General features: G+C 39.8%; 4 protein-coding genes across 12 annotated transcripts; 3 read left to right on the forward strand and 1 right to left on the reverse strand.

Annotated features, from left to right (window-relative positions):
- The first annotated feature begins 401 nt into the window (after nucleotides 1-401).
- REV1 (REV1 DNA directed polymerase) lies at nucleotides 402-55,214 on the forward strand. Of its 5 annotated transcripts, none has more exons than XM_084226425.1 (23): nucleotides 402-614; nucleotides 13,922-13,988; nucleotides 14,776-14,908; nucleotides 16,651-16,819; nucleotides 22,482-22,631; nucleotides 24,727-25,439; nucleotides 27,224-27,331; nucleotides 28,838-28,954; nucleotides 33,591-33,723; nucleotides 34,691-34,819; nucleotides 35,485-35,639; nucleotides 36,542-36,661; nucleotides 38,068-38,288; nucleotides 39,260-39,432; nucleotides 42,215-42,317; nucleotides 43,855-44,011; nucleotides 44,391-44,593; nucleotides 46,374-46,607; nucleotides 50,636-50,744; nucleotides 51,792-52,003; nucleotides 52,175-52,334; nucleotides 53,145-53,247; nucleotides 54,810-55,214. In XM_084226425.1, exons 2-23 carry the CDS (start codon nucleotides 13,932-13,934, stop codon nucleotides 54,919-54,921), a joined length of 3,771 nt encoding a protein of 1,256 aa, XP_084082551.1. In that variant the 5' UTR covers nucleotides 402-614; nucleotides 13,922-13,931; the 3' UTR covers nucleotides 54,922-55,214. The 5 variants fall into 5 exon arrangements, with proteins under 5 accessions (XP_084082551.1, XP_084082552.1, XP_084082554.1 ...); XM_084226426.1 differs by having other exon boundaries at nucleotides 33,594-33,723; XM_084226428.1 differs by lacking the exons at nucleotides 402-614; nucleotides 13,922-13,988; nucleotides 14,776-14,908; ... (1 more) ...; nucleotides 22,482-22,631; nucleotides 24,727-25,439 and adding an exon at nucleotides 25,509-25,860 and having other exon boundaries at nucleotides 28,838-28,964; nucleotides 33,603-33,723.
- Nucleotides 55,215-56,437: 1,223 nt separating this feature from the next.
- EIF5B (eukaryotic translation initiation factor 5B) lies at nucleotides 56,438-92,451 on the reverse strand. Of its 2 annotated transcripts, none has more exons than XM_084226013.1 (24): nucleotides 92,319-92,451; nucleotides 79,262-79,387; nucleotides 79,084-79,171; nucleotides 78,061-78,712; nucleotides 77,388-77,608; nucleotides 77,055-77,205; nucleotides 75,351-75,446; nucleotides 74,357-74,443; nucleotides 72,878-72,961; nucleotides 70,413-70,708; nucleotides 69,693-69,800; nucleotides 69,465-69,575; nucleotides 68,541-68,608; nucleotides 67,219-67,360; nucleotides 65,537-65,668; nucleotides 64,703-64,885; nucleotides 64,414-64,575; nucleotides 62,688-62,819; nucleotides 61,270-61,401; nucleotides 61,084-61,160; nucleotides 60,814-60,978; nucleotides 59,692-59,830; nucleotides 58,987-59,148; nucleotides 56,438-58,124 (listed from the first exon to the last, which is right to left on the reverse strand). In XM_084226013.1, the coding sequence occupies exons 1-24, from the start codon at nucleotides 92,351-92,353 to the stop codon at nucleotides 58,017-58,019; spliced, it is 3,657 nt and encodes a 1,218-aa protein (XP_084082139.1). In that variant the 5' UTR covers nucleotides 92,354-92,451; the 3' UTR covers nucleotides 56,438-58,016. The 2 variants fall into 2 exon arrangements, with proteins under 2 accessions (XP_084082139.1, XP_084082138.1); XM_084226012.1 differs by having other exon boundaries at nucleotides 79,066-79,171.
- A 2,009-nt stretch (nucleotides 92,452-94,460) lies between these two features.
- TXNDC9 (thioredoxin domain containing 9) lies at nucleotides 94,461-104,503 on the forward strand. 4 transcript variants are annotated; one of them, XM_084201357.1, is made up of 5 exons: nucleotides 94,461-94,618; nucleotides 96,310-96,526; nucleotides 98,531-98,649; nucleotides 100,503-100,757; nucleotides 102,949-104,503. In XM_084201357.1, the coding sequence occupies exons 2-5, from the start codon at nucleotides 96,338-96,340 to the stop codon at nucleotides 103,064-103,066; spliced, it is 681 nt and encodes a 226-aa protein (XP_084057483.1). In that variant the 5' UTR covers nucleotides 94,461-94,618; nucleotides 96,310-96,337; the 3' UTR covers nucleotides 103,067-104,503. The 4 variants fall into 4 exon arrangements, with proteins under 4 accessions (XP_084057483.1, XP_084057484.1, XP_084057482.1 ...); XM_084201358.1 differs by having other exon boundaries at nucleotides 94,469-94,625; XM_084201356.1 differs by having other exon boundaries at nucleotides 94,603-94,741.
- Nucleotides 104,504-113,244: 8,741 nt separating this feature from the next.
- On the forward strand, nucleotides 113,245-116,525 carry LOC311166849 (lysozyme g-like; the record flags this gene model as incomplete). Its single annotated transcript, XM_084227044.1, has 5 exons — nucleotides 113,245-113,287; nucleotides 114,078-114,167; nucleotides 115,116-115,312; nucleotides 115,539-115,677; nucleotides 116,395-116,525. 5 exons carry the CDS (start codon nucleotides 113,245-113,247, stop codon nucleotides 116,523-116,525), a joined length of 600 nt encoding a protein of 199 aa, XP_084083170.1.
- Between the last annotated feature and the right edge of the window lie 8,719 nt (nucleotides 116,526-125,244).

Raw genomic sequence — 125,244 nt, forward strand, 5'->3', positions numbered from 1 at the left:
ATCCCCGCCGTCCCGTCCGTGCTTGCAGCGCGCCCGTCGGGCCGCCAGGGGGCGCCGCCTCCCCGCGCCCGCCGCAGCCCGCCCGCGAGCCCGGGGAGGCGCGCGAGCTCTCGCGCCGCGCCCCGCCCCTCCCCGCCCCGCCCCGCCGTCACGTGCGCCGCGGCCAGGCGCCTCTCTCCCTGCGGGCGTGCCGCTAGGGGGCGCCGCGGCCCAGGGGCCCTGCCCGGGCCGGCGCGCGCCGTTTGTTGACCGCGCGGCGGCGGCGGGTTGGTGGCGCGAGACTCTCCCGTGACGCGCTCGCGGGAAGGGAAGGGGGTGGGGGTGGAGGAGGGGCCGTGCCGGGGACACCGAGCGAGGTGCGGGGAGAGAGAAGGAGGGAGGGAGAGGGAGAGAGGGAGAGAGAGAGCGGCCGGCGCTGGGGAGGAGGAGGAGGAAGAAGGCGGGCAGGAGGCGGCGGTTGCGTGCGTCCGTCCGTCCGTCCGTGCCGGAGGGGGAGCCGCCATGTGAAGCCCCACAGACACACAACACGCACACACACACGCACACACACGGCCCGGCAGGGCAGGAGGCAGCGGCGGCGCTCCCGGGAATGTGTGTCTGGGACGCGGCAGAAGGTGAGCGGTGGCGGAGCGGGCGCCTTCCCCCCCTCGGCGCGGCGGACCCATGGCGGGAGGGACGTGCGGGGGGTGGCTCGGGGACAGGGAGAAGGAAAGCAGAGAGGAAGGGAGGGGAGCGGGAGGCAGACGCGGGGCCCGCAGCCGCTGCCCTGCCTCCCCGCCCCTCCCTGGGCCCGCGGCCTGGGCCTTCCCCGTTCTCTTCCCGGCGCGGGAACAGGGGGAAGGGAAAGGGGAACGGCGCGCGGCGTTATGTAACCGGCGCGCGGGGGCCTGGGCTGCCCGAGCGGGAGGGCGGAGGGGGACACGGGGACAGACCCTGTGCGCGCCCGCGAGGCGCCGCGGGGGCGCGCCAGGTGTGCGCGTGTCCGGGTCACCCGCCCCTCCCCGCACCTGTGCGTCTGTCTGTCTGTGCGTCTGTGTCTGTGTCTGTCACATGGGGCCTGCGCTGTAGACACAACACGGGTCCCCCAGGCCGAGCCGGGGAGAGCGAGGCTGTGCCACGGCGTTCTGCCAGCGCGGAGGGGTCACTGCAGGGAAATAGGCTGGAGGGGGAGGAGAGGGGAAGCCCGAGCCCTGGCGCGGCCGTGCCCTCTGGAACGCTCCCCGCGCTGTAGCAGCCTGTATCTTGTCTGCGGTTTCCCGTAGTGTTTGTCATAAGTTGCATTTGCTGAGCAATAGTGCTGGGTAAAATTGGTGCGCTGAAGGGAAGAGGGAGGACCCGTGCTTGATGAGTAAGCCCGTGCTTACCAACACTGAGGGACAGATGTGTTCACATCTTGACCCCTTCCCCGTCTGATTTTGATGCTTTCTGCTATACAGTTACCCTTGACTTGGCCTGTAATACTGAGCTAAAAGCCCCCGATGGGAAATGGGCTGTAATGGCATGTTAACCTTAAGAAGGAAGAGGAACATAGTATCACCAGTACGTTTGGGTTTTCTGGGTAGAAAGTCTGTGTGTTTTGTGCTGTAATATTCCATTATTTCTGATGCTTTAAAATTAAGATCACAGTCTTCAGAATGACAGGGCTGTGAGTACTCTGCTTGTATTAATGACTGTTTTAATGAAAAGATGAGTTGATATTTGTTGTGCATCTTGATCTAAAACCCAGGTCCTACCTCAAAAAATGACTCCATAATCCAAAGACTCAAAACTGGGGAACTTTAATTTTATAATCTGAATTCTTTTTTCATTTAGATGCAATTGTTGCTCAAATAGAACTGGTTTGAGCAGTTACCTAATTAGTTGCAAGAAGTTACAGCTAACATTTGTTTCCAGAATAGTCTTGTTTTACTAAGGTTTATGACATTTAACACAAATGAAATCCAAGATCAGATAGAAATCCAAATCTCTGACAAATTCCTTGCTATCTTGCCTCAAGCATGTAGTTATTACCCATTCCCACCATATTGGTCTTTCATTCAGTCCATTTCTTCTGCTGGATAATGTACGAAATCCCTGTTAGTAAATAATCCCAAGCTGCCACACTGGAGGTCACTGGTAGGACAGTGTTAGTAGAGGCACAGTGCAGACACCTGCCTTGTGACTCACTCATATTTAACTACTTGAAGAAAGATTTTTTTTCAAAAGCAAAGCACTAATAGGAAAAATTCATTAGTATATTTCAAGCCTCAATTGTAAAGTGGTTGTACATTTTTTTCTGATAACAATATGTGGTTTTTCAGTACATGATTCTACTAAATAATGAGCCCTTCAAACCCAGGACCAGTCCATCTTTCTGAATAGTACATACACTCTGGTACAGCCTGTTCTGGTGCAGTGATACTGTGTTGTAACAGAGTGCCAATTTTCATTAGTTGTTTCTGATCCCTTGACCCATATGACTTCCTGAAAGAATTTTCATGACAAATTTTCAATCTTTCTACCATCCCTTTCATTTACTAGAGAGATTAAAAAAAAAAAAGAAAGTAAGAATTAAATCTGGTTTTGAGTAGGTAGGAAAAAAATTAATGTGATTACACAGACTCTTTTTTTAATAAACCAGGACAAGCAGGAAAAAAAAACTTGCCTGACCCTGCCATGTGCTCTCCTCATTTAATTTGTTAGCTATTGTTTATTTCATAGGGAATGTTTTTTTTTTTAATTCAACATTTTTCTCTTTTAATTAAAGGGGTATATTATTATCACTGAGATCTCTGTCAGCTCTTAGGAGGTTTGCCTGGTGTACATATAACAAGGGAGCTAAATATCCAAATGTTGAAACCCTTCATCAAGAATACAATGTAGATTAATTTGATGATAGTACCACATGTTTACCTAAGCATAGCAAAGTGAGGAAAAAATTGGAAACAAGTAGAAATGAGTGTGGCCATGGAATTACAAATAAAAGTTGGAAGTAAGAGAGCAAACCTTAAGTGGATGCAAAAAACCTGAGGAATTCTTAGACGTGTCATACAGTATACTTGTGGAAGTGTCTTTGTCTAACAGATAGATATCTATAGTGCTCTGCCCTGAGGGCAGCTTTTTACTCTGTTGTGGAAACCAGACAGCATTTAATTGGACACACAAATGTTTTTAGGGAAGAGGGCCTGCCCTGTCTGTGATCCCCTCACTCTGTATTTCACATGGACTATCTGCTGCTCATAAGATAGAAGGCAGAATTAGGAAAGGCTTCTTTCTCGGTGTTCAGCAGAAGAGAGGTGAGTGTGCAGAACAGCCCTGAATTCTGGGCTGGAATGATAACTTCCATTCCTGTGGCTTTTGTTTCAAAATCGACTTAAGGACTGCTGCTATTGTAGCTAAGGAATCCGTAACCATGAAATTCTCCTAGGAGATACTTTTAGTATACCCAGAGCAAGGATTGTATATTCCATATTCCTTGCTTTAAATGCCTAGGCAGACTGTATTCCCTGAATTTCAGTGTTAGCTCTTGGCTAAAGCAACTCCTTTCCTATCTCAAAGTTTCAGGTTTCCCAGCTGATATTCTACCTGTTTGGTAGTGCTGAAACTGGTGACTTGAAATTCAGTTACTTGCAGAAGCAAAGCTTAGCCATGCTGTGGTTAACTTTTCTGTTAGTTTTGCTTTTCCATTCCCAGCTAAATATAAATACTTTACCCAAGTCCCAGTGTAATGGAATTCTTGGTTGTAACCTCCTTATTTGGTTTGCCTCAAGTAATGCACATCTCTTTGGTGTCTTGATTTATGAAAGTAAATGATTAACACTGGAAAAGAGAAAGGTGGTTTCTCTTAGGAGAAGACACTGCTCGGGTACCTTGCAGAGTCATTCTTGCAAATGCTGGTGGATTGGCTTGAATGCCAAAGCAAGAAAGCAGTGCAGAAGCTATGCACAGTAGGGTCAAGAACTACTCTAAGGTTTTTCCATATTAACTAAAGTTCTGTCCATGTTCATGACTTCATCTCTTTGAGCTGGCTCGCATCAGGTGTTTGTTCGGGGCATGATGAGTTAGCATCTCGAACAAGTGGTTGTGCTCCACTGAGGTCATTTTGGAAACCTAGGAGCTGTTGCTTTTTGAAGGAAGTAATGGAATTGCTATTAATTCTTACAAACAGGAAAGCCCCTGACCCCATGGCATGTAAGGTAAATGATTAGTGCAGTCTCCCAAGCAGTGTATTTTACCATTCTGTGAAATTGAATGCAACTCCCAGTTGAAGTAAAGAACTAAAATAATTTATATTGAAAGGATAGTGTTCCTGATTTCTGAATCTGCTTGTTGTTTTCAGGAAACATTAGAGCACTCAGCTCTAATACTGCCTTTTCAGTCATAATTCCTTGATTTTCATTCTCTAATTGCATTATTTGGTAAGCAGTTCCAAGAATCCTCTTAATAAACCAATAGTAGGGGAGAGGTAAGGTTGTAATGACTTTTTACTGTAATTTCTGGCTGATTTGAAGTTTTAAACGTTGCCCCTTCCTGTAACTTCTATATTGATTTTTAACCCAAGTTTTAAAATTGTAGCATTTGCTTGGGATAGGCCATTTTTGCTCTGTAGCCATTTTGTATTGATCTATCTCCACTAAGCAGCAGCATAACATTGCTGGTTTTATGTCAGAGGTGCTTAAAATACCAACTTAGAACCAGTACAGGCCAAGAACACAATTCAGATTTGAGTTTAAATTAAAGGATCTTGAAGAATTAGAGCATTTTTGGTTTTTTCCCTGTATTTTCCCTGGAAAATACAGAAGCATGGTGCTCTTATTTTTCTCTGAATCTAGGAGGAAACTTGTTAATATGCTGGGTCAGATCAGAAGTTTTTGTTAACAATAAGCAAACGCACTAAAATACTTTCCTTTCGTGTTCTGAGCTTCTGTAGTTTGTTACCTTAAAAAATATGGTTTTATTCCATTTATCTATTGAACAGATCTGGACTTTTAGCATCCTTGGTATCCAGTGTCAGATAATCTTGAAATAAACTAGGCTATAGATTAAAAAAATATTTCCATTTCTTTTGATCTCTTCACTTGCTAGTTTCATCTGATTCTTCCTAGTCTTGTTGGTCTGAGTTGATGAAAAAAAGTAATATCTATGGACTAAAGAAAGATGTAGAAAACTTGAGTAGAAACTTGAAGCTTCAAGGCTAAGTATAGAAGCCTTATGTTGTGAAGATTTTACTTCAAAAAGATTTTGCAGCTTTGAGAGTTTCAAAGGCTATGTCAGAAAAGCATTTGGGAACTTGACTATGCAATGTCAGTTGAAATTAAGTAATGTCATTCAAACACTGCTATGAACAGAAAATCTACCTATTTCAGTACTGAATCTGGAGTTAGCAATGTTTTTGCTGGTGAAGTTGTTGAGTTCTTAGAGTTTTGCTGCCCATACATGAGTAAAGAGTCCTCCTTAGTATCTGACATCATCTACCATTTGCAAAGTAGATGCCTCCTCTCTCATTTTCCCTGAAAACCTGGCAGGATCAACACTGGCTCAGCGATAACATTGGGTTGACCATAAAGTACAACTGCCTTGGACATGTCTCCTAAAAAATCCCCAACATCATCATGGAATAGTCAGGGTTGCAAAGAACCTTAAAGGTCATCTGGCTCCAGCTCCCTGTCATGTGCATGGACACCTTCCACTAGGCCAAGTCGCTTAGAGCTCCATCCAGCCTGGTCTTGAAGACTTCCAGGGATGGGGCATCCACAGCTTCTGTGGGCAGCTTGTTCCAGTGCCTGACCACTCTTACAGAAGAGAATTTCTTCCTAATATCTGATTTAAACCTATATTCAGTTTGAAGCCATTCCTTCTTGTTCTGTCTCTACATGTTCTTGTAATAGTCTCTCTCCCTTTTTCTTGTATTCTCCCTTCACATACTGGAAGGCCACAATTACATCGCTCTGAAGCCTTCTCTTCTCCAGGCTGAATAATCCAAATTCTCTCAGCTTCTCCTCATAGCAGAGGTGCTTCATCCTTCTGATCGTCTTATCTTGTTCCAATAGGCCAGTGTCCTTCCTGTGCTGGGACCCAGAGCTGGACACAGCGCTCCTGGTGGGGTCTCACTGCTGCCCATGCTGCTTTGGATGCAGCCCAGGGTGTGATTGGCTTTCTGGGTCATGTCCAGCCTCTCAGCCACCAGCACCCCCAAGTCCTTCAGGGCTGGTCTCCATCTGCTCATTCCACAGCCTGTATTGATTCCAGGGGTTGCCCCTCCCCAGGTGCAGCACCTTGGGCTTGGCCTTGTTAAACTGCATGTACCCTCTCTGCAGTGGTTACAGTGCTGGCCCAGAGCACTGGGCTTTGTTTCTGTGCCATTCACTACTGCCAAAGTGATCAGTCTGGGTAGCCAGCACTCATGCTCATCAGCAACAAAGACCAGTTTGTTGTGTGTGCACATACATACATACATACATACACCCACACATACGTGTGTAGTCAAATACCTAAATTCAGTCAAAAAGATGCAGTCTCTTCTGAAGGATTTCATCCATCTCCTGGGCTGAAGTCTGAAAGTAGTTATATGTATCAGGTTTCCACAAGCACAGTTCCTCTGAATTTGATGTTAATAAATTCAGAGCATCCACAGATTCCTTGCTTTGATCACCTCATGAAAATTTTGCAGTTATTTTTGAATAATTATACCTCCACTTACCCACTTTTTCTCCCTTGTTAAGTTCTTCTTTAGCTTTACAAGGATGTTTCAGTTGTGCCTGGAAAGTCTTAGAAAGTCCTTAATCATTCAGCAATAGCAACTCTTCTAATTATTTGGGAGTAGCGATCATGGGTTTACTTATGCTTACTACTGACTCCTTGGCCTGTACCTTAGCACAGACTGCTTGGGGAAGACAGGAGTTGTGGGACTGGATTGTCATACTGAGTGCACAAACCAAAAACCTTCTAAACAAGTTCTGTTGATTTATTAGGTAGAAAACTAACATCCCAGTCTTCATTTTCAAAGAAAAAAGAGACATAATTCTCCCTTCTCAAATATTGTAGATAGATAAACAGAGGGGATTGGAGGAAGACTATGCAGCTCATAAGCTCATCTTGTTTATTGTTTTGGATACTCAAGTCCAAGAGAACATTTCCTTTTGGTGATTTGCAGTCTCTTCACTGTTGGTATTTAGAGTCCTAGTTTCACAAACTGTGTTTCTTATTCTGATTTTACTTAATGGTTTTTATTCTGGATTCTAGGCACTTAGAAGCTGGCATAAAGATTATGACTGTGCCAAGTCCCCTTGGGGTTGAAGCCCCAGAAGAATTTAGGCACAGGAGAGAACTGATGAAGCTAGTTGATGAAGTTTGCTGAATCTTATCATTGTATGGTGGCACTAAGAAGCCTTGTGTCAAAGAAGTGATACTTGAACTAAAAAGTGAATTGAGCTACCTGGTTACATACAGCAATGAACATTTGTGAAGAAAAGCAATTCATCACTGGAGAACTCTGAAGGGGCTGGGCTGGTCATGACTTACCCAAAAATTCCAGAAATGTTGAAACTGAAGGCCAGTCTTCTGTAAGCAGAAGAAAAAACCAGGTTAAACCACTACTTGTGACAAGCTATAAATGAACTATAGCTGTTACTGAGTGTTATTCCTAGAGGGAAATTGACAGTTGGTTTCAAGTTAAGTCTGCCTTCCTATTTTTCAAAGAATTAGCCATCTCAAATGCCATGTATGAAAGCAAAAATGATATCTTGAAAACAGATTGTTCAGAGCTGGTGTGGATTGCACAGTGATCCTGGTTTCTGGACCTCATTCTCATGCTTCCTCAAGTTGTGACAAGTAAAACAGTTGTCTGTCCCAGACTCCAAGTTAGTTGTAACAAGATATAAAGGCTTTTGTCTTGTACAGCTCTGATATAAAGTTGTTAAAGTTATCTGCTGTACAACTGCTTTTTGTATTATTGCGACGTTTAGCCAGCAAAAGAAATTTATATTTCTTAGTTGTTACTTGTGTGTGAAGTATTTAGTCCATCATTGTACTGATCATGAAAAACTGATCTGAATAGAGACCATTTTGAGTTGCAGAAATAGTCAGTTTGGAAGCTGGATTAGTTTAGCAAAGAGTTCTTTTTTTGGGGGACTGGTTGAACTGGAAGTTTTCAGACTATCATTTCTTTACTGTCAACCTCAAATGAAAGTATGTGCAGAACATCATTTTAGAATAGTTATCTGCTCATGAGGAGCTGATTCTGCAGGACTTGGAAGTTTTTCCATGTTTTATGTGAGTTGTATGATATTTTGCCTTTCTAGCAAATGCCATGGATGCTCATGTTTTAGACAAATGGTATTTCTAAATTTCTCATAATGTTTTCTAATATTTAAATTGCCCAAGCTTTTTAAGTTTGTTCTTTCTCATTTACACTCTTATCTTTAACCACAGGACATGGAGGTGGTGTTGGGTGTTTTTGGGGATAGCTATTGGTTCAAGTGTCCTTCAGCTAATTTCATTTCTCTTGATTTAAAGTATCATCAAAGATTGAACTGCAAAACAGAACTTGCTGGTTGGCCCTGTAACATCAGGTGATTGTAGTTAGGGCTTATCCGGTGGGGATGGGTAGCCTAAGATGTGGAGCTGCTGGATTGTAACTTTTTTTTAAAAAGCCCTTACCCTGTGGAAAAGGTAAGGTAGTCTATCCCTCTGGTTTATTGCAGGGGAAAAAGCATAAGCAGTACTACTTAGTGAACAGTGGCCAGCTCATTAGAACTCTGTATCTACATTTACACTGCTGTTAGTTATAGTCATGACCCAAAAGTTGGTTTCTAGAAATTGCTAAGATAATTTTAAGATCCCATCCATTCCCCTCTTTTTGCCCGTCTGCTTTGGCTTTATCTGATGCTTTTGTAAGTCACTTCATCTTGCTAAACTTAGGGAAAGCTAAACCATAAAATTATGTCAATTTTATGTTGATTTAGTGAGCAGAACTTCACATAGCACCAGTGTGAATGTAGGGGTCATATTCTCTTGGGAAGAAGGGATAAAGTCTGTTAGGCCAGCAGAGGTAGAATCATCCCTTTTGGTAGCAGCCAGCCAACAAGTTGACTCAAACATCTTATCAAACTTCACCCTGAGACTTTATTTCTCACTTAGAATAAAATTCAGTTGCTTTGCAATGTACTAATTAGTAATTTTAATATAGAATAGTAGGGCTAACCCTGAATTGTCTGAAATCATGGGCATTTAAGCATATAGTATCTTTTAAAAAGCTTTTGACTTTTTGGTGTAAGTTCTTTTTGCTGGATTCTGGACTTCTTAATATATGATAAAAAAATTTGTTTTCTACCCTATAGCAGCGGCTCTTTTCCAGAAGACTCAGCCAAGAATAGGACTCTTGTGCTTAGAAATGTATAAACACATAAGATAGTTCTTTGCTCAAAGAGCTTGAGGGTTAGTGCCAAGCAGAGTGGTGAGTTTGATGTGGGAGGTGGAATGTAGAGGCATGAAACTCAAACAAGCCACAAAATACCCACTTGGAGGAAAAAGCTTCTAAGCCCTGCTGAGCTGGTATGAATTAAATCTACAGTTCAAGGAAAAGATTCTGATACTCATTAGCAGTGGCCCGAGACACTCATACTTCTGCTGGAGCTACACCTTTTATATAGGCTTGGGGCATGTGAATATGTTAAATAAATCAAGTTCTGCTGCATTAGAGGACAATGACAGGATGTCTACTCTGGTCAGAAATGTAGACTAGCTGTTATAGTGTGTTATACTTCCATACAGCTTTCAGTTACCAAAAATCAGATTATCTGGATGGAACTGTACTTGTGTGATGCATTTAGACAAACTTTGGCAGGGTTATTTGTTGAGTCACAGTGCAGCCTCATTTTGTCTTTGGAAACAGTTCATATGTTTTCTTGTAGGGCAAAACCATAAAGTTTATGTTCTGCCAGATTCAAGTTGGCTACTTGAAGAGGTAGCAAAAATACCTCTGCACTGTAGATATGCTTGGCAGAGAGATTGCTGAAATGTATGACGGAAGGGACTAGTACTGCGCTGGAATTAAAAATTTCATGATTAAAAAGAACATGATCCATGTTCACTTCTTGCAGAGTCATTGGAGAATACAGATCTGTGCTCCCAACCATTTTTCCCCATAATACCTGTGGTTTTGGTCTGGGTTGGTCTCTTAGCCATGTTAAAGAATTTGTGCAAACAGAGAAAACTGTTCCGAAACAAGTTAGATACTTTAAGAAAGAACTGCAAGAAAGATGAACTCTTGTCCGAAATTGGCTTGTTTGTGATGGCTGTTTGAAGTCCTCTGTCTTGATTTCTACCCATCCACACCTCATCTACTTCCCACCTTCATGTGTTCTTTACTAACCGTTTCTCTTACTTATCCCTTCATCACGATTCCTATAGGGGGAGCATCATACTATCCTTACATTTCTTATTTAATGAACCAGTGAGCATGTTTAAAATCTTGCTTAACTCTTCCTCTGCTTTAATGTATCTTGGGCAAGATATTTCTTGTGTTCATTCGTTCCTTAGGTTTCAGCAAGGCAGCTGTAAGAGGTTACCTTCATTTTTAAGGAAAAATTGATACTGTAAGGAGAAGTCTTTAGCAGAGAGCTTTCTCTGTAATCCAGAAACCTTGGTTCACCATTTAGTTCCTGGAACTATAAAGGGAGAAACTAGTCTCCCAGGTTTTCATATCAGCATTAAGAAAATAATCCGTGACCCTGAAAGGGAAGACTTGAGACAGAGACATCTAGTAATCATGAAGTACCATGTTCCTAACCTGGGTGTTCAGAATTTAAGTGGACTGGCTTAAGTGGACTGAGTCAAAAATTGCATCTGCTAAGGAAATGGTAAATCACTATCAGATGTTTTAAGTAGGCATTACAGCCTAGTTTCTCAAGTTTTGCAGGCTCTAGGAAGACAGCTTCTGAGCAATTGATACGTCATGTTTTTAGCACCTTGACCTCAGTAGTTTTGTTTGATTTCTAATTTTAAAGAAGCTAGGCACGTAACCGTGATTCTGATTTTAACTGGGTTCACTTTCAGACTAGAGAACTTTTTTCCTCACCTCCCAGTGTCCTGAATAAAAATGAAACGTGTTTCAAGGTTTCAGAAAAGCTCACTCTTATGAAGACAGTTCTTCAGTTTGTCAGGCATTAGATATTTTAGTTTAAGCATGATGTTGTTGTACAGGGATCAGAGTTAAGACCTATCAAATCCTGTCTTCTCAGTGGTTGGTGTTGTGGTGATTTAGAGTATGCATTTTGTACAGTCTTTTTTTTTTTCCAGAGCAAAAGTTTATATTTGTATGAGGTTTTTTCTTTGATACTCTTAGAATCATAGAGCAGCCCAGATTGGAAGTGGCCTTAAAAGAGTATCTAGTCTAACCTTTCATGGGTAGAGAAGGTTAGACTAGGGAAGCCTGGTTGATGTTATCTGGTGCCCTGTCCAATTGCAACATGAAAATCTCCAGAGACGAGAACTCCTCTGGGTCCCTGCGTTCCCGTCATTGATTGTTCTCACTCTAAAAACTTCTTTTCAATGTCAAGATGAAACTTCCTCGTGCAGCTTGTATCTGTTGCCTCTTGTGCTTTCCATGCTGCTCCTTATGAAGAGAGAGCCTCTGCCATTTTTCTAGCCACCCTTTAAGACTTTGTCATCCTTGATTAAGAGGGAGAAAGTAATCATTAGTTAAGATTCTGGTGTCTTTTATGAGCTCATACACTGATATCTGTAGTATCTAAAAAAACTAGATGACATTTTCATTAATGGTTTTTCTTTATTAATGAATTTACTCTTTTCTGTTTTTCAAAGAATTTTTTAGCCAGAAGTGACAGATGTGAGATACACTTCACTTCAGTCAATGAAAAAATACAGATTTTCCATATGAAAGAAATCATCAAGCCATTTTCACTATACACTGTCCTCTGCAGGCAAAAAGACAATTGTGTATCCTAAGTGGTCATCTAGCTCATCTCCTCTCTTTTTCCTCAGTGCTTCTTAAGAGTTCGGTGGTATCTATTAGATGCAATCCTAACCACTAAAAATTAATTTCAGAAGGCCTGATGCCTTGGAAACAGGTCTGTGGGTAAGAAATGGAGGGAAAATACAGTAATTTGAGAAGGGGTTACTTTGTTTTGGATGTTGGTGTAGAGCTCATTTCTTTGATATGTGATTGATCTTCACAATTGCGCATACAACAAGGTATATGTCAATTGTATATCAAGTTACAAGCAACTGTTAGCACAGAACCAAGTGCATAATGATCTTTCTGTGTTTGTGGAGGTCCTGAAACATAAAACAGATGCTTAGCTTTTCAAAATACCTGCTACCTGCTTTGACTATGATTCTGTGGTTGCCTAATTTGCCATATTTGCAGTAGTCAATGAAAATGATAGTACTTATGAAAACTTCTGCTGCAGCTGTATCGTATTTTGCAATCCAGGGTGGTTTAACTGGATATCAGAGTATGCCTGCTTCATCCTCTAGGACAAAAAGGAATTTAGAGACAAAAGCTAGGACTCACGTTCAGCTAGGTTCATAAGAAATTGAATGTTAATACTATAAATGAGGTAGTCTCCAAAACAGTGCAGTAGAAGGCCTGGATAGGAAAATTACCAGAATGTGGTGTTGTTGTCTCCATTCACAACCCTATGTGCTTTCTGGTAAGCTGTAGACTGAGTGAAGCTTCTATGCTCTCGTTACTGGACAATGCTGTGGATGGTCCAGAGACCCAAAAACAAGGATAGAAATAAAAATTGTTTACTTTATTTAGTGTATTTACTGTAGTTTTGTATGGGTTTTAGGGAGGATAAAGGAATATAAATTAAATATTTAATGAAATAGAAGACTTAAGACAGTCACCTTTTTATAGTTTCAGAATCTTGTGCTGATTCTCTAAGAGCTGATAGACCTAAAAGGCTATTTTGTCTTTTTATTTAGAGAACTATTTTGTTTGAAAAGTGAGTGATGTAATAGCAAGCAGTGATTTCATGATCTTACCACATCATTAATCAATATTCTAAAATCAGTTTTACAACAGCTGTAGTAAATATGAATCACTTGGGTGCAGTGAACAGTTGGCCACAGTCCAAGCATTGCTTTTTCTATCCAGGAGTTCTGTTCTAGCCAGCTAATAGCTCATCTGGGGACATGGCTGTGTTCAGCTTGTGGTCCAGGGATAAGTGTTTTGCATAAAGGAGAACTGCAATTTGGCTGGTTGGGTTTGTTTATTTTTTTATTTATTTATTAAGCAATGCAACTAAAAAGCCCCAAAGAATCAAATCCCAAACCTAACTATAGATCATACTAGGTCTTAAACATCTGGCTTTTCTTTGACCATAAGATCACCTTTGGTTTTTTGTTTTGATGTGATGTATTGCATTACAGCAACATATGCTTGGATGTTTTATAATCAGTTGTAAATCCATTGGTGTCTCCATTGTAAATCCATTAATCCAGTCTCTAATACCAGGAAGTGGCTGCCTGCATTGCACCATATCTATGGTATCAAATAGGAAATAAAAGATTGTTCATGACCTGGACAATATTTTGCATGGATGCTAGCAGCTGTATTTAAGAACCATTTATTATTCCTTTTTTAATAGGAGATGTATGAGGAACAGAAAGAATTTAATAAATTGTAATGGACAGTGAACATTGTAAGGAGTTTTTAATATTCAGGGTGAATAAAGCAAAAGGTGTGTGTGGTTTTTGATATGTCGCAGGAACCACAGTATGCATTACTGCAAAACTGAGGAATTGGGTTTTTATGTGATCTTTCATTTCTAGATTGGCTGTGAAACTCAAATACTGCAGTGAAGTTGATTGAAAAAAATTAATCTTTGTGATAATCTGTAAATGGCCTGTAGTGCCATCATTGAAATGCCACTGATGAACATTTAATTGATCAAGCATTGTTCTTCCTCTGCAGAAGCTTCAGTATGAGGCGGGGTGGATGGCGGAAACGAGCTGCTGATGGCGATGGCTGGGGAATATGGGTATGTTCAAAACCTAGTTGCTTTTTTTAAACAGGTAGATGGCACTGTGGTTAAGAAGGGCTTACAGTTTTGTTTTACATGCTAAGAGGATGCTATAAATTAAACCCTTTTGCTTTACTGGAAAACACATAATTAAGTTTGAAAGAAATGTTTTAATTACCAGGTTTTGAAGTCTGTGTTCACAATAATCACTAAATTTCATTATTAATTAATAAGTGCAGACCCTTGAATAGTTTTGAATCACCATTTAAAAAATAAACTAAGTAATTTGAAAACTATTTACGGTTGTCTCCACTACTTTCTGCAGTTGGACAAATAACTGAGGCACCTAATTTACATCCATGTTTAGAATAATACTGTCCTGTGTAAACTTAGGAACTGAAAATATATGGGACCACATTGTTTTTTAGGCAATGAGTCTCAAATTTAGCACCCAAATTTGCATAATCCCATTTTTTCCTCTTCTTTTTATTCTATAAGAGTTTATATATCTCTATATAGAATATTTATATATATAGATTCTTTTCCTATAAGAAGAAGATTAAGGAGTATGAAATAAATCCTGCCATGTTGAAAATAAGATGCAGTTATCTTGTAGATATAAGTTTATGGTGGAGCATTTGCTATTTTTCATTTGAAAAATGAATGCCTTTTGCATGTCAACCAGATAGAGTTTGGAGAAATGTTCCTTACCTTTCCAGTCTTATAATTGACCAGTTTCTGTATGTAAACTTTAGGAAATAGGACTGGCATCATGGGTTGTGTTTTGTTTTAATTTAAAAACTAGGGTGGGTACATGTCAGCAAAAGTTAAGAAATTGGAGGATCAGTTCCGGTCGGATTCAGCCATACAGCAACAGAGGGATGGAAATTCATCAAGTATCTTTAGCGGAGTCGCCATCTACGTCAATGGCTTGACAGGTGAACCTTTATTTCTTATAAGGATCTGTATTGTGTCATTCTCGTGTTTACCATCCTGAGTGGAAGTAACTGCAAAACACATGAATTTGCAGCTAAGTAAATACATGACAATTACTCTGTATATGTTTTGTATGTTCCGTTGTTTTTCATGATTAAGGTTTTCAATTTAAAAAATCTGATTTACATTCTGATTATAAATATTGCTTTACTGTATCATTTACATAACATAACTTTTAGAAATAGGAGTAGATCTTTGCGTGTTTCTGTGGTCTTAGTATTTGAAATGAAGCCTTTTAATTTCCTCCATCCTCCTACACTTATTAAATTTTTAATTTTTCAAATTAGTGGTGGTTAGATTGTATGCCTTAAATTTAGATTTGGGAGAATATGTCAAAGTTTTCTTGCTCGGAGTGACATAATGTGTGAGACAGAACCTACTGATACTGGAAGGAGGAACAAGAGGTAAGACATTTCTGTGTTGTAGGGACCATCTGTGATGGACTGATAGTGTATGTTAGCTGGAGTAAGGTTTTTAATCTACTATGCTTATGTTCATGCTTCTTCTTATTTCTGTAAAGCAGCTTAATAACCTTTTGGAAACTCCCCAGAAGCCTTATTCAGGGATCTCTGCCAGGAATGTTGTGATTATTATGTAATTGATGCATAGAGCTTCTATGGGATAGATTAGTGCTGGTTTAAGCACAGGGCTCAAATGGATTGAAAAGGTTAAGGTGGATATGTTAAACCATTAATATATCTGGATTGGTTGTTTAATGCAGGCATTTTCTTTAGTGAAAGTCCACTATTTGTGTATTCTTCAAGAGGCTAGTCCCTTGAAAGAGTTCTAGAAGATACTGTCCAAAAGGCTGGAGTAGGAAAGGTAACACTTTGAGAAAGTGTGTGCTATTTTTAGTTAAAGGTTAGAGGAATGTTAGACATATTTTGAGAGTTGACAGAAAGAAATTGTAACTGTATCCTTTAAAAAATTTTTCCTGGTTCTTGTATTGTTCAACCTTTTTTAAAAAAACATGTTGTGCTAGATTCACTATTCAAACATTGTGTTTGTGTTGACTCAAATCTTTTGGTGCCTCTGTGACGCCACTGCAAACATTTTCCAAAGCTAACACTTTTTTCTTTTTTTTTCCTCACCTCTGCTTGCAAAATAAGTACTGTTTTTAAAATGACTGAGGAGATCAGAATGTTGATGGTTTTTAAGGTATTCTTTGTTCCCTGTAGCAACTCAAGAATAATCTTGTGAGGATGGAATGAGTTAACTGCTTCAGTACATCAGAAATTACATAGTAGGAGTTCTGTGCTATTGCTAAACCCTTTTGATATTAATTATTTTCTGTTGCTTCTGGGTATAAACTATTCTCCTGAACTCTGGTGAAAAGATAATCTAATTTTGTATTATGTTGATGTAAAGCATTTTTTGATATAGTTTAACATTACATCTACTTGAATGGTTTTTTCCTACCTTCTTCCATACATATTGTTGGAAGCTCCTCTAAAGCAAGTAGAATGTTTGCATTTTGAATTAGTGTTTTCAAAACCCCAGTTTTGTGCATTTTTTTGCCAAATGTTTTTCTGATTTGTTCTTTGAAGAACTTGTAAGTTTTTTCTTGAATAAAACAATGGTTTGCACTCTTTCTGACCTTGGCATCATATTTATCAATTTAAGTTGTTTCTCCCACTGTATTTGCTGACACTAAGCAGGAATATTTCTGGTTTTAATTTTATAGATCCCTCAGCTGATGAATTAAGACGGCTGATGATGTTACATGGAGGCCAATACCATGTGTACTATTCCAGATCAAAAACAACTCACATTATTGCCACCAATCTTCCAAATGCCAAAATAAAAGAATTGAAAGGAGAAAAAGTAGTTCGGCCAGAGTGGATCGTGGAAAGGTAAGTTTACATCTTCCTGCATTTGGAGATTTCTCCTTTTCGGGGAAAAAAACCCAAGAAAAGTCTGGAGAGAAAAAAATTAAAGATTGCATTTTGAGATTATGGTTAAGCTTAAAATAATTCAGTCATAGAACAGCTGGGTAGAAATACCACTGTTACACTGAAGATTCTCTTCTTAGGGATTGTTCTTTAAGAAACTTCACCAAGAACATTCAGAAAGTCTGAAGCATATTAGGAAACTGAACATTATCCTGTTAATTCCATTTAATATCTAACCAATTGACCAGACTTCATCTCAGGATGTTAAAAAACTACTACGTGATTGTTTTAAATCTCCTGTCCTGTGTTTTGCCTAAGTTTCATGTCTGTATATGAAGAAGTATGTCAATTGAAAAGTGCTCGCATAAAATTGGAACTAATCCATTTAAACATTTATTGTGTTGTGACTTTGTAAGAAAATAATAAAAACTAAATGGAAGAAAAAAAGTCTACATTTTATTTACAGAATATTGATGCTCTTTCTCCATGCCCTGGAATAGATAGAATCCAGTGAAGTTGTCCTTGATAAAGACAATAGCCAAGCTGAGAGCAGTTAATGTGGCTTGCATCTCTCTCCTTCCATCTGAGGAACTCACAGGAAATAGAACATGCAGGAGCATGTTCTAGAAATTATCCTGCTGGTGTCATGCCATTCTTAAGTAGCCTCTTTCCTAGATAACCAGCGGAAACAGGCAAGGGAACTGTTCTGCAATGCATGTGTGAAATCTTATTTTCAGTTTGCTGGTTTTCAGTCCTTTGTATTCAGCTGTTTCACATAATGTATCTTTATGGTCAGTTTTTAAACTTTAGTTAGACATTTTAAGTTACTCAGTTTGAAAAAGACTTCAGATAGATTTTTTTTTCCCCCCTACAGTTTTAGGGCCTCACCCCTGTGTTTAAGGACTTGGAAAACTGATGGGAACTGTGGTTTTATTTGGAAGACATGACTGGTTTTTTTAGTGCCATTAGAGCTTGCTATGATTTTGACCAGATTGGAAAGATGAATTTGTGTACGTTCAGTAGAGACTTAATAGAACCTGATATGTCAAATCTCCTCAAATTTTTATTCTGGTGTCTTGTGTTCAGGTTCTTCATTGTGGCTCTGGAAGGTTATACTGTGGAATAAGTCAGAAGAACCAAGTGTAGACAGATACATGAGTTTGAGCTCAAGGAAATGGGGGAATACGCTGTTTCAACAGAACAGGGTTTATATCACAATCTAGAATAGAAGCTGATTTCACTACCATGTCTTTTTTTGTTTCCATTCTTCTCAACAGTATTAAAGAATACTCAGTGATTAAATAATCCTTCTCTGTATATGGAATACCAAATTATGTTCTCAGTAGATCAGTTTGTGAAAATTAATGTAATAGATGTAGAGTTTCCAATTTCATACAATTGGAAGGGACCTTAAAGATCATCTAGTTCCAACCTTCTTGCCATGGATTAAGTTGGATGAAGTTGCTCAAAGCCTCATCCATTCAGGGATGGGGCATCCACAGCTTCTCTGAGCAATCTGTTCCAGTGCCTCTCGATTCTCACAGAAAAGACTTTCTTTCTAATACCTGATCAAAACCCACCCTCTGTCAGCTTCAAGCTATTCCCCCTTGTCCTGTAACTACACAGTCTTGTAAAGAGCCCCTCTGCAGCTCTCTTGTAGGCAATATGATGGGTTTGCAATTTTTTCGGTTTGGTGGAGAATCTACCCTAAAATGTTGCTGTCACAAGCTGCTGGTAAAACAGTGTTATTAGATCTTTGGTCTTGTCACCCAAGGTTGCAAAATGAGGAAGTTGTTTGTCTGTGGAGCTTTGATTTGTTTCTTATGTGCATATATTATGATTTAGTCCTTAATTACATGATCACATGCCATCTTTTTTCACTGTGGCATCTGCCACATTCTCTGCACAGAAAAGATTGAGTTCAGGTTGCAGACTGCTAATACAGTGACATGGCTTTTCCTTTTTGTCTCCTGTTCCTTACTTATTGCATGTGACTTGAATTCTTTGCTGGTAATGAAATGAATAATTAATTCCTGTCTTTTATTGGTGCTTATCACTATAGCATCTGTCTGCTTTCCAAAGATTAATGAATGTAACATAGCACGATTATCATGGCTATTATTTAATTTAATTTTTTTGAGAGCCAACTAAAGGACATTGAGGTAAAACACCAGAAATGTTCATAACTTGGAATATGCCATGGAAACTATATAAGATTCTGCAGAGTTACTTGTGCGAGGATAGTAAGGCATGTGAAGAACTTTATTGCTGCATTAAAGGCTTTGCGTATTCCGAACTATGTTCTAAAGTCAGATTTTTACAAAAATTGTTGTTAAATGGAAGTAGCTCTAGAATTTTGGCTTAGTTAGCATCCCATAGAGATCTTCTGTAACAGCAGTTGCAAAATCCAGTGTTGCAGAGTAAAAGTGTGGTTGCTGTAGTGACAAGTCATTCTTTATGTATGCCCCTTATTGTGTGTTTTTGCTACCTCTCCATGTTTGCAACAAATGAAGAGGATTACAGGCAGGCCTCCTTCCTAAGTCAGTATCCCTTTATTTGAAAAGTACACCATTACTTTATTTGAAAATTCATTCCTTTATTTGAAAAATACAGCATTACACCATACTACCATTATGTAGTGTGGAAAGGTGGTTGTACAGTGAAAGCCAGATTCAGATGATCTGAGAGCTTGACTTTCAAATTTGAATATTCTTTTAACATTTTTTGACATTTATAATCACTTTTCAGAGACTGAGGATAAGTAACATGAGGTACCAGTATTTGTGGATTCCTTATTTTGATTTTCAAATTAGGTGAATATTTTTCCTAAAGAACTATGCTACTCTAATACAAATATGAAGAAAATAGTTAATAATAATTTTTTAATGATTCTATTCTGGTATGACACCTAATTTTCTGATGAGGATTTCAAATGCAAAAGAGAGGAGTAGATATCATTTGCTATGACTACAGTTGCACTTTTGACACAGTCCCCTGTTGCATTATTGAAGACAAATTGGGGAGATATGAATTGGATAGTTGGCTGCTGGCTGAGGGATGTAAGTACCTGCCCAACTGCCTTGGTCACCATAGTGGTCAGCAGTTCAGAGTCAAACTAGCAAATAGCCACAAGGGGCATTTCTGGAGAGTTTATATACTGGGCCAGATGCAGTTTATATCTTCACTAACAACATGGATACAGTGGAAAATAGCTTCAGCAAGTTTGTGGATGATTTAGAAGGCAACAGTTGATACACTGTAGAGAAGGTCTGTCCTTTGGAGAGCATCAACAGACTGTAGGAATGGGGTGGCAGAAACTTGATGAAATTCAACAAAGCAAAATACCGAGTCCTGAATGCAAGACAAATTAGTTCCATGCAAACACACAGGCTAGAGACTCACTGGCTGGGACACACCCTTGTAATCCACCAGGACCCTCAAGTCTTACCCTAAAAGATAACCATGAAGCTGCAGTTGTGCCCTTGTGGAGATAAAGGCAAACAGCTACTGGTTGCATTAGCAAGACCACAGTCCAGATCAAGGCAAGTTATTCTTCCAATTTATGCAACACTTCGGAAGTTAAATCTGGAGTTGTGTGTCAGATTTTGGGCTATTCAGTAAGAGAAGTACTGACGACTGCAGTGTTCCATTCAGAAAAGTGCCACCAATATGAGCATGTGATGTATAACAAGAGACTGAGGAAGCTGATTCTATTCTGCTTGGAGAGAGGACTAGGATGGAGTCTAATTGTTATCTTTCATTAGCTGTATGGAGGTTACGAAGGACGTGGAGCCAGATTTTTCTTCAAGATGTACAGCAGGTGGACAAAAGGCAATAGTCACAAGTTGCAGCAAAGAAAAATTCCACTATAAGAAAAAGATTTTTCATAGTTAAAAGAGAGTAAGCAGTGAAACAGGTGCCTAGAGAGGGTTGTAGAATTTCTGCCTTTGGAGATGCTCGAAATTTGTGTTGACTTTTTGACCTTGGCAACCTGATATGACTTATATAACGCCTTGATCAGTGTTTGGACTAGAGACCTCCAGAGGTCCTTTCCAACCTAATTGTTTGTAGTGATTATGAATTCTGTGACACAGGGAAGGTGAAATGGGTAAAGATGTTGAATGATGCGTCTTAACTAGGATTCCTATTGCTGCATGTTAAGGCAGTTTGGAAAAAAACAACTGTTTGTTTATCTAGTAATGCAGCTACTCCAGTAGCTAAAACCATGATGTTGTGAACAAGTTCTTAAATAAATGTGGGTTTGTTTAATCATCTTGAAATAGTAGCAGTTACTCTGAAATATTACCAAGTTGGTTCTGCACCGATGTTCATGCAGCCTTTTGAGAAACAGTCAAGTCAGGCGTTGTAAAAACTCAGTTGCTGCCTTATCACTTCGTGTACAAGAAAGCTTTGGAACTTTCCCGGGTGTATTTTTAACTCTGTTGGGCAATGTTTAATGCAAATAATGTTTCTTTATGAATGGTATATATTCATGTATCAAACAGTATTTAATTGATGTAGTTTTGGGGCTGTTCTGATATTCCATTTCCATAGAAACCTTACCAGGTATATATATGCTTAACTAGTTTTAATTTATCTAATTGGGAAATGGGATCTCCTACTATATTCTCTCTAATTGCAGCCAGAAAGCTCCCAAGGGCTTTTGTTCTACTGTCCAGCTCCCTTGGTAGTAGTACAGATTCAAGCAAGAGAAAGCATTCAGGTGCTGAAAAACACTGAGCTAAATTATCTTTAAAATCTGACTCCAGTTCTATCTTCAAAATTAAATGCTAATACTGATCTGCTTTGATATGGGAGAGGTTTCTCTGCTGGAAGAAGTCCCAGTGTCTCTGAGCCAGTATGAAGAATTCCATTCAAAGAAGAGGTATAGTATAGGCTTGGAAGGCTGTAGGTTATCTCTGCTGCCATCAACAGGTGTTGGGGTGGAAAGATTAAATCATCCTGTTGTGTGTTTTTGAGACGATTTCACTCCCAAGTGTGTGGCTTCCCTAAGGAATTTAGCAGTTACTCAGGTATAATTGCAGTTTCAGTGGAAGATGAAAAAGAAGAGGGAGATAGACTGGAACACAGTAGGAATAATTGGAATGATTGCTGTAGATATTTATGGTAGGTCTGTTTGGAAATTATTCTTCTGTTTAGTTTGCCTCAGTGAATTTTTTACAAGAAGAAGTAATTAGCCTTGTGGAATGGAAAAAGTAGTTAATTTTTAACAGTGAACCACATCCTAGCTGACCTCTTTCAAATTCTACCCTAATTTGTTCCATGATAAAGAGCTCAGTCACTGTTCTTCAGGTGGAATTACCTGGACCACTGAGCAAGGGTTTTCTGACTGTTTTGTTTAAATTAAATATTTAGGGTTTGTGTGTGTCAGTTGGAAAGAGAAATGGATGTAGACTACTGACCAACACATCTTTGCAAATACCTTTAGTTGCACCAGTCACCACATCACAAATTACTTTTCAGTTCAATCCAGTTAAGGGTGAGGAAGGGGTAGTGGAAGGCCCTACAAGTACAAATAAGGGGATTCTTTTGGCATGGAAGGTTGGGATTTCTTTAAAATTTCTTAAGCAATAACTTGGTTTTTCTTATTTTTTTTTTTCAGCATTAAAGCTGGACGTCTCCTTTCGCACATTCCGTATCAGCTTTACACCAAGCAGTCAAGTGTTCAGAAAGGTCTCAACTTTAACAGCGTACGCAAACCTGAAGATGCTGTGCCAGGTCCAAGCAATATAGCTAAAGATCTCAACAGGGTGTAAGTGTTTCTGATTTTGTAAGGCAGGTGCTCATCATTCACCCATAATGAGTTTGCATTTGTAAATAGCATTTTCAAAGCCCATTTCAGCTTTGTAAGAGGCATTTCAGCTTTGTAAGCTCTGAGGTGCTGAAATTTAAAAGTAAGGTATAGCTGTATAAATAGTTGAGGAAAGAGTTCACTTACCTTGACTCCAAGCCTCGTCTCTAGTCTTTGGACCACAGTTTGTTTGATAGTATGATCCAGGAGTCCTAGGATGTAATATATCTGTATGGAAGCAGCAGGCATTTATTAAAGGATTCTGATAGGTGACGCTGAAAAGTGAGTCTTTATTTCAAAAACAAAAAGCTGGTGACTGCTTTTGGTAAAGGTGCCTAGGAATGAATATAAATACATACTAGTTGTTAATCTATTTCTTTAGCCTCTTAAAATACAAAAAGGAAGTCACAGCATACATTATGTATGCTAACACCAAGGATTAAGTCATGCTTGAGAGAGAAGATGGATTGAAAAATGAAATTACAATATAAAAAAGTATCCTAAGACACCTAAGACCTTGAGAGGAGACTTGAAGAGAAAGCGCCAGTAAAACTTTTTAACTGGCAGAGGAAGTGGAATTTGGAAAGGAACATTCCACTTTAACTCATCCAGATTTTTTTTTTAATAAGAAGGTTCCTGAATCTTTTTCAGAAATACATGTTTGTTTTTTAGAGGCTAGAATAATAACGTTATAGAATTTTTTAGGTTGGAAAAGATACCTGGATGTCATCTGGTTTAACACTACTGCTCAAGCAGGGCTAAGGATACTGTGCAAGATGCTGTACTTTCTGATTTGTACTGATGATCTGAGTTCTTCCACAGTCTGCTGATTTTTTTACAGTCCAGTCATGCATAATGCTGAGGATACTTCACCACATGAGTAGGATTTGTCTACGCTTAGGAAAATAAAACCAAAAATTAATATCTTTCTCAAAAGATTAATATCTTAATGTCTCAAAAAATTAATATCTTAAGCAGTATTTCATACCCATATTTTACAATGAGTGGTACAATCATCATCACCTCTTACTGTTGCATTGTTAAAGATTTTTTAAATGAGAAGAATATTCAGACTTCCCAAAATGTCAGTGTAGTCTGAAATACATGACTTTAAAAGCCTGTCTATCCTCTAAGTATGTGCCACTTTATATACCATTTTCAACCACCCAACTCTTCAAAAATACTATCTTTACTGCAATTTATATTTGGATAATCTTAACCAAATTGTTTTCATGCTTAATTGAGTTTCTGGTTTCAGTAGCGCATTGAATAGCTAATCTTTTCCCACCTTTTTTTGTGTACTTACATGGCTAGCTTTGGGAGTGCTGGTTGGGTTTGTTGGGTTTTTTCCAGCGGATCAAGAATGTGTAGAACTCTTGTAGACTTTGATTTTCATTTCCAGAGTTAATTTTTTGAATGGAAGCTTTGTCTTAGTGCTAGTGTGCTTGTGGCAGAATACTTTGGTTTATAGCTTAAAAGCTGAAAATTAGTTTGTTTGTGGTTTTTATCAAAGCTGAGTGATTTCTAGAGCTTAAACAGATTTTTTTTTACAAAAAAAAATGGATCTAACATTAATCTAAAATAATTTCCTAAAAAACAGTTCTCTGTATATATTTTCTCATTTCTTTTTGTTTGTTTATAACTAGTTAAGGAAAATCACATCTCTTGGTAAAAGGACAGCTCCTTCTGATGGTTTGTTTATTCCATCAACATTCATGCTGTGTGTGGCAGTACAGTTCTGTTAACAAACAAATAATTACAGTAATTCAGCAGGAGACTGCCTTCCAGATTACAGGCCAGGGAAATAGCTTTTCTGATGTGAGCATGGTCACTCCCATGTAAAGTCCTAGTTAATATTACATGAAATCTTTAAAATCTTTGGTATGGTGTTATATTTTGTGCTGTTGAGAGGATGTGGCTCAGAATTTGAGATAATTGTCTTGGGAATGTAACTGAAGTATAAATTGAGAACAATTAAGAAGAAAAACTTGAAATTACATGTAAATGTGCCTTTATTTATAAAAAATGTTGTATTTAATTATTATATCTTTTCCAGAAATCATATTAAAAAGTATGAAATGGAAAATGAAATCGCACCCAATGGAATAAACAGCTGGAATGAGGAAGAGGAAGAAGAAAGGGACGATTTTGGATTTACAGAGCTGGAGGAGATTCTTCCCATACGGAAACAAAACGGGATTCAATCTCATAAAGACAGCACTGCCCTTTTTAATGGACACACACACACTTCTGCCAGTGCCTTAAAGACACAGGATTGCTTGGTGCCCTCCGGCAACGGTGTTGCAGGCAGGTTGTCTCCAGGCCCTGTGCAGGAGGAGGGGAAGACTGACAAAGGCATGGTTGACTTTAGAGACTGCACAATGCAGCAGTTGCAGCAAAGCAGCAAAAATACAGACTTTTCATGGAGTCCACACAGGACTATGAGTAACTCATCCTCATCTTCATTTTTGCACAGTAATGCTAAAATAAATGGTGCTCACCACTCAACTGTTCAGGGGCCTTCAAGCACAAAAAGCACTTCTGGACCTGCGCCTAGCAAGGCAGCTTCCTTACCTGTGTCCAAATCTTCAGATTGTAGTTTTATTTCTGACTTTTATTCGCGTTCAAGACTGCATCATATTTCAACGTGGAAGTGTGAATTGACAGAGTTTGTCAACAGCCTGCAGAGAAAAAACAGCGGTGTCTTTCCAGGAAGGGAAAAAATTAAAAAATGGAAAACAGGCAGGTCTGCACTTAAAACTGACACAGGTAGATACTTGTTTAAGAAGGTTTATGTTAAGAAGATGCCTTATATCTTCATACATTAAATGTCCAAATGAGACTACATAGTTTAGTATTGAGTATTCATATTATAGTCAGACTATCTGGAAAAACTTGATGACTTTGGTGCAGTGTACACTAATGGATGCAAGTGCTTTTGGCTTTGTTGTTTTTTTTTTTAACTTAAAATGTTACTTAATATGATACTCTGGTCTATATTCAATTCTTCCTTGTAGAAATAGTATTTCTGACTTTACCAAGATAAATGGATTCATAAGGGAGAAAAATACCATGTGTATCTAATATAAAAATCTGTAGCTGCTGCGTGAAAATCTGCAGGGGGGAAAAAAGAGAAGAAAAAATCCTTACTGTTCAGCATGAGCTTTTAAAAGATGAGTAACATTTGGGCGTGAGTTAAAATCTAGATTTTTTTCTGTTAGTTAGAGTTTTACATACTCTGTGTCTGTTAAAGTGGGTAGTAGTGTCATAAAGAAACTTTTGAACCTGGCTTGAAGAGAAGTATTTAATGTCATTGCATCAAGGGCCAAAGTGAAAAAAATGTAGAATTCATTAGAGTCAAAATGTTACAGATAAAATATTTTGCATCTTTAGAATCTCTTGTTTACAGTCTTATTAAATTAAAAGGTTAGCTCTGTACCATTTAAGAGATTCTGAGTCCTGTGCTGTAAAATTATTCACTTGTAATCATATGAAAATATGCTTGAGAAATTGCCACATCAAAAAAATTGTTAGATAATAAGTTTACTGATTCTGTGTTTGTGTTAGGACACCCCACTTATCAAACATGTTAGCTTATGAACTACTTAATGTGTATTTTTTAAATCAAAATGTGGTATAAGCTAATATATTTATATTTTCCCTTTGATTTGGCTTAGAGTATTCAAATAGTTAATGCCTGTGGTTGTTGACAATTAGCAGCGGCTTAACTTGATCACTTGATTTGTAAATACACCCATTATAAGACAGTCCTTATTTTTCAAGTGAGTTCAAAATGTAAATTATTAAAACCAAGAGGATATTTTTCTGATTATTCAGTTAATTAACTTGGATGTTAAGTGGAACAGTTCACCTGATGTATTGAAGTATTTTTTCACTGTTACACTTTATGAATTGTTCAAGTTAATTTTTTTTGTTAGATATTGCCACCTTTGGTAGGTCAGCAACATAGACATGCAGACTTGAACTTGTAGAAAGCATTTCTAGTGTGTTAGGCATGTACGATTTTCAGTGAGGAGTTACCTTGCTCATCTTCACTGTTTGCATGTGTCTAAGGACAGCAGTGACAAAATCCAGTTGCATGGGATTTCAAAACTAATTGTGTTTTCATGAAGAATAATGGTAGCTCGTAGTGCAGCTAAACTTGCACTTTTATCTTTTGAAGCAATCTTCTGATTGACGAACAAAAAGGAGTAAAATTCTCTTCTGATTCAGTGTTAACGTAGCACAAGTAAGATCCAGTGCCAGCAACATGCATTAATCTCCTTGGATTCGGGGAACCTTGTTAGGGTAAAAGGTGTTAATTATAAGAAAATAAAAACCAGAAACTCTTAAGTTAATTCATTGTTTAGGCTGTTTGTCTACTGCTTATGTTTACTTTTCTCGGAGTAAATACCTTCTTGGTGAGTGAACACAAAAATATTTATGGTTTAGAGGTGGTAAAAACTTGATAATAGACCTTGATGACTACTGTGAGTAGTACCGAAGTGTGTAAATTAGGGTTCAAGTTTTCTGTTGGTGTATCTTCATACTAGGTAATGTGTCTGTTGCGAGCTCAGCCAAGCCACAGAGCTGTATAATGCACGTGGATATGGATTGCTTCTTTGTGTCTGTGGCTATCCGAAATAGACCAGATCTCAAAGGTCAGTATTTTAAGTCTGTGTATTGCTGTTTACTCAGTTAAGCCTTTAAAAAACCAAACTTGCACAATTATAAAATTAATTTGGCGTATTAATCTTTTTTCTTGCATATTCAGTAGTTAGGCCATACAACTTCCATATTCCTGTTTATTTTCTCACAATCCAAAAGCAAGTAGAAGACAGAACTGAAATTCTCCTTGCTCTCTCCTTTCAGTATCTAAAGTAAAAAGAGAGAAGTTAAATCTGTAGTAACTATTCTCTGTGACATTGTACATAAACTTGCTCGGATTTTAATCTACCATGTTAGAAATTGGAAATCAAATTTCAGTTATACTAAAAATGGGGTATGGGCACTGTCTATTAAAGGAAAAAGAGATAAATTAAAGAAAATGGGATAGCCTAATATTCTTCCCGAAGTAGTTTAAGCAGCTTTGTTTAACTAGAAAAGTGGAAAGGTCAGGGTTGAGAATTAATTGTCTCTACCTGATGCATATTTTTCAAGAGAAGTTTGCTTCTCCTTTCCTTTCCTCTCTAAGCTATTACACGTGAGGTAAGACCTCAAGGATTCAGGAACAATTCAGTTGGCATTTAGAAGTCTGAGTTGTGTGATCATTGTTAAGACAGAGGAGAGTTAGTGGAGTACCTTAGCAAACTTTGGTGGGTTTGTTTTCTACAAGTATACTATTCAGAAGTGGAGATCCTAGTTCTGTGCAAACACTGAACTTCAGGGGTGCACAAGTTTGAAGACTTGTTGCGGTGGAGACCATCTCACATTCCCAGCTATCAGAGACCCTGGGAAAAGAGTAAGATGTGTATGTGGTTCCATTGCTCTTTTCTGTCCAAAGGCAGGAGCAGCTGTATCAAAGATTCTTCTGCTATGTTTGGTTCTTTAAAACTTGATTTCCTGCCAAGTTTCAATTAATGGAACATAAAGAATGTAGGACTTTTCTGCAAATACTTTTTCTGTTCCACAGAAGTTTGCCAGATTTTTCAGTGCATAAATTAGCTTGCTTTGGAAACACCATGGAGGTGTTGATATTGCAGAAAAGTCAAAAGTTTACTGAAAATTTTTGTTTGCACAGTTAACCTAAGTGGAACTAAGTGTTTTGGCATGTGTATATTTTTCTGATTTACTTAAGCTAATAAACATGTTGAAGTATTTAAAATCAGTCCAGTGTTTGCTGTATCTTAAACTAATGAATCATTAGGTTATTGGTGACGTTTCACAGCTTCCATTAATATTTGTTATTAAAGACAAGCTAGTATTAGCTGTATTTTCACTTGTGGAAAACTTTTCTTCTTTACATGTGACTGCAATTAAGACACATTCATTGTCACAGTTCCAAGGCCATTTCATAGCTGTTCCTTCTGCCTTGAGAGCACCTAAGCTTGAAAGAAATTATAGAAAGTAAATTAAAAATCTTTATGATCTTATCCTAATTGTGCTTTTATTAAAATGTAAGCTATTATAGGTATTGACCTGTAAGTATATGCATTTTTTCTCCACAGGAAAGCCAGTAGCTGTTACTAGTAACAGAGGTACAGGGAAGGCACTGCTGCGCCCTGGTGCAAACCCCCAGCTTGAACAGCAATATTACCAGAAAAAGCTATTGAATGGCAAAGCAGGTACAGATAAGTCTGTCTGTATGTATGTTTTTAACTGTTGTTATGGAAGACTTTTTCTTTAAAACTATTCAGAAAGTGTACCATGGATAAATTTATTTCTTTCATGTGGGAGATTTCAGAAAATAAATGCCTTTGGACAACGCAGTGCTCTGTGGCCTCAGTAATAGCAGGACACTGTGACTGTGGCTTCTTGTTAGTTAGCTTTGCTCAGTATGTGTAAATTATTTTAGAGTAATTTTAGGTTTTACTCACTTTCTTAAGGTTGAGTGTAAGATAGAATGTTAGTAGTTGTTTAAAATGAAAACTAAATACAGGTTGTCTAGGATCACCTTTTTCTCAGAAAGTCAAATATAGAGAAGAAGGTGCAAAATAAATTTTAGAAGTCTACTACAGAGGATTTTTTCTGTAAAAGTAGTAACAACAGCACATGGCCACTGGGAAACGGATTGTTTGAAGTTTGGTTTTGAGTTGCATATGTAGAATATCTGTGTACAATGAGTTAATTTGGGTGGTCAGTTGAGCATTTTAGGTTTCTGGAAAGTCTGTGAAATTTTAATAAATTATGTTTGTTCGATATTTGTTTTTTGAAAACCAGGTTGTCTGTTGTACTTTGAGAATTCCATACTTGCCTGCAGTAATTTAGAAATGTGTTACTTTCTGTATCCTCAGGTAGTAGTGTACTAATATAAACCAAAGTTTTATTAATAGGTTTTATTATACTGCCTGAACTTTATTTAGTATGAGAAAGTATATTGCTAAACATTAGCAACTTAAGTGGCCAGTACCAGTCTTATTTAATCATGTAGAAGCATAGTTCTTGCCACAGAGTTGGTAAGAAGTGCATATACAAGGGGTAGCTGCTATTGAAGTTTGGTTTAGACTTCAAAGTTGAGTTTCTCCTTTGCCCTTTTGTATATGCAGTTTTTACCAAATTTGTGGTACTAAGTACAGTTTTTATAAAGTTTACACGTCAGTGTTTTATTTTGGTAAGACAAGATGGGGCAAAAGACAGCTTGTTCTTCCATGGTTGTTTATGAAACATTAGTACTTCAGAAATTGGCTGGTTGTTGGGGGTTTTTGAAGACATTTATACAACCGAGGTATTACTGGAACTGATGCCATTTCTTTTGTCTTTTTTGCTGTAGTTTAAGAACACTTCAAAACTGAGGTAGAATATATGTCTGTGGAACCCACAAGCTTTTAAGGACTTATCAGTATGCTCCAGACAGTGATAGCTGTGGTCTTTATGGAGTTGGATTTTCTGTAGTAGCGCTTGTGTATGAAGTATTTATTGGTAGTTCAGTTTATACAGTGACTTATTAACTTTTATTAGGGCCTTGAACTGGATAAGGATGTGACTGTACAGCTGAGTGGTTTGGAGAGTTAGATGGTTGAAGTACAGTTTAGCTGATACCTAGTATATTCTTTTGATTCACAAATTCAGTAGTATCTCTTCTGCTGTATTGATTGCTTAAGTGTACAGCAGCTTTCAACCTCATTGTATAACAAGCTCAGTTTCTTACTGTGGCAGTCTTTTTCTGGATATCACACATTCATTTCTTTAACTTCAGCATCCAGTCCCAACTGGCTTGCATGCAGGCAGGCAGCTAGCTCTTTCTTTCTTGACACTTAGGCTGATTGTGCAGCCTATTATTTTGGTGACAGGATTTTTTCCAAACACTCTTTTTATAGTCTCTGTTTCATTAGATGCAGTTCATAATATTTTTGAGTCTCTGTTTATTTTATCTCCATGTGCAATCATTTTGCCAATTAAAAAAAACCCAAACCTGTTGTTTCTGCTTGCTTTTTTCTCAAGGTTTGTCTTCCTTTTGGGGTAAAGGAATTATTGTTAGTTATGGTCCTAGATGTAAAGGTAGAATTGCTGATTAGGCTTCTCAGACATCACAGTATCTTAGAAAGTGACACACTTCACAGCATGTGTTTAATTGTGCCGTGCCACAGGGAAATACAGTGCAGTAGGCACAAGCATTACATGCAGAAATGCTTTCACAAAAATGTCAAAAATACGGAATAGTAAATTAGGCTGTTAAAACAGACACAATGGGGGCATGTTATGTAAAGGAAATAGAAAGGTAGTTGGGAGGAACTTAGAACATGAGCATATTTTTACATCTATGCTTCAACATGGAACCCACTTCAATTTTTTGGTGCTTCATGCTTTCCAGGCTGTTCTCTGATACTGCCTTCTCCAGATCTTGCTTATTTGAAAAAAGGTTGCAAATTACAAACCAACCAAAACCGCAGAAACAGAGCACCTCAGCCCCTCAAAAAAAAACCCCAACAAAAATACAACCAAAAAATAACCCCACACACAAACCCCCAAAGGCTTATGAGTCACTTTTGACCAAATACTGAATTCTGCTGCTTCATTTACTTCTTTTTTTTTTTTTAATTACTTCTTTAGTGATACTGGTTCCTGACTTTGATCTGCATTGCTAGACAAAATCTAGTGTCAACAGAATCTTCAGTCTTTTATGAAATACTTTCTTTTTCTTGTATTAATTCATCTAAAAATGCATAACTTTTAAATTTAAAAACTTGATACCATTCTCACCCTAAATCCTCAAATTGGAGATAGGCTTTCTAGATAGTAGAAATTGCTTCTCTACATACATGCCATCTTTAACATTCATGTTCTAAAAATAAAAGATTAACATATGTTAATCAGGATTCATAATTTGGGGTCTCTTCCATGGCCAGGATGCCCAAGATGTGAATGTTTTCTAGACTTCCTTTCCCTCAACCCTAGAATCTCCCTTTTCATTCTAAAGAGCAGCAGATTTTAACCATCATACTAGTCACAGATTTATTCTCAGCGATTTCTTTTTCACAGACTTGGGTCCTGGCCTCTGATTTCTCCATCCGTTGCTCCACATTCACCATGTGCCTGTCTAGTTTCCCAGCTTTTGATGAGAGGTTCTCTACCTTGCCTTCCATTGAGGACAATGTGTTCTGCATTGCCCTGAATTTCACATGAAGTGACTCCATCAGCTCATGGGGGGATCTGCTCTGCTGCGATGTGGAAAAAGTCGACGAATCCAGTGAAGATAGACAAGATGACAGCATCATCTCAGGCCAGGGCACAGGAAGGCATGGACTAAAGAAGTTGTTCTTGTCATTCTTATCTTTATTTGGGGCATAATTTTGCTCTAATTTTCAATTGCAGACATCTTAGGTAACTTATTGAGCTCATCATAAACTAAAATATTTAAGAAATTAAAAAGTGCACAAATTTAGCAGACATTCTGAAATAAAAGCAGTTTTCCACATGACTTAGGCTCTCCCCCTGGTATCTCCACTCACTCATTACACCACTTTCTCTGGTTTGATAGCTACTCGTATGTGCACATAGCACCAGGTTTCCTTTCAGTCAGACTGTTGGTGTGTAAGTTGTTAGTACTGTGGAATTAGGCATTGTGGCACTCTATATTCATTGTGGGACTATAATAAACTCCCATTTATTATATTACAAAGGTGTATGGTATTAAATAGACTGCAGTAATGAAAAAGAGCTGCATAGTGGATTTCATTTTAAATAGATGGAAGCATTTTATCTATAAAGATACCTCGATGTTTTGAATCTGATGGGAGTTTGGGCAGGCATAGTAGTTTTTGCATCTAGTGATTTTTTTCAAGCTGATTCATATTTAGAGTATAGCACGTATTTCAAGGTTTACATACTACAAAAACCCAAATAGAACTAGAAATCTTTTGCTTGTTTCCATTATTGAATTCTATCTAGTACCTAGAACCCAGTGAGCCTGGAGGATCCTTTAAATTTTATGTAAGAATATGTAGTAAAGTTTTATAGAATGAGGGAAGGTCTGTCTCATTTTAAGTCTGAGGTTGCCGTACTTATAATTGTATCATTTAGATCCAAGATAGGTTTGTGGTGATATTTGAAAGAAATTGACACATCCTAATAAGAGAATTATTAATAAGTAAAAGCAGAAGTTATTTCAGTTAATATCCCCGTAAGAGTGGTAAAGAAAATAGAAGTTTCTAGCTAGTGTTTTTTATTTCAACTAATTGGCCTTCTGGTTTTAACTTCTTAAAAATCACTTTGTGATATCTAGACTATCAGAAAAACAGTTTCAAATATGATGTGAAGCGGATTTATATTCTATATGAAATTTCAGTGTTTTGATATCAGGGGTGCATTTTGTAAAAAGGAACATTGCTAAGTGTCTTCTTGTTTAGTTGAGCAGTTGTTAAATAATTTTTAGTGTCTTGTATTTGTTGGCAGGATGTGGTTCTAACATTTAGCCAAGCGTGTTTGATCATGTCTATGGTCAGTAAAGCTAAGATCATTCTTATTTTACAGTATGGTATATGTAGTCACCAATGAGCTGCTGTCTAGTAATTTTGGGGGAAGCACCATTTCTCTCTTGATATTGTTCTCAGTAGTATGTACAGACCAATCCAGAGCGACATTACTGGGGGAGGGGTCTGGATTTTTTTCTGGACCACAATGTGAATCAATATTATTAAGAACATCTTTGTTAAAAGATAAAAGTACAGAAATTGTATAAAATAAAATCCATAATTTTTATTTTATCGGCATTCATTCTGTTGAACTCTTAAGAATAATAACATAGACAATTTTTTTTTTAAGCAGAAATTAGAGTACCTGATCAGTTGGACTCCTCAGTATGGGAGCATACAGATTCCACACATGTGAACGGAGCTGACTTCAACCTCACTGTTCTGTCCATGGCTGAAATAGCTTCTTGTAGTTATGAAGCCAGGTAGGTAAAAGTTACCCAGTACTTTGCTTGAAAATCCCATACAGATAGGCATAAGCTGTCCAAAAATAGGGGTTATTAGTGTATTTAAATTTATCTGGAGAAGAAGTTTCTGTTCAAAAGTTGTAATTATACAGGTTGTTAGAATTTAACAGAAACTCTTCCCTTTGGATGCTGATGCTTGGTAGATGCTGCTCAGTAGCTCTCAACCCAACCTATGTATAAGTTGAAATAAAGCCTGTGGAGAAAAACCTTGTGCCTTTCACTGTGATACTGTTGGTTTCATGTTATCATCATGTCTTTGTATCAAAGTTGCAGTATTTTGTAGAATTAATGACACATTCTGAAGGTTTTATTTCAAACCGAAAGTGTGACTTTAAAACCATTTTTTGCAGAGGCGTTGCTGACCATCTCCAGTGACCTAACTTGCAAAGGTTTAGAATGTGAAATGACCTTTATAAATATAAGCACAGTGTCTGAAATACAGGGGGTTTTCCCTAATGGAAATAATACTCCAGAAATTATTTCTTAGTTGGAAGCTTTCTTGGGCTTGCTAGGATAGGTGGGCTTCTATTTGTATCTCAGAAAGACTTTATTTATTAGCAGGAGCTTAATTATGTAAGCTTGCACCTTGGAATATAAGATCTCTCTGCCTTAGTCACTGTCGTGTATGTGTGATTTTAATTGGAAACAGAAGATAGCAAGTGTGCTTTCTGGAGTCTTTGTCTTTAGCATTTTCCTAAAGGCAGATTACTCATTGCTCCATGGCTTAATAATAATACACAGCTAATTCAAATACTCTAGTTGCAGATATTTTTTTAAACCTATTAAATTTCTACCTGTTGACTAAGTTCTTATTCCCCTTTTTTTGGGGGGAAAGACAAGTAATTAAATTGAAAGTACTCCCAGTTAATTTCTGAAAAGGTTTGCACTGTGTTTACTTAGGGTTTGTTTTATTATTTTATTTTAGACAAGTTGGCATAAAGAATGGAATGTTTTTTGGTCAAGCAAAAAAGCTGTGTCCAGATCTTCAAGCAGTTTCATATGATTTTGATGCATACAAAGAAGTTGCACGGACAGTATATGAAATACTAGCAAGGTAATGTGCTGTTTGTTTGCATGATCTTCATGGTAAGGTTATCAAGCATATTTTGTTTGCCACTACTGAATGCTATTACTCATTTTATATTTTCATCTCCCACTCTTCAACTTCAGTGAAACTATTCCTGTCTGAGGTCTTCCTTTGTAGTATTTTTGTTACCTTGACCACCATGCTTCTGAGCATTCTTTTATCCTGAAGCCAAATGCTGTAAACAATCAACATCTGACTTCCAAATGGGCCACTGTTAAATTTTTTTACTGATTCATATAGTGAGAGGCAGATCCCTGCTTAGACAGGAGATGCTTCCAAGAGTTTTTTGAGTCATTTAAGAATGGGTTATTAGAGTAACATCTATTAAAAACTGCTTTCTGGTTTAAAATGTACTTGAAAGAAGACTGGAAATTTGTTACTGTCAATGAAAAACAAATACTCAACTTCCTCTCCAGCTGTTCTTTTAAAATCAAGGTGCTTGTTGAAATTAATCTTACATTAATAATATTACTGTAATTTGCTGGTTTAGCAATTTTAATATCTAAGTGGTGTGTGGTACAAAAAAGGCAGGGAAATGGCACCACAAAAGGAAGACTTTATTTGCTACATATTTGTTTTAACAGATGGTGAGCTGTTGCTGGTGTTTCACCTCCTTTACTTTGTGTTGATAGCTATACCCATAACATCGAAGCAGTCAGTTGTGATGAAGCACTAGTAGATATCACTGAAATCCTTACAGAGACCAGACTGACTCCTGATGAATTTGCAAATGCTATCCGCACTGAAATCAAAGACCAAACTAAATGCACAGCTTCTGTTGGGATGGGTGAGTAACTTCACTTCTGTTTACAAGCAGGGACTGCTTTTGTTAGTGTATCAAAGCTATGTAAGTTTGCTAAAACTCCTGAATGTTTGTGGAATATGTTGCCATTTACATTAAATTAGGGTGAATAAAAATGCAAGAAAATTTTCATAACTGGAAAGTTGTAAGAAAAAATGTATAAAATTTCCATATCAGAGATCACAGGATATTCTGAATTGGAAGGGACCAGCAAGGATCATCAAGTCCAACTCTTAAGTCAGTGGTCCCTCCAGCTATCACTTCTTCTTTATCTGAACGCTATGCTAAAATTCCACTCTTGTATTCATTTTTATGAAATGTTTCCAGTAAATAGAAAAAGGAGCACAGATTGTGTTCCTTAATGGAGATAGCGGTAAGAGTTTACAGGGTGACATGATTTTACATAGTTCTTAGAAGGTATTGAGGGCAAAGATTTGTGCTTTGTAGTAAGTATTGTATATTAAATCACATATCTGAAAATACTTCCTTGATTTGTTTCTTCTTGGCTTGTTCCTTTCTCCTTTCTTTTTTGTTCCTAATTAATATTAGAGTTGAGTATCTGTACATACCTGTACTGAGTGTATTTAAGTGTGTGAAATCCACTTGTGAGACAAGCTGAAATTCATGACTACAAGGAGAATTCTTCCCTTATTAACTTTGCAATTGCACTTAGCGCTACAGTTAAACTGCTGTTATAGCAAATAAGTGCTGGCTGGTAATTTGAAGGTAGACACTGCAAATATATATGCATAGATTTCGCTAAATTCTTGGTACAAGTTAAAGAATAGGACTGTGCTTTCTGCATTTTTTCCTTGAGTGTTAGACTGTGGCATTCTGCTTGAGGACAGAAGTTACCACAGACATGCTTTAATTTGGTGTTTTTACAGGTTCCAATATTCTGCTGGCCAGAATGGCAACTCGTAAAGCAAAACCAGATGGACAGTATCACTTAAAACCTGAAGAAGTGGATGATTTTATCAGAGGGCAACTTGTTACCAGTCTTCCAGGTATTCCTGTCTTTCAGAGGGCATTTTGCCTCCTGATATTAAACCATTTTCAGCTACAGATTTGCTTTCTAGATCAAACAGGATTAGCTGCTATTGCATGTTTATGATCCAAAATGTGATGGACAATGACAACATATGGCAATCACCTGTATGAAAACAGGCTTTATTATATTTTTATTGTTCCAGGAGAATACTTAGAAGGTTTTTAACAAAAATCATTTCCTGGCATGTAACTTTATATTGTTACTTAGTACACATAGATAGTGTACTGTGACACAGGCATGGTACAAGAAGTGCTGAGTAAGCACTCGTTTATGCTTTCAGTGATCAGCTGACGTCAGCCTGCATGTATGCACATATATTTAGTGTTAGATTTAAAAAAATAATATCTTTATCTGTTAAAGATAAAAAAAAGAGGGAGGAACAGTAAAAAATCAGGCAGTCATAGGCACTGAAATAGGAGAGTGGTAGAAATAGCATCCGCAGACAGGTGCAGGTTTGCCGGAAATTCTCATTATGTAACCCTTAGTGGCCAGACAATATCTATAGCACAGCTGTGCTGTAATTTCTCTTTGGCATAACTTACAGGAGATATTTTTCCTCCAGAATATTACTCATATAGAATTGTGCTTTGACTTTAACGTTTTAAAGTTTTCAGAATTCACTTGCATAGTTCAGAGTAAAAGCATTTTAGTGTTTGTGTTAATAATACCCCCTCAACAGAAAAACAGATTATCAAGAATAGAATCTGATTATCTAAGATTTTCAATTTTTGCTGACTTTGGTAGTGTGAACTCATAGGATTAATATTTTCTGGAGGTAACAGGCCACCTCTCCAAAACCCAGAAATGCACTTCAGTTTATCACACTTACATATGTGCCGTTGCCATGGATACCTACAATTTCCAGTGCTTGGTAATTCAAAGCACAAGTAATACAGGTATGCTATCACTTCTACCTGAAATATTATTTTTCTACCTAGGAAGCAGTGCAACAATGGTCAAAATATTTGTTGGTTTTCATTTAGATTAGATCACTTGTACATGAGGGGGTAACATACTACTTGTTGGACACTCATTTTGGACTGAGTTTTTGGGGGGATTCAGAACGATATAATCTGTAATAAGCAGACCATTTCCAAGCAGGATTCATTCATATTTTACCCAAAAATAAACATACTGTAGTGTGACATCTTAAACAAAATATGTGAATCAGATTAAAGACACACTGGTAATGACAGCAAAAGTTTCCATTCCATGTTTTATGTAGCAGAATTTACTTTATATATATTTATTTGTTAATTTGATATGACTTAATATAGGTTTTAAAATTAAAATTTTATGTAATCAAAACCTAACTGGCTTTGCATTGTATAAGATTAACAGAGCTAATTGCTTTGTTGTTAGGAGTTGGCAGGACAATGGAATCTAAGCTGGCTTCTTTGGGAATTAAAACCTGTGGAGATCTGCAGTGTGCTTCAATGTCAAAACTACAAAAAGAATTTGGTCCAAAAACAGGACAAATGCTCTACAGATTTTGTCGTGGTTTGGATGACCGACCTGTTCGTACAGAAAAAGAAAGAAAATCTGTTTCAGCAGAAATCAACTATGGAATAAGGTTTACACAGGTACATTAAACTTGCTTCTTTTTTCCAGTGACTTCTTTCACCTGTAGAAGAATCTTCTCATATTCTGATTATTTTCACTTACACTTTGATCTGTTAGAGCACCATCTTAGCCACGAAATAGAAATGAGGAAAATGAAGAAGTAGGAGACCAAACGATAAAATGGGAGGAGAGACTGCAAAAGTATTGGACTGAAAAGAAGCTTGCACAAAATTAGCTGGCTATTCTGCATTCGTTATACAAGTCTGGTACAGAAAAAGAGAACTGCAGTAGGTTTGTCAGCACCTAGCATTCTCTTTCATTTAAATGCTGATTATTTGAAGATGCCAGTGCCTGAAACTATCACCAGCTGCTCCCGTCCAACATTTTTATTAGATTTTTTTACAATTACTTTTTGTTTGGGGGGGAGTGTTATTAACAAAATTGTATTTAAAAAGTAACTCAGCACTTTTTTGAGATCTTGAGTATTTATAGAAATGATAGGGAAAAAAGGGAATTTGAAGAGACCTGATGGTGTTGTGTACTCCAGACCTTTGCTCAAAGCAGGGGAAGCTAATAAATCAGACCAGTTGCTCAGCACTTTATCCAGTCTAGCATCAAAAATCTGCAAGAATGAAGACTGCAAACTTCCCTGAGTAACTTGTTCCACTGCTTTACTTTCCTCGTGGTGAAAAAGATTTTAAGTCCTATGCTCTTCATCTTCTAGGCTTGTGCTTAGACTTGCAATTCTGTGTTGGGGTTTCTAAATACATTTTTAAAAGACTTCTTTCAACATTAGGACAGGAATTTACCATTTTGCCTAAATTAAGTGACCTACAGTGAAAACAAACCACTTGAAGTTACATGAGACAATTGCTTGTGAGTCAGCCTGCTCTTTTCACTTTGTCCAATCTGGATTGTATTAACCCTTAATGATTTACTTTCAGTACTAGAGAAGTAGTAATTATCTAAACAGGTCGTTTTTCCCCTTCAGCCTAAGGAAGCAGAAGCTTTCCTTCTGAGCCTCTCAGAAGAAATCCAGCGTAGACTTGAAGCTGCTGGTATGAAGGGTAAACGATTGACCCTTAAAATTATGGTCAGAAAGGCTGGAGCACCAGTAGAGCCTGCAAAGTATGGAGGTCATGGAATCTGTGATAATATTGCCAGGTAAGTACTAGGCATGAGCACACTTCTGCAGGATCTAAAATTTACAGGAAGACAAGACAGAAATTTCGAAGTGCCTGCTACTTCTTTATGTATAAAACTTGCACCAAAATAAGTAGATTATTATTATCAAAACTCCTCTGTGTTTGGGTTGTACATGTGGGTTGTACATTTGTGGTGGTTAGCAGTAATACATATATGCTTATGTATTGTTGGTGTATCTTTCTCCAGCTTGCTCAGTATTGGGGATGAGGGTTTTCTTAGAGTGTTTGAAGAAGACATATTTATGTCCTGCACTGTGACGCACATGCAGCAGCATTGATTTCTTTCAGTAACCAGCCTCCTATTACTTTGTTCCTCCAATTCTTTGTTCCTTATTGATGAACTGGATGATGTTGACTAAATATTTTTTAATCTGAATATTATTAATGTACTTGCATGCTAAAAGCACAGGGATATAATCTAGGCATAGAGTATCATATGCTGTTTCATACAAGATTGTTATGGAATCTACACACATATATATTCTTCAGGCATACACTTTGTTATCAAAGCAGTTGTTCTTCAGTACAGGATGATCCTGGCTTTTGAGACATGATAGGTCTTTCTACTTTTCCTTCCATCTCAGGTTGTTGTAACAGACTAATCCCTCCTGAACTGGAGGCTCATTTGGTGGGTGTTGCTGGTAACAGAAGAGATGGTGGAGTTCACAGATCACACAATATGCTGAGTTGGAAGGGACCCGCAGGGATCAAGTCCAGGTGCTGGCCCTGCATAGCACCACCCACATGCCCAGGAGTTCTTTCAGTGGGTTAGAGTTCAGTAGTAAGACTTGCATGCATAGAGCCTGTCATGCTTGTGATCTTGTTACACAAAATTCAGCTGTAATAAAAGCTGAAATGACAAAATTCATGTTTCACTGTAAGAAGCTCATCGCTTTCTAGAATTGGTATATATACTAAGAAGAAAAACCCTCAGTCTATACTTTTGTCTTCTGGCTATCCTGAGCTCTTTGACCTGAAGATTTATTCTTAACAGCCTAAGAACATATTTTAGTATTGAGTGTGCATTGAGATAGAGCTTTATTCCTCCAGTATTTTAACTATTGTCAGAGTGCTTTTTTGTGAACATATCAGTGCTTTGGACCCTTTTTCTGTGGTCAGGCATACTAATGTACACATGCCCTGAAATTTCCCTAATTTGTGAAGTCTTCAGTAAGGTTGGGGGCGCCCAAGAATGTAAAATTGTTCACACGTCGCTAAAGCGGTTCAGATGCCAGGATTTTGTTTGGTGGCATCTCTGTTTCTGCTTCTGGCTTTCCAGTGACCTTCTTAACCCCAGTCAATCCAGGTTATGCTGTAGGTGGTGTGTTTCTGTCTTTATTAAAGCATTTCTGTTCAACCCAGTAAAAAGCTTTTTAGCTGTGGAAGGGTAAACTCCAAAAGTTGAATCCAAGCAAATGGATTAGAATCTCAGTGTGGTCCCACGTGACCAGTTTCTCTCTTCAGTTTCAGATTTTCTCTGTAGCTATAGCTCATGACTCATTTGTTGCTCCTTTACCTCACAGCTGAATGGCTCGCTATGCTTTCTTGTCCTACAGGTCAAGATCCTCTAGGATAACCATAGTACTACAAAGGATTCAGACTTGAAGACACACTTAAAATCAAACTCAGCTTTTGCGATTAAGTGGTATTTTTATTGCATCTCTGAAACCCAGTCATGATAGTTCAGCACAAACCTTTTTAAAATATTTTTCTGAAATGTTGTGTACCTTTAGTGATATTGATCTCCTTTTTCTTAAGAATACTAACGTGTAAAGGAGATCTAACATGCTTAAGGAGATCTTCATATTGTTCACAGTCTGAGGGTTTTTTGTTTTCATATTGGCAGAACTAGACCTTTCCAAAGAGCATTTGGCTGTTCATGGTGGTTTCTGACAGATTCAAAAGCAGAGTAACACCATCGAAGTGTTTAGTAAGTAGTCAGAATGGCACCCTGTCAAAACACCAAACTTCATTTTGCTGATAAATCCCACTCTATCAGAGCTAAAACCGCATCAGTTATTTCAGTGAGAAGGCTTTACATCACTCACGTGCATTTGATGAGCCACTTGAAATTTTGTCAAAGGTTAGGCCATTAGGGAATCCAGAGCTATCCAAGCACTGCTGCTGCCCTGCCATACTCTCAGGTGGTAATCTGTAGAACTCACAGCCAGATTGTTTTGTAAGTCTTGTTGCAAAAAATTGCCCATAGCTTAAGATCATTTGGAATGTTGCTTAAAGTTAATTGCCATTAATTTGAATTCTTTGTTGCTTGTAATCCACGTGCACATGCCTACATCTGCTTCCCCTCTGAGTTCCTTTTGAAACTCTTGCTTAAGACAATTGACAACTGAAATAATACTGAGCAAACTTTTTGTGAAGCAAGATTGAGTAAAAATGCAGGACTGTGTTTTTGTGCAAACTGTAGACTTCTTGTGAAACTTTTGGTTCGGCTTCAATGGATTGTGGGTGTGGGGGAGTGTGTGTGTATCTCCTAAATTTGACCTTTCAATGTGTGGACTGCACACTGAGAATGTTCAGTTAGTAAGTATTCTGCTTTTCTTACTTTTTCTAACTACCTTTAAAAAGAAACTGCAGAACAAATAAAAAGTGTTCAGTTTCTGTATGCCAAGAAATTGTCATCTGTCTTTCTTTCAGGTCCTCTCTGGAACAAATACAGAATTTTTGACTTCAGGATTTGTGAAACAGTTTCCTTTTTAAGCATGCTTGTTTATTCTTTCTAGGACTGTGACTTTAGACCATGCAACAGACAGTGCAAAAGTAATTGGGAAGGAAACTCTGAACATGTTTCACACAATGAAGCTGAACATATCTGATATGCGAGGGGTGAGTTAATGGGAAAACTGAAATTCATTCTTTTTATCAAACTATTTCTGTCTTTTGTGAATTTTCAGTTCCCTATGGTAGATGATAACCAAACTTAAGCAAAAGTGTAGGTATTATAAAGCCTATGTAAATTAGCGTATGCAATTGTATTATGTTTTATAACATTTGAAAAACATGGTTACAAAGCCATAAATGTAAAAAAATTAAATTTTTTTGTGGTATAAATTAATGCACAACTTAAAACATCCTGAGATGACGAAGTAAGACTGTATCTTTCACAGTTCTATCAGCATGTGTAAGTTTTATTTTGTCTTAGAATTTTCTGTAAACTTTTGCCATACATTAGTTGTGTAACTAATATAAACTAATATATAACTGTTTATAATGCCAATCAAAGATAGAGATAAAGGGAGCTTTTGTTCTAGACTGCAAGTCTTAGAGCAAGACAAGTTACCAGCCCATGTTTTGGCCTTTATTTGAAGGTGGTTTTCTGGCTCTTTTGATTCATGGCTTATTTTAGAGTTCCTGCTCATCTCAGTGGTTTTGTCATAGCAATGTGGCCCCATGATGCTGCTATTTTCTCATCAGCCATTTGTTACAATAGAACACAGAGGATTTCTAAAACAAACCTGCATTAATTCATCATCTGGATATTGAAGTAGGCTTTTGATTCACAATGTTGCCTTGCAAAGTCAGCTCTCTGGATTGGCGTTGAGGAAATATTTAATTTAAATGTCATATCCCATTATTGCAACTAAGAAGGTGTTAATAAACAAAATCCTTACTATGTAATTATAGAAGAAAACCTGGTGGAAGTACATCCAGTAGCTCCTTCATGCTTTCTGAGTTCCATATACAACTTTTTCTAAGTGTCAGGTTTTTCCTTTAAAATTATGGAGGATTGGCAATAAACTCATACAGTGCACCAGGGCATTCTTAATTAGATGCATTTTGAACCACTGCTGATTTGGTATTTAAAAGTTAAATTAAAATCTAGGATGTCTTGAAAAATTAAGAACACCTCATCTAAAAAAGACTACTTCTACCAAAGTAATTTCATCCATTGAGACTTTGCAAAACCAGTGTTTACAAGTGAAACAATAGTATTTTTCTCATTTGTAAACTGAAGTGATGCCTTTAGTATAGATTGTCCTTGGGGAAAAGCATTGCTGGGTAGCCAGATTTAATACTAACCACATTCTTGTCAGTATTTCTATATTTGTTAATGTCTAAGAAATTTCATAAAAAACACATTGCTTCATGATCCTGTTGACAGCACTTTTTTATATCAGAGAAGTTAAGATGGTAGTACCTTTGTAATTTCTTAGTTGTTGGATTATGGTGGGTAATTCTGGGATTTGTTTGGATGTTTTTAGTGTCTCTTTATGTGTATTTCAATATATTTTTATTTCTCCCCCCTCCAAAAGGCAGTCAGTTCCAAAGAAGGAAATGTTATTATGATATAATTACATATTTTAAAAATAATTTTATTTATTTCAAACTTCATTAAATGAATGCATTTATGTTTTGGATTTAGGTTGGAATTCAGGTACAGCAGCTAGTTCCCATCAGTAAAACAACTTCAGCTCTCTCAACAGTACAATCTGGACATTTGCCTGGTGGATCACATTCAGTTATTGATCTTTTTCATGTTCAGAAAGCAAAAAAGCACTCAGAAGAAGAACCTAAGGAAGGTCAGTAAGCTTTGTACTTGACATGTGTGATAGTGATTAGTTCTGAAGGACCCTAACATAGATCACCTTTTGGAATACTTATTCAGTATTATACCAGTGTAAATTATACAACATAAAATTTCTGAATGGAGTTTGCTGCTGCAAATGAAAATGCTACTAATAAAACTTTGTATAGGATTAGTCCAATTAGGTTTTTTTGGGTAAAGTTTTTTAGTTAATAGTAACAGAGGATACTTTGAAATAAAAAGCATTATGATGATGCTACATATTACATAAACTCTTCAAATAATGCTAGAAAATACCTTTTACTGTATCCTGAATCTTCAGAGTATTTTTAACCATTAGATGATCACTCTGTATTTTGTTTCCATATGTATAGTATTCGTGGCTGCTATGGACCTTGAAATATCTTCTAATTCAAGAACTTGCACTTTCCTTCCATCTCGTGGTACCAATGTCACACCTGGTCTCAATTCTAATGCCAACAACACTGAGTCTGCTGTCAAGTGGAATGGTGTGCATTCTCCTGTCAGCGTAAAATCCAGGCTCAATTTGAGTATTGAGGTTCCATCTGCTTCCCAGGTAAACTTGACAATATGAAACATCTGCAGTATCTTGTAATAATTTGGGATTGTGTGTCTTATTTAGACAGACCCAAAAGGAGCTCTTTTTAAATAAAAAGAGTTCTAGTAAAGTATAGTGCACAGTAAGTAAGTCTTAATGATGCAAAAATATTTTGCCTTAATAATGTTGAAGTTAGGATGCACACTTAACATTTGTAGAGGATACCACTATTTAAATGAGAAGAGAACAATCTTTATTTAAGTAGAATATTTCTGTGGGATTTGGGGATTATTTTTCTTAGGTGTGTTTTATCAAAGGGACAGCCTTCATTATTTCCACCCCACATGCTGTTTACGTAGACTCTGTTAGAAGGGTCTGCTATGAAACAGCTGCACAGACTTTTGCAGGTATTTTAGATATAAGCAGATTTACATGCTCTTCTGTAAAGATCTGCCATTTAAATGTCTGTCATTTAAATCTGTAAAAGCATTTCTGTGGTTTTTTAACAGCTTTCTCAAATATTTATCCATTTTAAGGAGCAAATTATGCTTTTGGCAGGAAACGTGTTCCTATAATGCAATATCCAAGCCAGCTCAGGATCTAAAAGTAACCTAACTGAACAATGAGAAGCTCTGTACATTCAGATGCTGCCATAGGAGGAATATGTATAAACAAGTGAAAAATACACTAGCTATTCAGCAAAGTTCCTACTTTGGTGGCCTTATGGCACAATATCTTTCTTTCTGCTTTTAATCATATTATAATATGGAATTTAATAAAACATTCAGGGCTGGGAAGAAGTGGTGAGAGTTAGTGCCACACCACTTTTTGTGTACTGTACACAAAAGTAACAGCAATCCTGGATGTTTTACACCCAGGATTCCCAGGAAATTATTGTAGAGTTACGTATGCAGCAAATTTGGAGTGAGTGAATACAAACAGAACATGGAAGAGTAACTGAAGTGATTAACAACACAGACAGCTTTCATCAACACCTCTCAGTTAGCATGCCAAGTAGATTTTCATAGATATTTGTGGTTCTTCTCTGTAAATCCAGAATCTGATCAGAAGCTCCAAATTTTCTTCTTAAAGGTAAAAGATAAACTATTCTAACACAGCTGTGAAGCCTTACTCAGCAGAACTTAGAGGCAAATGTTGGTATTGCTCTGCATAGTTTTATTCAAATTTTATTTGTGAGAAAAATGATGCTGTACATCTGCTTGTCAGTTGTATTCATTCAGTCACTTGTGCACAGCAGCTTCTGGACACTGAGGGGCTATCTCAGTTGTTTCAAGTGAATAATTGATAGTAAGTAAAAACTTATTTAATCGTCCAACTCTGGCAAGTCTGACAGTATGCAAGCATACATAATACCAGTAAAGTAAATCAGTAACATGCACCCTAGAACCATATAAAGAAAGAAATTAATTGCTTACAGCTTTGTGCTGGACACCAATTTAGTATTCATATCAACCTGTTGCCTGTATAATTTGAACTCAGAATTCAGGTTACTTTATCATTAGGTAGCTGTAGAGGAAACCCTATTTATGGTTTTTGGTAAGAAGACTGATCATTGTGACAAGATAAAACTGAGCATTCCTATTTACTGAGCTGCTTAGTCTTAAATGATATTTTACTGCTGCAGAGTGTAACTCTCAGTTTCCTAAGGATGTTTGCATACACAGGGTAATATGTAGTGGGTTTTGTAAAATTCAGGAACTGTTCAACTAATGTTCTGACTAAAATAGCTCTGTTACCTATTCCTTAGAAAAATCTAAAAGCTTTTATGTACTTGTAGCTAGATAAGTCTGTCCTAGAAGCTCTGCCACCTGATCTGCGAGAGCAAGTAGAGCAAATCTGCACCATTCAGCAAGGAGAGAGTTACAGAGAGAGCAAAAAAGAGCCAATAAATGGATGTAACACTGCACTTCTGTCACAACCAGTTGGAACAGTGCTTTTACAAATACCAGAGCTCCAAGAACCAAATACCAATATGGGAATCAATGTAATAGCCTTGCCAGCTTTCTCACAGGTAGGATGTTTGCATGGCATCAATAAACAATTACTTTTCATCTGTAGGAAGTTAGAAGCTCTTTCTTGAGACAGCATTGACTGGAACCTGTGACTTCCTGCAATCAATCGTTCATGGTCCTTTAATGTCTTTTAAAAGTCTGCTTTGAAATGTTACATTATCTGTCAGAAATATAGTATGGTAATATTTATTGAAGATTATAGTCATCAGTCTGCCTATGTTTTTGCTGTTGTTTAATGTAAAACCCCCCCTATATGTGGTCTGCTTTGCAATTCAGTCTGTAAATAGTTTTTTTCTATATTGCAGCTGAATTACACTGAACCATAAGTCTTGAAGAAGTCCTAAAATCTGCTTAGCTAAGTCACAGGAAGCTCTTTTTAAGTGTATGTTCTGAGGGGGTAAAGCCAGCTTCTGCTAGCTTCTTCTTTATGTGTGTTTGCTTGTATCCCATTCCTGAGAGAAGGACAGTCATGGCTAAAGGTTGTGCATATCTCCATAGTTTTTTAAATACATTGCATGTCCAGGATGAGAAAAGAACAAACATGTTTGTCAAAATAGGGACCTGAAAGGGCAGCAGGGAACAGTATGGATGCTTGTAATGTTAGTCTGCTCTACAGTCCAAGAAGATGCTAAAAAATGTAGTTGAAAAATTAAAAGAAAAAAACCCCTGAAAATCAAAGATTGGGTTACCCAGAGATACACTATCTTGCGTTGCATCATTTAAAATGGAGCAGTGTTTTTATTTTTCTGTTTTATTGCACCTTTGCTGTTCTCAAATGAAGTAATACCACTTAATCACATTTATAGATATTTGTTGCTGTTTCTAATGCGTGGTTGCTTAGCTGACAGAAAAATCCAGAGAAAATAATGTAGAAATTCCACCACATAGTTATGCATAATTGTTATTTTAAAAAAATGTGTAGTCTGTTCTTTTACTAAGATTTCCTCACATTGATTCAAGTTCATTGGTTCAGGAACAGTTGCATCAGTTTTTGTTCCTGAACAAAGTTTGATTTTTCCCTGTGGATTAGTGTGCAGATAATATCTGAGTTCTCTCTGCCCCAGCTGTTTGAAATTTTGTAGTTACATCTGTCCATAAGCAAGATGTGTGTTAAATTAGGCTGTGCTCTGAAATGCACCCCTCCACACTTGGCTTGCCACTCAGTACTGTTTTTCAGAGTAAATGGTAACTGCATGTGGCTTTCTATAAAAATTCCTTTTAGTTTGTTTATGTTTTATCTGTCTATTAATTAGGTAGTTGAAAATTGATTGTTATTTTTTAAAACAGCATTACTTTTTGAAGTTTAAGGACCTAGTTTGCACTAGTTTTTTGCACTGTTTTTTCTATCTACTAATGTATTTTGTGACCCAGTTACTTAATCCAAAAATGCAACTTAGTAGAGCAGCCTTTTTATTTGAAGATGTAGTTCAAGAAGAATTGAGTACTTCCTATTTATTTGTCAAGGATATCCATACTATCTATTTGAGAGTGCCTTATTCTCATACTCAGTTTTTTTTCCTGAAAGCCATTCAACTTATTGGCAAAAGGAGGACTAATATTTAAAATTTTCATTTTCTGAGTCAGGTCCAAGTTTTATTACATAGAATAGTATGGTTGAAAGGCTTCCTGTAGGCTTGGTGGGAAAAAAAGTTGAACCCAGCTCATTAATACAGGAGGATTTTTTTGTGTGTGTTAAAATCAAACATGAACTTAATTCAAAAATACCATCTTATTCTAAATATACTTTGACACATTTTTTTCTTTAAGTCTTTGAGGTAGTGTATATGCTGTGACTGCACACAGACATTTAAATCTACTTTGTGGCCCATGAAGCAGTGAAATGAGTAGTAATTAATAGGTTTTGGGTATAGAAATACTGCCAACCACTCCAAAATGAGTACTTTATCTACATCAGATATAGATTATGCCCTGCCATCTTTTTATAGCTTAATAAGGTTTGTTTTGCAGCTCTTCATTCCTTTTGTCTGAGCTGAGTTTTATGATCAGGGGCAAAGCTAATTGTCTGACAGTGATTTATTCATTAGAAAACACGTGGAAAATTTCCTTTGTTAGGTAAAGTTCTCCTGTGAATGGAATCCAGATAGGTTGCATTCCTTTCCATCAGTTGCTGAAGTAATCTTAAAATTTAGAATAGCTGTATATCTGTGTAGCCTAGATCCTGCAGAAGTGTAGGATGCAAAACATGAAGATTACAGATGCCTAGAAATGAATGACATTTGTAATAATGGTGTTAATTAATTAGTGGTGGCAAGTTTTCATTTAATCCTTACAGTGTCTTCACATGGTACAGATTCCTCCTAAGGAAATTGATATAAGCACATCAGAAATACTGATAACTGTATGCTGAGGTCACCCATAACTCTGTACAACCAGGAGTCTGCATAATGTGAAAGCTTTCAGATACCTGTATGGCAATGTTAGGACATTGTACAATCAGTTACCTGAAACTCCAGTTATATTGGAGAATTCATGTGAATTCACTGATGGCTCCTCTAATTGAATTTTCCCATGTTACACTCAGAGGGCGGTGATGGGGGAGTAACAAAAATGCATCTAGTTCATGTACTGCGTTATTTCTGCATTTATCAAGTGGTGTACACAAAAAACAGTGTCAGTTCAGAGCATTCCAAGTCCTAGACTCTTGAATGCCTTACCAGAGAGCACTAAAGTTTTTAAAAAAGTTTTATGAAGTGAAATTTTTATTTAAAAAGATACCTTACACCTGTGATGTAATTGGATGCATTCCACTATAGTGCTTTGTTCTGCACAATGTATATGGTAATTGAGGTCAGAGCTGTTCCTGTTTCCTCCTTCAATTAGTGCATATTCTGTGGCGAAAAATTGGTGTTACTCATGGAGTTCTGAAAAAGGAACAAACTTGTGCTAAATTGAAGAATTTTAACCTGTAAGAGCACATTCATGTTTATGATCTGCATTATTTAGATATCATGTGTGTGAATAGGACACTGTACCTCCCTGTCATAGCATACATGTTTTGGTTTAAAATAAAAGAAATCTCTATTGAAAATAAGAGGTAAATTTCAATTCCTTTGCAGACTGACATGCAATAAATACAGTATCTCAGATAATGATAGAAATTGCATTGTACTCTTAGAATAGTAATTGTAGTTTTGTCCAATTTTTTTGTTGTTTCTGTTCATCTATGAATTCTACCAGTGAAATGAAGGGCCCTCTCCCACTGACAGATTTAATCCACTAAACGATAACTTGCTTTGAATTAGATTTTGAAGATTATGAGCTGAAAACACTGTTCAGTTGTAATGGGAAGCTCCAAATGCAAGATGAGTTTGTCACTGATGTGCAACTTCAGACACACAATGAGAAAAAATAACGGATAATACAAGAAATTTTATTTTGTCCATATGAGTGTGTCTGGCAATTGGCTTGGCATCAAATTATTTCCTGTCTAGAATCCAAGTCCCTTGGACAGTTGCAAGGAACTGTGCTCTTATCAGTCAAGCAAGTGGTGGACAACTGTGGGAGAAAGAGATTAAACCCTTTTTTGCTAGTTCAAAATATGACATAGCTGGACTTGGATTTTCCTGTCCTTAAAGAACTGAGACCATTTTCAAGAATATTCTGAGTTATATAGCAGCTTGCAGGAAATAGAAGTATCAAAAGAAAAGGAGGAACAAGAATCTGGTGGTCACAATGTTTGTGTTTTGAAATTTGAAGGGAGTGCTCTCTGGGTTAGGCTTGATCCTGCTCTTAACGCAGCTGTACTGGCTATCAGTAGTTGGGTAAAGATGGTTAGTGCATTATGTGCTCATAATAGTAATTTTAATAAATAGAGTAATGTTAATTGTGCATTTTGTTGTTTTTTACAAAGAAAATGTACTATGTGTTTTACAGTATTTCAGTTATATCTCCTTTATTTTTGCTTGGCATAAAATGTAAATGCCTTTCTCGTGTGAGTGACCTAGAAAGAAGCAAACGGTGCTGCTCACTGCTAAAATAATCAAATTAATCTTTTGTTACTGTTCAGGTGGACCCTGAGGTTTTTTCTGCACTACCTGCTGAGTTGCAAGCAGAGCTGAAAGATGCATACGATCAAAGGCAGAAGCAATCAGAGCAGCAGCCTGCTAACACTTTAGGTGAGAATGTGTAGTTGTGCAGTAGTCTTCTGGTGTAGGAGTTGTTTGCTATCTAAACAGCTATGCAGCCCTAAGTAACAAACTGGAAAATATAACCAAAGCTTCTCTGAAGATGCTGGGTTCAACTGAATTTCTGGTTGTTTTTTTTTTTTGACAGACTGTCAGTTATAACCAGCTGTGGTTTCAGTTTGCAAACAGGTGCCCAGCTTTACTCAAATGGGTAATTAATTCAATTCATGGGGACTGTGGCACTAAGCTTCCCCACATCCATATGTTTGCCATATGGAATCCAAACTTGATGTGTCTTGTGATTTAAAGCATTGCACTTTCTTAAGTTAGTTAAACTCTTTTCAGGGAGCATTCTCATGGTTCTATGAAAATCATAGTGCTGGCAAGGTTTTGGGGCAGCTAGAGAAAGATATACTGCATCTCACTGAATGTCTGATAGTCAGCTGGGTTTACTCTGAGCTGATCATCCAGGTCTCCTTTTTATAATCAGTAGAAAGAAATGAGACTGATTCCCTATGAACATGCTTTGTCATAAAAATAGGTTGTAAATGTTATTGGCTTGATTGCCAGTTAAACACTGCACTGTAATTATAATCACACCCTGATTTCATAGCCAGTGGTCTAATGCAGATATGTTAGAATGATGGAATGGGAGAGAGATTTCCTTCATAAGCTGTGATAAAAGCATTGTGGGAGCTTTACACTGCTGGCTTGCCACTAACACTGGTGGGACTGTGCTCTGACTGAGGTGAGGCAATTTGTCCAGTAGATTCAGATTTCACCAGCTGCTTAATGTGAGCATTCAAGTACTGAAATGCTCACATTTAAAAGCTTATGAATAGCTGAATGTCCTCTGTACACTGAAAGTCTAACAGTGCTTTTCAGATCTGAAATGGTGTGTACATTAAAGTTGCTTTATCTAGGCTGTGTTTTCTCAAGTGATTATTAGATTTTTGTGGGAGATACAGAGTCTCCCTTTCAAAGGAAAAGTATTAAATTTTACATGTATCAACCATTGACTATTCCTGTGTTTTTCAGTGTCAAAAAATCCATTCCTACACCTGAAGCATACAACTATGAAAAATAAGAAAAAAATACGGAAAAAAAATGCGGTCAGTCCTGTGAAAAAGATTCAAAGTCCTTTGAAAAACAAACTTATTGGTAGTCCTGCAAAAAATATGCCACCTACATCTGGAAGCCCACAGAAGCTAATAGATGGCTTCTTGAAACAAGAAGGAACAGCTGCTCAGGTACTTTTAACACAAACAGCTTTTGGTAAAGCTGTATCTACTTCTTTAGACTGAGTTCAGGTTGCTATTTTTCTTTCCTGGATTCCTCACTGACACTTACTTACCTCTGTATGTATATGGTGTTGCCATATTTGTCAGACTGAACATTACCCAATTCCATGTTTGGAACAGGCAGAAGCAGTTCCATCAACTTCGGATTCTGCAGGCCCATCAGCTCTGCAGCCGGAGCAGCAGCCGGGCTCCTTCAGGCCACAGGCCCCAAACCTCGCTGGAGCTGTGGAATTCAACGATGTGAAGACACTGTTGAAAGAGTGGATCACAACTATCTCAGGTGAGGGATGTCACACTGGGTGATCTTGCAGTAGGCTTTGAGTAGGCTTTTTGTAGTTACTTTCTCCTTCGCTCTTCCTTTTGCTGCTTGTTTTTCACAGTTCTCTTGGAGTCTTACTGCCTTGGCAATCTTGGAAGAACTTGATTCTTTCTACCAGTTGTTACTCTGTGGCTTTGCCAGCTTCTCTTGCTTAACATCATGAAAAGTAACTTCAGGCCATGTGTCTGGCCATTGTCCTATGCCTCAATGTTACTTGTGTCTGAGGTCTACTCAATTTTTCCAACATATTGCAACTGCTAAATCAAAGTTCTTGAAAGGGAATTAATTTCTTCTGTGAAGATCTCTTCTTAGAGGCAGAGGAGTGCAGGGTTTGGGGTTTTGTCAAAATAAATGCTGGGAAGAACACTAGATAAAAACAACTGTGCAACTGTGACACTCTTGCTAAATTGTGATTTGAATTAGGTCAAACAAATAGCAACTCCATAAAACCTTGGGAAATTTGACCTGCCTGCCCTGGACATTATTATTATTATTATTATCCTAAGAGTTTCAAAACAGCCATTGTATTCTAAAACCCAGTCTCTTTTCCCTTTGGTTACTGCTAACTTTGCTGTCACTTGTTCTTACTGAAAAAAAAAAGGTGTCTACAAGACAGGTATTTCAGGTCTCTGGAAATACAGAAATTGTCCAGTTGGCCCCTGATATGCTGACACTGCAGAATTTCTTTCTATTGTATTCCCATTATTCTGTGATTATATTCTAAGTATACTTAGAGAAAAGACCTCATTTTAAATTTTTTTTTTATTATAGATCCTATGGAAGAAGACATTCTACAGGTTGTGAAATACTGTACTGATCTAATAGAAGAAAAAGACTTGGAAAAGTTAGATCTGGTTGTCAAGTACATGAAAAGGTAACTTAATTGCTACTATTTGTGAACTTTAGACTATTTTTGTTAGAATTTATGCACTAGATGCTGCATTGTGAGCCCATTAACCCATTAGGCATTCCAGTGATGAGTGGTTTTAGGCTTGAATACTGGGGTTGAGGGAAGGAGTTGGAGTGTTGAAATAGGTAATTTGTGAAAAAATAAGAGTAATATTTAGTAGTAATTTATAGAATCTCAGAATGGCTTGGGTTGAAAGGGACCCTAAAGATTGCCCAGGGCCAGCTCCCCTCTCAGGGGCAGGGACTTTTTCCACTAGACCAGGTTGCTCCATCCAGCCTAGCCTTGATCATTTCCAGGGATGGGGAATCCACAGCTTCTCTGGGAACAATTTCTAGACAAAGATTGTAGTTTTCATCAGCATTGTCCCTTTTCTTCATCCTGTTTTTGTTCATTTTTGCATGTTATCTCTAGACCCAATTTCATTCTCTTGCTGTGTCCAGATTCTGTCTCACTCCAGCCTTTAAATGCACTCCTGTTACTTTGTTACTGTGCTCTTATTACTCTTGCCATGAGTTTATGAGGTTTTAATCCATTTATGGCTTGCTTACTAACTAAAGCTTAACCATGGAGCTCAGCTTTCTAGGTTTTAGATCTGCAAATATGTTTCACAAAATGAATCAACACCAAAAAGACTACAGAAGTGTAGGAAGTTCACTGGGCTTTTGTATTATATATCTTTAGGCCTTGGGAAATGCAAAATACACAGTGCAATGAACTGTTTCATGAAATCTGTATAGTAAATTGTTTATAAAACTTCAGAATTGTCAGAATGTCCCATTCCTGGTCCCTGTGTGTTGGATCTGCCCTGATGGCAGTGTGTCTCCCCAAAGGGTTCACACTTACCCCTGTGGTACTGATGCTGCACCCTCCAAAGCTCTGAGTGTGGGAACCCTCTGCTCTCCTGCAGTACAGGGATCTAGAAGGGACACTGAGAGTGCAGAGCTGCTTTGTTTTCCTTGGGCAGTTCCTTCATTCACTTCTTGTAGCTGCTGATCATAATAGTAACTCACATCATAGGGGGAACTCGTAGTTCTCTGTGGATTTTGGTTTTAGCAATAAATCTAAAAAATAAAACCTGAATACATAAAAAAATTATATAGTGCCCCAAACCTTATTATTTAAATAAGGTTTAAGTGTTGATTGCACTTGGCATTTGTTGGAAATAGAGAAATAGCATCTCTGTGTTGGGATGAGGAAGTAAAGATCGGGATTCAGAAGCTTGCCATTTCTGTCCTTCAGTATGCAGTTGGCGGAAGGTCACCCACCACTTAATTCACAGGCTCACACCACTGCCAGATGCCAGCATTCAGGAGCTGCTGTGACACTGCTCACACCAGGGATCTGTGCTCTTAAGTAAGGCTTGGTGTGTTTAAGTAGAGAGGGAGAGCTTTACCAGGCCTGAATCAAAATTCCATTCATGGGGAACAGCTGTGATCTTGTTTTCCAGTGTGAAGGCCAAAGGTGATTGTACAAAGGACTGGTTCTGTAATGGTGATTTTCAGCCTCTTCTTCCTTTTCCCCCTCAGGTTAATGCAGTCATCTGTGGAATCAGTTTGGAATATGGCATTTGACTTCATTCTTGACAATGTTCAGGTAGTTTTACAACAAACTTACGGAAGCACATTAAAAGTTATCTGAACTTGTAGTAAAGAGCTTGATGAGAGCCTGGAGCTCTCTGCTAGCTGTGCCATAAGTGCTTGTGAGGTATTTGCAAAGTGCATGATAGTAATGCCCTGAGTTTTTATAATTTCAAATTTCTTTTTAAACAACGAAGTGTTTTGTACATTTCTTTTCAGAAAGTGCCAAATTTGTCAGTATTGCATGTAAATAATTGTGTTAAAATTCTTTTATTGTAGTATAGAATCTATTTACAAAATGTTTGTTTATAAAGTTTTATGGATTTTTACAGTGAAGTGTTTACAGTTGTTTAATAAAGAACTGTATGTATATTTTTGTACTGATTCTATTTTGTGATGCTTCAGTTTGAATATAGAGAACCCCTTTTACTAAAGCTGCAGCTTTGATTCATTTCACAAAGTTTTACACAGTGGCATTGCCTCAACACATGGAGGAGGCTGCTGTATAGGCACCTGGCCACTTTTTGTTTCTTTGCTAACTTTAGTACAGATTTTAGGATTAGGGGCCAGGCCCAAGTGGTACCCAGAGCCAGTACCAGCTCCAGTCCTATTCATCCCCTTTGTAAAGGACCTGGGCCATGGGGCAGTGCAGCTTCAGCACGTTTCTGATGGCACAGGGCGGGCTGAGAGGGCACAGGGGGGCGCTGGGAACCTCATGAAGTTCAGCACAGAGGGGCCAAGTTCTGCTCCCAGGGAGGGAGAGGCCAGCTCTGCAGTAGGGCCTGGGGCTCAGCACAGCACAGGCAGCTGCCAGGCTGCAGGAGGAAGAGCCCCAGGAGTCAAGGCAGGAGCTTGTTCCCTCTGCTCAGCACTGGTGAGAGGCAGCTGCAGTGCTGAGCCCAGTGCTGGGTCCCTCGGTAGGAGAGAGGCACAGAGCAGCTCTCAAACACAGGCCCCAGTGGTGCTGCTGGGAGTGGAGCTTCTCCCGCAGCATCAGGAGGGCTGAGACAGCAGGGGCCTTGAGCAGGCTGGGGGAGTCTGACCCATGTGAATAAACACCTGATGGTGCTCAGTCACCATCCAGTCATCGATACATGTCTCAAGAAAGATGGACATTGTCTGAGCCAAGACACCTCAAGTTTCCATTAGTTTCTAGGCTGGATCTTTTGGAGCCCCTCCAGTTCCTGCTTTTGAAGCTGCCTTTTTCTCTTCACCTTGGTTTAGAAAAACCAGCACATCAGGTGCTCACATCAAGGCAGGTACTGCTCTCAAGCAGGTATTTTACCAGTCAGGTTTCAGGTACAGCCCTGGTTTTGGAACTGGCGCTCAGACAGATGTACAATTGGCATCTTTAAAAGGACTCAGCATTAACGAACTGTCAGGCTATTTTAAGTTCCACAACAGGAGCCTGCCAAAGCAGTGTATCTGTTTCCCAGTTTTTACCTATGGGAAGAACACCCTTATGGATTTGAGGGAACAAAGACAAAAACGTTAACCACACTCTTTTGATATCTGTGTTCTTAAGAACTTTTTATTAGTGTAGTTTTCATGATTGCATAGTTTGCAAAAGAAAATTTTAACAATTAAATGCAGTCTCCTCCCTGTGATCATTGTGTTCACCCACTGATGGGAAGTTGCACCACACACCAACCATAGTGAAAAGGTCCTTTTCAATGGCAAGTTTAAAGTCTAACAAAAAAAAAAATCCAGAAGGTTAAATTCCATTTGCAAAGGAGGTGAGTTACTAAATGTTCCTTTGTAATGGAGTCCACGTAGTCTCAATCATAACATTCAGATTTTTCCAACAAAAAAAGTAATCCAGGTGACAGAAGAAATCTGATCAAACTGCGTGTTGAATGTTACTCTTGTAAGTATCTTAAATGCTAAAAATCTCAACTGCATAAACGATCCTCAATTTTGTTTCAGCTTGTGCTTTTGAAGAATGTTTGTTTTGCTCCCATCAGCATGAACTGAGTTACCCAGAGACAGCCTCAGAAAGAATACATCAAGCTGTCATCCCAGGCAGGGAGGCAGAGGGGAAGGGGGGCAGGAGAATGCTGGGATTGCAGACTGACTCCTGGTCATCACAAACATCCACGCTGGAGCTGCTTCAGTCCCACGCTGTCAGGTGGCTCCGCAGCTGTGATGCAGCATCCAAAGTCACAGCTCCCAGGCCGGCAGCTGTTAGCAAGTGCTCACACCCTGAGCAGCAGCTGGAGAAGAGATGCCTGCTCTGACCTCCGTGGGAGTTTGCCGTGCTAAACACCTGGCCTGCCCCTCCTGTGCCTCAGACCGCTGGCGTCACCACCTTGAGCACACAGGAAGTGCATTCTGAGGAGGAAACGCCTTTGCTGGAACAGCCTCCAGCCTTTTGCCAAGCAGAGCGAGGCAAGAGGGTCCCTGCCTGGCCTTTCCACATTTGCCACAGCCCATGAAGTGAAATTTGGATTACCAAAGCAAACTGTAAAACGAATGGGCTGCTATGTCCATCTCCTTTATTTGTGGCTCTGCATTATAATGATTACAGGTTGACTTCCATGAACTGTACAAGCAGTAAAAGGTGGGCAGCTATGCTTTTACAACATTGTTTCACACAAAGCAAATACAGATACCCAATTGCCTAATTTTCTATTTTAAAAAACTCTATAGGCACAAAGCAGAAGAATGTTGGAAAAGAAAGTCAAGGAAAGAGGTATGCATAAATAAAGAAGTATTTCTTACATCAAAAATGTCCCAAGAATCACAAAGTCTGCAGAAGCTTGGTTAATCAAATACTGCAGTACTGCTCTCATCAGTATAAAAGTGAAAGAGCTTTAGTTCTGTAATAAAAATTCGATTTATTTTATTTTGGAGAGAAGGAGGGAAAAAAGGTGGAAGGAAGGTGTAAGAGAGGGAAGGGCAAACTTTAAAACAGCAGCCAGTATTAGGAAGGGTAGTAGGAGAGGTGAACAGGCACATTGGAACCATGGGAACATGTAAATTGACCACTGTCAAACCAGTGTAAATTTCTTGGTTTCTCATGGAAAACATTTTATCCACATATTTTCCTCCCAAACATATATCCAACACTGTCTTCAATACAGGACTTTGTTGGTAACTTTTTTAGTAACAGGAAGAGTGCGTTTATTCCTGCCTCCCCATTGCTGTAAAAGTTACTTAGATGATTTCAAACACTTTCTTCAGTTCTACTATAAGCTGCCAGTCAGACTTCTGCATCTCATCCCTGAACCAGTCCTTCAGAGCATCGATGGACTGACGGCTGATCTGTAACACACGAGACAAACCCATCAGAAATGCACAGGAATTGACAGCAGCACACTGGAAACAGTTATTCTGAAGAAAGGATGAGTTTACCTGGTGTGCAGACTGCATTAAGCCCCCATTTGCTACTGATCAGCTGAATGACCCAACCTATTTGCTTCCCTTCATTTCTCCTCACACCATGTCCCTTATCTGGTCTAGAGGGGCTGCAGCTGGACAGACCATCCCACACCTTACGCAGTAAGGCAAGAACTGGAGAGGGCTCCTGCTTCCACCAGGGCCTAGAGGACCAGCAACGCCAGCCTGTTCCTGTCCCAGGCCCTACTGGCCCTTCATTTGTGGGCACACCCCCCTGGCACGTGTGTGACGGGAGCTGTCCTATTACATAGCAACTTCAGCAGCTGGGAAGGTGGAGAGCTGTGGCTTTACTTCCCACAGCAAATGATGAAGCAAAGGATCATCTCCTCATTCAAGCCCAGTGCCCCACAGTCAGAGCAAATGGAGGATTGCTATTTGTTGAGCAATCTCAAGCACAGGCTGTGGTGCCCTGGGGGACTGTGGAGCTCTGTGTACAAACAGCTGGCAAACAGTGAGTGTGGCATTTTGCCCTCTCAGGTGCTCTGAGCTGCAAGGTCGTTGCAGCCACAGCACCTCCTTCCTTAGGCCTCTGCAGGGGCACCACTACAGACCTCAAACCACAGCTCCAGAGATCTGGGCTGCACAATGCCACACACCCCCTCCCAAGTGAAAGTCAGTCTGTGTAAGAACACTCCGCCCCTGTTTTTGAGGCTTCATGCTACGTTTCCACTTCAAGCAAGCTGCCACTCTGTCCTAAGCCCTCTCCACAAACGCAGATTGCTCTTACCTTGCTGACGAGGATATCTGTTGCTTCAAAATGTCGTCCATACATTTTAGGTGATTCCCCAGGAATAGGTTCTATTTTAACACAAACTTCTTGGCCTTTCTTTGCAACATCCACTGGTTTGTGGTTTATTTCAATACTTGTGACTATTCCAATTTCAACAAACTGTAATACAATGAAGCAGCTGTAACACATCCACCAAACCTCTGTGCATGCACCCTTCTCTAAACTCCAGTTTGCAGGCACAGACTTGCTGCAGGGAGTGTGGGACTGGCAGAGCTGCCGCCTCAGCACAGGCAAGCCAGACGTACAGCACAGCAAGTGCTCCATCCTGAAAAGAGCAGGGACACCAACCTCCCACAGCTCATCTGGGATATCAACTGGTTAGCCCTTAAAATGTCAAGAGTTGGTTCTCCCCTTTTTTAGCTACCAGGTAGGACAATTTTGCCTGTTATACACACAGCACAGAACTGGCAGATGCCCTCCAGCCATTTCCTGTGCCCTACTCCGGGGCACAACTCTTCTGGCAAAGTGCAGTGAGATATTTGAGCACCAGAAGAAAGACTTGATCTGCAAATCTGACCCTCATCTCCCACCATCTCCCTCCCAATCTGTGCACTGAGGAAAAGCATGCAAGCACTCCAAGGTGCATCATCCCAGGAACTACCAGCTGGATCAAACATGCATTGGGAAGAGGCCCTTACTTACATTTTTGCTAGGTACACACATGGGAGTCCCCTGCTTCACCTGGCCGGCCTCAACCACAACACCCATCACTATTGGGTCACGAGAGTTGAAAATGAACTGAGGAAGTATTTTCAACTTGCATGGAAACACTGCTATATGCCTGCAAGGTGACAAGAAAATGCACTTTGAAAGATACACTGGAACAGTGGATGTATCATTAACAGTTCTGCCTTCTCCCACACTTCTTGGGCATTCATTCTAGGAGTGTTACTTGGAGAAAAGCAGGAAAAAAAATCTCTTTTCCAGTCTTGCTAATTCTAGTCCATACCTGTTCTTCAAGAACTACAGGGAGTAATAATCATTCATGCTTGGCATGGATTTAATTTGACAGGCTTGAGTGCTCAACTTAGACCAAGACCAAAGGAGTAGTCATTTTACAGTGTAATTATAGCCTCACAAGAATACAGGAATAGAAATATTGCTGCCTGAACTCCAGAATGTCAAAGGGGTTTTTTTTTGCCAAGTGAACAAATACATTTAAAAGCTGAGCTCAACAAACTCAAGTTGGAATCAATATGAAACAAAACACATTTTCATTTATTTTGACTGTCCTTATTTTACTGAAGGCCACCCAATAACACATGATTCCAAAAATTAATATTGGGTCCCTATAAATCCTTGAATGATTACATATTCATGTTACTGCAGTCAGAATTAAACCCTGTACACTGGGATCACACAAATATGAAACAACAGAATCCAAATCCTTTTAGTTTTGTTTTTTTAACTCTGCAAGACTAACCCATCTGCCAGAATCTAGGAAGAGAAGCCAAGTACAGAAAGCATACTGTAATAAAAACACTCCATATTATACAACAGTTCTAGCTGAATCCTGCATCTGCTGCACAGCTTTCACAGCTCTCACCCTACTAGGCCTAATCCAGATCTAAACAATTAGACTGGAGCATTGAATTCTTGAAAACTATCAATTTATTGTCCTACCATCTTCCTCCTCTCCTCCCTTTCCATCAGAACCATATGCTAAGTAACAAGGAAACAAGTAGGTAAATATAGCTTCATTCATACTAAAATAAGAGTGACACTTATTTGGGAAACATCCAGAAGACAATTGCTCATACTTACTTGAATTCCTCTTGTTTCTGTTTTTTGTAATCTTGTCTATATTTTGTGAAGGCATCAAATAAGTGATAAATGATTTCAGCACTAAAGATCCGAACTCCTAAGCTATCAGCCATCTCCTGTGCGTCCCGTTCAATCCTCACATCGAATGCCAGAATGACGGCGTACCTGCAGGGAACAGCCAGCCCAGCGGTTCAGCAGGCTCACCACAAAGCCAGAGCAGCCTGCAGCACCGCTGCACATTTATCAGCACAGCAGAGCAAAGGTACTTACTGTGGGTCATGCTCCAACATAACTGATGCCTTCATAACATCTTTTTTATGGACAGGACCTATATTAATTCCTGAATACTGTTGAAGAAAGCCACAAAAATCAAGTCACTAACCTCTGAGTGAAAAGGAAACATTTACTGACTAAACACAGAATCAATGGCATCAGACAAAACACAGTAGTACTTACTGGCACTTCTGATGTTTTAAGAAATTCAAGTAATGCCTCTAAAGAGCCTAAAGTAGAAGCCTGGACATAAACACCTTTCTCTTCTAATTTGATTGCATTCAGTGTTTGCTTCAGTTCATGTATTAGTTCATCCTTTAGGGGAAAAAAAAAGGAGAGAAAAAGCAAGTTTTAGTTCTCTTGCTATTTATGCCTCAGGGTACAAAATCTTCCTGATCATGAGCTGCTGAAAACAGGCAACAGCCATGGTGATAGGTCCCAAGTGACAGACCTGCAGTGTAAATCATACACAGCCTGTGAGATACTGGCTGTTTCTGGCATTAGAAAAGCCTGAGCCGAACTAGACCTGAGGATTTTGTAGCAAGATGATCATATAAAACTGAGCAGATGCCCACCTTCAGAGCTGGTAACATTTCTCTGCAGACTACACATCACTTTCCCCAGCAGTACAAGTTTATGCTGGCAAGGCTGAGCAAACCCATGGCCCACATTGTGAGGCAATGCTTTCGGGTGCCTGGGGATCAATGACAAAAGCTGACACCTAAAACCACGACCTGGGAAGGATCCTGAACACTCTTCAGGCCTGAGTACCAAACAGGATGCAAGAGCAGCAAAGCCAATTTGTTGCTTTTAGAGAAGTTAAAAAAACACTTTTTTTTAAAGTCAATGCCTTCTAACCTCAAACAGTGAAGTCTCTTCCTCTGGCAGATGAATGGGTTTTGTCATTGACTTTTAGCCATTATGCATCTACTACCAGTAGTACACTTGAAGTAAATACTCATACGGACCCAGCAACAAGGTCTGTGTTTGGACATCCCAAAAGTTTAACCTCCCTTCAAAGGCACAAATAAGTAGACAGAAGACTAAAGGAAAACTATGATTAAAAGTAAATTAGCAATGTGTAAATTAGCAACATGTAAATTAAATTAGCAAACTAACTTCCTGCCTTTGAGAAGCAAAACAGAGCAGTTTTGAGTTTTAGCTATGTCCTTTCCTCTACCATTTTTAACATGTAAGTTACAAAAGAAATTTATTGCAGTAGTCTTAAATTAGCTTTGCAATTAGGAGAGTTTGCAGAACTCCACTAGTAGATATGTACCTGATTAGAATATATCCATAATTTACTACAAATACCCAATCAGTAATTAACAAAGTCAAACTATGCCATGATACTTGTTTTCAAATCTTATTCTAGAAGCAGAGACACCCCAGCAAAATATCAGGGAAAAAACTAATGGTCAAGATACTGAAAACATGACCCCACCAAAGCTTCACATGGGCACAAAACATGTTACTGGAACAGTTTTTAAAACAACCAAAAAGCCCAGTTACTTCCAAATTCAGCTCTCGACATTTGAGTTTCATCACCAGAGAGATCAAGTTACCCTCAGTGTGTTGTAGTTCAATATTAGTCACCTCACCTTGAGGACTGGCACTTCATCCTCTTTATGAGCTACAAGCAATGGCAAACCAGCCAAGGTTTTTTCCAAATCTTTCCCAAGAATCTTCACACCTTGAGCAGCAACAACCTCTTTGTGCTTTTCATACTGGTTCTGAAAAAGAGAATATACACACTAGCAAAGAGTTCTGTGCTGAGCAGCTGAAGAACACAATGGGGAGCAGTGAAGTGCAGCAGCTCCCAACTTTCATCATGATTGTCTTTGCTTTGCACTTGCACCTTTCAGTCCTCCTGCTCCTCTCCCTTCAGATATCCCCTGCATCTCTGCAGGTGGGCAGGGCACAGGGAAATCTTCTAAAAGCAGAGAAGGGGGCCAAAAAGAAACATGTACTAGAAAAAAGCAAGCAACAATAGGCATCTACTCACTAACAAAACCCACAAATTCAGCCCCATAGGCAAGTAGAAGATGCCAACAGCTTAATAAAAACACTAAAGCTTATCTGACACACAGCCCAAAGCTCTCTGCAGGAAGGGCTGTCTCAATCTCAGATCCAGCCATCCAGCCTTCTCATGCACTTAATTCCATGTACAATTTCCTAGGTTCTCACCCCATCCAGGGGAACTTCAAAGATGTCACACCCAGGGCATGGCTCTAAGACGTAACAAAACCAGTTATTTCTGAAGATCTTTAAATTGATGTTGGAAGGATTTTCTGGTTTGTTTCCTAATTTTTTATTTAGATGTCCCATCCTTTTCTTAAAACTGCAAGGCAGCTTCCTTCCTCAATAAGCTCTTTGTTCCTGCTAACCTTTATCCTTTAGCCCTCCACTCCAAGAATCTGGGTCTTATTTCAAAGATGACAATTCCACATGAACAAGCCGAATCAAAACGCATTCTCACTGCCTGCATCAAAAAAGCCCAACAGCTACCCTAGGTTTACTTCCCCTGCTCAGGGTTCCCAAACCTGAAAGATTTATCCTACTACATTCACCTAGGTTATCTATATGGTTTTCTTTGCCTTAAAACAAGTCTGTGCAGACATTTATTCCTTCCCTTTTAAACAGGAAACATCAAAGTAGCTCTTTTCATCATCTTTGAACTGCATGCATTAATCTTCATATACGTATTAATTTATTTACAGCCTTTTGATTCTGCGTCTCCTCCTCATTTCAAGGAAAGCCATGCAGGAAGGATTTTAAATTCAGGGCCTCTCCTCAGGCTAATAAGAGCAGCAGAACCTACAACTCTTGAAAATGCCAAGAGGCTGCAGATTCTGCAGAAGTCCTGGTCACTGCCACTCACCAACCAGCCCTAGAAATTCATGTGTTCACTTTTCTCCAATGTAAGTGAATATGGTTTTGTTACTAAAAAACCACTTCTACTAATATTACAACTTTATCTCAGAAGTTTATGTACTGGTACACTCCAGTTTCCATTTGAAATGGGCATCTCCCTCTCACATGTAGCCACATACTTGAATCCCATATTAAAGCATACACACCCTAATCCTCACTGCAATGTAATTCCTTGATCATTCTCTTTGCCGCTGCTGTGACAACACACACCCCAACATGAACATACAAGTGCATTTTCAAAAAAGACACCAGATTTCCCCTGCATTCCCCTTGAAGCTCCCTTTAGATACCATTAATATAACCCCATTCTACTACATTCTCTTTTTATAAAGCTTGATTTCATTTTTCCCTGGTTATAAGTACAGTAGGTCAGGACAGTAACAGGTACCATACCTTAACTCGTAGCTCCTTCATAGGAGGAGGCAGCAGCAGACCTCTAATCTGAGTCACGATAGGACCTTCTACCCCAGGAACAATAATGGTGTCTCCTTCTCTCAGACGTCCATTAATCAGAATAACATCTATGGTAGTGCCCATGCCTGGCAGTGCTTTAACCTGAATGAAAGGAGGGGGAAAAGTCACTTCCTATTTAAGCACTGCAGACACACATTTTTTACCAGAAGGAAGGATGCAGGGAAGGGAGAAATTTCTGTATGAATTTCAAGAACGAGTTGTGTATTACCTCCATGACTTGAGCTCTCAGCTCCTGACACTCAGCCAGTCTCTTGGTCAGCATGGTTTGTGTGAGCTCAACAAGAAGAGCTATCAGACTTCCCATGCCATCCCCTGTGTGAGCAGAGGTAGGTACAAGAGAAACAAAAGTGCGGGGATCCTTATTCTCGTAAAACAAGGCAGCGTTCAAGCCCTGGAATCGGGATTAAGAGTTACACAGGGAAAAGCACATATACACATCAGTATTGACAGTAACATTCAACCCCAGGCAAATACCACTGCATTTTCAAAATCCCAATCTAAAAAGCCAACACTGTTACTGACAGCCTGCTATGGAACAGGAAGCCTCAATCCATACTTGGAAGCAGTGTGGGATAACTCTACAAAGCTAATTACCCCATCTAGCTTCTAGAGAGCATTGTATGTCACCAACAGAGGAATTTCTTAGAACCGATGTGATTCATACCCTGCCAACATCCAAGAGAAAGAGACAGATGGGATTCTCTCAGGATATTCCCAAAGAGTAAGAGAACAGTGACAGAAAACCTCAACTGCTATTTATGACTCCATTGACCATGCACAGAAATTAGTTCTTTTTCTCCAAACCAGCAGTAAGGATGGAGCAGTTAAAATGATACAAAATGTAAAAACAACAAAGTTTGGTTTATAAGAGGTTAACACCAATGTGTCAGAAGAGATGCAACAGCTTTTTTGATATTCCAAGTTGTTTTGAGGAACGGGGAAAGAACAAAACAAAAACCACCCGCTCACCTAAAACAAACCACACCACCACACACCTCTTTACTAGCACTCTTAAGCAAAAAGCTTGAATATTCAAACCTACCTGTTTCGCAAATTCCACTATGATAGCTTTTGCACGTTCTTCAAATTCATCTTTTGTATTCTTTTTCTGCTTCTTTAAGGTGACAGCTACATCTGTATCTGGACTTTTTTTCCAGTCATATAACCTATCAATCTTGAAAATACAACAGTATGTCATCTTATACAGCTTACTAAAGGGCGTCTTTATGCTTATGCCACATCATCAGTGAGAAATACTTTATCAACCAACTTAGCCAGCCATCTATCTGCTCCAGTAATCAAATTTAAGTGTTCTTATTTGCTTTGGCTGCTATATTTAGCTCTGTGTATGTCAGGCAGTATTACAGGATAGCAATGTTACTTCAGATTTTAAAAATTCAAGCTATATTAATCTTTTTCATATGGAAAAAGTTTATGTGCATAAATTACACCAAGGTTAAAATAAAACATTAGAAGAGACCTGTTTATAGATTCACATACACACAAAAAACCCCAAAACCATGGAAGTGTTCATGGTTTATCCTGAAAAGAGACTACACTAATTTTACAAAGAACTTCTAAAATTTACTGGTAAATATGGACCCTTCCCCATGTTGCTACAGAGAAGGGACCAGAGTGGGGTTGTTCTAAGGACACAACTGTACTTCAGAAACACTTCCCCACTGCCAAAGCAGGACAGACTTAGCCCAAAGCAGGACAAAGCAGGACAGACTTAGCCCAAAAATATATTTGCTGTAGAAATCAAAACTACATCTTAAGAAAATTAATTATAATCTGGTCAAATAATACAACTATAACTTAAAATGCAAGAGCTTTTTAGCTATTTAATGGCAACGAATAACAGTCAGGTCTTCGAGTCTGACCAAGAGAGAACTTTCTACTACTTTGCCATAAGGCCTGGACACCTCTCCATCCAAGAGGCTGTTTGTATTCTTTCAAAAAGTAGCTGGTTTTGGCAATGAGAAAATGGCCTCCTCAGTTCCAACCACCTTCAATCTTAAAGCTCCTTTCATTTTTGAAGTATATTGCAATTTTTACACTGCACACGAATAGCCTTCTGACAGCTCTCCCTCAGCGTATCAGGTGGCTTCCAAAGTCATTGGACATGAGTAATTTCCATATATATAAAGTAATTCACTGAGTCATCACAAACAGGCAGCGTAATTTCTCATGCAAAGGATTTTAAAAACAGGGCTGAAAAGAACTGGTAAATTTTCCATCTAATATTGCAAGCCCAAAACACTTCCCACCAGTGATCAACATTACTGCTCCATGGCCCAAAGTCAGCTTGTCTTCAAGTCAAACTGACCAGTATCAGTGGCTAAAATAAAGTATGACTCATCAACATGAAGCTTGTTTTGGAATTTTATCAGAAAATGGACACAAATCTATGTAAGAAGGCACAAGGGAAAAAACCCCACAATTGAAGTACAACTTCCAGAAGCATGAATCAGATAGAGAAGCTACATAAGGCAACAAAATTTACCAGTCAGGAGTCCAAGAACTGATGGTTCTGCAAAGCTCCCGTAGAGCCATTGTGGTATCAAGGACACAGAAAAACGCAACACACAGGACCCAAGAACCACCCCTTCAGATTTTACACAAAACAATTCCAGTTCAAGGAAGAAAAAAGAGACAATTGTCAAATGCCAAGTGCACTATTAGAGTGGAGAAATATACTATTAGGATAAAAATCTATCCTACCTTGTTGAGAGCTACTATAAAGGGGCATTTCTTTGATTTCAGCAGATTTATTGATTCAATTGTCTGTGGTTCCAAACCATGCATGATGTCAACTACAAGTATAGCAATATCACAAAGTGAGCTTCCTCTATTTCTTAGATTGCTGTGACATTAAAAGACATGAAAAAAAAAATAAAAATCAGTCATTTAGCAACAGAGCCTTTATAAAAACACCAAGTACAATGTCAAACTTACACTGACAAACAAAAAGCTAAAGCTCATCAGTTATTTCCCCTCAAAGATGTAAATTGTTCAAATGACACTTTGTAATTTTCATTTAACAAAATACATTACTGAATGTGTAAGCAAAACTAAGAAATTATTATCCTGAATGTTTTCATATTATTATATATTTTTACAATGCAAGATATGTTCTGATCATTTTCTGAGAAACAACTGAGACAGTTGAAGTGAAATGCAGGACTGTAAAACCTGAACAAGACTCTTTATATACTGTATAAACACTAAGACTATCACTATTTTATACAATACAAGGTAAAGAGACTATCACATCTTTGCTGACAAACAAAACCTGGCTAAAAGACGGAGAGCTGTAAGAGGTACCATGCCAAGGTACTGCTCTGAACATTACCAAGTGCTCCACAACACAGCATTTCAACGCTTGCAAAGGTTTTTACTGAACAATGTCACATCAAAGTCTTCATCCTTCTGTTTTGAGATTTCATCCAAGATCTCACCTCAGTGAGTTCAGTTATGCTTGTCATGTTTTACCCTTAAAAGCTGATTTAGTGGCTTGCCTGTATGCCACTAGAAAGCATTTGTAGGCAGCATTTCTGTTCCTAGAAAGCATTTGATCTCTGCTAAGACTCAGATGATTTGGGTAATTAGTAACTTCCAGTCTTACAAACTCAGTTACCTTAACTGGGACACTATGAATAAGAGACTAGGAAAAAAGTTTTAATTTTTCGAGTACTTAGGTCACCTGAAATCCTCACCTTTTTTCCTCCAGCTAGCTTCCTGCTTCCATCTTTCCTCTTACACTAACTATTTATTTACATGCTTTTTCAGATATTCATGGCTCAATTGGCACGAAGACAGAAAATTAATCAGCTATAAAAGGCCAGCAATTAACCAGATATAAAAAGCACCTGCAAATGAAGCAAATCCACTTAATTCCTCTACTTTTAAGTTGGTTTTGTCGGACTTTTTTTTCAAGTGAGAACTAAAACAATGGATTAAGTAAAGACCACACTTGGCTAAGAATGTGTCCAGCTGCTTTTGCCATCAGTTCTGAGAAGTACAACATTGTGAGAAAATGTTACCTGAAAGACTCATGTCCTGGAGTGTCGATTATCAGCATGCCTGGAATTTTTATGTTCTCTCTGTCAAACTAACATTTCAAAATATTAGCCATCTTGTAGAGATTACACAAGAAGAAAAAAGAACAAAATAAGAGCTGGCAACATTACTGACAGTCTGCAGTTCAAAAGTCCAGATACATATTTTAAGGCCAGCAACCTCTATAAACCAAATCAGTAAATAGTCATTTCAACATTAAAAAAAATGAAGCAGCACATTCCTCCAGGTGCCAACTAGCCACAAGCAAAGCTAAACTCTGTAAGACAAGGCAGCCTACAGAAGAAAAGCCATTTCAGGGTAGTGAGATGTACCATCCTTGGCTTGATGATTTTCTCCTCTCCCCTAAGTTTACAGGTTTAGTGAATTGAGTTAAATCTTGAAAAAAAGCCATTACTACACCAAGGCTTTTCAGCCAGCTGCTTCTGCAAGCAAAATAGGATAGAGTATCCACAACAAATGATACAGAACAGTTACTATGTCTGTAACATGACAAAATTCATCACCCAGAAATTGGCCAAATTTCAGTACACACAGCAAAAGGTAAGTTTTCAACACAAAATATACTCAAGAAGTTTCAAAAGTTTCAATTTACAATCAAAATACTGAAAAGTAAGCAGTCTGTGTACATATGCACACTGTCCAGAACAGAGTGAACAGTATCTTCATATTTTTCTGAAGAAACAGCAATGCATTAACTGAAATCAAATGTATGAAAAATGAGACAGCCTCCCCTTTGCTGGCAGAATGATAGGAATTAAAAAACAATAGACCACAAAATTAGAGGTAGGGGGAAGGTACATCTGTCCATGTCAGGAAATCTCACAGGGCCTTTATTAGTCTACATTTCATATTTTTTAAGATGCAATTGTTGAAATGCTGTAACTTACATTTTTCACCATCTTCGTTTGTTCATTAATAGCTTCAAGAGGAACATTAGTTGCACCAATCTGCTGAGTGATACCACCAGCTTCACTGTCCTGCACGTGAGTGTGGCGGAGCTAAAGACAAAAAAGACCAGAAACGTCTGAGCACACTCTAATTCCTTCTGTCTTCAACCAAAAAAATAAATGCTTAAACAAGAGACACAGGCTGTGCTTTCACACTCCACACCTTACCTTATCTAAAATTTTGGTCTTGCCTGTGTCTACATGCCCCAGGACACAGATAACTGGTGCTCTGAGCTTTTCAGTGTTCATATTTTTGCTGTTCTCAGCTCGTCGTTTCTATGTAAAAGACACGTAAAAATTGGTAAGTACAAACCAAAAACCACAGCTCACCTCTTGACTTGATTATATACACACAAACACAGAGTTAGCTGTGGGACTTATATTTTCAAGGCAATTTAAGGTCTGTCATCTCTCTTTTGGTAAATCAAAAATTTTTGACTAACAGTTACATTTCTGTTTGGTTGGTTCTTCTAGCAGTCTAATAGGCTAAGTTGTTATAACCACTAACAGTAGCTCTGCTGAAGGTGCATTCTGAACAAGCACCTTGGGTGAGGAAACCAAGAATATTAGCAGCCATGAAAGCACTGAACAGTTTAGACACATCTTTTAGAACTTGAAAATATCTGTAAAAAACAAAAGCCTCTTTTTCCAGGAGGGATATAGAGGTGGAGGGGAAGACCATTTAAGTTGCCGTCTTTGTGGTCAAGTTACCTAAAAACAAATACTTTATCTTCACACAAAACCAAGCATTTTTTTCCTTAATGAATACAATTTCTGAACCTGCTTAAATACTAGCCCTGACACAACCACCATTTTGACAAATTTGACAAAATTAACTGAAAATTAATCTGTTTGTTATACAACACAAGAATCTAAGTATCTTAATACCTCAATTCTCCGTTTAGCTTTGTCATAAGCACGCTCCTCCTTAGTGCGGTCATCATCAGAGTCATACTCAGAATCAGAGCTAATTTCCTTGCTGGGCTTTTTTTCCATAGATTGTTTTCCAATAGCTTGGGAATCTGTCTCTCTCTCATCTGATGTCTTCTCATCCTCATCTTCACTGCCTTCACTGTCTTCAGATTCTTCACTCTCTTCTTCCTCTTCCTCCTCTTCCTCTTCCTCCTCCTCTTCATCATCCACTTCATTTTGTTCTTTGACTTCAATATGGACAGGTTTGCTCTCTGTTAAAAAAAAAAAAAGAGTAAAGTAAAAATTCTCAAAGTTCACACTTCCGGGGGTAGATGGCACCAAAAAGCAAGAGAGACTACTAGAGAAGAATGAGGATTGAGAGTAGGTTCTACAATAAGTGCTTGTCAGGATCATTTTTCAACTTCCAATGTAAAAAAAAAAAAAAGTGGAAAAAAAGTGTTTCATGTTCAGAGTTGTTGGCTTGTGTTTCAAATCCAGAAATAAAGCAAATTTAGGGTGGAGTGAAGAATGATATTATCAGCACACTTATGTTTAACATTATTTGCAAGCATTCAGACATTCTTTAAAGTCATGTGCACTTCATAAAGGAATAATGCACCAACACCTTTTTCATAAAGCCAAAATACCCCAAATCATTACTATATGGATTCTGTACACTACTGATCAGGAAGGCACATTTAAGCAGACATAATAATCAGAACAAATGGTCTCTTTTACGCCCATTTTAAAAAAAAAAATCTCATCTTCAGGTTTTCTTAGATGGTTCAGAGAAGATTAGCGTTTTTCATAGGAATTCTCCAATAAACAAACAAAAAGAATTATGAGTAATTAATTGTCTTTATTTGAAAGCTTCCCATTGATCATCACCTGTAAAATCATAAAAGGCAAGCTGATGATCACTTTAAAACCATGGATTGTCCTCCTTCCAACACTGCTGGCAGGCTCACTGCTCTTAGAGATTAGTAACATTTCCTTGCTATATTCATAGTCCATCAGCTTAGTAATACACTAAATCTAATTCCCAGGAAGGCTCTTTTTCTGTATCCCATTGGCAGAGTCTTCAAAGCCAAGCAGTAAGAAGTGCTATGTCCTCTCCAGGACAGTGGTGCCAGACTAAAACAAACACTCAAGAAGGCAAGCAGCCCTTAGAACTCAAAAGCACCAGAGGAACACATCTGTGCTGGAATTAAATCCATTCTGGAGTATGTATCTGTATGTCTACTAAACTTGAAAGCACAGGTGTCAGAAGTATAGTGCAGTAACAAGTACTTGATGAATAAATAGTCTTTAAGCATAAGAAACAATTAAGACATTAAGGAAGCACCAAGTCCAGTAATCAACTCCTGTTCAGGACAGCTCACAGAAATACACTTTCCTCCACCACTGGAAGAAAGTTATCCCTGCACTGTAGCACAGCTCTAAGTGTCCCATAAACATTGCTGCAGAGTACAAACAGAATATGGCCTTTGGCATACATGAACAGGAACATGTAAGTTCTGGCAATTCTTTCCTTTCTTCTAAACCTGCCTTTCAAAGAAGCATATCATAGAATCACAGAATGGTTTGGGCTGAATGGGACTTCAAAGACCATCTGGTTACAGCCTCCCTGCCACTAGAGCAGGTTGCTCAAAGCCCCATCCAACCTAGCCTTGAACACTTCCAGGGACGGGGATCCACAGCTTCTCTGGGCAACCTCTTCCAGTGTCTCACCACCCTCACAGTAAAGAAGCTCCTTCTCAACTAAACCTATTCTCATTTGAATCAATTTCTCCTTGTCCTGTAACTACATGGTATTGTAAGTCGTCTCTCAATTTTTCCTGTAGGCTCTCTTTAGGTACTGGAAGGCTACAATTAGGTCACCCCAGAGCCTTCTCTAGTCCAGGCTGAACAATCACAATTCTTTCAGCCTCTCCTTGTTGAGAAGAATTTACTATAACACATGCACACTTAACCTTCACACCATTTTATTCCCCCAATTCTTCGAAAACTTCACACAGGGGTACTCTCCTAGATGCTGCCAGATTCACATAATAAAAATACTACAGCTTTGAAATTATTACTAGAGAAATACAATACCAGGTAAAAGGTGGTAAGCTCACAGAGGTGGTTTAAGTACATATTAGAGAAGAGGATTTTTACTCCCATAACAAAAGACAAAAAAATTACAACCCATTTATTTTAGATGGTAACTCTACATAAGAGTATTTCCAAAGGGTTGTCTTAAGCAGTATTTGCACGGCTTATGAAAGCTCTACTTTTGAGAAAAGATTCTTGTATGTATTTATCATCATACTTACCTCACAATTTAACTAACAGAGCAGAGGAAAAGTCTAAGTAAAATATTGTTTTCTATAGAAACTGAAAACTTAGTCCAAAGCCTCTAACCAGAAAAAACATACATTTGGTATTTACATGCCCACCTTTCTCTCCATCTTCATCACTAACCATAGCTTCCCAGTCATCCAGACCTGCATCTTCTGTTTCATCTTCTTCCTCCTTTTCTTCTGAAACCAAGAAACCCAATGCTGAAGTTAAAAAAAGTTAGTGCAGCAAGATGTAACATTTTTAGATGCTCCTTCTTTTGACATACTGACAACTGCAACTCTCAAGTTTGCTGTTACCATAATTCTATTGAAGTGTCTTCACAGTCCATAAAAAGAAGATGCTGCAACTGTCTCCCCAAAAATCATGTAGTGCTACTATCTTTGCCTAGACAAACTTTTGCGGAAGACATAGAAAATCTACTCATCTAGTTCCTGTCTGCATATCATGCCAATGCCTGCATAATGCCTGCCACACAAACCTGTACCACAATCACGATCCTTGCAAGGAGTTGCCCAATTAACAGTCACCATGTGTAACAAAATAGCAGAGAAACAAGAATAGAAGTTACAGTAGAATTTTAACTAGTGAGAATATACAAAATGTCTATAAAAAGGACATGAGGTGCCTTAACATAAATACGCCATGGATTCCAGAAGCATTAAACATATTCATTCAGCAGGAATTCAGTTAGATTTATGAAGACTGCAGCTCTTAGTAAGAGACAAATGGAAAAATGCAAACATACAACCCTCCCCAAAAGAGGTGTTATACAACATATGTTTGCAGGAGCACATTTGTCATAAATTTCAGCTCTCTGAAATGAAGACTAAGTTCCACACTGCTAGAATACTAGCTAGGAACTAATGTTCTGCCAGTGAGCCCTTAAGGCAATAGAATAGCAATCATGAGATAAGTCAAGCTAGAATCAAAGGACACATTCAGCTTTGTTTTCAAAAGTTGCACATTTTGTCAGTATTTTTCTGACTTAATAAGGGTAAAAATTGAAACAGTCTCCTTGCAGAGAAAGAAGTCCAGTACAATGTGATTTTGACCAAGCAAGTACTGTGTGTAGGCAAAGATGAGGGGAACAATCTGACCAGCAAACTTGCTGATAACTCAGTTTCACAAGCTAACACATACCCTCTTCATTCAGTACCTGTGAAAGCAAAACATCTGGCATAAAGAATACAATCACTGTGAATATTGCACTATCAATTCTACAAGCAGCATATTTCCTCCCTACCTCCACCTAACTGTTAACAAAACAGACTTGTAAAAGCAAGTGAAAAGTCAAGGGAGCAAATAAGGCACTCATTTGAGATAACTGATCAAGCCAATTGAACACTGGAGTTCACCCAGAATAAGGAACCTTTACACACTCCTTTTGAAGCTTCATGCCTTTTACTCCATAAAATTTCATCAGCTCCTCCCTTAAGAAAGGAGAAAAAAAAAAGAAAAGGCAACTGCCTCAAGAAAAGATGGCCATTCAGCCCTATCCAGCAAGGTATGATACCTATCATGCAGCACTGACACACAAGCTTAAATGCTTTAAATTTATTAGCATTACCACCAACCTGGATCTACAGGAAGAGGAGCCTCTTCTTTCACTGGTGTTTCCAGTTCTACAGCATCTTCAGCTGGGGAAGTTACCTCCACACTTTCTGAAATTGAAAGACAGGAAGTTGGTTGCTACATAGTTTCAAAGTGCAAATTGACTGACTTACAGCGACAGCTCCACTCCAGCTTATTTGGAAAACACTTGGCCTTCTAAGCAGTTGAACACATTTATAAGCTAGGTCAGTTATTGACATTAAAAACTCCTCATTTTCTTTAAAAGACAAGAGAAAATGAAGTAATACTAGTGAACTACCCACACCTCCCCTACTGTTCCATTAAAAATGAAAACTAAAAAAAAAAAAAAAAAAAGAAAAAAAATTACTGATACAATTCAGATAAGCACCATTTTCAATTCTTTACACACACTCCATAAATGATAAGCAGGCATGTAACTAATGTTAAAAAAAAAAAAGAAAAAACAGTTAAGTAAGAAATACATAAGAAATACATCTGAAAATTTTCAACTAAGGGTTAGTCTTGAGAAAAGCCACAGTAATCCCCCAGGGGAAAGTAACAAACCACAAAAGTAAAAAACTGACACGTTCAACCTACATCTACCAGTGCGATGAATTCTAAGGTTTCAAAAATGTAACCGCTCTGAACAACTTGCATCCAGGAGCTGAAAACTGGTTTTATATACCAGAAAGCAAATGAACAAACTGTCTCCAATTTAAAAGCACTAAAACTAGGATCGATGTATTGTCATCCTGGGACAAACCCAGACTTAATTATAACTCACTATTATTTAAACTACTTTGCATTTGATGTACATATGCACACAAAGCATTCAACATCACATTTGTAAAAGGCCTTTACACCCTCTACATCCCCACCATTTAGAAAATCTAAAACCTTAAATGAAATTAGCTCAAATTTAGCTGATTTATCTTAGAAATACTTCCAGAAATGTGACTGGTCAATTAGGTATCCCTATATGCAAACTACCCACACCTTCTTTATTTTCTGGCTGCTGCTGCTTCTTTCTCTTTTTGTCTTCATATATTGGCCTTTTCTTTGGCACAGAGTCTTTTGATGGCACTTCAACACCTGCAAAACAAACAAAAAAAACTGTTAAAAAGAAAATCCAGGTAATTAATAAACATAAACTTTGGTTTAAATAAGAACATGTTTTCCAAAACTGGAAGATGGAGGAAGAAAGAGTAGAAAGTAGGTTCAATGCATATTTTATCTTTTATAAAAAAGTCTGAATTCAAAAGGTAGAAAACTTGTGTGAAGTATAGGTCTTCAGATACTCCTGCTTGCTCTCAAAAAGAAGTCAGATAACTGGAGGAAGGTGATGGCAATGAAACAAAATATAAACAAAACTATCAGATTCTACAACTTCAGGCTTGAAGTTATCACCAACCTGCATAAAATGCCATGAACACATACATCATGATTAACAATTTAAGGTCTGCTATGCAAAAAAAATCACTTAAAACCTGTCTGCCAATGGTCCTAGTTTCAGACAATTTGGAGTAGTTCACAGGCAGAACTCTTCTTAAATGCTTAAGGTTGTTCAGCAGATAACATTTTCCTTTTCCTCTATGTGGGAAGGTTTGTGTTTTTTGATTTGTTTTATTTGTTCAGGTTTTTGGGTTTTGGTTTTTTGCTGTTTCAAGGGTTTTTTTTTTAATTTTACAATACTGATGGTTTCAGGTATCAAAATAACGACAGTTTCAATTCACAAGCTTCATCTTTGCCTCACCAGAAGTGGGTGCTGTAATATATGAAGGGATTCCATCAAAACCAGAAGTTTGGTGCAGAGACAAATTAAAAACTGAATTACTGCTGCACATTCAATTTTTTTTTCAGGTGCTGAGTGATTTATATTGCAGACCTGACAACAATCCAGTTGTAGGGGCACATAAATAGATTCTAATAGCTGCAGCAACAACCAAGGAGAAATAGCCCTCACGTATGTTTAAGAGCTCCAAACACTTTACTAGCTACAAAGATTCCTACATTTATACATCCACCTACCAGTGAAGTGTCAGTTAGTGTACTCTAAAAATACACACAGCTCCCACAAATTACTTTATTTTTTTAGTCACAAACCAGTTACCAAGAAGAATTTAGGACATTTTACTTACAACATATTGGACAATTTTACTTCATTCTAATGGAGACAGATTATATTTCACAGAAAAGCAGGAAAGCTCTTACATACTCCTGGCAAATCCTTCTCTGTGCACTTCCCCATTGTTTATGAAGCAAAACAGTGCACTTGCCTAAGCATGCGACTTCACTAAGCATGTGAATTAATTCAACAAGACCGAGACCACTGGTCTTACAAGACCTTCAGCACAGCCCATGTGCTTTTCCTGGTCTTTAGACTAGACCACTACTTTAGGTGCTTTTTCCTAAGTTCCACAAGTAACATCTTTAAACTGCAAGTAGACTGTACTAAAAAGCTGAATATTCAAAGTGCAAGATAAAAATACACACACTTAAATCTGCTTAAGAAATAAAGGGGAAGGGAGGGCACACACTGGCTTTCTTGACAACAGAGCAGCTTTACATGGAATCACTCAGTACTTGCCCTCCTAGCTCCAGATAGGAAAAAAACTAAACACAGAACCATAATGGATATAAAGTTTGGTTGGGTTTTTTGGTTCAGTTTGGTTTTAATTATTATTAAGCTCTAGTGCTTACCCTGAGCTTGGAGTAGTTTAAGAGTAGCCTCTGCTCTGGCTCTGGCTTCTCGCTGAGCTTTTGTTAAAAGCTTTCCCTCTTTCTTCAAACGCTCCTTCCTCTCTTTTTCCTTCTGTTTCTTCCTTTCTTTCCTCTCTTGCTCTAATCGTTCCTAGAAAAATATAAATAAACATGCAGAAACCCTAAAGCATGCTTTACACAAAAGCTGCCTAAGTACATTCTGCTCACAAGAACATTATTATATTAAGGACGAATTCACTAACTGCACCAGCAAGCAGACAGATTGAAGTTACACTCTTCCTTATTTTATCCTTGAAGTGAAATATACAGTACCTCCTCTTTGCGTTTTGCTTCAAGTTCTTCCAGTCGTCTTATGCGTTCTTCCTCCTCTCTTTTGGCCCTTTCTTCCTCCTCTTTCATTTTAGCCAAGGCCTCTTGCATGGCTTTAACTGTAGCTTTACTGGGACCCTTCTTCTTCTCTTTCTCTTTTTCTTCTTTCTCACCTTTCTTTTTTTTCTTGTCTTTTTTCTTTTTGTCCCCCTCATTGTCATCAGCTACAGAAAGAAGAGGCATATTTTTCAAAGACCCCAGAAATTTCAAAGCTACTCTGAGTACAATTTATGTTTCAAATATGATAAATAACATCAAATGAGGAATATTTTCACTGGCTACTACATAAACATTTCATAATGAAAACAATTAAACTCCCTTATGTCATGGCCTGAAGTCTTAAAGTAAAACAGGAAGTGAAAAAGTACTCTTGTAATACAGAATTGTAATCGTATACTGGAATGAGAATTCACCATTTGGCTTGTTTTCTCATATATCTGAACAAACTACATGCCAGAAAACACAGCCACCTGTGAGCCAACAAAGAGGCAGACAAGGCTACCAAATTTCTAGTATTCAAAATAAACCAACACACTATCCTCACTGCCTGGCACCTCTCTGGCCTTATAAGAACAACAGTATTTAATTTAAAAGTTTAAGCAACCATGTTACAAACCTTCTGTTCCTGCAGCCGCCTCTCCTTTCTCCCCAGGGCCAGGGATTGCTGTAACTTCAGGAGAAGCCTTCTCTTCAGCTTTTTTTAGAGATTCCTTTGGCTTTGCTGGTTCTTTACCACCTTCTAATTCTTCCTTCTCTTTCTGCTTCCTCAGTTTGGCTTTTTCTTCTTCACGTTTTTTTCTTTCACGTTCTTTTTTTTCTGCCTTCTTCTGAGCCACTGTTTTTACTTTGAATGAAGGTTCTTCTTCATCATCCCCACTCTCTGCAGCAGGAGCAGACTTTGGCTTTTGGTTTTTCTTCTGTCCTTTTCTAGACTGGGAAACCTCATCTGATTCATCCCCACTCTCACCTGCAGACACTCCTCCCCCACGCTCTTTGCTTTTCTTAATGTTAGTTTCATCTTCTTCTGACAAATCATGCTTTTTATTTGACTTCTGAGTTTTCCCTTTGCTTTTCTTAAGCTGTGTCTCATGATCATCATCATCACTGCCAGAAAGCATGTCTTGTTTTGCTTTTTGAGCTTTTTTAGATTTTTTATCTTTATCTTCCACTTCCTCACTGTCATAGTCATTTTCCAGATTGGCTTTTTTATTCTTTCCTTTTCTTTTTTTATCTTGCTTTGATATGCTTTCTTCATTGTCATTTTCAACCTGGTAATTAAACAATTCAATAATCAGCCATGAGAATTACTTGCCATCATGAACTAAACATTGAGATACATCAAGAAAAACCTCTCTTATTGAACACGAAGTTTGAAAGCAATAACTATTCCTGCTGTGTACCATACTTCAGCCCACAAGTAAGATTTATTCTGATTGGCTTTGAATAATTACCAGCGTGACAATGTCTTTTTTTTGTGACTGACTTTTTACTATGAAAATATGATCAAATATAATTAAAAGAACATGCTAGCTGCACATTTCACATAGGATTTCCAATACACTAGAAGTTCTCTGGGACAGAAGTATCTCATACTTTAATTATTTCCTATTAAAAAGCCCACCTCCCTCTCAGTCTTCACCTTTCCTGCGGAAAGTTGTTCCCTGTCAACTTTTCCTCCTTGTGCCTCTATTGACAGTTCCTCCAGCTCCTTCAGGATATCATCTTCACTAAAATAAGAAAGAAGTTAGGGCACTTAAGTAACTGAGTTTTTGGACAATAGAGTAAGATCAGGCAGGTGGAAAAAACCCCTAACTTACTCAAAATCTTGTTTTTTCTTCTCTTTTTTCTTTTTGCCTTTGGATTTTTGAGGCTCTTGATCCTTTGCAGCTCCAGCACCTTCTATCTCAGCAGCAAGGGCATCAATATCAATATCATCTTTCGCACTAATAAGAAGGAAAGCAGGGTTATCACTAGTTCAAATGTCAAGTTTATATAAGTAGAAGCCATTTGAATAAAAAAAAATAAAAGTTTCAAAATGCAAAATCAATCACAAAACATATGCAACACAGGAAAAAATGCTCCATGTTTAACAAATGATTATGCACTGTTACCTTATTCCATTCAGTAGGAAGGGAAGGAAAAAACCTTCACACATGTTTGCTTGAAGGGAGATGGAACAATAAAACACATTCAGTTCTTGCAACCCCAGCATTAAAAGTTTAACTGTGCAATTTGATGTAACTTCTTGGAAGAATGTAACTAAACTGTTTGACTTTGGTCCTCCAAAAGATAAGTTGTTCGGCCCTTCAATTCACAGGTGTCGATAGAAAAGTAGCCACCACAATCAAAGAGTAAAAATGAAGCACAAATTCACAACCAGGGGATATCCTACTAAAAGATACTTATCTGCTCCTTCAAACACCCTTTAGAAAACAAAATACCTGCTGTATTTTTATTCAGCAAATAAGTGAAAGTTCTCTATAGCTTCCAACTCACAATAACAGTTACCTGTGGTTTGCCATCAGACAAAAAATTTTACCTTTCAAGAAAAGAAGTCACACAGATGAACAGAGTTCAGCCCCAAGCCAGACTTTAAAGCATATAATAAAAAAATACCAATGTAGTTGGCAAGCAATCATTTGTACCACTTGCCTTAGTATTACCTCTCTGAGGCCTAAAGAAAGCCAAAGAAGTTTTTGTCCAGGCATTTTACCTAATCACACTCACAGTACAATTGTAAGAAAGAAGACTTACTTATTCCACGCTTCACACTTAGAACTTCAGTACTCAGCTCAAAACTGGTCCGATGCTACTTTTATCACAACTTGCAGTTTCAAAACCCATTTAATCAACAAGCTGTTAATATTTCATTTAACTGCCTCTTAGATAAGTGGACAGAAAACTGTTGTTTTACAATTTCACTGTCTCGTTTATTAGCACACATTCAGGATAAATCAGCCAAAGGCTGACTCAACAAATACCCAAAACTATATCCAGAAAATAAGAGAAATAAATTTCTTCCAGGTTCAGGACTTTCAAGATATTAGCAAACTCTAAACTACCAGAACTTCAGTTGCACCAATTTATAAATCCAGAAGTTGAATCTTAATAAAGAAAACCAAGTATTTCATTGCTCAGCTACAGATTCTAAAATTCAGTAAGTCTAAGTTTCAGTTCTCTTTGCAAAAAGGAAAGGGCTGGATTCTTCTGCAAGTGAATGCTGACATACTGAGAATATGCAAGTCACCAAAAACTGTCTACATGTGACAACGGCACAATTAAGCAACAAAGTATGTCATTTCTTTAAAGGTCAAGATTGATTACTTGTATTTTTAAGATCTTATATTTTCTTCTGGGTAGACTGGACAAACCAAATAAAAAGCAGCACAACAAAGAACCTCATGGTTCAGCACCTGTATTGCCAGAGATACTTTCAGTCAAGAGAAGAAAAACACACCTAAAATACGCCTAGTAACACTTCCTCATGTGCTGATTTGTAATACATTTCTTTTGACAAATGTATATCTCAAATAGTTAATGCAAGTTCTCTAAAGTAATCCTCACCTCCCTCAAGAGAAAATACACATTTTGGCTACTCTCACCCTAAGACGATTTGATGTTTCAGCAATTAAAGTGCCATTTTTATAAGCAGTTTAACTGGCTGTATATCAGGGGTAACAGATGAAATAAAAATGCCACTTATTTCTATAGCTAGAATTAATGCCCTAATGTCAGGCTAGCTACATTATATCCAGGCCTACACATAGGCCCTCAAACTTGTTTTCGCATTAATTGCTGAGCATGAAGTTTATTAAGCATACTTGCTTACCTTCTTTTCCTCTAGGAGTTAATGGAGGTGACTGAGTCATATCCGAGCTTGAAGAAGATTTAAAACACCAAAACACATGCGCTACTACTACTTCCTCCAAGGCTGTACTGCTCCCCTTACTACAAGATCTTAACCATGTGGTTGGTCAGATACCAAAGCACCAGGCCTTTAAACAGCTCATATTTTACATGGATATTACCAAGGCTGACTTTGCACAATGCAGTTAAGCAGAAAGTTATGTCCAAACACAAAACACATGGGTTTTTTGCTACAAGCAAAGAAGATGTCATATCTCATGTGGTATCTCATGTTTTACAGGGTACAGGCTTTGAGGGGGTACAGTTTTATTTGCTGTTAAATCAACTCACTTCAACCCAACTTTAAAGAAGAAAAGTTCTTTAGGGAAAAAAAAAACCTCAAACACTGAAAAAGCTATTTGACAGACATTAAGTTTTAACACCCACCAGCAAGAACAGTTTAAGACTAATAATAATAATAATAATAATAATAATAATAATAATAATAATAGCCCAGCTGTCACAATATCAGCATCAATACAAAAGCCTTTCCAAACTTGTCTTTCACTGTTGAGTTTCTGAAAAAATGGTCAATGGTTTCTGATCAAAAAAAACCCCAAAAAAACAAAAAAACCCCAAGCAAACAACCAACCAACCAAAAAATCCTCTATATTTTCCACTACACTTTCATTTACTAAGAAGTGACAGAGCAAGCTTCAAGTATTTGAGCCTCAGTGAAGTAAGAAGTAAAATTAAGCCTGCATGCAATTATATATACAGCTATAACTTACAACAACTAACAAGTAAGAATATCATTGGAAACCCAAGGAATTCATTGGTTTCCATTACTAGAAGTTTATTCCCATACTGATCTTGAATTTCCTTAGCTTTTACAACTCCAATAATATGCCACTAGGATTTCATAAGAAAGCTGAAAAGAAAATTAAGAAGGTGCTCCTCTCCACTCCTGGGAGATTCTTATTCCTTTTTATAAGGAACCCACTGCACTTAGACAAATAGCATGTATCACATTTCCTATGGGCATGGTTAGATACACCATGGAACTTTTTCTTCTAAAGGCTTTTAACCAGTCCCCCAACACATATTACAGAAACCCAAACATTCTTTCAGGAGACTCCTTCTCCAAGACCCCTGAAAGGTTTCCATTCAGCCTTTACTAGGGTCCAACCCTAAGAGGACTTGATTCAGGAACCTGAAAGGATTGGAATGCTCATGAGGTTTTCAATTTTCAAACTGCTTTTGTATGAAGACTTTATAAGCAGATTTCACAGCCTCAGTACCTTAGACTACTCAAGCCATAATGCTTTGGCACTTAAAAAAACCCTCATATTTTCCTAACACAAGAGGCTCGAGGAGATCTGGAAAACAAAGTGCTACCGCACTGCAGAAACAGTTACTTCCCTGATTCTCCTTTGTCTTTGTTTCACAGGTGAAGCCTAAGCCACCTCTGTTATTCACATACTTTGATTTCAGCCTTTATTTTTGTTGCCAGATATAAAAAGAGTTTTGATAGTGCTAAAGCAGCATTTCAATGCATTAAATTACAGCAGGAATTAGGTGTGTGTACTTCACTTAAACCTAAACAAGCAGTTTTCAAAAAAATGGCTGCAGACATCTTTCCACAGAGGTTTGTGCCTAAGATAGGGCAAAACTCTGCAGTGGGAAAATACAAGTCACATTAATTAAAGAAGAGTGCAGTAATCAATAACATGTACACAGAGATCACTATATTTCATATATCAAACAAATGATTTTTTCTTTAGAATTACATCAGTAATCAAAAAGAAAGTGCTCATCATTTTCCCTACACAATTTCACTGCCTTTTGCCATTTAAGCAAGATTACAATAACGTAAATCATTAAAATAGCACACAGAAACATTTACATACTTTATACTGAAAAAATGTTTACTTTAATGCCCTAGAAGCTACATTAAGAACTCTACTGTTTCCCAAAAGGGTTTCATTACAAGTTGTCTGCACAAACTAATGAACACCTGTATTACATGGGAGAAGCCACTTAAGGATAGATTCCTGAATATTCACTGGGTCACAAGTAAAAAGCTGTCCTAACACAACATTCTGTACAAAGCTAGGATCAAATATTTCCAGACCATCTCAAGTAAGTGTTTGGAGATTTTTAAGAGGCACATAGGCAACAGAAGAAGCTCAGTAACCTCCCACAAACAAAGCATCAGATCAGGCCAGTAACAGAAATTGATACCCAAAACACAACCTAAGTTGCTCATGTTAAACAAAAATGCTCAACAACAAATAAAGTTACAATTCCAAATCCTGCCTATAAGTATTAAATTTCTTTCAGTGGGAAGATTAAAACAGCTAGGAAATAAAAGAGCTGTCACCTACCGCTGCTCAGTCAGATGTACAAAGACATCCAGTAGCTCTGCTATTTATAAGATCCCACACAGTTGCAAGCTATTGAGTCAGAAAAGGGAAAAAATCTTGTGACTGATACAAGCACAGTCTGTAGAAAAAAAGCCAAAAACTCTGCTGTGTTTCTCATGCTGTTACAGCAAGGAAACAGTATTAAAGATTAGGAACACACTTTAAAAACAAACCAACAAACCCCTCATCTAATACATCACATCTGCCAAAAAATACTAAAAACACCTTAAGGTGTTGGGTTTATTTTTATGAGGGGGTGTTTGTTTTTTTTTTTAACATGAGAAACAAGCGCAGTTTTGGATGAAGTTCTTTTTCTGATGCAACAGCTTGCAACAACCAGAACCTAGAAATTCCCTGGGGAAGCCATCTGGATACCAGAGTTGACCTAGACACAAACTCTGATTTACAGATACTGAAATTAACGTTAATCCTAGTTTTCGCATTCTAGGGTTTACTCTAGTCTTTTACAGGCATGCTTCCCCATTTTGGTTTAAAAAATCCCTCACACAGTGAAGTTGACAGTTTCTAATACTTGTTCACAATTAGCAAGATTTATCTTTAAGTTCTGAAGTTCCACCATTTCTTTCAGTCAACGATATTACAGGTGTTCATCAGTGCACCACTCACCGGAACAGATGCTGTCATGCTCCAAATCAAGATTTAAACCTACAATTCTCAAATAACAAAAAATATCAATGCTCCCTAATAAAGTACATCAGAACACTTACAAGTATACTTCAACTATTTATCACTTCTCTCTTCCATAGAAGGTTAAAAACTTACTTCAAGTACTGACATAGTTAATATATTCATCATTAAGAGATTTTCATAGTGTGAACCTGCCATACTAAGGATAGATACTGTCTGCAACAGAATCTCTGCAACAGACAAATGTAGGCATGGAAATTTGAAAGACTTCCTCAGCACTGCCCAGGAAAACAAAGCCAAATGCAGGAAGACAGTACTACAGCTATTGAAATAAGAGTTAATAAGCTGTTATCATTTTTCTTTGTTCAATGAACTTCTGCAGCTAAAATGCATAATTGCCTTTCCTTGCCAAACAAGCTCCTCCAGCTTTCCCTGCTGGTTCTAGTGAAGGAAAGCCTGACCAAGAGCATTTCACAGACTCTCTAATAACAGACAAGCTCATTACATTAGCAAGACCACCAGCAAACATGTATGTTTTCCTCCCATGCTTTCTTAAAGCCACACACAATTAGGACTTCCAGTACACCTATTACAGGACCTACAATACTATCCTCAAACAGAGGAAAAACTTCATTATAAACAGGCACCGTGCAGCTACATGTGACAGAGATGGCATCCTGACTAGGCAGCAGAGAGATAAAGGGCAAAGAAAAACTACTAATCCATTAAAGAACAGAAAGAGTGGAGCAATAGATTATACAAAGGAGCTGAGTTGCCCTCATTCATATCAATTTGACTCTATTGAAATTAGGTAAATGAAACTGCAGAAAATAAATTGAGGAATTCAGCTTAAAAGAGACAAGCCCTAAACTACTGGAAATCCAACTTCCAGCTTTACAAACAAAGTTGACAGGATAACACTGTCCTGCTGAAACCAAATCTAAAGCATACACACAGACTAAAAAATTACAAGCACTTTTTGATCCATTGCACTGAGCAACACAAATATGATTATTTATGCTTGTCTTCATCTTACAGTGAACATGCTAACTTAAATCATGCCAAAAACCTTTTACTTAGGATTGGTTTCCACCTCTCTTTGTTAAGGTGAAGTTGAAACATGAGAAAACACTGTACAGACTGAAACAAAGAAACTAAACTTTCATGTGCAAGGGGCAGAAGAGTCAGCAAGTTGACACAGCAGGAAAGTTGCATCACTGCTGTGAACTCACTGCCCACATTCCTGCATAATCAGAAGACTCATTTTTGCTGAGGCAACCTTGGAGAGATTTCATCAGTTACATTACACCAGCTCTTCTAACCACCTTCTAAAGAAGGTCACAGTCATTAAGTAATTCTCTTTGCTTAAGAAAAAAAAGTCCTTGACCTTCAAAAAGACTGAAGAGAAGCTGAACCATTACATTACATAAACATATCTCTTTCCATGTGTTTGGTTTTGCAGTAGTTTTAGACCAAGTAAAACTAATACCTCTAGAAAGAGCTTTATCATTGTTTCCCTAGAGCACCTTATCCATCCTCCACATATGTGAGCCATAAACCCAGTAATAAGATGCATTTCTAAATACAAGATTATCCAAAACCAGCCAGTTACCAATGCTGAATGACATACTTGTAGCTGTTTTCACCTGTAGTATTAAAGACAGAATGCTAGTTCAAGTTCTTCTAGAGCAACTGGTTTAAACAGTGCCAAAACATAAGCCATTTTGGAAGTAATTATTTAATTGTTCAAAACCCCACATCACCAACTTGTTCTTTAAGTGGGTTATGAAACGAAAAATGCAGGCATTTGCTGGCTCAGCAAGGCTATTCAAAACATGAAAACAAAGCCCTGGCCTTTTTCTCATTTTGGCCTATCAAAGTACATCATCGCCACAAGCTTCTTTTTCTGGTTTTTTTTTTTTTCCTCTACTGAAAACATTTAACTTACGTATGACTGAGACAGTTTGAAATTCAGGAAAGAAAGAACTGTGCTCCTTTCTCAGCCCAGAAAATGAAGGAATGTCCATGTGAATACCAGCTACGAAACCCACCACTGCTGCTTAAAGAACAAAAATAAAATCTCAGCCCCAGAAATAGGGCACCCTCTTCTTGCCTTTTCCTCAAACTAAGGTGTAAGAGGAGGGACGAATTTACTTCCTTGCCCATTCCCAGCCACATTTTCCCCTCTTATCAGCTCAGGCAAGCCTGTGGCCACAAGTCCATGCAGGAAACCCTTTTTGGTCAGCAGATGAAAACACACACCTGGTTTGCACTGTGGGCCCATATGCACTGAATGCAGTGCAAAGGAAGCAGGTACAGCTGGCAGCTGGGGACAGCAAGAGTAACACCACATAGCTTGAAATGTCCAGCAGCTCAACTGAAATGAGTTTTACTTGGAACTACACCTTTGTGATTTTTCATAGATGAAGGAAGCTGGTGAAGCTACCTAATTACATGAGAGAGCAAGGAAGTAAAATCTGACTAAAAGGGTAATTGCTTTTCATTCAAGCTCCCAAGACAATGATTCCATTATTAATATTAAAGAGTCATGCCTTCTCTTTCAAGTTTGGCTGAGGAAAAAGAGTGGCATAATTATCAGCTAAGCAAAACTTTCTGAAGAAAAAGATAGAGAACTACACCTTTAACCCAAACACATTCTAGAAAAATAAGAAGTCTCCTTTATATAACCCAGATTAAAAAAAAAAAGAAAAAACACCAAACCAAATGAGCAATCAACCAAAAAAGGAAGAAAAAAATCACCAAAGAAAAAAAAAAGCACAAACCACAACCCCATAACCTAAAATTCCCATTTAAACAAAGATATAGCAAAATTTCAAGATAAAAGGCTTCTCTTCATGGTTCAGTTTATGTTTACATCTCAAGAGAATAAGATAACTAAAAGCATGGAATATGAAACACTAAGTAAAAAAACTAGCATTTGGTATTCCCTGAACAAGTTCTTTTGGGTTTTTTTTGTTTAAGAAAAGTGCAAAGACAACAGAAACTACCACCAAGTTCAGTGTTTCACAACTTCCATATCCTACACATCTCACTGTATAAAATCAAAATACATCGCAAAAACACCATTTAAAACAACTTCAGAACTACACTTTACATTGCCCATAATCCTGAAGAGCAAATGATGCTCACCTACATGAACCGTAATTAAAGCCAATACTTCATCTTACAGCATGTATTTAAAGAAACATATTTCAGGCTTTCAGAAGTCTTCAGAGAACTGAAACAACAGGTTCTGCAATTCCCGATGGCTTGCATTATACTATTGCCATACTTTTCGTGAGCAGTAGTTACACATGAGATTTAGATGCTACCATGAAGATAATGAAAAGAATAAAGATTTCCACAAGAAAAGCTGCTTCTTACAATCTCCCTAGCGTAGTGCAGTGTTTTTTGGTTTATGCTGCCCTTACCGCAAATATTTCACGATCCTTATGGACTTTTTACAATGATGCTTTGCTTTAAAATAAAATCCAACAAGTATAATCGTTTTCTTGTAAATATGAAAAACTAAGTTTGGGAGGAACAGAAATATACATTTGCATAGAACAGGACAACAAATTTCTGTAATGGCGAATTTATTTTGCATTATTTTACTCTCATCTTTCAGTACAAAATCTTCCATCTTCCAGCGGAGATTGGAAAAACAGGGATTTCAAGGGTTTATCAGCTATTGTCCTTGATGGAGCTGCAGAAACCTTTGCTTGTGGAAATATTTTTGAGAAGCAGATAACTTATAGTGACACTGCGGTGTACCGAATGTTTCCAGACTCTGTTCTAGCCTTCACAGAACTTCCCTACACAACATTAAGAAGATTTTACTTAACACACTAATAGAAAAGGAACCAAACAGACTGACTAGTAGACAATACCAGATAAAAAGCAATACACAGCATCAGTAAGAGCACTCTAAGTCTTATTTTAGCAGCTGTGTTCACTCTTGGCTGCAGAATCACAGCCAGCACCTGTAATTTCCAAAGCAATAAGCATGAATGATCAGAGTGGAATGCCTAGGCAACAGGTCACATTATTAAAGGACAGAAGAATAAACACACCTAAATACTACCTATTGGAAGCTAAGAAAAACTATTAAGAGAAAAAGAAGGTGACTTAAAGCTGGGAGAAGAGGACAAACATATGAAAAGCTGACACCTTGAAAGGGAAAGATCCATATTCTAGACAAGCAATAATCTGTAACACAGAGTACACAGCACACTCACTAGTAAGTCTACAGCCGCAATTTGAGGCTCAGATTCAAAGCAGAGTTCTGTAGTTTAAAACAGCCTTTCTTCACAAACATTAAAAAAAAATTCCTAACTAAGTTTCAAAGACAGTAGGCTAGAACCTTGACATACCTTCTGCCATTACAACCATATCAAAGAACTGAAGCATAACACTCCTCCCAAAAGGAGCTAGACTATACATCAGAGAACCTGCTCTTCAGTTAGAAAAGCTTGAAAACTCAGATCTCTCATATTTTTATTGAAATATTTGCCATGAAATTTCATTTGAAAATGTGTGATTACCACAAACACAAAAATTTTGAAGAGGAAACAATTAAAGCAACTTCCCTATTCAGGCTTAGGAGCTATTTTTACCCAAGACACTCTCCACCTTTACAAAGCAACTAACACACCACAAAGTCACCATGTATTTGACCATTCTAGATAAATATGTTCTTCATTGGCAGATGCACAGCAGCAGGAGTCACTGACAGAGTTCCAGAAGGGCATAACAGAGATGCTGGTATAGTATAGATTTGTTTTACAGATTTGTAGTGTTTTCATAACAGGCTACAGTCTTGCTTTTCATTCTTTTCCTGCTCATCGCAGCTATCATCTCATTCAGGGTCTTATTATACAAACAGGGTATAAGTACATAGGGACAAAATTCATCCCCAGCCTCATTTCCCCCACACATCAATGCCTATTGGTATGACCACTACCGTACTTGGCAGAAACAGGGGAGGAGGAAACTCCACTACAGAAGTCAAAGCTATGGAGCTGAGGAGAGAAAAGCAGAGTAAAGATTACTTGTACCTTACATAATGTATCCCAGTGTGTCAAGCACAAAATCTCCTTTCTGTCACCACATCGATTCTCAAACAAATATTCACAGCATAAACATAACCACCTGCACCTTCCCACATGCTTCCTCTGCACTACAAGCTGTGCCCGTGAGATGCCACATGCTTTGGGAGCTGCAGCCAAGAAGGATATAAGGGATTGTACCTGTAACGTAACTGTAAAAGGAGGGAATAAATAGCACAGCACTATATGGCACAGAACTGAAGATGCAGCAACCAAATCCAACTGGAAGCCTTTGATTACACAGTGCCATTCCTCTCTCACCTTACTGGAAATGGAGAGACTGATGGGGGATTTTGGAACTCCAAATTCAAGCCACAGATGCAAACATGCAGTGCATCCTCTCTCTCAGGGAACGTGACATTCATAAGGATGTCACCTAGAACCAAGACCACCAGAAAATGAAAGTTACCTCTGCAGGTAACACCTGTTCCAAAACATGACTGGCCTCCCAGGTCCATCCTCACTTCCATCCCTCAAAGCCCCTGCTACAAAACACAGCCAGTGTAACCATCCTGCCCTCTTTTCTCAAACACACGCCTGTTTGTATTCTTCTTCCACGTCATCCCTCTTCCTGCCATACAACTGCGTAGCCCTGTGACAGTTCTGTCACTGCTAAGGAGCAATTACTAAGCTCAGTACCGCATTGGCAAGACCTCAGGACTAAAGCCTGTCAAGGCTTACTTTGGCTGAACTCCTGATCTCCTGCAACTGTTCCTTGATTTAGCTGTGACAGCAATTTCTCCAATTAACCAGGTGCCTATGCCTCATTGGTTCTACTGTTGTTTACCTGGGCATGCTGCAACCATAGTTTCATATAGAATCAGTGACAAACAGTCACTGCACAGAATGAGAGAATCAAAAGCCCACAACAATAATGTAGTGTAGAGAAATACACTACATATTATATACTACATTATTATACATTATACAGGCCTGGTATGGGAGCAGTGGCCTTGGGAAGAGACAGGACACAGCGGGCACCCGCACCAGCTATAAACAGAGATGGCTTCTATAGACTCAGCACAAGCCGCCCCACAACTTGAGAGATGCTGGCTAAAAGAAACACAGACCTGAACAAAATTGGTTTTAGGGATAACAAACAAGAAAGAAATAGTATTTAATACACAGTGCCTTTCTCTTATTTGGATGTACTGTGGAGCTAACCAATGGAGGTAGCTAACCACAGAGCTTCATGGAATAATCAGTGAAGAGCAAAGTCACATTACTGAGCACATAGAATGATCCCAAGTGGATCCTAGAGTGAGGAAGATGAAACCACAACCATGAGCAATCACACGCACCCGGTGAAGGACACCTGATGCTCACAGCTCTGTATCAGCTCACCACCAGGATGAAACCACTGACCTTAGGACTTGGCAACAGGGAACACCACTACTGTAACAGCACCATTATTCTTTCTCTTTTGCAACGTTAAGATCTGATGTAATAATAATTAGGTGCTCAAGATCTCAACTATTCTAACAAGAAATTCTTGAGCTTTCCTTTAAGGTACGCTTCCATTTTTAGACACAACATTTTGTGTGTAGCACACCAGAGAGGCCTGCACTCAGTAATTCACACAGAGAAATATGCACAGAGATACAGAGAGAGAATGAAGTATCCAGCAGGTACCAAAACTCTCAAAGTGTTCTCTGCACACCAGCCACTACCCCTGAAACAACCCTAAGAAGCAGAGTTTCAGTACCCAAAGGTTTTTCCATACATTTGGCATCTAACACACTGCATACAAAGGCAGGCACTAGGTCTTCTTTCCTTTAGAGCAAAAATGTCCAACCCGTCCCTCTTCTTTCTCAACTCACCTCCCCACCAGAGCTGCTCCCTCCTCACCAGAGCTATTCCTGTCAAATACAGCCCGTGAAACAAGTTGGTAATGATACTAAAAAGCAACACACATGCTATGGCAAAAGGCATCAGGAAAAACAGACAGAAAGGAAAATACCTAACTGAGAAAACACTCCTTACCCAGAAAGGACCGATGAAACTGAAACAGTATATACCCTAACCTGATACAGAGTATCAGCCTTAAGTAAGCATCAATTCATGCTTAAGTAAAAAATTCTTAGAGATGAAATGTATTTTGTGACAAAGCTGTCATGTGGAGACCTTCCAGAGGAGAAACACTTAATGTCTCAAAGAAAAAACGTTGCAGTTTCTAGTTCGTACACCTTTAAAGATATCAGTTTTCATTTAACTACCTGTCACTATTAAACACTAAAACCACTCTTTGAACTGATTGCTTCTTTGTATTATTAGCCTATAGTGACAAGTAAAAATACATTCTTTCCTGCTAGTGTATATATACAGAATGTCATTCAGTCAACATTCCATATGGTTAATGCAGCTGCCTTCATAGGAAACTCGTTTGACACAAAAAAGTTCACAGATGGGGCACTGTCCACGACGATATGAATACAGCGATAGAGGTGACTCTCTTATGATCCAACCACTAAAATATCCAACATTTGCATTTACTAGGCAAGCGCACGAAACATGTAGATATCAGTGTCACAGCACGATCTATAGAACTAACGCCCAGTAAAAGATAAAAAATAATTAAGAAACCCACATTTGAATCACTTCAATTGCACTAAGCAGCTATTTTTCAGCTGGAAATCGAGCTGCCTGCCCCTTCACGGACAAGCACACGCACGGCCAGGCCGAGCCGGGCCTGGCGCGCCCCGCCTGCGATGAGGCCGCGAGCCCCGGCCGGGCCCGGCGCCTGACTCAGCGCCGTGTGGGCCGTGTCACGCCGCCGCGGGCGGCCCGGCGCGGGGGTCCCTGCGGCGAGACGGGGGAATGGGAGGGGGTTTCCCCGTATCCCTCACCTCTCCTCGCTCCGGTTCTTCTGCTTCTTGCCCATGGCGGCGGCACCGGCGCGCGCGACCCCTCAGCGCTGACCGCGCGCCGCCCCGCGCGCCGCCCCGCGCATATGGCACAGCCGCGCGCCGCGCACGCGCCCGCCCCGCCCCCAGCCCCGCCCCGCCCGCGCCGCGGGCCTCCGTGCGCGAGCGCCTTCTGCCGGCCGGAGGGGGAACGGGCCCGGCGCCGGCTGCTCTCGGGGGCTCCAGAGACCGACCGGCCTCGAGAATCCGGCTTTGTTCGCCTCCGTTTGGACGTTGGGCAGCCCCCGGAAAACGTCTAGTGACACCCCGAACCTTGTAGCTTCCCTTCTGGTCCTCAGGCAGCCCCGGAAAATGTCTAAAGGATGCCTCCAGTCTGTAGTTTCCCTCCAGCCCTCCTGCCTTTCCAGGGGCCCCAGGACTTCATGGCCCCGTTTGGCCATGAAACCTGACTGGTAGCCAAAATAAATACGCTTGAAAAATTTTACCTGGAGGCAAATGGAATAGCTCAGCCAAAGTGGGGGAATGAAGAGGCTAAGGGGGAAGTTTTCATGAAGCGGGGCAGCAGTATAGTGACCATGAAGTCATTTTGGTGCGGGATGCGGCCAGGTCACCCCCCCAGCCTTTCACGGGGCTCTACTGGTCCGTCACCCCCGGCACCCCCCGCCTACCTTGTAGGCGAAGTGTAACCAGTGTACGATCTCCCTGAGGTGACTGGCCTTCTTCCTAGCAGGGGAGCCTAGGAGGCAGCACTGAGTTTATGGCTGTGACCTAATGGAGCTCCAGGCATTTAAAGTTGGGTAATTCCTTCCCCGCTGCCAGATTTCCTCAGTGTACAAAGCTTTCCCTCCCATTCCCCTCCAAGGAGCCGAGGGAGCAGGTGCTGCGCCCTCTCACAGGAGCGCCCGGGTCCTGCTGCTGCGGGGCAGGAGGAGGTGGCCGGTGTTCGCAGAGACACCGTGGAAGCGAGGCGGCAAGCACCACGTATTGGGGCGGAGGGGCTTCAAGCGCGACCTCACCTTCTTGTGGCCACTTTCCTCCGGAGCAAAGCAGGATGGAGCAGAAATAACAACGCTCACGGGCAACACAGACATCATTTTATGTATTTATTTAATAGGCTTGGAGAGCTGCACGTGTTCTGTTGTTGTCATCACCCTGGCACCGTAACTCCTTTGGTCGACAGAGCAAAGCTCACTGTTTACTACACCTTTCAGCCTCAGGATCGCCACCTCCTTACTGCTTCGCTGCCTAGTCACCCTGACTTCTTAGTTCCCTTTGCCTTTATACAGCTGTAGCTCCTTATCAGTCTCTCCCACCCAGCTCCCAGCCCACTGCAGATAAGGCCGAGTTTATCTTCCGACCGCGCCTTCCCAGTCAGCGCACTTCGGTACCAGGGAGCCAGATTTCCAAGAAAGAAGAAAGCAAAACACGTGTGTTGCGTTTTGGGTTTTTCGGGGGATTGGTGGGTTTGGGGTTTTTTGTTGTTGTTGTTGTTGCTGTTTACTTTTCTAAAAAAAAAACACGCTTTAATATCCCATTACTTATATGAGCGAATCTTCCAGCACACTTACAAAAGAAGGAAAGAGACGGCGAACCGCAGCTGCTGCAGCACAGCCCGGTTCTCTGCGAGCCCGCCAGGGCTGCGCAGCCCCCGCAGCGCGACTTACCTGACGCCATCGCTCCGGGGCCCGGCCCCGCCGCTCCCGACCACCACACCCCCGCCGGGGCCGGCCTCGGCCTCACGCCCAACCCCGAGCAGGAATCCCCCACAGAGCAGCGGCGGGCGCTGCCACCGTCCGCTCTGCAGCCGCCAGAGCCGCCTATGCGAGGGGAAGCTGCCTTGGAAGCAGGGGGCGTGCCCTGCCTGTCCTCTCGGGGCCAAGCCCTGCCCCTCGCAAGGGCGGCGGGAGAGGGAACAGCAGCGCCTCAGCCGGCGGGTGCTGCCGGAGGCGGGGACACCTCGGGACGGAGCTGCGGCGGCGCGGAGGGCGGGACCCCCAAATCCGCGGCTCCCACCCGCAGGTGCGACCTACGCACGCACGTACGTATGTACGTACGTACGTACCCAGCACGAGGCGCACGCGCGCCAGCGGGGCGCGGGCCCGCGGCCAGTCAGCGCGTCGGGGGTAGTTCCGCGGGTGCGCGCGCGGCCTCCCGCAGGGGCGCGCCCCCGCTTTGCCGGCCAATCAGCGCGTCGGGGGGAGTTCCACGCGCCCGCGGTCCGCCCCGCGCTGACTCTCGCGATAGCGGCGGAGGGGCGCGGCCGGCGCGCGAGGAAGCGGAGGGTGAGCGGTGGGTGTCGGGTCCGGGTCGGGGTTGCGGCCGCGGGCGGTGACACCACCTGCACCGAGCCCAGGGCAGGGCGGGCGGCGCGGCGCCCCGCCCCTGGAGAGTCCGTCCTGAGCCGGGTGCGTGCATTGTCTGTGGCGTTGCGTGTAGCGAGCCCGCGGAGGAAGGCGCGCGGCGCCTGCGCAGTGCCCCCGCCGTGTGCCGCCCCGCTCGTCCGGGACCCCGGCGCCGCTTCCCGGCCGAGCGGAGGAACCGCGTCCTCGCCGGTGGCGCCGGGGCTCCCGGCTGTGAGGAAAAGGCTCTTGACACGCAGGGTTCCGCGAGTTGGGAGCCGGGATAGTGCTGGGCACCTCGGATGGCAGTGGGGACTGGGGGGGTTTGGTCCTGTTTTCCCTCCTGATTGCTTGGAGAACCAGCCTCCCTTTGCCCCAGCTGAGCAGGGGCTCTCCGTCGCCTGGAGACCTGCTGGCCTCTGATCTTCGCCGGCAAGGTTCACATTCCTTCTGGGAACATAAGAAAGGGTGGGGGGCAAGCAGACTTCGTGGTTAGCAGCTTTGGGAAGAGGGAGGCAGAGCGAGGCCGCGGGCCAGAGCGAGTGTGGCGGTGACACGCGTGGCAGCGGGCCGGGCGCTGCTGGTGCTGCGGTGCGCCCGGACTGCTGCTGTCATCTGCGTGCTTCTCCCCTCCTTGTTTAAAATGTTCCTCTTGCTTGTGTACGCAAGGTGTTCGCAGAGCCAGTGACGCTGCCAGTTCGCCTGCTTTGAAATACAGCCAAGAGTAGCCTGGAACGCAAACTCGGCAGCTCAGATCCGTGGTCAGCAGGTTGAGAGTCTGAGTACGGTGACTGTGCACTGTCACTGTTTCAGGACTGTCAGTCACTACACTGATAATTTTCTGCAGTGTCAGTTTATTGGGGAGAACAGTCGTTTGTGTTGTCACAACTCTTCATGAACTCTGGTTAGCGTTCTGTCTTTTGATGTGTTTGCGCAGGGAGAACTTTACAGAAAATTATTTTGGCTGTGTTTCTTCACACAGCAATTAGTAGTGGCTTTTAAATCCTCTTGCTGGCTGCCATAGGTTGCTGTTTGCAACAACAATTTTCTGGAACTAATTAAAGCAGTGTCTTGTCCTAGAGCATTTGCTGTTGAGCACCTTGTCTTTCTTGTAGCTGAGGAGAGGAGTGTTAATTCAGATCTATGTATGTTAATGTGCCTGAGGGGCTTAATTGCATTTAAACTACTTGCACAAACTTACATACTGAGCATTGCTTAGACTTGTTCCTCTTCCCATCCTTTACCTCTTCCCAGCAGCTTGGAGCTTTCCAACTGAATCTTCTTGTTTCAGAATATTTGTTAAAGTAGGTACGTCTGGCTCAGGATGAGCATCATTTTGGAACTGCTGAATTTTTTTTCTGTATATTAACAAGCAGTTTTAGGTTCCTGTGCACTTTCAGTAGCTGCCTTTGGGGCTGAAATAATAGGACTTGATTTGTATCTTTTCCATCTGTGTTCATTATGAAAGTATTCTTCACAGTGGGTTGCAGTAAAGAAAAGAACTACCTGCTAACTACTCCTGTCTTCAAATAGCAGAGAACTTTGTTTTTGTATGGTGTGAACTGCAAGCAAAGAGAGATCAGAGTTTTAATTGTCTGTGTGAATGTTAATTCCTTGTATCATTGTTTCCACAGCTCTGAAGAGACCACTTTCCAGCTAAAGATGGCTGCTGATACCTCTGTTGATATCCTTCAAAAAGTTCTGGAGAATGAAATACTTCAGTCAGCCAAGGTTGTGGAAGAACATCTGGATGCTGAAATACAGAAGCTGGACCAGATGGATGAAGATGAATTGGAACATCTTAAACAGAGGAGGCTGGAGGCCCTAAAAAAGAGCCAGCAGCAGAAACAAGTAATTTCTGTAGTACAGACTCTTGATGTGTAGAGTGTAACAGACTTTTTGAAAATTGTATATGTGAACTAAGTGGTCTAGGGTTGTTTGGTTGCTTTTGTGGATTTTTCCCTCTCTCTCTCCTTTTTGTGTGTATTAATTTTAAATTGTCTAGGAAAGTAAGTGTCTGTCCACGTGTGCATGCTTTGTGTTTTTTATCAGGAGGAGAGAAGCACCTCTGTGATTGTTACAGTAAGGATAGGATAAGGAGTTTCATACAGAGATTTGAGTGTGTCCCTGTTCACTGAACATTGCTATCTGGAAGCATAGGTCCTGTAGGCAACCAAAGCATAAGGCTTTAGGCTTCTTCTGAAGTGTCTTCCTTCTGAAGCTTCTGGATTTCTAGTTACAGCATGTGATATGTGCCCTCCTGTTTAGTTATTTTGTAGAAGGGTGAAATGGGATTTCTCCTTGTTCCTGGGCTGGAAGCATTTGTCACACTCCTTCTGAGCCAATGAAATTGGCTTTGTATGACTGCTCATTTCCTCTTACAGGAAGGAAGCTGTAGGTTTCTCAGCTTATTCCATCTGTGCTAACCTAAACAAGAAATTGATTGTGGGGGGAGAAGTGGCTTGGCTGAAAGGAGATACCTGGCTGTGATGGAGTTTTTAAAAGCTGATGCCAGACTTTGAAATGGAATGCAGTGAAATGTCGTGGCATGGCTGGGATGCTGGAGGACAGGCAGCACCAGCAGCTTTGGTGCTGTAAACACAGAAGAAGAGAAACACTATTCACTTGTCTTCAGAAGTTCAGTTTATATTTGAGTCTAGTGTCTTCCTTTTTCAGAAGTCATAACACTTAGATGTCCTTGGATATGAACATGTGATAGGTCTCATGCAAAAACTTCATGGCACTGTTTTCACAGGCTTTCAAATACCAATGGGGTGTAGGATACTGCTCAGTAAAAGGAATGTGCTTCACACTATCCCAGAATAAATCTGTGGACAGGGGAATTAATGCATAATCACTGTTGAGGGATAAGTGAGTTCTTGATTTGCATCATGATGACTTCTTCATATGCTCATACTTCAATGAATTTTTAATGTATACAATATTCAGGAGAGTCTTTGTTCTATCCTAATTTAGCTTACAGGGTATCTTTTGTTTGCTTGTAAACATTTTTTTTTCTTTCACCTTTCTAAGACAAAACTGCAAGATTAAGAACAGTGATTTATCTAAATTTTTTCCCTATTGGAAAATTAAGGTTTTTGTCAAATTTTGTAATACTGCACTACTTCTAATCATGTAGATTAGTCTGTACTTGTTTAAATACACTGCAATTACCTTTTAGTGAAGTAGAGGCTGTGGGTTTTTTCCTTTAAGTGTGTTTGTTGAAAATGTGGAAGATTAGCTCTTTGGAAACTGTGTTTGCACACTTAATCAGATAGTTTTTGAAGTTACCTCTAAATTTTAGCTTGTGACATTCTGTTTCTCCATTGATGTTATGACTGATGGTGCACATGTGTTTTCTGCATGATTTTCTGTGAGCCTGGTTCATGTTAAGATCCCTTCAGTGTATATTTGATAGGTAAACATAATTTATTGCAGATGAATTAGTAGGCTTTTTCTCTCACTGATTTTTCTCATAGAGTAAAAAATTAAAAGAAATTTATTTAATTAATGTAATTACTTGACTAAGTTTAGATGAGTTCTTTGAGTGTACATAAGAAATTTCAAATGCCAAGAGTTTTTGTTGTATTCTTTGAACTACTCTTTTCTTCCTGAAAGGCTGCATTGCAGAATTTTATGTAGCTCTGTACAAGATTTGTATTTCCAAATAAGTAAGGTGGCCTTATCTGTGTATTTTTAAAATATAACTTAAGGGGAGGAAGTAATTTGTTTCTCCACTACTGTATGAAATGGGTTTTCACTGCAGGCCCCCTCTTCCATTTTCTAAAAGCTGTAGAGTTTGCACAACAGATAAGACTAACAACCTCCATGCTATTTGCTTTTATGTTTTTCAAGGAGTGGCTTTCAAAAGGACATGGAGAATACAGAGAAATCCCAAGCGAGAGAGACTTTTTCCAAGAAGTCAAAGAAAGTAAAAATGTGGTTTGCCATTTCTATAGAGATACAACGTTCAGGTATAGTAACTAAGCTGTGCTGAAGAAACTTCTTTTTAAAGGTGTCTACAAAAACAGATGTGTTTTTTGTTCTTTCAAATCCCACTCATGAACAGGCATTTTTAGAAGTATTCACATAGCTTCATTATAAATCTCAGTCACTTTTCAAGACATTTGATTTTTTTAAATGTATTTTTCCACTACATTTAATCTGAACATGATTGACAACAATTAATATTCTGCTACATAGTTGATTAGAACATAGATGTATAACCTCTTTGGCAATATTTGAGAGACTGCTGTGTTTCATTATTGATTTAGTTTGAGGCAGTTAGGTCTGTAAATGTGTACCATACAAGAGGAGCCTTTCAAAAAGATGCTTTGGTTAGTCCACATAGAGAAATCAGGGTTGTTCTGGCAAACAGGAAAAAAAAACCCACCAAAATCTTGTCTAGGCATCTTGAGAATTTAACCTTTTACTTTGAAAGGATCAGTTGCAGCTGCTTTCCCTTTGTGCCTGTGCCTTTGTGATTCTGTCACTTTTTTTAGAGTGTGAGACACATAGATCTGAGAATATTTGATGACTCAGAATAGGAACCCAAACTAAGATGTCCCACTTCTTTGGAAGAATTTTGGAAGTTCTGGGTTGTAGGCTGTTCCTCAATGTGTTCTGTTAAAATTTAGTAGCAAAGTAGAGTAGTTGATCGAAGGAGAAGCCAGTTGTCCTGGTTTTGGTTGTTTGGAGTTTTTTTTCCCCCAAAGGTGTTATGTTCTCCCTAGCTTATTGAATATAAACTGAAACAGCCTCCATGTGAGAAATTGAAAGAGGTCAAGGCTGGGTTTCGCAGTGAGGCATCGGTGTCCTACATTTCCTAAGTGTTTAAAGTAGTTGTATTTGGCTAGCTTTTACTCAAGAGGGTGAAAGGCTGTCCCTGCAAATGAAGTAGCTTAGGACAGGTTTGGGTTTTTGTTTCTTGAATCAGCAAAGTCGGGAGAAGGAACTTCTGAGAAGGTGCTTTGTAAAGTGTGTCATGCTGACAAACAGGTTGAAGCTCATGTGTTGGGTTTGCCAACCACCTTATCAAGTTGCTTTCATCTTTGCCTAGTCCAGCTTTTTTTGATCTGTTCAGCTCTCAGTTTTAAGAACAGTTACATCACAGAGTTCATGCAGCTAAGCCAAACCACTTAGAGAAGGCAATCCAGAAAGCTGAGGTTGCAGGTGATGAGTCCATGAATCTCTGTGATCTGACAAGTATTTTGAGCAGTTCACATCACTGTCCCATGGCTGAGAAACAGTAGTTGTATGCTCACTCCTATTCCATGGCAACAGAGAAGCCAAGTATTTTTGCCTTTAGCACTACTGTGCAAAGTAGTCCGTGCAAATCACTTTTTTTTCACTTACACTGAGTTACTGCATCTCATCTGTGAAGGTAGTGACTGCAAAAATCCAGAACACTCTTAACACATTGAGAGTACTTCTCTGAAGAAATCTTCTATAGAAAAATTTTTCCAGTTGGCAGGCAGTGAAGCTTGAGATGGAAGAATAGAAAGAAATGTCATCACTAAGTGCAGGCCTCCAGAAATGAGAGCGAGGCTTCCAGGTGTACGGAGGGTAATTAGGAAGAAATTAGAGAAAGGGATGGTATAATTATACAGTAGAGGTGCTCCAAGCTGTTCCACTATTAGTCATTAGATCCAGCTACCTCTGAAACATAGTTTCTCTTGAAACTAAATTCTCTATTACAGAGGTAAGGTCTAAGTATTAACATGATAGAACTAGTTCTTTACTGCTCCTTTTGAACTTCCTCTCAAATGCATATTTGTCAGCTTATTCATTCTAACACTCTATGTATTTTGGGTTAATTTTTCCACAGGTGCCAAATAATGGACAAACATTTGACTGTATTGGCAAAAAAGCACATTGAGACAAAATTCTTGAAATTAAATGCTGAAAAATCTCCTTTCTTGTGTGAGAGACTGCGCATCAAAGTAATTCCCACTCTAGCACTAATAAAAGATGGGAAAACACAAGACTACGTCGTGGGCTTTACTGACCTCGGCAACACTGATGACTTCACTACAGAAACCTTAGAATGGAGATTAGGCTGTGCAGACGTAATTAATTACAGGTAATTAAGTGTTTTGTGATTCTTTTATTTTCAGATTAAATAAAAAGAGAATGCGCTTTCAGACAGGGGAATCTGAAAGGTTGTAACTTTATTGTGTTGTATGCTAAAAAAAAATGTAAGAGTTTAATCTAGTTACTTAATCTGTGTGCTTCATCAAGGGAAAGAAGATAATCTCTTTGGCAAAGTATTGAGACGTTGTTGTAATGAGTGTTGAGGTGTCCTTTTTGTAGAGTAATAAAAATAAACCTAGTTCTTGTCATGAGGTGTATGGAGTAGCTGTGATGCTCTGATATGTCTTCAGTGTCATGCATGTAATGTAATCCTGTAGCATCTATAGATGCTTCATGTCACAGTTGCAATGCAGTGAAGTCTGAGCATTTTTCATCCACATCAGAGAAAACTCAGCAAGTCATCCTTAAACTGCATCTAAGTCAGTATTACATACATGAATATACTTTTTCCTTCAACAAACTGTACTGAAAGTGGAAAATAATTCGAATAAGTGTAAATAAACTGAGTAACAGTACAATATAATCATCATAACTATCTTGTTAAAGACTGCAGAACAAAAGGCAGTAGAACATATCTGTCACCACAATAACCTAAATTTACTGGAGAATTATTTACCAAAATTCTGCTTTCCTTTTTAATGTGGTTCAAATACCATCTCTCGTTTTAGGTTAATTTTAATCTATTGTTTTGAATGTATTTATTGCACTTTAAATTTGAAAATTCATTACCTGAACTTATTTAAATGTCTAATGAGGTTAAATTTTAGCAAGAAGTATTGTATCTTAAAGCCAAAGAAACTACTACACAAATTTGGCTTAGTAGCTGTTGAACTTTGGATGAAATGACTGAAACTTACAATTTTAAAACAACTGGTATTTCCCAGTTCAGTAAAAAGCAAATATGCAGAGACAGCTTGGATGCATATTCTAGACAGCAACAGCCTTATACAGGAAAAATCCTTCACTGGAGTTGTATCAAGCACCACTAAATTTGCTAAACTTGGATACATTGGCTTTGGCATCCTTTTACTTCTACTTGACTCTACTAGTACTGTGTATTTGTTCTTAGCTCCTTGTGGAGTGGGGCAATTTTGTTCTTTGTTCCTTTTGGCAGACCCTGGCTTTGCAATGCGAGCCACATTTCCAAACTGTTCTGAAACAGTTCCCACTTCCCACTCTCTGGAGTTCCTGAAAAGGGCATAGGTCTCCTCAGAGCTTAGAAATAGTTATTTTCCTCCAACCTGTGGGATAGCAGATGGTAAAAGGGTATACTTTATTTAGGGGGAAAACTGTTCAGGTCAGATTATTTGCCCAAAATCAGGATTCAAGTGGTATGTTAACATATGTGATTAAATTGCAATCTGTGAACTGTATATTTAGGATTAATATCAGCAAAAGAGTATTAATATTTTGTAAAGAACTACAAACTTCTAAACACCCCTTTATAGCTAATTCCAGAAGGTTGTAACTGTTGTAATTGCTCACTCACTCACTCACTTGGATGCAAACCCCTCCAGGTCATGTGAGCAAAAGCAGGGCACACCCTTTTCTGAGCCCCAGAGGGGATTCCCCTCCTTGCACAATCCTGCTGGAAGAGAAGCAGGTGCTCCAGCTTTATGTGAAAACCTGCTGCTTCCAACAGGGAGCCCAGGCCCATTCCCATGGATGCACATGCTTCTGAGAGAGCCCCTGCAGGATCATGGGGACACTCTGAGGTGTGAGCTCCTGCGGGGAAGAGATTGCAGAGATAGCACAAAGTGGCTTCTAGCAAACCCCAGTTCTGACTCCAAAGTCCCTGTTAGCAACACTTTAGCTTCCTTTGTGCTGGTGGTTCCTCAGCTGTTTTGAAAAGTCTCTCTGTAATTTCCTAGTTACAGTTTAATCTGACAGATTGTTGTCTTTAGCATGATCAGTTTGCAGGAAAAGCCTTTTCATTTTACAGCTCCACATACAGGTGCTGTTTACTTTCACACTCCTGTCAACTCCAGTTATGCAAGCCATTTTGACCATAGCAGGATGTGCTATGCTAGCAACACCACAGTGCTGCTTGGGGTGGCTGTAGCAAGTAGGCATTGTGATCCCTTGGAATGTGTGTTTCTGGAGAAACAGTTCATTAGACATGATGCTTACTGTCTGTATGAATATGGTTTTAATCAACTTGTCTTACCCTTTTTCTGTAGTGGAAACTTGATGGATCCACCTTTTCAAAGTCAAAAGAAATATGGAACAAGCTTTACAAAGCTGGACAAGAAGACCATCAGAGGAAAGATATATGATTCAGATTCTGATGATGACTAGAAGAGCCGCTAAATATATTTGTAAATCATCTTTTGTTTATGCGTGGTACATTTCTAAGAATGTTTTTTATAAAGCTTACTGCTTTTCATTACATCTGCACATAATTCTCATTTTTCTATACAGTTTTATACAACTGAGTCACAGCAGGAAAAAGCTTACGTATTTTTTTTCCTCTTTTGGAAGTCATTTGTAATTTGAAAATCTTAGTCCTTCTAACTAAATGACATGGCAAATTATGAACTTAAGCCCTTTGTCTTAAGTATAAGTTTATGAAATGTTTTGAAGTAACTTAGAAACAGCTGTATGAAGTCAGACCAAAGGTCCCTCTGGCCCAGGGTCCGGTCTCAGTGGCTAAAAGGAGATGCACAAGGAAGAAGGAAAACAGGGTGACCAGAGAGCAATGCTTCCCCACAGTCTACTTTAAGCAATCTGTGGCTTGGGGAACACTGTATCTGAGAGCATTTGCTGCTTAAAATAATAGAAGAAAAATCTCTTTAAATCCTCATAGTATCCAGGGATCCACATCAAGTGGCAAGGAGGTCACAGTTTAACTGTGGTGTGTGAGGAACTGCTTCCTATTGTTTTCATTGATTCTAACAAGGTTTTTTTTTTTCTGTTTTTCATTATTAAGGGAGGTAACATTCACTTCTAAAAAAAGATTGTTCTTTATAAGTTCCTCTTCCAGTTGTCTTTTTATATTTGTTATTACTTATATTATCAGTAAAGCACCACAAAATTATTAGTAAAGAAATTGTGCATTTTAACAAATAATTGCTTTTCTTATGGTGCCATATCATGCCATTGAATAAATTAATTGCATTGCACTGTAAGTTGTTAAAACAGTCATAACATCTGTGAATTCTGAAATAGATGGCCAAGAGAAATGCCCTTTTACCATCTACGAATGCTGCATGACAGAGCTGATACAGCAGGCAATAGCACATAGCAACAAGCATATTGAAAACAGCCTTGTTCACAGGTTTGTGTCATTCTGTGGTTGTGAATGTGTGGATTTTATAGCAGATGCTTTGTACAAGAGAGTAGAATAGAGAAAAGTATTTGGGAGAAACCTTGATTGTTAAGTTTAGATATAGTGCCACATACTGTGTACTTTTCTTCAGTGATGGACAGAATTTTTAAGAGAGATCTTCCTTGGACACACTATAATATTCCTGGCTAGGTGAACTATTGATGAGTTTTCTTTTCATTTTCAGAAAAATTGTTTGCTTTGTGCTGAAGGACCCTTTTGAGGTGGTACTTTGAACCAAGTTTGTCCAAATAGCAGTGAAGTGGGTTTAGCCAGTCTTGCTACCTTGTAGAGAAGTGTAGTAGAGAACACTTGTGATTGGGCCAGCCCAGCAATATATCTCTTTAAGTTTAAAAAATTATATTTTATTTCTGTTCATGTACATTGAAATAAAATTATTTTAATTCTAATGTTGACTACTGTATCCTTTCAAAGAAGATCTAGGTGCTGTGGAATAATTTCTCTATTAATAAAGTCTATCAGAAAGTTTGTTTGAGCCCTTCCTAGATTTCTAACAGGTGATATACAGTTCTGTCCTAACATACAGGATCACTTTGAGAGCACAATCAGCTTAAGATGTACAGAGCTGCCTGTTGATCTAGGAGAAGCATAAAGGAGACTTGCTTCACGTTGATCCCTTTTTTAATGCACAAACTAAATGCATTAGAAAGTGCTCCTTTTTTTCCCTTGCATCCGGTTGCATGAAATTCAGGAAACCAATGTTCCAACAGTATTTTTACAAGTGTCTTAGGAGTCATCACTGAGCCCTAATTGTGTTGAATAAGCTGTGTAAATATAAAATCACCTCTAATGTAGTTGCGTGCTGTGTGGAAACGCGTGGGCTTGTCAGGATTCCAGCACGGTGCGTTGTTGGCGGTTACTCAGTTCCACGTGAATAGCCTCATTACAAACTCAGTGCAAATCCTACTTGGAGTCTGTGCTTTCATGTCACTTTAAGCTGATGATTTTTTTTTTCTAGGTTAATCTCCCTTCTTCCTTGGACCTCTTCCTTCCTCAGGCTTGTAACATGACCACACATACTCTAGTGCTGATACAAGGAGTTTGCAGGAATGTGGGGCTTGGGTAGAATCAGGCTGGGTGGCAAGGGACCCTAGAGATCATCTAGTTCCAACCCTCCTGCCAGGGACATGGGTAGCAAGGGAAGTTGAGACTGTTCATACTATAAGTTTAGATTTACTTTGAAAGTAGCAATCTCACAGATTTGCTCCTTCAAGTCTTTACTTTCATGGAAACTTCTCTGGTTTCTGCATGTTGTGTCTTGAATGAACATTAAAACTGCCACTGAACAGTCCTCTTGGTTACACCTCCATCCTGCATATTACTTTGAGATGAACAATTCAAACCCAAAAATTTCAGTTTTGCTGAAACCTAGAAGTTCTTTAAGAAATGGGAAATTGATCTAGTGTGAGTAGTGAGGAACAAATTACTCTTCTGTGGTAGAGTTTAATGATTTTGCCATGCAGGTTAAATTAATTAATTGTCCATGATATAAGGTTGGGACAGCAAGCTAGAAGTGTCACGATACAGAAAACACCAGCTCAAATAAATGTCAGCTGTACAGACTTGAAATGCAGAAAGATAACTTTGTCAACAGCAATCTAGTGGCCATGTGGCTGATAGATGCAATGCTAATGATTTGCAATATGCAGAAGAAACACAGGTTTAATGTGATTAATTACTTACCACAGATGGATGAAGTATGTGAGGACATGACCGACTAAGGTTCCTGAGCCTAGACCAATCACAAAATAGTGCCTGGTCTGGCAGGTGTCAGCCATGAAAGGTTGTTAGACAACAAAGAGGTGAGAAGTGTTCAGGTATAGCTTTGGAAGTGATGGGGTTTATGCCTGAACTCAGCATATAACTTTAATAATGATTAGTGCTTAAGTCTGTGCCTGATGCTTGGTATGAAATAATAAAAGAAAGCAAGAAGGCAATAATAATAATCAAACAAGATCTCTGTTGTTCAGGTCTTGATGCTGAATTATGTGGACATGACTAGACACTCCTTGATCACTGACTGATCCTGCCTTTTGCTCTGTTTCTGGAAATCTACCCCAAAGTGAAGTGCTGAGCTGGCCTTTGCAATCTGAGAGTGTGAAGTCTGGTCCCAGAAAAAGGCAGCATGAGAAATAAATTCTGGATAGGGCATCATCTGAGTAGCTGCTCTCAGACCCCATGGATTACCTGCAAGTGTCATAGGAGTGGAGGGAGGCCAGCTCAATAAATGAATTTATTCTGTCAAGTCCTATGTTACAAGTAACTCCCTTTTTTTCTATCCCCCACCTAGAAATACTAAAATGAAGGCTTTTCTACCGAAATTTCTATAGAAATTTGACAGTACAGTTTCTAAGACAAGCCCTTTCCTTCCCCATAAGAGTAAAGCTGGTATTCTCAACCCAGTGTGAGGGATGCTGTCACCTCATTTCTCACATACACAAAAACAAGCAGTAGCTGATGCTGAAATAGCATGGCTTTTGTACTCATTGCATATACAATAACTGTGTAACCCACTTTTTGAAAGGAAAATTCTGTCAGTAGTGGCTGATCTGTCTCTTTAGAACAGCTGTATGTGACAGTTTGAGAGTGAGAGTTAAGCTCTGGAGCTGAAGAAAAGCCTCAAAGAATCAGAAGGTGAGGGTACTCGATGTTACCGTAGACTACTTGAGAACTCCTCTGAGGAGTATGTTACTCCTGAGCCACATTTAAAAGATAAATAGAGATAGGTACCACCACATTTGACACAAAAAAGGTTAACTCTCATTTTTTGTTCTTGAATCATGCTTGGGACCCTTCAGCATTCAGCCAGTCCAATGTGATTGTGGTGATCCAAGACACTGTGGTCTGCCAATTGCTCCTTGTTTCCTGTCCCTATGCCGAGCACCATTCTAAAGAAGGGAACTTATGCTCATACCTTCTTCATCAATTTAAGGTAACACATCAAACTGGCTAAAGCAGTGCATAACACCCCAGAGCATCACCTAAGAATATGCTTGTTGATGGAAAAGAAGTAGTTAACAAAACTTACTTTTAGAGAACCCATAATATTCTAAAGCTATTTTTTGGTTTTTGATTAATTGTTACAGCCATGGCTTGAGCTGCCTAAACTAAGCCAACCCTGGTGTAGTAGCCACGTAGCTGTGTCAGCTCATTGTTGAATCTGTGTTAATATAATTTGCATTTTGGAACACAGCCTGTTCAAGCATCACCTACCTGGTGGTATGACTTCAACATGTGACTCTTATAAAAAAGGTTTAAAAATTAACTTACCTTCTCTGCAAACCATGCAATATCCAATAATGATTGGCTTTTCCCAAGATGGCATTATATGAAAATCAGATGATTGATACACAGAACAACATTAATTACCTTCCTGATCTACTTCCTCCTTGCTAATTATTTCTTTTGTTAGTGCACCACCCTAGAAAAAAGCCTGAAATGGTTTCCTGTTTGTTTTCTAGAATGTTAACAGTCTTCAGTGCTTTGTATCATTAATTCTAGGCACACAGAAATGTCCTTAATAGTTATCATCAAAACACAGAATGGTTTGGGTTGAAAGGGACCTTAAACATCGCTTAGTTTCGAGCTCAATGTGCAGGGACATCTTCCATGAAACCAGGCTGCTCAAAGCCCTACACAGAGTGGCCTTCAGCACTTCAGGGATGGGGCACCCCCAGCTTCTCTGGGCAACCTGTTTCAGTGCCTCACACAAAGACTTTCTTCCTTGTATCAAATCCAAACCTACCCTCTGTCAGTTTGAAGCCATTTCCCCTTGTCCTATCACTACATGCCCTGTACAAAGTGCCTCCACAACTCTCCTGTTTGGCCCCTGTAGGTAGTGGAATGTGTTACAAGGTCTCCCCAGACTATTTCCTTTCCCAGGCTGAACAATCCTGAGGTGCTCCAGCCCTCTGATCACCTTGGTGATCCTCTTCTGGACTTGCTCCAGCAGTTGCACATCCTTCTTACTTTGGGAGCCCAGATGAGACTGTAGTGGAGGGGCAGAATCCCCTCCCTCAGCCAGCTGGCCCTGGCTGACTTTGCTGCAGCCCAGACACAGTTGCCTTTCTGGTCTGTGAGTGTACATGACTGGGTCATGTTGAACTTCTTGTCAAACAATGCCCCTAAGTCCTTCTCAGGGCTGCTCTCAATCCATTCATCCCCCTGTCTGTATTTGTGCTTGGGATTGCCCCGACCCACATGCAGGACCCTAACGTGGCTCAAACTTTGAATTACTTGCTTTAGGTGATAGATCTGTGTTTAAGATGGGATGTGAACAAGCTCTCATAGAATCCAATCCAGTGATCTTCTTGCTAGGACAACTTTCCTACAGTAAAATTTAAAACTTCATTTTAGAGAGCAGAAGGAAAATACTTGTTTCCCTCCCTCATAAACACTTCTGGCCTTAGTTACTTTATGTGAAGGCCAGAGAGATGCAGAGTGGGATGCTACTTCAATGCTCATCTGCATTCTTCAGAAAGGCAAGGTAAAGGAAAAGATTGGGACGCTCAGCACTTGTTCACTTCTGAATAGAGTGAAAACTGACAGCCTCATGTCTTACGAGTTTGAAGACTTGTGAAGATGCGGAGATGTAGTGCTCAGGGATGTGGCTTAGTGGTGGAATTGGCAGTGCTGTGTTAATGGCTGGACTTGATGATCTTAGAAGTTGTTTTCCAACCTAAATGATTCTATGATTACTTCCAGGTATGCTAGATGTGAGAGAGAGAAAACTATGGAAATGTAACTATTAAATTGGGTGTGTCCCTTTAAAAGCTGGGAAGGACAGCTGTAGAGGATTTGTCTGAGATGCTACAGATGCATCTTTAACTGGTCAGTTAGTGGTAGGTATCCGACCTACGTCAGCAGTGATTGGCAACTTCCCTATAAAGCAGTTACAAAGTCTGAGAATACCTGGTGTTACCTGTAATTACATCCCAGACAAAAGGAACAACCTGAGAAATTCATCTCCCTGTCGATGTTATGAAACAAGTTGAAACTCACAATGGAGACAATAATTAATGTGAGTATCATTCCAAGTAATTTTAGATGGTATTCTCACCACCCAGTGACATGTGATGCTAAAACCTGCAACCTGAAGGAGAGCAACATGTGCAGCATGTAGTGTTTTTCAAAATGATGCTCGATTTTGATCACTTCACCATCGAGCAGAATGTAAAAACTTCCTTTGGCATGAGGGGGAAAAAATATAAAGGGAAAATCTATGAGTAGGAAAGAACTGATTGTACTGAACCTTGGTGTGCTTTAGATCTCAGGAGTGGTCCTTTCTAGTTAATGTAGGACAAGTGGAAAATGCTATTGTGTCAGGTAACATTTTTTGTCCACTCTGCTCTCCCTTTACCTGAAGGTGACCAGCAGTGTCATTGACAGACCACAGAGAAAGCGTGTCTGTGGTCACTGACTGCAGCTTCATGCCAGGATGCCCATGAATACCAGGAACCTTTCCTGCTTCTGAAATTTAAGATGCAGATACTATTTGATAAGTGAACTCCTCCTCTTTCCTTGACTTCCCATCCCTTCCCTCCCAGCCACATGCTGTGCTGACCAAACCCAGCACAAGGAGAATAGGTATTGACACTACTCCTGGTGAAAACTTCTGAATTAAATCTATCATAAAAATAAAAATATGTGCTGTACTAGTGACAGATGCAGCCCACTCTCATCAAGTGGCTGACCTATACTCAATGCTCTATGTTTACATAGCCCCACAAAGACCTTTTAGCAGAAGGTGGTGTTTTCTGACACCATGAAGCTTTCATGACATCATGGTGCCTTGGACAAATGCACTAGCTGAGAGCCCTGCTCCATTCAGTATAATGAGCATGTTTCTATAGAGGCTGCTTGCTTTTGGCTTTTACTCTAAAAGGCAGTTGGAAAAATTTCTGTGGATAAAGAGGGTTTGAGTGAGAAAAAGTCCAAAACACTGCTGAAAAAGTACCCTCTTATCTGGGCTCACAGTGGAATTTGAATGAATACAAGGAATCTGTCCCAGGGACCTAAGAGCTTACAGCAGCACAGATAAAAACCTGCATTTAAAACATAATATCCACTACTCAATGAGTATATAAGGAGCAATGCAATGCAGAATAGGCATTAAGAATTCTTGTGACTACTGTGAAATGCAGAAAAATGTGATTACATTGTAACAAATGAAAGAGAAAAATATGTAGCAAAGACAAACAGTATTTCAATTCAAAACTTTATCTTAAGGACCAACATCAAGTGGACAACATATTAAGAAATAAATCTTACCTAAGATTATAGGCTACTTCTCAAAGAAGGTCTCAAGTCACCAGCATGAACACAGGCTCAGTGACAGAAGAACATTATTTTTTTGTCACTAACATGATGTTGTTTTTATAAAGGATACCCAGATGTTAATACTAAATTGTTATAATCTATTTGAGAGAATACATCTCTTTCTAGTACAAAATTATTGTCTTGTTCTGTAGAGGATAAATGAATGTATCTACTGGGTTTGCTGCCATCAAGCTGTGCACTGTGAGCTTTTCCCAGATAATTTCTTCTTCTTGTCCTTCCCTCCAGCATTTAATCAGTAGCTATTGCCTTTGAAAGGATTAAAGCACACTGTACGTGTGATGTTTCTACTTTCTAAGCGTTAGACCATAACAACACCACAAAGATGTGCACCTTACATTATGTCAAACTTTACCCTCTGCTTTTCAAAATGTTGAACCCCAGTAAAAGGATTACATGATAGTCTAGTCTGAGATACCACAGAAGATATCAGGTTTGTGCATGAAGAATGATTGCCTAGCTTTGTTGTAATCTTTGGGAAGGTTTTAGTACGAGTTCTGTATTTAGGACTCACCTCAACCCTTATACTAAACCTCCTGTAACATTGCCTGGTTTTGAACATATTCATTAGTATCTGGCCAAAACAGCATTTCCTACCTGCCACATCAGTCCTGAAAGAGCAGTGGGAATAGATGGATTCGTGATGCATTAAACAATGAAGAGAAGCCACCAGGAGAAAATCTTCCTAACCTCCATGCATGCTGGGCAGAGTCCAGGGAAGAGAAAAATGAGGTGAACAGAACAGGATTGAAGGGCACTGGCCTCCCAGACTCTCTTTCCTTCTCCAACTGACTCAGATGTTTTAGATATGTGAAAAGTGTCTTGGCTGCAAAATGCAAGTCTTTCAGAGCTCCTGTGTGTCCCCACTAGCTCCAGTTGCTGAGAGACCAGTCTCATCCTCCTAATTTCTGCTGCAGCCCCCTGCCTCCCCACATCTTAAACTCAGACCCTGCCTCAGCTCTCCAAGTAGTCAAGTGCCCACCCTGAATTAGGGTTGTTGTAAACAATGAAGCAGTGGGATGATTTTCCTTAATTGTCCTTGTTAAAATTCATATGGTTACTTAATTAAAGTATGATACTTAATTAAGTATGATTCTTAATTAAAAGCTTGTCTATCTGAAACTATTGAGGAAACAAAAACAATCCTTCCAGAAATATGTCCCGATGCAAAGCGAGGAGAGGACTAGACAGGGATCTGGATTTTGCCTGGCCTCTGCCACTGATTCACTTCAATAATTTCTGCAAGTCATTTACTTAAGTGCATCAATGTGCTTATTGATGGAGGAAAACCAGTGTTTATTTCCTTTCACAGAGTTGTCCTGACTCTGACTAACCACCCTTTGTGCAAATCTTTGGATGAAAGAAATCATTGGAGTTCTAAGCTCTTAATATATATTACTTAGTGTACTTTAAAACAGTCATCACACTAGGTAGGAATTAACATTCCAAAGCCCATAGGGTGGATACCTTTTCCTATGTATATATAGAAAAGTCATCAAGTGACCTGCCTCAGAGGAAGAACAACTGAATACAGGTGAGTCTGAATTCACTTACAGAATATTTATTTAGAACCAAAAGCCTTGATTTGTTTTGATTTAGCATTTTGCTAATATTGTGACTGCTATGGTGTTTCTGTATAAGGCATGTGAGGTTTTTGTGATGGGAGTGGAGTGAAAAAAATTCCTGCATGTGGAAACAGATATATCCTGTAGCTTTCAATTGGGACACAGATGGATTTGCCATTGAATTCATAGGTGTTGGGTCAAGCTCTATTGATCTGGGTTTGTGAGTACTTAGCCTTAGTGCTAGAGCTCAAACAGAGCTACTGGGTGTACCCTGATCTGGCCATGGGCATTGCTGGCCTGAAAAAGCTCAGTCAGGACAAGAGAGCCTTTCCAATGATACTGGTGGATTATTTGTGTTTCTGCATCTACATAATCTGGTTTGCAGTGGAAATGCAGTCTAGAGAAATGGTCCCATGCTATTAAAACTGAAAATGTGTTTTCAAGTGTTAACAGGATTAATGTTAATTGCCTACAAGACTCATGGTGTATTTTGTGTTTGAAATCTTGGGAAAAAAAAAAAAAAAACCAGCCCAAACATTTCTAAGCCATAAAAGCTGCTCAATTTAAATGTGTTAATCAGCAAGTCAAATACAGCAATTTTTTTGCATTTGATAGCTGATGATATTTTTGAATTTTATTAATAGGCAAAACACACACATTTATTAGTAAAGTGGTTATCTGCCAGTATCACACAGAGAAGTATTATTTCACCCAATAAATGTTGGAGTTGCCTTGCATGCTCTTAGCAGAGTATTGAGGGTCACAGTTCATGATTTTTGAAGACAACTTCTCTCAAGAGCCAAGGAAAAATGCTTTTTGAACAGGCAGGCAGGGGTTGTGCGCACTTTATAGCACATTAGACTTCAAGACTTCAAACACTTACAAAATTAAAGCAAAGCTAGTGGACCTGCTCATCATGAAGACACACTATGGGCCTTTAGGAGGGGCCATGTGAGCAAGCAATGACAACTGGCTGGGGCTAAAAAAGGCCCCTGCTAGTCCAGGCTACCAACAGGGACCTTCCTGATCCCAACCTCCCTAAGGGGAGAAAGTTCCTCTGCTGCCCAACCCCTCCTCAGCTAATGCCATCCCTGTCTGGTGCCTCAGGGTGGAAGCTTTTGGCATGCCAACTTTGCTAGAGTGCTGCTGAAAATCAGCAGTAATTTCTTCATGTTTTGCAAACCACTGTGTTTCCAGGTCTCCCAGGACAGCTGAGGAGAGCCATCACCATGATCCCTGCACTGCTGTTGCTGGGTCTTTCAGCCCTTGTTGGTAAGACAGGTTTGGGTTGCTGTCAAAAGCACACCGGGAATTGTTTGCAGGAGGACCTTGGAGAAGTCTGAGGCCCCCTTCCTGCATGGCCCTGTAAGATCTGGTGTGGCTGAAGGTCCTCAGCTGCTGTATGAGGCTGCTTGCTACCACATGTGCCTTTTAAACCAGCTCATCTGGAGGACGGGACTGAAACCAAGGGAGCCACAGCCATGTCTCCTCTTGGTTTTCCCAGCTAACCTCATCCAATCTCCTCGCCCTCTCAGAAATGGTCTCACAAAAGTGGCAATCTATTTGATAGAGGCTATTTGTTCCCCACTTACTGGGGAAATAGGGTAATTTTCCCAGACTGAGGCAAGCATTCTCCTGAATTAATTCCTCACCAAGTTATGGAGGGACACAGCAGACAATCCCAGCCAGGGTGCTCAGCTAGTGCCAGCCATCATCTGAGTGGGGCATTGAATGGGACCTCCCCTCTGAAATAAATGCAGAGGCTCTGGTTCTCCTCTCCCACACCACCCTTTAGACCTAACAGGGCAGGTGCATATTCATCTAAACAGTCCTTAGATCCATTTGCTTCAATATTCAATTAGAAAAGAACCAATTTCTGTTCTCTACCTTTCTTTGATAACATCACTGGTGGAGACCAGTAGCAACCGTACAAGCAGGGCCAACACAAGGGGATGTGGTTTGCAGGTCTGGACTCTCTCATGCTTGACTTGTATGCACTGGCAGGACTTGAACAATACTACTCTGAGATCTTATGTGTTCAAACAGCTCCATTTAATTTCAGCTCCATCCCTGAGCTACAGTTGCTATGGCGATATAAGTGCTCTTCAAGCCCCCACGATCTCCTGTACACCTGTAAGAGCCTCTGACTGTGGTATGTATGGTTCATTGCTTGATTTGTCAACTTGTTTGTACCTGACTGATGAGATGCCTTACCTCCTGTCATTGCCAAATTAAATGTGGTGCACCTATTCAAACAGAAAAAAGGGAGAAAGCAACACTTCCTCTTCCAAAAGAGCAGGTGAAGCCTCCAGACCTGATGGGAAGTGGAAGGACAAACTTCATGTCCCATAATCAGGATCTTTGGCCTCAAAGCAAAAGAAAATAGTACCACCACTTTTCAGTTAAATCAGCCTCTTCATCACCCAGGACTTCAGCATCAGCCTCCTCACTAAGCCCTAGGGCTTGTCTGCTCCAAGGGCAGGATACACAGAGCCAGGTCCTGAGTGCTGGCATGTTGGCTGAGCTGGCCAGTGCTTCACATTTCTCTCTTTCTTGCCTGGTGTCACCACACAGCTGACTATGTCACATACTGTCATACTGCTGATATCTCCATGTTCCTGGGATGTAGGCTTCTCCAGGGCAGACACCTGACCACGGGCGTTCAAGCATAGATCTCAACCTGCTTGCTTGTTTCCAAACTGTTCCAAATTTCCTTTTAAAAAGCCCCCAGTCTCTAGAAATAGAACACGGCTGTTACTGAAGTGTGGACAATCTGTAGTAACATACCCCTCAATTTTTTCAAATCCATTTTGAAACTGCACTTTTCTGACTCCAGAGGTGCAGCAGAAGAAGAGGACCATGCATTCCACCTCCTAAGAAGCCTCCCTGTTCCCCTGGTCATCCTTGGGTAGTGGAAGAACAGCTCCTTAGCCATGGTCAGAGCCAACAGAGCTGTGCTTGTTCCTCAAACCCCACTGCCCAACTTGATGTAGAAGCGATTTCTTAAGAGCTTGAGTTCCTCCTTTGACACACCTGCTCAAGGGGGAAGCGAGGGGTTTGGACAGGGCTGTGTGTAAGTCTGCCTTTCCCTACACCGCAGGATATGCCATGATACGGAGGACTGCTGAGGCGGACCTGCCCCGCCTGAGGAGATACGAGATCCCAATCAAGAGAGTAGCCAGAAACCTCTGCTTGGACCCAGCGCTCATCGGTGGCATCATGTCCCAGGAGAGCCGCGTGGGCCTGCTCCTGGACAACGGCTGGGACCGGGCACGGCAGAAGTACGGCCTGATGCAGGTACTCCAGGGTGACAAGTGTGAGCAACAGCACAGTCATGTAGTGCATACCCCAGGGCTTTATCGTGGCAAATGACTGTTCTGTGTTTGAAAGGGCACTTTATTGCAATCCCTCTGTATCCAAGGCTGTCCTGGATAAGGTCACTTCAATGAGTCAAAGCCTGGGAGTGCAGGGAAGAGGGAGTGGCATTCAGAGGGAAACCCATTTTCTTGCTTGTCTTTCCTAGATCAGCAGGCAGCAAGTGCAACCTGCTGTGACGTGGGATAGTGAAGAACACATCAATCAGTGCTCAAATATCCTGGTTCTTTCCCTTAATGAAGTACGGGCAAGACATCCCACCTGGACTTGGGACCGGCAGCTGAGAGGTACGGAATGAGCTTGGTGCTAGGGAGGGACAGACTGACTGATGGGAGTGCTGTGTGATTTTTGGTGTCACTTTTAAGGGAAAAAGAGCATCAATCTGGCAGATTTTACAGGATCTCTTACAAAAAAAACCCACCAGAAAAAAACCCACAAAAAACCCCAAACAAACAAAAAAAGACCCCAAAATAACAACCAGAACCAGAGTTTTCTAGTTTAACAGAAGCAGTACCATACCAGCAGACTAGCAATGAGAAATGGCTGTTAGATAGATAAATAAGATAGAAAGCAACTAAACAAAAGTCACTGGAGAATGCAGAAACTGAGGCATCACAACAGCAGAATTATTGTAGCAACCTTTTGTGTCCAGGAAGATTGTAATCCAGGTTTCCTTGCAGTTCATGCTGCGTGCTGGTTTGTTCACCATATGCTATTTCTTACTCTCCGTTCTTTGCTCTGCTACTGCCCTTCCTTTGCTCTGATTACACCCTTTTCTGGTAAAAGTGTTCCATTTCCACCTGCATTTGGAGAGAGTCATGGGCTCCTTCCCTACAGCAAGAAAGATTTTACAAAATCAGTCACTTTTCAGAAGTCATGCACGATTGGCACTTTGTCAAGCAGTTCCTGTTTGGTGAGATGCATGGCATTTTTTGCTAAAAATTTTTTCTCTTAAATTTCTATCTCTTACAAGCCCATAACAACTTCTTCTTAACTCTTTCCAGGGGGCATCTGCACCTACCATGCAAGAATGGGCAACCTCCCGGTCTATGAAGCAGACCCATGCAGCAGCGACTACAGCTACGCCAACAGCGTGATTAGGCGAGCCCAGTACTTTAAGAGAAATGGGTTCTAGGTCTTAAACCCACCCCACCACAGAGCCTCCCCTCTGCAGACTGGCCCAGCAGTGATGTAGTACCCACTACAGCCCAGTGCTGTAGTACCCAGAGCAGTTCCTCAGGTCTCCTGGCAGGACCGATGCTGGTGGCATTGCCAATGCCACCTTGCTCGCTCCAGCAAATCCCAGCCCCCTGCTCACTGATAGGCAAGCTCAGCACTGACTTCCAGGAGATCCCCAGGGATGAGATCCCACAAGCTCAGGGCCTTTGAAAGGCAGATGGGGGAACACCAGCAATGTTTAAATTTTGAGTGAGGAAGGTGTTCAAAGCTGCACCCTGGGGCTGTTTGTGCGTTTCCCAGACATGGACACAAACAGCTCTCCCTAGGCATCAGCTGTGCTCTTCCCATCTGCATCCACCTTCTTTCCTCTCCACAGCCAAAGCAGGGGATGCATACCCTGTTTTCCTTGCCTTGGTGCTGCTGGCTAAGGAGCAATGAAGAGATCTCTCAGTGAGCCTTTGGTCTCTGCAGTAGCTGAGTGTTCCTGTAGCCAGCCCTCAGGGGAACAATACTAAACATCCTTTGGTTGGTCTCCTGAATCCACAGCCATGGTACAGCTGGGGACCTCACCAGGGCATCTATATGGAAAACACTGCAAGTGCCACAGCAGGCAAAATGCCTTTCCATCAGTGAGCAGCCCTTGGAGCAGGAGTCAGCCCCATACGTACCCACCGGGAGCCGTATCACAGCAATAGTTTTGGTAAAAAACCCCACAACCTTTCCTGCTTTAGCTTTGGCACACTTATGCTGAGTTTCCTCCAAATCTAAAAGCATTTCAGCATCTGTCCCTGTGCCAGGAATCCCAGTTTCTAGTAGAAGTGAATGAGCTCTGGTCTGTTTGAAAGTGGATGGGTCTCTTGGTGCCAATTTATTAATTACAGAACAAGAATGAGAATAAGATAGAAATAAAGATAAATGTTAAATCCCAACGTTTATTTTTTTTCAGTTTCATGGGGCTCAGTGGGTAGCAATCTATAGCTTGAGTATATAACCCTATTCAGTACTCTTGGAATGGGTCTAAAACTCAGTTTGAGAACAGAGAGAGGATAATGGTGCTGCAGACTGGATGGGTCAGAAGAGCTGGGCCTGAGCCTGGCTGCTGACCCAAACTTGTGAACATGGTAATAAGAATGTCCCCATTGAGCCTTTCAAATAACCATTTTGGAGGTGCCAGAGCACTTTTCTTCCAGCTGCCACCGTAGCTGATGCAGAAGTGATGTTCCTGGCAGTCCTTGCCTGGCAGGAAGGGGCAGTGCTGTGCATGTGCCTGGGCTGCCAGGCAGGGTCAACACAGGCAGCACGAGAGCTGGGCTGGAGACAGCTTTTGCCAGCAGAGCACTTTAAACACCGTGCCCCTTGTCTTGCCAGTCACTTATCTGCTTACCATCATGGCAAGGACTCTTCATGGTTAACATATGTCACAAACAAACTAATTTTATTACCTCTGGAGACCAGAGGGAACCCTATGTTGTCTCAAATGTCACTGATTTTTTTCTTTAAGACTACCATAAACAGTTCAGTATTGAGCAACACAGATATTGATATTAGTCTTTAATGAATTCTGCACTATATTAATAGAGTTTTACTAAAATAATTACTTTGTAATACAAACTTATGAAATGTATCACATGGTTGTCTACTTATGTAAAATTCATAGGATGAAGCCTTTGGTGCATTATATTATGTAAACCTATGTTACATAAACCTCTTATGTAAAGCCTATGAATGAATTTTTGTTAGATCAGTATAAACTTCACATGGGGCAGGAAATCTCGTTGCTGCCTATGTGTACAAAGCTGGGGCTTGAGTTCCAAGGGTGAACAAGAGTGGAACTCTGGCTGCCTTCATGTCATCCTCAGTTGCTGCCAGCAAGGTCCTTGTCACCACTATTTGTGCTGCCAACCCTGCAGATCTCTGAGCTCCTCAGGAGTCCAATTTGAAGCTATGAAGCTGCTGCTTCATGTTGTGGTAGTAATACCCAAGGGCCTGCAGACCTGCCAGCTGAGTTGTGCAGCATCACCACAAAGGGTTATTTAGATTTTAATGTCCATTTAAAATTCCAAGTTATGGAAATTCCATATTTTGTTCCAAATTTTGTTTTAGGGTATCAGCACTTTGCAGCAAATACAGAAAATCTCTGCAGAAAATTAGTTGGAGCTTGATAAATTGGTAGTAAGGAGCAAATAAACAAGAAAAGTTTAACAGCAGCATGCTGCCTTAAGATTTGAGCAAAAGGTTTCTTGACAAATAATGAGTACAGATTGTTGTTCCTTTCTGATCTTTTTCTGGTCACCTCTGTCCATGTCACTGGAAGTTCCTTTTCTGCCTGATGTAGACAGAGCAGCTGCAGTCACCTTTTGACCCATGGCCTATTGAAAAAAAAAACCAAAACCAACAGACATCTTGCAAAGCAAATTATCTAATACCAAATAACATATCAGAAAAAGCAGAAGCACAGGCAAGGAAAGAGAAAATCCAAATCAGAGCGGAAAGAACATTCCAGGGAATCAAAGACCAAGACACCTGCCTGAAACATTGAGGAAGGTGCTAGAGTAAAGGATTGAATGGTTCCTTCAAGAGATCCTGTGGGACAACAAAGCAGCAAGAAACTGTCAGGAGGGTGCTGGCAGCCTGGCTTGGCAGGGAAAAATCATCTCAGATCAATTAAAATCTTTATCTAACTGGGTAAGTGGCCAAGAGAAAAGCCATGGTTGTGCCGTATCATGAAGTCGATAATGCTTTCAGCAGAAATATGAAGTGCCCTCATATGTGAAGTGCTTTAAAATAAGTGGAAAAAAAGCACTGGTTAGCAGCAGCTTCTGGCCAAACTCATGAGATTTTCAAGTGGAGGTACACAAGTCTTCTTACAGCAGTTTCTCTGAAATTTGCAGTCAGAAAATGAATGAAGGATGTGAGTTATCAAACCGTGGGCTACATGGAAAAGGAACATGAGCACTTCCATTGTGGTTAGAAACTGTGAAAACCTGTTGGGAACCAAACACAGGAATCAATTAAACACAGGTGCAAAACACTCTATGAGGTCAAGCAGCAGCGTAACAGGTGGGCAACCATCCCACAGAAAGGGCTGGGGATCCTAGTGGGAAGCAAAGTTGATGCCAGAGACAGAAAAAATCAAAAAGAAGGAATATCTCATTGGTGAGGTTATCTTTGTTACAGCACAGTGTGTGAAGCACCTGGGGTAACTCTTCTCTCAGCTATTCAGCTGTCAGTCAGTGAGGCTTGGCAACCGTGTTTGTGCCTGTTGCACCAACAAAAACATGCTCAGGACAATCACAGCCCTGATGGAAAGTACAGTCTTTGGAAATAAAGAATTAGATCTTTTTTGCCCCCCAAAACAAGAAAGAAAGCACACAGTTATGATTTTCTAATATGCAAAACAAATTAAGGGCAAGGACCTACATGCTTCCATTTCCCTTGAGGGTAAGACAAATAGCAGTGAGTTTAGCAGCAGATTTGTTGAGTACTTAAAAACTTTCAGGATAATGAAGCAATGCAACATTTCCTGAGTGTTTTAAACAACGTTCAAGACCAACATGTAAAAGTTGCTGTACATCATATATAATCACAAAAGGGTTTGAATTTGAAAGGACCTTAAAGATCACCAAGTTCCAACTCCCCTTCCATAGGTAGGAACACTTTCCATTAGATTAGGTTGCTCAGGGCTCCATCCAACCTGGCCTTGAACACTTCCCAGGATGGGGCATCCACGACTTCTCTGGACAACATATTCCAGGACCTCATCACACTCACAGTAAAGAAGTTCTTCCTAATATCTAACCTAAACCTGCTCTCTTTGCAGTCATGTTTTGCAGAGAGAGGAAATGCAATAGGTGTTGTTTAAGGACCTTTCCAAGCTAACACTGCTGAATCAGAATTAGCAGTCAGCAAATGGAAAAAAAATTGCAGACAGGGAAGAAAAACCTTCCTTGTTGGGGTCCTGTGATTTGGTTTTACAACTGATGTTACTACTGGGAAATTTATTTAAATTTGCTTCCTACGGCAAAGAGCAAGTGTGAGGTGGAGTCTCTCATCAACTTGTTAAGCTGCAGGTGGCATGGGCTGATCCCTCTGTGGCTCAGGCAGGGATCTGCCTGGAGACTGGAGCTGCAGTGACTGGTTTTCATAGAAACCAGGCAGAGGGACCAATTAAACAACCTCTTTCAGCAGTAACTGAAGCAGCAGGAAAACACTGTCAAAACCAAGTCCCTGTGGGGTCAGAGCCCTAAGCTACATGGGAGAGCAGATTGTTCCAATGGCTGATTCTGAATGCTGCGCTGGATCTGTTTGGGCCACATGTCTATGTCTATGTCCCTGAGATATGCAGAAAACAGAGGGAAACACCAGCACATCAGGGCAGTGCTGAATAACTGTGTTTGTTCTGCTTTGTTACTCATTGCAAAACTGGGCTGGGATTTCCTAGCCAGCAACTTGTTCCCAGGACAGAGCCTCTTACACTGCCCGGGACAGGCACCAGCCTGTGGTCCCAGGGATTCCTGTGGAGCAGCTGGGGGTAACTGTTTCTAATGCTTGCCTCAGTTTATTTAATTGCCTTCCTTGAAACTGTGCACCCATATTGGATGCACATGGCCTGCTTTTTCCCATTTCAGTGTAAAAAGAGATCACGTTGTAGGATTGCAACCTCAGAGCAGTTTCCCACCAATATCCCTCAAACAAAATCCTTGTGCCTCTCTCTAGCATTTGTTTCTGTGGGTTCCTCAACCAGCTCATCCCAGAAGCCAGGATTTATTGCAACAATAATTCTGCTTCTGCACCTCATCCTGATGAGGCATTGATCCAGCCAGTATCCAGGCCACCATCCCACATTTACTGCTCCTCTGGCCTCACTGACAATCTCACAGAACTCAAAAAGGGTAGTGCAGTCCTACTACGGCATTTTTATCAGTAGCAACTGGGATTTCCACCCACAGGTTTTTAGGGTGCTTCTCTTTTCCTGTAATATTTTTATGCTGTAACATTTTTATCCTTCACATACAGCATCACACCTCCACGTCCTACTCAGTGGTTCCTGTGAGGCTGGCAGTGCTGTATCTCATTGGTTTTCTAGCCTTCACCAAGTGTCTGAGACACCTTCTGTGTCAGGGTTGTCATTTGGTCCAGGCATTTGGGCTCTGACTTGATTTTGAAGTCTCTAGCAATTGTACAAAAACACCTGCAAGTTTGTCTTTGCTTTGTTGCTTAATGTTGCATGTGCCAAATCCTTGCCACTGTATTCTGTCTATTTTGTCTTCTTCACCTATTGTGATTGTGCTTTTTATTTCCCTCGTGTTTTTTTTGGAGGTAAACGGAACATCAGCCTTGTTCACCTTGCAGATCACATGAGTTCAAACTAGATACTCCTCTGTATTTGTCAGCTTTCCCCTGCTTCTAGTGGAAATGTTCCTCTAAAAGTTCTTTAATTTCCAGTGACACTGGTTGTCTATGCTACAGCTCAGGGGCAGCCTGCCCCTTCCATGCTGCGCCTCTCATCCATGTCTGGCCAGTTCCTCACATTCTCACCCATCTGCAAATCCCTGCATTTCCCCATGAGGCCATCGTGCAGCCTCAGGACAAAGAGCATCCAGAGCACCGTGCCTTCCTAACACAGACTGGGTAACCTCCCACAGCTTAAATGGGCTTGGTGCCTTGGGAAGCTTGTGTCAGCCTAGTTTGTCCCCTGAAAGCATAACTAGGATCATTCATCCCTTACCCACCTCTTATTAAGCTAATTAGCAATTAGAAGAAATGTTCAAGAACATGAAAAAACCCACACAGTGAGGACGTGGCTGACCTGAGATTCTACTGCTGCAGCCCTCAGTCTTCCACAAACAATCAATTTCCAAGAACTGGAAAGGTTTCTTGTTCCAAAGCAGAGAAGGAGAAATTTGACTCATTTTTGTCCTTTAAATCAGGTTTTATTTTATTAATTCCCTGCTTATTCAGCAACCCCTTGGCTGATTCAGATCAAGAAACTATCAAAGTTTTTAAAGGGGTTTGGATATGTCCATAGTTACAGAAACCAGGTTTATAGATTCCTGTCATAATAATAAAAATCCTGGCATTATATTTTTGTACCTTTCCTCCTGAAATGAAGACAAACTCTAAAAAGGCACAGCTGCATGCCTGAGCCATAAATGCCATAATAAAGGACCAGATCATCCCACAGATGTTTGCCCTGAACCATTTAATTGCCAGAGACAATTCTTCCTTCCTGCAGACACATGAGAGAAGAGTGAAGATACTGGATCTGGTCCAGTGCCCTGCAGCCTGGCTTCTGGGTAAACCAAATTGTCCCTGCCCTGTGACACTTGTAATCAATAAAGAGCTGCTTGCTAATCGATCATGGGTACTGATATTGAATGGATCACTGTGGCCCTTGTTAAAGGTACTATAGCTGGATATCCTACACTTAGCACATGCACAAAATACTTCAGTTGTAGAGCTGCCAGGTTGCTCTAGGTGGAGGCTGAAGGGCTAGCTGAGTATAAATAGAGTCCCAGGGAATTCAGGTGAAACTGTCCAGGTGTGGTAAAGGAGGTTTGTATAGAGAATATGGCCAGGGAATAAAGTTGGTCATGGTGGGAGTGCCTCAATGACTGTGATGTAGAAGAAGCAAACTAGCACATCCTTTATGTTTCTGCCCCAGAAATAAGGGAATAGTAGCACAGACCATTTGGAGATTACTGGTTTGTGAATCACCTTCGGTGTTTCTTGAATTTTTTAAATGTCATTTGTTTTGAGCCACATTTGTTCTATTCTCCTTCCTGTCAGATGCACTTTCCTGTTTCAACCTTCTTTACACTCAGTCATAATTGTGAACCTGAAGAGCCCCGTGCATGAGCTGCTGTGACTTTGTGCAGCTGATTCTCTATGGGAAGTATCAACAGCACAGCAAAAACTTACAGAATCTCTCGGTGCAATGACACGGGGCGAATTCCCCCGATAAAAATGCAAAAGAGCTGCTGAAAGAGCAGAACGGCATTTCACACCCTCAAAATCTGCCGTGCGGGGAAGCGGGTCAGGATGGATTCTGCCGCGGGAGTTCTGCCATCCAGTGGCTGTTTTCCTTCCTGCTGCACAGCCACAGCAGCTTTGAAACTCACACCGCCTGCTCTTTTGGGGTTGTTGACCTTTGCTGTTTCTGTACAAGAGGGGATAACAACAGGGGCCTGGCGGAGTCTCTGCATATCCGAATGCTGAGCAGTTGCAGCTCTGGTCAGGTTATTGTTCCTGGATCTTTGCCTGCAAAAATGTCATTAAATCCAGAAGCCCATTTCCCCACTGTCAGCATGCTATTGCTCCAAGAACTGAAGGGGAGCAGCCGTTTTCAGACAAGGCTCCTCCTAGCTCCTCCATGGTTCCTAGCAATGGCACTTTAATAAAAAGCGATTTCATTTTTAAAATTCTAATTGTGTTTTTGCTGTAGAACAGAATCCCTGTTGTGTTTGGGAGGATGCACAAGTTATTAGGTGTTTCTGGTTCTTGTAAGAGCAGCGGGGGTGGGAAGTGCACAGAGCCAGCTGTTCCAGAACACTGCCAGCAGATACAAAGCCCATTTGTCTCCAGGAAGTGCATTGAGAATGTGGGGAGACATCCTGCAGCAAACATGTCAGGTCTGTGATCTTTGTCTAATATTCTTGTAAATGATTCACTGTACCAAAGTCTGTATTCCATTAGATGAATTGTTCCTCTCAGTTGATGTTTGTGTGTTTTCCCTCCTGCAATGGTGCGTTAAGACAACACATAAATGCAGATAAATTGCAAGTCAAACAATCTGCAAGTCAGATACATTGTAATGGGTGTAATTGAAGGAGATGTTTCTGTTTGATTTTCTTGTAGCTATGGAAAAGCAAGCTGGAGCCAATAAATAGTGTAGGATTTTTTCTTTACTTTTAAAAAAATTTTGGAATAGAAAACCTGCCTTTTTGACATGCCTTCCTCCACTGGCCATGTAGGCAGCCCAAGTCACAAGCTTAGACTAAGACAGCTAAGTTTTAGGTAATTAGGGGAGATGAATTGGGCACAAAGCACCAGTTCACAAGGTACATGAGCTAGCATGACTAAAAGGTAATCCCCTCCAGAGCAAGCCATACACACCATGACTGCATCTGCTAGCACAAACACCTGTACTAGTATCAAAAGGATGCCATGGGTTTGTCAGGGACCTGAAAGCATTTTAACAGCATGAGTCACACATTGTATTGGCCTGACATCTGGTTGTAAAGACTGCTCTGTGCTTGTTTCAGCTGAAACCAGCATCTGTTCTTGGGCTGTTCAGAGTGTTATGGGGACATACTGAATATTGACACAACTGGAGCTTTGGGGCCACTGTGAAAGCAGACGGTCTGAGCTGTAGGTAGGCACTAACTCTGTCGTTCATTACCCCCTTACACCTGTGCACAAGCTCATGCCTATTATGGATCCTGGTCTCTGACTGTCAGTCATTGCCAAGCAAGCAGATATTTTCACAATCAATCAACAAAGATCTTACTTGGGCACATAAATTTATGTTGGGAATAGGGTTGTCTTTGAGGTGACACTTAAGACCATCACAGAAAAAATGGAAGTCTGCTGTGTGCATCCAACCTCTGAACATATTTTTCTCTCCCCACTGAGTTTCCCTGAAAACCTGAACATTTCTGAACATTTCTCCACTA

This window comes from Fringilla coelebs, assembly GCF_963513975.1.
Source record: "Fringilla coelebs genome assembly, chromosome: 2".
Classification (NCBI taxonomy): Eukaryota; Metazoa; Chordata; class Aves; order Passeriformes; family Fringillidae; genus Fringilla; species Fringilla coelebs.

Excerpts from the sequence above, each read along its gene's own strand:
- REV1 (XM_084226425.1), top strand. The coding sequence starts at position 13,932 with ATGAGGCGGGGTGGATGGCGGAAACGAGCTGCTGATGGCGATGGCTGG. Across the intron at positions 13,989-14,775 it reads GCGATGGCTGGGGAATATGG|GGTGGGTACATGTCAGCAAA; the intron begins GTATGTTCAAAA and ends TTTAAAAACTAG. Across the intron at positions 33,724-34,690 it reads TCTTGTAGTTATGAAGCCAG|ACAAGTTGGCATAAAGAATG; the intron begins GTAGGTAAAAGT and ends ATTTTATTTTAG.
- TXNDC9 (XM_084201357.1), top strand. The coding sequence starts at position 96,338 with ATGGCTGCTGATACCTCTGTTGATATCCTTCAAAAAGTTCTGGAGAAT. Across the intron at positions 96,527-98,530 it reads AGAGCCAGCAGCAGAAACAA|GAGTGGCTTTCAAAAGGACA; the intron begins GTAATTTCTGTA and ends ATGTTTTTCAAG. Across the intron at positions 98,650-100,502 it reads TATAGAGATACAACGTTCAG|GTGCCAAATAATGGACAAAC; the intron begins GTATAGTAACTA and ends ATTTTTCCACAG.
- EIF5B (XM_084226012.1), bottom strand. The coding sequence starts at position 92,353 with ATGGGCAAGAAGCAGAAGAACCGGAGCGAGGAGAG. Across the intron at positions 77,609-78,060 it reads GGCGGCTGCAGGAACAGAAG|CTGATGACAATGAGGGGGAC; the intron begins GTTTGTAACATG and ends TTCTTTCTGTAG. Across the intron at positions 61,402-62,687 it reads ATGAAGTGCCAGTCCTCAAG|GATGAACTAATACATGAACT; the intron begins GTGAGGTGACTA and ends TTTCCCCTAAAG.